At 37.1% G+C, this 104,004-nt stretch overlaps 1 protein-coding gene and 1 long non-coding RNA gene across 8 annotated transcripts; one reads left to right on the top strand and one right to left on the bottom strand.

The window, feature by feature from the left end:
* Nucleotides 1–17,365: 17,365 nt before the first annotated feature.
* LOC137244575 (uncharacterized) lies at nt 17,366–20,592 on the top strand. Its single transcript, XR_010951115.1, has 2 exons — nt 17,366–19,559; nt 19,666–20,592. It is a non-coding gene; the product is annotated as an uncharacterized lncRNA (long non-coding RNA).
* On the bottom strand, nt 19,577–92,289 carry cg (combgap). 7 transcript variants are annotated; one of them, XM_067773754.1, is made up of 12 exons: nt 91,381–92,289; nt 77,529–77,662; nt 77,374–77,456; nt 77,063–77,290; nt 69,609–69,769; nt 69,423–69,525; nt 69,033–69,375; nt 68,784–68,948; nt 68,595–68,718; nt 35,372–35,655; nt 32,333–33,008; nt 19,577–20,725 (listed from the first exon to the last, which is right to left on the bottom strand). In XM_067773754.1, the coding sequence occupies exons 1-12, from the start codon at nt 91,507–91,509 to the stop codon at nt 20,558–20,560; spliced, it is 2,598 nt and encodes an 865-aa protein (XP_067629855.1). In that variant the 5' UTR covers nt 91,510–92,289; the 3' UTR covers nt 19,577–20,557. The 7 variants fall into 7 exon arrangements, 5 of the variants coding, with proteins under 5 accessions (XP_067629855.1, XP_067629856.1, XP_067629859.1 ...); XM_067773755.1 differs by having other exon boundaries at nt 69,033–69,357; nt 91,381–92,288; XR_010951113.1 differs by having other exon boundaries at nt 20,586–20,725; nt 32,109–33,008; nt 91,381–92,288.
* Nucleotides 92,290–104,004: the final 11,715 nt, after the last annotated feature.

The raw sequence follows: 104,004 nt of genomic DNA on the forward strand, positions 1-104,004 counted from the left end.
GTGAATTCGCTTTGCCACCACCTGGTATAAATTCGCCTTGAAATTAATTATTCGATAGGTAATGAAATCGTCCAAAGGACCGTCCTTACTTTATTTCCTTCTTTTAATCAGTCACTATATTTAAGTGGAAGATGTAAAAGAACTATTGAAGCAAAAACAATAATTATGTCAACCTGTTTTTTGAAGAAAACGAAAGTGTCAACGTCTTGTTAGTTTGACTATTGTGGATATTTCATTGCAATGCGAATTCAGTACAGGTGTTGTTATCCCAACAGCTGATTGCTTCTTGTTGATTATTTTCCATACAGCGCCTTGTACTTTAATATGGCAGTTAATCGAAATCAACTAAAATTTTCTTTTGACTTGGCATTCTTCAGCACGGCGAATTGGTTGAATTCGCCTTGTTTCATTGTTTTGCCTGCGCAACGACACGAAAATTTGAATAAAAAATTGTTTGTTGTTATATCGACCTACTGATTTGTAAGATAAATAAGACTTATTTTAAGAAAAATATGCAGTAAACGCTGTCCCCAGGGTTAAGTGGGTTAGCCTGCTTGCGGTATGATAGGGGTGGTTTCTAGGGGTTAGGGCTGTGTGTGACTTGGTACCCGAGGGTTAGATAGTGTAGGGGTGTGGTGAGTAAGCACACTTATGGTGTGAGACAAAATTTTAAGAAAAATAAGACTCAATTCAAGAAAATTAGTAATCGACTATATCATGTCTATGTTATCTCAATCGATTTTCAGGTGTAGGAAAATTTGGAAACATGAAAATTTCAAAATGCGATATCCCAGCGAAAAAAAATGACATTTGAGCAAACTCAACACAATTTGAAAGAAGAAAACTTGTACTTAAAGATACCATCCTTTAATTTTGTGAAATAAAACATCTCCAAGGCTACATAACCTCAAATATGGGCAAAAACGGTGTTTTTTTGAACTTTTAGGTTAGGATATCTCGAAAACCAGAGCTGATAGAGCAATTTTGAGACCAGATTTCGATTCATCGCATCAAAATTCTTCGAAAATATATAAACCGGGTCTGAGATGCCGTCGGCCTGTGTTATTTTATCATTATTCGAACCCGCGATCATACAAATTAGTAGGCCGATATAACAACAAAAATTTGTTAATACATCCCAGAGGACGGGGAAAAAGTGCCAATCTGTGCTATGGCATCATTGCCATGAAACAAGTTCAATTTTTTACATTGTTTCTGCAACAGATATCGCAGCGCTTTGAAAATCAATTGGCAACAAACAGGATAGCAGTAGAAATAATTAAGACAAACAAACAACCGCTGTGATAGCTGAATGGTTGTAGCAATGGCGCCAAAAACGTTGCCGATGAAGGAATTTAGCAGTTCCCGAAATGGATCTATACAACCAGCTTTTCCTCTCTTATATTCTAATTTAAAAAATTGTTCATTTAAGAAAATATTTATGTATATGAAAAACATGTCCTCATAAAGAGACCAAATATGGATTCAATGAAACCAATGGTCTAGGAAACACAAAGATGACTTCAGAAATCGGCTATCACTCATGCATGTAAGCATACTTTGGCGTACGCCATAATGCTGATTATGAAGTGTTTATTTACCTGGAAGGCCATTTGCCGAGCGATAGGAGGTTGACTATGAGCCAACAGGAGAGCAGGGAATGGCGGCCACCGTTTCATTTCCTACGTTCAAGTCCTGGGAAAATCATTTTCATTTAATTTTGTTTTTGTGCAAATTAATCCCTAAATCTATTGAGCATTATAATCAAATAAATAAATACTTGCGCGATTTCATAAAATTAAATTAAAGAAAACTTGAAACAAAAGTTAAATTTTGGAAAACACGAGCTGCTCGACCTTCAATCAAGAAATGCATTTAGAATTATGTGATAGTTCTGTACAACCATAACTTATTACTCTCTATTCAGAAAACTTCAAGAAATTTAAAATTTTTTTCATTCACATCTACAAAGAAAATATTGTAGCGAATTTTGAGGATTGTCGATTATTCTGCACCTTCTGTAATCGTTCTGCAACTCTGGAATGTATTCAACAATTCCTCTTCTGACACCAGTTGTGACGAGTTTAGGAAAATTCCTGATTATTCTGCAGCTTCTGTTATAGTTCGAATCGCTGAGCTGAAGAATCATGATTCAATTACCATAGGTTTCTTCTCTTATAATGACAGAGCTTTGACACTCCCAAATTTAAAAAGCAGGACGGGTTGCTTTAGTATAGTACGGAAAACGGCGAATAGTTCAATCCCCTACTGCGAAAATTGTAGTAGAAAACTACCTTTAGTAATATATTAGTAGTGATACTAATTGTGTAAATGCCAACAGAGTTTATTAACTTTTACTAAATATTTTGAGAAGTGTTAAAAAGTTTTATTGCTTTGATCGTTCTTTCAGAGTTTGTTTAAAGAACGCCGAACTTCAGAATTTTATTCAAAAAAACTTTACCCCAAAAAATTCCCACCTGAGCATAATTTCAATACGTTTTGACAAATGAAATAAGTGAAAGATAGGACTTTCATGAAAAACGTTCCGAGATAAGGCGTTCTTGACCATAATTCTGATATAGGGCGCTTTTGAGACAAATCTTTTTTTAAAAGTATTTTGAGATAAGGCGATTTCGAACCGGGAGCCGACATAGGATACTTCACTTAGCAGTCGCGAAGAACACACAAAAAACAAAAATAAAAAATGGCTCATTGTCCTACCACTTTATATTCCGGCCTTGGCAGAAGAGTTCACTGATGTGCTGTCTTGCTACACAAGATTTATATACCTATTTATTCTGAAACTCCAAAAAGTTATCGAAGTTCGATTTTCTTGTCCAGTTTTTGGCGTTTGGCCAATGGACTACTTCGAAAAGCTTGGGACTCACGGCTTTGCATAATCAGTATCGTTTTGACGTTTCACATTAGTAGTGAGCCCTGGCTTAAAACCACTCTTGCATTCTTTCTGCGAAATTCTTTCCTTTGTTTTAGTGCGTGTAATTGGGTTTGTCAGTGTTTGTCCCGCTGGTACATTCGTTTTGATTTGTGTGTTCCATTCATTCCACCAATCTTTGCTCGGTCTACCGCTTTCGACTTTTGTGGTATTTGTCGAATCTCATTTAGCAGCATACGCTACGGAACCCCTTCTCAAAACTGAACTTAATTGGCATTGTCGTGTTCTTATAGCGCATAATCCTTCTTTGCATGTCGATCTTGATGCTATGGCCAACTAAGAAGTCGACTCCCAATATGACTTCATCAAAGATATCTGGCACAACGAATTTGTGTAGAACCGTGACCTTTCCAATTACGACCTCACCTGTCCCTTCTCCCTGTACTTGATTGTACTCGCCAGAGACCGTACGCAATCTCGATCCGTGTAATGGCTTTACTCTCCTATAGACCAAATCAGATCGGATTACGGAATGAGATTCGCCCGTCTCTACAGTCATCCACATGTCCTTCGACAGTAAGATTGCTCGACCATTCAATTGCAAGAGCCAGCTGTCGCCCTTGCGGCCTCCTCGCTTTGGTTTAACAATTGAGTGGATTGAGTGGTAAGAAACATTAATTCAACAACTTCGGAAATTTGTATTTAAGACTTAAAAGCTTTGGAGATCAAAAAATATGAAAATATATATATGTACCCCATGTCATTTTTGAGAGGAGAGCATTTTACTCCTCTACAAAAATGGTGGTTGCGTCTAATTTTTTATACTCGTACTTGGAGTATTTAAAATTTTTGCTTGCAAAATAAAAAACAAACTTACTTTACAAAGCCGGATTTTAACTGAAATTTGAAATAAATAAATTTTGTCACATGTGCCCCTGCAAAGGACAAAGGTGTCCCTTCGATGTGGTACTTTTGACAAAATGTAGTTTCTGAAATGATCTTAAATTAAAATTTACTGCAACCTCGTATGAAAAAAAATTTCGTACAAGTTTGAAAGCTCGATAATCGCCTATACGATAACAACATTGATTTTATAGATACTTCAATAAGCTTTCAAGAAATATTTTCTCATCAAAAGGTGTCAAAGGTATCACACTTTCCCCTATAAAATGCAACATTTTTTAATATAGTTTATAATAACAGAAAGATGTAGCTAAACGCGATATATGTATGTGCCTGCCGGGTTAGAGCTATTGTGAGTACAGATTAACATAAGATCAACGCTAAATTTGAAATTGCTCCACATGAGCCCCTCCTATTTGGACAAAAAACACCCGAATTTTAATATTGTATTGTCAGAGTAAATAAATTCTACCTTGAAATCATATTTAAAAGTTTATATGACCAACACAAAACTCACTGATATAATTAAGGAACAAACAAGTGACCTCAGCCAATTAAATATTGTTTTTCATACAAACTAGCTTTTGAGAAACGTGTGAGAAGCCCGAACAGCGAGATGGTATCATTAGAGTGACTCTTATATGCATGAACCAATAAACAGATCCCGCATTAAAAAATGAGAGAGCAAAAAAAGCATAGTTACTAGTTACCTGTGAATTAATTTTCTCGGCGTGACGTCACGCTTTTGACAACTTGTTTCATTGCTAACGCAGTGTTCAGACTTTATTCCAATCGGAGTATTTTGCTCCGCTCTTATTTTCCTGCTACATTTTTATGTCAAAGGTTTATGTGGGTCGAGTTGAAAACTAAATAACAGTACTACCTAATATCTTTTGGTTGAAGTTTTCATGGCATTATTATGAAAAGCTGGTTGTTTACAAGTGACGATTGGATGAAATTACTTGAATTCATTGCTCGTGCTTAAGACATATTTGTTCACATTTTACTTACAGTTTTCGTACTTTTTTTGTACGGAATGAGAAAAGAAGAAAATGTAAGCAAAAAATGTGGCCGGACGCGATCTGTAAATCCTGCCAAAATTTACCAATTGGGAGCACCAAGCGGAGTCAAATCTTCCTCCAACTGTCTCCCCAACTCAGTGAACGTCTTCTCTTTCCTCTGCTTACAAACTACTGTTACTTTCTTTCTTGGCCGGAGCGTATTCATCCATCCGCATAACATGACCTAGCTAGCGAAGTTTTCTGTTTTTATTCGCTACACTATCGCCATATCTGCGAAAATCTCATATAGCTCATCCACGCGCTTTTAGGGGGGAGGGAACTCTATTTTGTATTGACTGTAATGAAATATGTAATACTAATCTACATAGTAGTTTCTTATCACAAAACGGATTTTTACTTATTTTTAATTTTTCTTGCTTTTTTACGTTATCACTATATACCTATATTAAAAAAAAAAATTTCCCCCGCCCCTAGAACGTATAAAAGCAAGAAAAATTAAAAATAAGTAAAAATCCGTTTTGTGATAAGAAACTACTATGTAGATTAGTATTACATATTTCATTACAGTCAATACAAAATAGAGTTCCATCCCCCCTAAAAGCGCGTGGATGAGCTATATGAGATTTTCGCAGATATGGCGATAGTGCAGCGAATAAAAACAGAAAACTTCGCTAGCTAGGTCATGCCGCTCATCTTTAATCGTCTTCATCTTCGAAATGGAAGTGTTTTTTACATTTATTTTGGATTAGCTTTACCCGGCGTACGTTGTAACGCCAGAGATCGAATGAATGTTGCGTTATTTTTTCTGTTTTGTTTGTTGATACTTTAGTTTATTGTTCTGTAAATTGAATCGAATTTTGAACGCATATTTGGTGAAATTTTCATTTAAAACATTTTATTATTGTATCAGAGAATTGCAAAGATAAGCAAATTTTTTGGCGTTCCAACTCTAGAGCAAGCAACATATAGCTGGCCATGCAACAGTAAGCGATTGTCCTTGTGCTTTGTTGATTGTAATTGCAAAAGCAAGGGTACAGGAAACTGTAAGAGCTTAAAATTGAATGACAAATCTGTAGGAATCATTGGGATCCATGGTATGAACACATCTTCACCTTTGCATTTACCGCTGATGATTGTTGCCTCGATTACATTCGGCATTAATTTCTTAACGGAAAGTCTGGTTCCATTGCACAATTTTGGTGGGTCTAAATACCAAAGAAACATGATTGGTGAGCGAATTTTCAAATTTTCAATGTTGATATATACGCAGGCATTCCAGGTGGTTCTAAAGAGTTTAGAAATTTAATTGGATAATTCACAATTTGATTTTCATCTGTAACTGTGTCGATCTATATATATTTCGTCGCTTCAACTGCAATTTGTTTTTGAATGCGATCATTGATTTTGTTAACATGATCATTTTTGGGAGCTAAGATTGCTCGTTCGCATAGCCAAAAAGAAAAACTTTAATTTAAAATTCTTAATTCTGAAATATGAAAAACCTTCGTCTTGATCGAAGGAGCCTATAGCCAAAATTTGGTGATGATTGAAGTGTGGGAAATACGTTTCCATAGGGAACACACACACAGAATTAGATTTTTATAGAAGATGTAGATAGACTGAAGCTAAACAATTTTTTAATGGCGGCAGATTACTAAACGTCCAAAAGGAATAACAGCTAAACTCAACAATGCAGTCCAACTTTAGGTGTTAAAATAACCTAAGTTTGTCCGGCAGCCATAGTTCTGTAAAATTCCATTTGAAGGGAAGGTGCCACGCCCCTTTTTTCCTAATTACACATTTTCTTGGTGGTGTTAGGGATTGACCTCATATAACTCCTTACTGAATGTCAATGTTCTGGCATGTATACCTTCAGGGTTATGCAGTACCAAAGATTCCATTTGTATAGGAGGTGGCACGCCCGGTTTTGCTTGGTGCTTCGAATTTCATTGTCAATGTAACAAATGGCAAACAAAAATAAATTAATTTCAACAAAAACACGAAAAATCTAAAATTAAATTTTCGCTGCATTTGCTGCAAAAGTTAATATGGCTTTTTCGAAAATAGGCACATATTTGGTTAGGTGCAACATCTATGTGTGGTTGCGCACGCATCTTGTACGGCTGCTTTCCATTTTACTATTTTTTGTAAAAACAAAATATTTTTTGGGCTGCTGACAGATGTTCGCTTAATGAAGCAAAAGGTCCTGAATGAAAGAAAAACTTAATTATTTAATTAAAAAGAATTGTGATTCGATTAAGTTTCTGTGGGAAAATGGTATAACATAGCTACAAAATATAAGAAGCTTTAATGAATCTGAAAATATATATGTACATGTACCTTAAAATTTTATCAAAATCGACGAACAAAAGAAAGTGTTTAAACTTCAATATCTGAAATTAATTCTGAGTATGGGTCATGGTTTAACTATATGGTTGGAACATCTCTACAGCAACAACATACCTTTGCTCAGATTGTCAAAAACTGCGTGTTGTTGTTCGTGCTGCCAAAGATATGGTGTGATCAGGATTTGACATGCAGTGAAGATCTGGTCGAAAACAGGTTTACCACACTTACGCTCTAAGGCTGCACTGTTTAAGTCTAATCAGTTCGTTGACTTTACGCTTCAATCCTTCGCACAATACGGATAGATAAGATAAAACCTTTAACGCAATACTAAGCAGGCTGATTCCGCAGTAATTAGCACGGTTTGCGGAATCGCCTTTCTTATGGATCGCGCAGAGCGGACTTAAATTAAAATCTGGAGGCGTGCGTTCGTCCGAAAGTATTTTTTATAGGAGTTGGCACTTGGTCTTTACCAGCTTTGCGCCTCCGGCTTGGCTGTGGGTCCGCCGTTGTTATTCTTTAGCCAGGATACTAAATGGCCGTTGCGATATATTTGATGAAACTCTCTGCTTAAGGCGACCGTCTAGGAGGGATAATTTCTGGTTTTATATATAATATAATTACTTAGGAGCAGAAAAAGTAGCTACCTTACCGAAATTTCTTACGCTGTTTCGGACGTAGTTTAAGAGCAACGAGAGCTACTTTAATTTGACGTATGTATCTACTACGGTAGACAGGCTAGGGGCTCTGACTGTGCGGTCGAGTGAAGTCGCCGAGTGCCTGAAATCGCTCGCTTGCTACTTTTCGATAAAGGTGATTTGAGTGCCATTGCTTAGCGACAGTCTTGGAAACTGTAGCGCGGAACTCTTAGTCCGAGCTTGGTACGCGCGAACAGGTTAATTTCAGCAGCGACTTTTAACGCGCCACTTGCCACTTGCAGTCTGCTTCTTGAAAGATGGGCCTCGTGCCAGCGACGCAAGCGGCCGGTTGTGGGTAACAAACCCTCAGCTACATACTTACTTAATTGGCGCTTAACCGTTTAAATGGTTATGGCCGTCCAACAAGGCTTCTTCTCTCTGCCAACTGGCGCCAAAGGGAGTTTAAATCATTTTCCACCTGGTCCTTCCAGCGGAGTGGGGCCGCCCTTTTTCCTCTCATTCTTAGCCAGAGCGCCATCTTTCATTCGCATAACATGACCTAGCCAGTCTAGCCGCTGCGTTTTAATTCGCTGGACTATGTTGAGGTCTGCGTAAAGCTCGTACAGCTCATCATTAAATCTTCTTTGATACTCGCCATCACCAACGCGTAGAGGTCAACAAATCTTTCCAAGAACTTTTCTCTCTAACACTCCCAGAGTCGCTTCATCTGATTTCGTCATGGTCCATGCTTTACTTTTCAATAGTCTACCTAGTCCAAAGTAGCATTTATTGGCTAGAGTGATTCTTGGCTGGATTTCAGAGCTGATGTTGTTGTTAGTGTTAATGCTGGTTTCCAAATAAACGAAGTCTTTTAATATTTCGGTAATTATGGCTGCCAACAGCAGCGTGGTTGCCAAGGCGCATATGTGCTGGCTCTTTGCTCGATGACAGCAAGTACTACTCTAAGTGTTGTATTTAAATAGGTCTCTAAGCTATGTTCAAAGTTTTAAGTCCCTAGCGCAACCAGTTACTTAAAAGTTGCCCGTAAAATTTCCTAATTCGGAGGCTTCGTTCCTTAAATGAACCGACGCTTGCGATCCATATCTGTTTAGACAAGAAGAAAGGACTGAACTTTCTATGCCTTATAGTAGTGCCCTGGTTGACTTTGTCAACAGTTTTCGACAGGTCCAGTGCAATGAGGGCCGTCCTGTGGTGGGGTTAGGTTGGTTTAGTAAGTAATTTATCCGGGTGTGTATAGCGTTTATCGAAGTCGTAGCGCTATGTATTTTGCGGAAGCCATGCTGATGGGCGGCTGCCGTAAAATGAGGAGCAGGACGCATTCCAACGTCGTCGCTACTGGCGAAAAGAGTGACATCGGTCGGTATGACTCACCTCCGTTAGCTGGTTTTCTAGGCTTTAGAAGTGGAATTATCCTTGCCATTTTCCATTGTTCTGGAAAGGCAAAGGACTTCAACGACAAGTTTAAAACGTGTGTCAGGCAGCTTCTTCCCTCAGCACAAGATGTCTTAGCATTGCCATGGCTATACCGTTTAGTCCTATTGACTTGGAATTCCTGGCCTTTATAATCGTTTCTTTAACCTATGTGGGGGTGATGGTAATGGGCGGCAAGTCGTTTTTGTGTTTATGTGCCCTTCTGTTTGCACGACGTCAGCCTTGTCTACTGAAGGATGCATTACATTATTGTGATGGATGTTGTATTTTGTAGGGTTAGACAAGGATTTGACGGTTGACCACAATTTACCGACATCAGCAGAGGTTACGGGTCTGAAGATGCTCTTCGCATTTGACACCTTTGGGTGCATTTACCAGCAACATAACAAGTTGAGATTCCCAAGGTGATGGTTTAATCAATCCCTGCAGAGACAGGATTTTGTGCAAATGAGCATCACTGATTTGCAAACTGGTAAAGTATTGTTACGAATGTTAGCAACACTAAGGGGTACTGCCATCTCTATGTCGATGCTAAGCAGTGACGTGAATGTACATCAATAATTTAATAATTTTGTCTACACCTATATACGTACACGCAGCGCAGAAGAGATGCACAAAGAAATGCAGATATCTTATCTTAGATTGTGGAAGTATCGCTCACACATACAAGCCCATGGGGTATGAGAGAAGCTATACAAATTATACATCTTAGTTGTAGCTGAGAAATTTATAACTAACTAGTAAGTTCTGGAATTAGAAAAGCCTAGAAATATGCAACGAGGAGGTCGGACAGTATAAAAGGGCGACAACAGTGGAGGCGAGAGTTCAGTTTCATTTAAGCTATCAATCAGTTTGATTTAATTAAGCAAGCTATAAGTGTTATTGTGAAGTACCTTAATAAAGGACATTTTTCCATTATTTAATATTGGAGTTATTTATTCAACAGTTTAGTGATTTAGTAGAAGATTGCAAATAAGGGAAATTGCAAGTAAATTCGTTACAATTGGTGTCAGAAGAGGAATTGTTGAATAAATTCCAGAGGACAACAAGGACATGGCAAAGTTCAGTGAATTGAAGATCCAGCAACTGAAGGAGTTGGACAGCCGTGGATTGAATACAACCGGCAATAAACTCGAACTTTAGGCACGACTACGAGAGGCAATGGAATTAGAGGGAATTAACGTGGAAGAGTATGTCTTTCATCTTGATGGCGAGGAGACAACAAAAATTGAAGAGAAAAACGAAACATCGCAGACAGTTACCAGCACAGACTTGAACATGATATTGGCTGCAATATCTGCACAAACATCGACAGTAGCATCCATGTCGTCGCAATTGGCATCCCATCTGGAAGCGCAGGAGGCACGTATAACAGAAATGCCATCACAAATATCCACAAATATGTCATCACAACTGGAAGAGCAGAAGACATATATGGCATCCCAACTGGAAGAGCAAAAGACATATATGACAACTCAGTTGGCTGAGCAGTTGAAAGCACAGGAGGCCCGCATATCCTCGCAGCTGGAGGCACATGAGATAAGGGTAACATCGAAGCTGGAGGCCCAGGATACAAAAATTCTACAGTTTGAGGAAAAAATCGAGGCCGAGGTGGATACTTTAAGAGGACGTATCGAGCAGTTGCAACTAAATCGCCCAGCAGTTTCAACGAGTAATCCAAAAGTAAAAACACCATCCTTTGACGGTTCTGTTCCTTTCCAGGTCTAAAAGCTACAGTTTGAGAAGACCGCAGCAGTGAACAACTGGAATGCGGAAGATAAAGTTGCTGCACTGTTCGTGGCATTGAAGGGGCCAGCAGCCGAAATCCTACAGACGATTCCCGAAGGATAGCGGAACAACTATGAAGCATTGATGGCTGCTGTAGAACGACGTTATGGAAGCGAGCATAGAAAACAGATATTCCAAATTGAGTTGCAAAACCACTACCAAAAAGCAAATGACACATTGCAGGAGTTTGCTTCAGATATTGAAAGATTGGCTCATCTTGCAAATGCGGACCCGCCCGTGGAATACACTGAAAGGGTAAAAATCCAGAGTTTCATAAATGGCATACAAGATGTGGAAACGAAGCGGGCTACATATGCGAATCCAAAACTAACATTTGCTGAAACGGTATCGCATGCACTGACTCAGGAAACAGCCTCACTTTTGAGTAAGTGGAAGTGGAAAGGCCAGACTGGGTAGACGCAATTTTGGAAGCATTGAATGGTACGCAGCAGAAGAATAATGATGCAGTCAAATGCTTTAAGTGTGGAAAGCCAGGGCATATTGCGCGTTATTGCAACACCAACCCTAACAGTTCCAACAATGTGGGTGGTCGTAAACGCAGAGCAGAGGGAGATGAGCAAATCTCCAAGACCACTCAATCGTTAAACTAAATCGAGTCAGCCGCAAGGGGCGACAGCTGGCTCCCGCAATTGAATGCCCCATAATCTCTATCTCGCAGATTGGAAGAAGATCGAGCAATCTTACTGTTGGAGGACATGTGGATGGAAAGGAAGGTTTACTGACTGTAGATACGGGTGCATCTCATTCCATCATTCGAGCGAATTTAGTCAACAAAAAGATAAGACCATTGCTTGGAGCAAGAGAATAGAATGTGAAGTAGCAATTGGGAACGTCACGGTACTACACAATTTTTAGTGGCAAATATTGTTGATGAAATCATAACTGAAGTGGACTTCTTAATCAACCAAGGCATCAAGATCGATATGCAAAGCAAGACGATGCGATATAAGAACATGAATGTGCCACTTAATTTCGGCTACGAGAGAGGCTACAGCAGTAAACGAGTGCTGGTGGAAGAGAGTCAGCAAATACCACCAAAATCCGAAGCAGTCATCTGGGCAAAGGTTGATGGAGATTGTGGTACAAACAAATTGTGGGTTGTCGAAGCAGCAAACAAATCAGCACTGAACATGCTTGTAGGAAAAACCCTGGCTATGACAAAACAAGATGGACGTATTCCGGTAAGAGTACTCAATGAGTTCAAGTCACCATTCAATTTGACCAAAGGAGCTATTTTGGGAAGATGTCAAGAGGCTGAAGTAGTTATTAACTGTGAACAGCTCTAGGAACACGTTTCATCTAGTAATAATGATCTTACAAATGACATCAAGCATGGACGCAGGGGCTAAAGGAAACCTATCAGAGTAAGGCAAAACAACTGCTCTTAAAGTACGCGAACATATTTGACCAGGATGGTTCCAAACCAGGCCGCAACAATGTTGCTAAGCATCAAATTGACACTGGAGAGGCGAGGCCGATACGTCAAGCTCCTCGTAGTGTTCCACTGGCGAAACGGGAAGTTGTGAGTCAAATCGTACAAGAAATGAGCGACAGCGGCGTCATCCAACCATCAGCTAGTCCATGGAGCTCACCGGTAGTACTTGTAAAGAAGAAGGACGGAAAAATGAGGTTTTGCGGGACTACCGGAAGTTGAGTGACGTTACGAAAAAGGATAGCTACCCATTGCCAAGAATTGACGACACTCTGGACTCGCTATCTGATACGAAATGGTTTTCCACACTGGACTTGAAAAGCGGTTACTGGCAAGTTGAGGTGAAGGAGGAAGATAAAGAGAAAACAGCCTGCAGTGTCGGTGATGGCCTTTGGCAATTTACAGTGATGCCTTTTGGACTTTGTAATGCACCAGCTACTTTTGAGACTTATGGACCAGGTTCTGAAAGGTCTACATTGGAAAACATGCTTGGTGTACCTGGACATTATCGTATTGGGCAAGAACTTTGATGAACATCTTAAGAACTTGGAGGAAGTTTTCCAGAGAATAGCTGGCGCTGGTCGCAAGTTAAGTCCCAAAAAGTGTGCGCTGTTTAAAAAGGAAGTAAATTATTTGGGTAACAAGGTAACGACAGAGGGCATCTGCACTGTGAACGAAAAGATAGAGGCTGTAAAGGATTGGCCAAGACCACAGAACCTATATGAATTGAGAAGTTTCCTTGGGCTGTGCACATATTACCGCCGATTTGTACCTAATTTTTCCAGCGTAGCACATAGCCTACATGAGCTTACAAGAAAAAATAAAGCTTTTGAATGGAAGAAAGAGCAAGAAGTGGCTTTCCAAACACTGAAGGAGCGTTTGTGCACTGCCCCAATGTTGGCATATCCGATTCCAGGAGCAACATTTATTCTAGATGCAGATGCGAGTGGATATGCTATAGAAGGCGTTTTATCACAACTGGTCGATGGACAGGAGAAGGTAGTTGTATATTACAGCCGTTCGATTGGAAAATCAGAGAGGAACTACTGCGTTACGCAGAGAGAGCTGTTGGCATTGGTAGAGTGCATTAAACATTTTCACAAATACCTCTACGGCCAGCGATTCCGTGTCAGGGCAGATCACGCAGCGTTAAAATGGCTTCTGCAGTTCCGTAATCCGGAAGGACAATTGGCACGGTGGATCGAGCGACTGCAAAGCTATGACTTTTCCATTGAGCATCGAAAAGGTATTACCCATGGGAATGCCGATGCAATGTCTCGAAGACCACGTAGTTTGGAATGCAAGCACTGTTCAAAGGCCGAGGTTAAAGAAGACATTATAGATATCCGGCTAATGACTATAACGTGTACGGATGAATGGGACAAGGAACAACTAAGAAAGTGTCAGCTAGAAGATACAGATCTGTCACATGTTATGCAAGGGCTCGAACGAAACGAAAGACCAAGCAGAGAGGATATGTCAGCAGAGAGTCCCATTGCGAAGTCATATTGGGCACAGTGTAACAGTTTCGAATTGATATCCGGTTGCTTGCATCGAGTATGGGAGAGTGAGGATGGTCAAAGGAAAAAGAAACTGATAGTTGTTCCCAGAAAGAGGATTCCTGACGTGCTCAGCGAGCTGCATAATGGTCCAAGCGGAGATCATCTTGGAATCACGAAGACGCTCGAGAAGATTAAACAGAGATTCTATTGGTTTGGTTGCCGTCAGTCGGCCACTGAGTGGATTGCGAACTGCGAGGTTTGCAGCAGAACGAAAGGGCCCAAAACCCGAAGTCATGGCCAGATGAAGCAATATAACTCAGGTGCGACATTTGAAAGGATCGCTATGGATGTCGCCGGTCCATTTCCTACTAGATACGGCGGAAACAAATATGTACTGGTAGATATGGATTATTTCAGCAAATGGTCAGAGGTATACCCAATTCCAAATCAAGAAGCGGAAACAGTAGCAGAGGTGGTTATAAACAATTGGGTTGCAAGGTATGGTGTGCCAATGGAGTTACATTCTGACCAAGGCAGGAATTTCGAATCAGTTGTGTTCCAGGAAATGTGTAAATCATTGGGCATTCGAAAAACACGGACAACTGCATTGCATCCTCAGTCCGATGGTATGGTGGTACGATTCAATAGAACATTGGAGGAGCACTTAAGGAAAGTAGTGGACAAGTTCCATAAAGAGTGGGATACCCGCATACCATTATTCTTGATGGCTTACCGATCAGCAGTGCATGAGACAACGGGCCAAACCCCTGCAAAAGTAATTTTTGGCAATGACCTTAGACTGCCAGCTTATTTAAAGTTTGGGATAGATGCCGATGCGGAGAGAAATGTCAAGAAATCCACTGGTGATTTGGAAGAAGAGCTGAGATACACAATCTGATAAGGCAACGAACAAAGATTATGAGTGACAAGATGAAAGCCAGATACGACAAAGCAATTAATTCGGAAGGTTTTCAGGAAGGAGATTTGGTGCTGTTATACAACCCACAACGGAAAAAAGGTTTGTAATTGGGAAGGCCCATACAAAGTCGTAAAACGGATTAACGATGTACTGTAGCGCATACAAACCATCGGTAAACCACGAACCAAAATGAAAGTGGTCCATTTGGAAAGGCTGGTAGCGTTTAGATCGAGAGATTTGTCTGACCGGGACGATCAGACTTAGGTGGAGGGCAGTGTTACGAATGTTAGCAACACTAAGGGGTACTGCCATCTCTATGTCAATGCTAAGCAGTGACGTGAATGCATATCAATAATTTAATCATTTTGTCTACACCTATGTACGTACACGCAGCGGAGAAGAGATGCACAAACACATGCAGATATCTTATCTGATATGCTCCTAAAGGTATGCAATTATGATTGTGGAAGTATCGCTCACACATACAAGCGCATGGGGTATGAGATAAGCTATAAAAATTAAACATCTGTAGTTGTAGCTGAGGAATTTATAACTAACTAGTTATTAGAATTAGAAAAGCCTAGAAATATGCAACGAGGAGGTCGGACAGTATAAAATAGCGACAACAGTGTAGGCGAGAGTTCAGTTTCATTTAAGCTATCCATCAGTTTGATTTAATTAAGCAAGCTATAGGTGTTATTGTGAAGTACCTTAATAAAGGCCATTTTTCCATTATTCAATATTGGAGTTATTTATTCAACAGTTTAGTGTTTCGAACCTTAGTAGAAGATTGCAAATAAGGGGCATTGCAAGTAAATTTGTTACAGTATACATATTTACACAATAAACTAACAAAACATACGGCTATGCATTTGCTTCGTCACAAACTGTAGTAAATTTTTTCAACATATAAGCAAATCAGCAACCATGAAAGCTAAAGTTTGAAAAATCTAAAAATAGAAACGCGTATACACGTCTGGGCTCGAATCGTAACATACGATCACGGATCGGTAACCATACGAAAGAAAATTACGTGATACGTCAGACGTATAAACAAAATGGGATTATAACATACGATATCGAACGGAACGTAATTTATTTTCAATTCACAATAATTTTTACGAGCCACATTAGATTGGATTGTATTTTTAGCTCACAATAGATTTTGAACTGTCAAATTGGTTGCAAAAAATATAAAAAATAATGTAAATAATTACGATGGATCCAATTTTATTATTTTGTTTGAGCTCAAGTGATAGCGAAGGCGATGAAAAAATTGTCCGGAGGCGGCTAAGAGAACGCAGTAACCCGTTGGACTTAGCGTAAGCATATCATTCATGTATTATTTCTTGGTAACAAAAAATTATTTCAGATTCTTGAAGAGATTTCGCTTAACTAAAGAAGCTTTTAGTTACCTTCTGGAGAAATTAAATTTGAAGCAAGCCGATGCCAAAGTGGTTCCTCCAATTTTGCAATTGGCAGTCACGCTTTCACTTCTTGCTAGCGGTGGCTACCAGCGCAATGCCGGTAGTGACTATTTAGTAGGAATGTGCCAGAGCACTGTCTCGAATCGAAGTCGTACGTTCACGTATGTCAAAACCCGAAAATCATGTTTTTACGTGACGAGTTATAGGATCACGGATGTTACAATTCGAGCCCTGGTCTTAATACAAACCCTAAGGCCCGGTTTTTCAGTAGTTGGTTAAGATAAGCTTAAACTAAGTTTATTTAAACTCTAGCCACATTTAAACTCCAGTTAAACTACTGAGCAGTTTTTAGTCTCAGTTTAAGGCCGCCCCTGGGGTATGTATCCTTTTTTGTACTGCAACGTTGGGTTTTTATTATCTAGATAATTTGTAGATACGACAACTGGATTTTGTTACCCAACAAACAAGGAAAAAAATTCTCCAGCGAAATATATATCTAGCTCCCGAAGTGATATCCAAGATCATTATTTTATTATTTTTAAATCAGATAGTTCTCTAGTTGATATCCAACTTCATTCTCCAATCACTATCCAACTATTCAGAAATTTTGTATAATTAAAAGTTTTCGCCTTGTCCCTCCTGATGTCACGTTGTTTAAATGTTTCCCAAATTATTAAATAAATTATAAAATTAAAAATTGCTTGAAATAAATGTTTTCATACATTTAAAGCGATACGGGCAATCCCCGGTTAACAGTTGATATCCTACATTGTATATCGAGTTGAGATGGAGTTGAAAAAAATCTCCAAGGTGGTACCACCAAAACCAACAAACCAACAGCTGTTTATTGTGAGTAATAAACGCGAGGTTGATAGCAGTAATGAAACGTACTTTATCAAAAATAAATTATATAGGCGGCCACCGTGATGTGATGGTAGCATGCTCTGCTTACCACATCGAAGATCCTGGGTTCACGCAGGTTTTTCAATTAGTAGAAAATTAACACGAATAACTGACGTGACTTGCCGTGCAAAGGTCAAAATTTCCATTAAATTATGATGATCGAACGTCATACCTGGAAGTTTTGGGTGTTCGGCAGTCATGGGGTGCCCCGACTTAGTTTTGTCGGAGTCATGTCAATTTTTTTGGCGGAGCACATACATACATACATACATAAATACCAGCAATATTTCTAGGTTTCCGTTAACTTTTTTCCATTGCATTGCAACCAATTCGTTTTTGCACCACTTTTCAACATCCTATCATCCTAGGCCAGCAATAAACTTTAGTTTCAATGACCTCATCTACGTCCTACCCACACCATTTCAGCAGCGATTGCTCTGAGTACTCGAGCTCGTTAATGCACATTGTTTGAATTTTATATAGATATAGAAGACGTAGATAGACTGAAGCTAACCAAATTTTTTAACGCCGGCAGACTACTAAACGTCCAAAAGGAATAACAGCCTCAACTCTGTAGTCAAACTTTAGCTGTTAAAATAACCCATGTTTGTACGGCAGCCATAGTTCTGAAATATCCCATTTGTAGGGAAGGTGCCACGCCCCCTTTTCCCAATTCTATATTTTACTGGAGGTGTTAGGACTCCTACCATTACTACATCCAGATATGCAGTATGATATATTCCATTTGTATGGGAGGTGCCACGCCCCCTTCTCCCTCCACATTTTCTTGGTGGTGTTAGGGATTGACCTCATGTAACTAGTTACTGAATTTCAATGTTTTAGCATGAATACCTTCAGAGTTATGCAGTACCAAAGATTTAATTTGTATGGCAGGTGTTACGCCCCTTTTATATATCGAAATTATTTTTAGCCTATGACCATCCCTGGAAGGTTTCTAGTGGGTTGTGCAAATTTGGTTGTGATCGGTCGATCCGTTTAGGACGCATCCCGATCTATACCTACATACATAATTTGAATTTTATATATCAAAATATAGATATACTTACTCATTTTGGATACAAGATAGGAATAGTAGAATAATCGACAGTTTACCCGAAAGGGAATAAACAAGTCCACACAGAAGTAACACGCCGAATAATTTCTTTGCCAACTAGCTGTTTTTGTTTTGAAATATTAAAAAATAGCAAAATGCCGGAAGTATTTAAATTTACTTCCTAGACACACCATCGATACTACTGTTCCGAAGTTTCAGAATGAATGAGTAAATAAACTCCTTGTATCTTGACTTCCCTGCGTCATATGACGTTTTAACACACAATGGGGTCTTAAGCACATTGCGGCGCTGGCGCATTTTCTTCTCTTGTTCTTCTTCCAGCTATGCTTCGCCCCATCCAATAGGTGCGATCACATACAAATTGTCATCGATATCCTCTAAGAGGAGTCCTAGGAAAGTTGCAGTTTCAATCAGGGTGGACCAGAGAGTCAATGACAATATAATTTGTTGCATTTCTTCACTTGACGCCAACGTTGCAATTTCCGGCTACGGTGGTGACGCAATTGTGCCGTCCCACTCAGTGTTACCAATGCGTAGCTAATAGACGATTGTACAATAAGCTTTTCTTGGCATTTTATAATTAGCAGAGTGCCCTAAACCAGTGGTCACCAGAATTAAAACTGTGGATGTGTTGGTAAGAGTAAAATCATCGTAGTGGTTGTGCTACAGTAGTTGATTAGCGAGCAACGAGGTGCAGCGTATGTACGCACGCTTGTTACCACTGAAAAATAAATTGTAAATACGCTATGAAAATAATATTTTGTTAACACAAAATATAACATTAAACATTCTGGGCATGAGCGATTGTTTGCACATGGCTTTTGAAACGCCCAAATAACCAATAGCCTTTTGCGATGTTACAACTCTGCTACTCTGCAACTACTAAACAGAAGAGAATGATAATATGTGTGAAATGAGCGGGAGTAATTATTTCACCAGCTAATGATCTCTGCCCTAAACTATTTTTCAATTTATGCCACACACCCACACTAATTAATGATGTTTATTTGAAATATGTTATGCGAATGAATGATGATGCTCCGGCCAAGAAAGTGTTTCTATCGGAACCCGTCTATGGAAGCAGAGGTAGAGGGCGGCCCCCACTCCGTTGGAAGGACCAGGTGGAAAACGATTTAAACTCCCTTGGTGTGTCCAATTGGCGCCGGTTGGCGGAGCGAAGGAGCGACTGGCGCGTTGTTGGACGACCATAACCGTTTAGAAGGTTAAGCGCCAATTAAGTAAGTAATTTGAAATATATGTTTTGCTTTAAATGAATTTGTGTTTTTATTGTATTCTTATTTTTTCATTACTTTTTATGCTTATTATATTAAAATATATATTTAGTTATTACTATTCATTCATTTCTTAAGCACGTAAGTCTAATATTATACAACTATGCTTTGTCATGTTAGCACATGATTATGTATGTTTTTGCTTTCTTTGCTACTTTTCTATGTAATCATATATGTATAGTACTCTTACATACAACATACTATGTTTTGCATCTGTATTATACTAAGTATTTATCAGACATTGTAATTTAAAATAAAATGTCGGTATGAAGGTGAAATTCTTCTCTGATTCACGAACTAAGCGCCCTTAACGTTATATATTTAATTTGTTTATGCATGTAATATGTATATGAGAGGGCATCGGTGAGGACTAAAAACAACTCGGAACATAATCAACACGAACTTAAAATCCTTAATTGTGTATGACCTAATGTGTACAACTTAGGACCTATCACGACTTTAGATTCACCATAGCTAATTGCCACGCAATTCAACACAATATACATATTAATGTACATTTGTATGTATGTGCCTTTACAAATTATGTATTTCTCAGCTCAACAATGTTATCTTAATAAAAAAAACTTTGTTGTTAATAATTATGGTCTTGAGGACTTAAAATATTACAATTTATAAATGTGGTTATGCTTTTTAATGAACAAATTATTTACACAAATAGAAACACTTAGCAATTCCTACCAAAATTGTCAAAAAAAAAACAGGTGTACACGTAAAAAAGAAAAACAATAAAACTTACAAACTAAAAAAGAAGAAACAATTGAAAACAGGTATGTACTACACTTGAATAGCGTACAAATGAATCCACTTCCACCCAGCCGACATTCGAATGTACACCCACAAACATTAATACATACGTGTTTACCCTTTTTTACCTTTGTAAATTTAAAATATTACAACGCTTTTATATTATCTCAATTATTAACTCAACCACTTTGATTCTCCTGCGGTATATTTATTTCGTATTTTATTACTTGAGCTGTATTGGTACCTGGCAGGAGCTGCAGATGAACCGCCTGATGACTACCAATCAGCATAGCAGGTTGTGGTTGTTGAAAATTCCGCGAGCGACTGTGCTTTTCTTGTGTTAAATCCTAAATGGAATAAAGAAAAACTGTTTCTACTTTAAATTCAAATTAAAAAATAAATCGATATATTATTGTAATAAATTCCTTATGAATTACGTATGTTACGAATGTGGTATATATACATATTTTTTCTCATTCGTCTGGAAGATTTGGGGCTAAACACAAGCAACACGAGTAACAATAACGGAATAAAACAAACAAACCACACTCCAATAAATAACTCAACAAAGCCTCGGATAAAGACAACCATTTACTGATGACGAACACGGCAAACGTTTGAAGGACAATGATTTGAGGGCATGCACCTGGAACGTTCGCTCCCTGAATGGGATTGGTGCAGATGCCCGGCTACTTGATGTCCTCGTCAAGGCGAAATCTGACATCACCGCCATCCAAGAAATGCGTTGGACGAAGCAAGGAAGAAAGAAGATTAAAAACTGTGCCATTTATTGGAGTCCATACAAATAAGCGCAACTTCGGCGTCGGATTCGTGGTGGGAGAGAGACTCTGTCGCCAAGTATTGGCGTTCACGGCTGTGGATGAACGTCTCGCCGCTATCCGAATAAAACCAAATTTTTTTTAATATATCAATCATCTGCTCGTATGCACCGAGATGAGGTGAAAGACGCTTTTTATGAACAATTGGAACGCACATACGAGCGCTTCCCCCGCCATGATATAAAAGTCGTGCTTGGCGACTTTAACGCCAGGGTGGCCACAGAAGGTGTTTTAAGCCCCACAATCGGAAAGTTCAACCTACACAATGAAACTTGGAATGAGGCTGATTGACTTTGCCGGTGCTCGAAACATGGTCATATCCAGCACGAGGTTCATGCATAAAAAGATACATCAAGCTACATGACTGTCCCCCTTCGAAATACTCGCAATCAGATCGGCCACGTTGTGATAGACGGACGGCATGCCTCCAGGTTTTAGATGTGCGCACGATCCGAGGACCTACCATCGACTCGGACCATCCTCTCGTCGCAGCCAAAATACGCACCCGCCTGTGCGCGGCTAAAACCAAGGAACAAAAAACACAAACCTAGACGTCGAAAGGCTGCAATCGCAACAGATTGCCAATGATTTCGCAACTCGACTCTCACACCTGCTCTCTGAGAGCACAACTCAACCCGGCGGAATGCAGGAGCAGTGGGAGCATATCTCCAAAGCACTTCGTACTGCCGCCGAGGAAAAAATTGGTTAGCGGCGACCAAGGAAAAAGAACTGGTACGATAAAGAATGCCGCGCTGCCTACAGGGCTACGTTAAAAGTGAGCGCAACAAGAGGAGTGTGTGAACGCTAACGCGAGTTGAAAACGTAAGCGAGACGCCTTCTCAGGAAGAAAAAAGCAGAGAGCAAGGCGTGAGTGCGAGGAGCTTGAGCGACGAAAACGGCGACCTTGTAACTGATGTCCAGAGAGTACTTAGATTATGGAGGGAACACATCTCTGCTCTCCTAAATGGAGACAGCGATTTACCGCACAGGGATGACGAACCCGATCCCGCAATCGATGATAATGGAATAAATGTCCCCCACCCGATTATGACGAAGTCTGAATAGCAATAACCAGATTGAAAAACAACAAGGGCGCGGGCGCCGATGGATTGCCTGCGGAGCTATTCAAATACGGCGGCGAAGAGTTGGTAAGTCGCATGCATCAGCTTCTTCGCAAAATATGGTCGGACGAGTGCAAGCCCTCGATTGGAATCTAAGTGTTCTTTGCCCAGTCCACAATAAAGGGGATACTGTAAACTGCGCCAACTATCGCGGATAAAGTCCTATCAAGTGTATTGTGTGAAAGATTGAATCCCACCGTGAATCGGCTGATTGGACCTTATCAGTGCGGCTTCAGTCCTGGCAAATCTCCCATCGACCAGATTTTCACAATGCGCCAAATCTTGGAAAAAAACCGCGAAAAAAAATCGACACATATCACCTCTTCGTCGATTTTAAAGCCGCCCTCGACAGCACGAAAAGGAGCTGCCTATATGCCGCTATGTCTGAATTTGGTTTCCTCGCAAAACTTATGCGGCTGTGCAAAATGACGTTGAGCAACACCACCATCTCAGTCAGAATTGGGAAGGACTTCTCCGAGTCATTCGAAACTAAATGAGGTCTCAGACACGGTTACCCCCTCCCCTATAGTGCGATTTCTTTAATTTGATGCTGGTCAAAATTATACCAGCTGCAGAACTTAACCGCTCTGGAACAATATTCTATAAAAGCGTGCAATTACTGGCATATGCTGATGACATTGATATCATCGGCCTATACACCCGCGCTGTTAGTTCTGCTTATTCCAAACTGGAAAAAGGAGCGGCAAAGATGGGTTTGATGGTGAATGAGGACAAAACGAAGGAACTGCAGTCATCGAGCAAAGAGTCAGTGGATATGCGCCTTGGCAACCACGCTACTGTTGGCAGCCATAATTTCGAAAGACTTCTTTTATTTGGGAACCAGCATCAACACTAACAACAACATCAGCTAGCTCTGAAATCCAGCGAAGAATCACTCTTGCCAATAAATGCTATTTTGGACTAGGTAGGCTATTGAAAAGTAAAGCATGGACCATGACGACATCAGATGAAGCGGCTCTGGGAGTTATCGAGAGAAAAGTTCTTCGAAAGATTTATGAACCTCTACGCTTTGGCGAGTACCGAAGAAGATTTAATGATGAGCTGTACGAGCTTTACGCAGACCGCAACATAGTTCAGCGAATTAAAACGCATCGGCTGCGCTGGCTAGGCCATGTTATACGAATAAAAGATGACGCTCCGACCAAGAAAGTGTTTCTATCGGAACCCGTCTATGGAAGCAGAGGCAGAGGGCGGCCCCACTCCGCTGGAATTACCACGTGGAAAACGATTTAAAATCCCTTGGTGTGACCAATTGGCGCCGTTTGGCAGAGAAAAGAAGCGACTGGCGCGCCTTGTTGGACGGGCATAACCTTTTAAACGGTTAAGCGCTAATTAAGTAATTACTAATTTGCTAATTAAATAACCGCTTTCTTCCGACTATTCGGTAACCATTTCACTTCCAATTTCCCGAACATTTTGAATTGATCTAATTTTTTCCATACATATGTGAACTAAAATCAAATAATTTCTTAGCTGTTACACACTTCAATACCATTTTGAGACGCATAGTTATTGACTGATTTAGATGGATTTTGTAGGTCATTTATTTGGCAATTAATCGAATGTCCTTTTGGCCATTGCGGAACAGGTCACGCTTGCAAGTCTAATAATAGATTGTACCTTCGCGGTTTGACGATGGTGATTTGATTGATACTAGAATTATCTTTTCCAACATCAGGAAATCGCAGGGTAAAGAGTCGACTGGTCTGAAGATCGGAGAACTTAAATTCAGACATAGCAGCATGCACGCAACTCATTTTCAAAGCATTCCTTGGCGTAATTTTTCTCCATGATATGGAGTACAGTGAAGATCTGGTTGATTTTACATTTACCAAGTATGTGAGTGGGGCATCGAATTGGTCCATTAAAACGGAAGATAGATACTTATACAAGATCTGCGGGAAAGCCTTTCTGGCGAAATTGGGCAGAGGGAATTTCAACCTGAAGCCATCCGCTCATTAGATAGTTCAAGCTTCTTACCTGCAGCTATTCGCTTCCCTGTTTAAACAGTTTAAGTGGCACTCTGCGGTTATCCGGAGCCTTATTATACTTTGGCCATTATATTATTATCTTAATTTTATCTAGTAGGGTGGCGGATCGTATATTCCGTCATGTCGTAGGTGTTCGATTTCGTCATACCCTCCCTATTTAGCGGATATTGAAAAGAAAATGATATGTAATACTGTCTAATTTAATTTAAAAAAACTCTTACAACAAAAAAGAATATGGACGAAATATCGGAAATACTTCCTATTTTTGGGGTCAAAGGAAAGTGCACAGCACAAGAGGTTGTAAATTTCCAGTACTTGTTATGCTTTCCTTTGCGGATTGTTAACGACGTGGCATAGAACTAACCAGGTTGCTGTCACCTCCGGTACAATTCTCTGTCATTACACCAATATAGCGGCTTCGACCATATCTAGAGAGTTGAGGTGCATTTACTTCTGAGGGTGATGTAACTGCTTGGGGCGTGATAGAGCATCCGTTCTTTGACAACTTTCGGGATCATGGAACATGTTAAGAAATTCTAATTTATTCATTGAACTTTCCTTGAAACCAAATTTACAACATCGTCTAAGGCCAAACACCCCCTCACCATCACCTAACCGCCCCATACTTCTATGTGGATATTATATTGAGCTTCGACAAGTGTCTTATTTATTATTCTCAATGCTTTTCTTGCTTTTTTCTTCCCTGACACCTCAAATTTGTTTTCTTGGCTAAAAGTACATTCCGAAAGAAGTTGTGTTTGTACTATTTTTTACTTCCTTTATATTAGTTTCGTTTGATGTGTTTCCGCCAACTTCCATACAAAATAATTCCCGAAGAGCTGGAGTCTGGAAACTAAAACACATCGGAATCCGATGACAATGAGGGAGAAAAGTTTTGCTAGATGGTACAGAGAACGTGAAAGTTCTAAAAAAACTTGGAAATTTTGCTTTCGAGTTCTACGGAACTTCCCGATAACCCTAAGAGACCTGCAACTTTAAACAAAGCTTTAGGCTGAATTACGTTGTAATAGTTATTTAGGATAAAAGAGGTTTCTTTATTGGACAGGGATTGAGATATTTAGAAAGTCCATTTATAACATGTCGTATCTTGCGACCGTCATATGAAAACTTCCCGTAGAGCTAGGTTCTTGAAACTCAAAACATACTTCAGAATCACATGACAATGCAACTTAAGGGAAAAGTTTTCGCTAAGTGGACCAGGGATCGTGATATGAAAAATAAATCGTCCGAACTTGAAAATTTTGATTTCAATGGTTAAAGAACTTTCTGATAACCCAAACCGATAACCCAACTTTGAGCTTTGTTATATTGTGTTATTTAGGATAAAAGCGTTTTCTAGATGGCACAGGGATCTTGGACTTCTGGAATCTTGCCATCGATTTTTAAGTAAAGAGCTAAAAACATGAAACCTTACACATAGTTCAGGTCAGGTAAAAATTTTTTAATGCTTCCTTTATAAATTTGTTGGCTGCTTTTAACTTAAGGAAAGTATAAGCGTTTTATTTGGTTGGTTTCCATATAAGGAGTTTTTTCAGTAGAACTTGCGTTTTTTTCCATTGCGAAATATGTTCTGTCAATATAACCAGTGCTGCTCAAAATTTTTTATATGGAAGTGCAAATCACAATACATGTACAAAATTGTATATGCACTCAGTTTTTTTTTTTTTATTTAAAAAAATTTATTTAAAAAATTGTAATTGTTCGAGGTCGAAAAAAGTTGAATATTTGGTTAGAAGTTACAAAATGTTTGCTTAAAATATTACGTAAATAGTTATATCGCCAACATACAAGAGCCAATAAATTTAATTCTGAAAGTAGCAAAAAACTACATTGACCTCAGTTTTTGTAGGAACATATTCTATATACATATATCATCGGAATTTGGTTTTCAATAATCATACTAAAAGTGAATGTAGAGATTTCCGGAATGTTGCATTGGAAATTGAGTTTGAAAACTTTCGAAATGCTTAATTAGAGGGCTCCGCGTGGTTTGTTTTAAATTTGCGTTCAACTTTACATACATATATTAGCAACAGATATTACTGCGGTGCTGAAATACCATTTGAATTTAATAAAATGTTGAACAAGTAAATGATAGGCATGATTGCTTAACGGTTACCCATATTTTCAGTCAAAAAATATCTCATAACCAAGAAAAAAAATATACCGAATTTAAACACAAAATAACAGATGCTACCGGGTAAGGAGAATCTCTAGTTCAAAACAAGTGCATTTCTACTGCATTCTGAACCACTAATAGTTCGCCATCTATCTCTTTGACATGCTTGCAACTGGCGAATTTAACATGGCGATATCCTAGGCGGTGGAAGTTGTCCCCGCTGCATTACATTTTCACTAGTTCCTAACTAAATACAAATTTCTTTATTGGCATTCGAGAGTTACGGACTGGTGGAATAGTGTGAGGAAAAAGGCATACTCATATGTAGTCAGACTTCGTTAAAGCTGGTAGCAGTTTTTTTGTCGGTGACATATTTTCCAAATATATGTTAAATATGAAATATAAAAATCCAAACTGTCGATTTTATAACTGCAAATCTAGCTACTAACGAACTAGTACTTATTTGGCACTCTAGGTCTAGTTCCGAATCACAATTTTGTATCACTAGTTACTGACTTCCCTTAAGGGAAATTAAATAATATCATATGAAATTGCGCCTCTGAAATCTTCTAGGTTCTTTTGTCATATGCCCCATATATTTCAGCTCCTCGGTCAATTGTCTATTTTAATTTTATTTATGAATAAATTTTGATACATATTTTTTTTAAATAGCTCCATACAAGCTACGATTTTGATGTGAGATTGTACGTTGAAATATATCTTCTGGACGATTAAGAAAACAATTATTTGTCTTGAATTTTTAGAATGAAGATTTCGAACAAATTGGGCAGCCTAAATACTTATAAGTATAAAATATATAACTGTCCTTTTTCAATTGGATATTTTCTTTGTATAGAATTTCCGAAATATTTATAAAAAAATATTTGTTTTAATGTTACGTTTTCCCTAGGTTTTCGTAAATATTTTTAAAATGGCATTCCCATCAATATTTTTAAAAGAAAAAAAATGTATAAACCTATTTAATTTTTCATGAATAAACAATTTAAGTCATGAATAAAAAAGACGGTTGTTAAAGAAACTAAGCTTGGTGCTAAAGTGGGTTTTCATGTTGTCTTTTATGCCACTTTTTTTATTAATTTTCAATTCTTCCTCTGTACATTGAATTTTTTTTTTTTTTTGTTTTGAGTATACAATTTAGATACAGTTTTGTAGCCCAATCAATTTTAGTCGTAACAAAGTACAAATTACAAGTCTCTCGCATTGGTTTTTGGCAATTTTTCAGAAGAGTGTTTCAAAATTTTTTCCAAACTTAGAGCGCATAATTTTGATTTTTATATGAAGGAAAATCTGAAACACCCTTCGGAAATATATCAAAAATCAATGCCGATATTGAAAAACTTAAATTAGTGATAAAACATTTGAAAAAATATCGATAAGGGTACTCATTTGAAATACTCGGTCAAAGTATAGATTCCTGTCTCACACTCAGTAAAAGGTATCGAGTTTACTGATCCGAATGTGAGATCTTCGGAACTTTTACTCTCTTTTTAAAACAGAACATTATCAGCCCAATCCTAAACAAAAATTCCGTGCGAGTTTTTTTCCCTTCTCCCATTCCTCGTATTCTAAATAAAAATTCCTTGTGAGTTTTTTCACTTCTCCCCTTCCTCCTATTCTGAACAATGTTCGAAAAAGCGGAAACCGGTTATGGGAGAAAAGTAGGTATTATGAATGTGAGTGAGAGGGAGATTTCTCTGCAATTTCTTAGGAGTTTTTTCACTTGTTAAATTAAAGGGAATGTATCAAAATAGTTAAAGCAAATTGGTTCTTTTAAGAAAAATATTTATTTTGTACAAATTTGTGCTAAAATATGTACATTCTACCACAATATTCTTTATTTTAAGTCGAAAAGTATATCATAAGGAACGAAAGAGCTCTTGGTATATTTGATGCAGCCATGCAGAAATTGCGCAAGGATTTTTTAAGAAGGCTTAAATAGGTTTTGGCATATGACGAAAGACGAATTCAACTCGACTTGGCCGCCAGAAAATTGCTTTGCTGAATGAAGCAGGCAACTCCGGCGGAATTGTATTATCCCGCCGTCTTCTTCTTCTTATGCTCCTCTGTTGCTGTGGCATCAATTCATTACTCACTTCAGTGAATACCATATGAAATGCAATACAGTGCATTGTATATATTTTACTTCTTAATTATCTTCTTAATTTCGAAAATTCGAAATTCCTATTCCCCAATTATTGTTCTCCCTAGGAGAAAAGAATTGGAGGAATTTTTCCGCTGGAATAAAAAAAAATCCGCGAGAACAAAATTCCGAGGGAATATTTATAATTGGGCTGTATATACCCAACTGTGGCTCTCACACACATATTAAGGATATATTTAAAGAGAAACCTCAAGAACTTTAAATGATATGTAAGCTGACATAAACTACTTATAAATATACCAATATCAAGTTCCGTAAGAGGCTATACAACAGTTTCTGTCATAAAAACTATATTCTTACCAAATTTCTTTAAATTTGAAGATTTTTGATATACTTAAGGCATAAAACGTTTTGTGGGGAGATTAACTAAAAAAGGAGCGGACTAGAACAATTTACAAATTTTTTAAACTTTCGCACTTTGGTAGTGTAGTTACGTACCATAAACATGTATCTTGCAAATTTTGTTAAGATTAATTTAAGTGATATCAACAGCATTTGATTTACGACTTGCAAAACTTTTAAATTTTGTTTTTAATATGCGCGGCGCCACGCACATTTCACAAATTTTACTAAATTTCTATTTTACGTCATCGATTTAATCTACTCATCCAATTAATATTAATATTTATTTATCAACATTTCTAATGCATTGGCTCTTTTTAAATTTTTTCGAAATTTTTGATATTGAAAGAGTGGGCGGAGTTATAATCTAACTTCCGTAATTATCAATAACTCAATTCAACAAAATTTCGCAGGAGAACGAAAAAGCTCAATTGAACGAAAGCGTCACTCAACATTCTACATATTCAAATGTATTGAAAATTTATGGAGCTTTTCATAATTTTATTGCAGTTAGCAGGTTTTGGTTATAGAAACGTTCACATGTTGTTATTGTACCAGTGCTTCCAATAGGTGCGACCACTCACTATTTTTTATTGATTTTAGACAGTAAGCACATACTCTTTTAAGCCATCATGTGCAGAATCGTCTCCCGTTGCACCATTATCTAAAATTGTTTTGATTGAAAAGTGGAAATAGCATGTTTTGCCGCATCTTCGATGATATCTTGAGTTCGGGTGGAGAAGGGGGAAAACCTTTAGAAACCCTAGGGCAATAGACTGGTACAAATTTAAGAAATGTGTATCAGGAAAACTGGACAGCTAAAGAGGTTACCACCGTAGAAGAGTAGAACTTATTCTGGTTTAATGGAAAAATTTCTTTAGCGGACACAGAATGCTCCAGCGAAACGAAAGTCCTGTCCAAGGGAGACGCGGTCCAGGGACCGATAAAAGCGGGCGACGGAGAATGGTCAAGTAGTGAAGAGTCCCATGAGGCACTACTTAACACACACTTCCCATCAGGAGATGATGCGGAAAAGTTATGTACCGATGTCTTCACTCCTAATACGGAGCTAGAGGTACCAGTATTAGTGACAAATACTGAAATTGAATGGGCAATAAAAGCTTTTACCAAGTTCTAATCGCCGGGTCCAGATGGGATATTCGCGATCTTGGATAACGACTCGAGTAGTCTTCATACCTAAAGCGGGAAACCCCAGTCATCTGTATCCGAAAGAATACGGGCGTGTAAAAATTTTAAGATCATGTGCAAATCCTACGATATTAGACTCATATCGTTGTTCATATCTCTAAAAAGAAAAGACTTAAGTCTCATGATGGGCATACTAACTAGGTACTGCCTTCTGGCGTCACAAGCTTCTAAGTTAGGCCTCGTCAGTAACAGCAGATGTAGGAAGTGCGGGCAGCAGAAAGAAAATTTTGAGCACGTTCTGTGTTCGTGTCCTGCGTTCGCCAGGTCAAGGCTACAGCAGTTAGGGACGGCAGAGTTGCAAGGTCTCGAGGAATCAATTAAACTAGGCCCTAGAAAACGTCTAATATGTGCCAAGAGGATGCAGTTATTCTATAACATATGTCCTGGCACCTGATTTGGGTTCCTACGTTTGGTCGTCAAACAAATTCTGGTAACACTATTTACACTTTCAGTCTATGAGGTCTTTCAGTTCAACCTAAATTCGCATAGGCGCGTGTACCAGATTTGGTGAAGATATCTCAATTTATGCTCTAGAAAACTTGTTAATGGACCGTACTTTGTTGAACTTAAGCCTTTAGACCATCGGTACGTGGTAAAGTATCAGTATTTGACAAAGAGCATCGACTTCGAAAAACTCGAGTTCTTCTCGGAAAAGTATCGGTAATACTCACTCAGTACTCGTTGCTCGTCCTTCCACCACATCTAACTTGTATTTTGTTGCGACTAAAACCGCATACACAAAAAAAAAAAACATTCAAATAAACGTTTAAAATTTTCATGCAGATTTTTTAACGTTTTTGAAATGGGTTAGCTTACTTTTAGTTACACTATTGATTGATAAAATTGTTTTCGTTGTTGTATAATCTAGAAACCCCATAAAATCTTTAAAGGCTGGAGAAATAGTAATACCAATTTGTTTTGCAGCTTTGACCATGATTTGATCCGAAACCTTTCCTCAAACCTTGATTTGAGAAGTAGTTAAGAAAACATTTTCGATTCCGATCATGTGCAAGATGGGTTTGAGAATAAGAAACTTCTCAGTTTCATTTTATAAATGTGATTTTTAGGCCGAATTGCAGAACGGCAAGTTAAGCTTTTGTCCCAGAGTTAACCTGACATGAGGGGCTAATCTCATATATTTTTGAACATTTTTTTAAATTGAACCTGAGCGTATAGGTTGACAACGTTATCAACGGCTATTTTATATGCATTTCAGATTTGACGTTTGAGACTAGAGAACTAAGTTTTTCTATATTCCTTACTGGATTTGCATCATTTAAAATACTTTCAGGCAGTCAACAGTTTGATACATTGCAGACCTCATTAGTTTTATATATTACGATGTTAATAACTCATACCATCTTACACTCGTATATTTTACCTAAGTACATATGCCTATGAGCGTGTACGTAGACTGTGTTTAAAAAAAAATTTCAACACAATTTTTCCGATAAATTTTGTTGCCAAACCAAGGCGTTTAATATGCACAGAATTCAAGGCAGAAGCGCTCTAAAAAAACGAATCGGCAAAAGATGCCTATTCTTTTTAATCCGATTGGTGCATCATAGAAAGGTTTAGGCAAATTTTTGACGCATTTGCATTTGTTCTGGGCCTGAAAATACGTGGATTTGGCCCAAGCTGAAAAATATTATGCGCTCCTCAATATAGAACCCAAGGAAACAATCATAGGAGAAAATAATGCGAAAGGGAAAAAGGTCGTCAGCAACTTGGTAAGATGAGATAATGCCATTACGGTTAAGTTTTCTAACATAAAAACTTATTTTTTTTTTTCGAAATCGCTTAGTATATCTTTCGAATTTAATAAAGGAATATTTTTTAAAACACAGTCCTTAGTAGACAATACATATATTCATAATTTTCTTACCATTATGTTAGTATATTGCGTTTTCAGCTTTATTTCGTGGTTGTTTGATATGAGGATTCTGGCTTGATGTTAAGCGTTGGTTATTTTTCTGAGCGAAATTTAACTGAGCTCATGTAAAAAATTATAATGGAAGCGTTGCAAAGCCGACTTGCGTATTTTGCATTGTTATGTGCTACAGAGCACTGCGTATGTTATATATTGTTTTAGCTATGCAATCAACGCACCTGTTGTTGTTGTTGTTGTTGCTGTACTTGCTGTACTTGCTGCTGCTGTTGCTGTTGTTGCTGCTGCTGCTGTTGCTGTTGCACTATGCCAACATTGGGTTTTGTATCCAAATGCTGTCGCTGATGTAGCATTAAGTGATTCTTCTGGAAGAATGCCTTGCCACATTCACATACATGTGTACGTACAGTACAACCCCCATTAGGATGTCTACGATTATGTTGCATGAGGCCATGCTTAGCAGCAAAACCTTTGCCGCAACTGGCGCAGAAATGTGATTTTGGTTTGGGGGGTGTTATTTGCTGCTGCTGTACGGGATGATGCTGTTGGGGTAGTGTATTTGTCAACTGTTGTTGGGGCTGTTGATGATGCATAATTCCTGGTAGACTGGTAACCACAGCTTGTGGATGTGTTGCTGCTGCGGCCTGCACTAGTGTTGTTTGGGTCATAACTTGACCCGTAGACGAAATAATTTGCACTGGCACAGCATTCTGGGCCACTATATTGGGATTGGTTGCCACTACAGTTGCTGTACCCGGATTTAATCCAGTATTCAGGAAGTGACCAGGCAATGCTGCAGTCAATGCGCACAAATCAGTCATAAGGCTTTTGTCTCCCGTATGTAGTCGCAAATGAAGCGCTAACGCTTCCCTACTATTAAAGGCACTTCCACACTCGCTGTGAGGAGAAAAAGTATAAATAAATTCGTATTATTAAATGTGTTAATATATTGTGGGGTTAAGATAAAACTCATTCGGTAGTTTTTGAAAAAACATAGTTCTTTGCATAAAATTAATAATTGAACCTCTAGAAAAACAAGGTAATATAGAGGTAAAAATGAAAAGAGGCTTTAATGGAACTGAAAAATATCATTATCTACAAAGTTCATGAAAAACTACAGAAACCTGTTAAAAGTTCGAAATCGCAAATTCGTTCTGAATGTACTTAATGAATTTTAACTATCACAACACGAAATAAAAATTTCAGGGGCGTGTACAAAATTGTTGTTCGGTTTAATGGTGTGAACCTCTTTGCCATAGTTGGGATAAAATTATAAAACCATTTCGGGGTTTTAATTCTTTAATTCTTGGTTAGTATATTTTTTTGGATATTTGTCAGGCAACTTTAATATTATTTATGGACTTTTTTCGGATTCGTTGGGAGCCTTTTCAGAATCTCCGGACCCTCAATTGATCAGTTGTGGGTATTGTAGGAATAACTTGGTACTGCTCTAACATTAGTTTGAGATCTTTTCGAAACGACTCTGCTTCAACTCTGTGACAAATTCGGGATATTATCATAATGATATGGTATTTGCAAGTTCATATCAAGTCCATTGTAGCTAATTTACCACATTTGTGGTAGATCTACTACATCTTTGGCATATTTCCCTTTCCACCTCCCTACGTCCGTTTTTAAAAATCGGCCACAATTTTATTTGCCAACATGTTGATATCAGAAATTTTCACAGAAATATGACTTGGCTGAAATTTCCGGGGTTCCGTGAAAATCAAACGACTTAATTTTCTTCTAAAATGTATCACACTTTTTTTCGAGATCTACCAGTGACAATAATCAGGTCTACTTCAGGGCCTTTTAGGAATTAGTTCGAGACTACTTCGAAAATATGTCGTAATGACTTTGGGCTAATATCGGTAAAATTTTGACTTTCAGAGCATCTTCATTAGCTTGCTATCGGTAACAACCTATATTGACGAACAATAGGTTTGGTGTTGTTGTAGCGATAAGGTTGCTCCCGAAGGCTTTGGGGAGTGCTATCGATGTGATGGTCCTTTGCCGGATACAGATCCGGTACGCTCCGGTAACACAACACCATTAAGTTGCTAGTCCCACCATCTCGGGAACGATTTATATGGCCACATTAAACCTTCAGGACATCCATCCCTCCCCACTCCCAAGTTCCATGAGGAGCTTGGGGTCGCCAGAGCCCCGTCTGTTAGTGAAACAGGATTCGCCGCGGATAGGTGAGGTTGACAATTGGGTTTGGAGAAGCTGTATATTGCGCTGGCAACCTGAAGGGTTGCACTACACAGCCACTTGAATCTGTTATTTTAGTCGCCTCTTACGACAGGCATACCTACCGCGGGTATATTCTGACCCCTAACCCGCTGGGGGACTATAGGTTTGGTAAAAGCTGTTTATATCAGCTTTTTATCGAAGTGTTCTCGATTTCTTATGGAAAACGTTCGTTATGGACAAGTTATCGGCTCGTTATCGATTTCTTATCGACCAGTTGCCAGTGTATTATCGATTCGATATTATCTGTGTTTTTTTCACATCTATATACGTTTACGCTTAAACTTTATATGGACTGCTAATCGACAAACTTCAAATACACCTCTGAAATTGCTACGCATAAAATTAGTACTACTAAATTTCAATACGCATTATACTCAGATGTAACTGAAATATGTGTCTATGTTTCACCTTCTGCACTAATTCTATGTATTCTATGCGCGTCCACTATTTATGCCAACTGATTCAGCTATATGTTATACACAGAAATACAACAGAGGGTTGTGTCTCCGCTTTTCGCTACACCCTGTGCTGTAGCTACTTGTTTAACCACTGCCGCTAGATGGGTCTCCTAAGCATTATCTATCTAAACGAGGATAGGCGTTTTTTTCCACGCGCAAACGAAACGTATACGCGTGTGAAAAAAAAACACGGCTATTAGTGAGTTGTCGGTTTGTTTTCGATGTGTGCGAAATGCTGTTTATATCAGCTTTTTATCGAAGTGTTCTCGATTTCTTATGGAAAACATTCGTTATGGGCAAGTTATCGGCTCGGAAAATGTTTGAGCAAATTAATGAAATTGAAATTTAAAACTGTCAAAAGTGGGATAACTTTCGTTTTACGATTTTCGGCTTACGTTAACTTATTTGGCTCTTAACCCTTGAAACGGACTTAGCACTTTATGGTTCAGTTAAACAATAGAATAAAATGGTTAGTCAGAATTAAACCCGATTCACGTTCCTAATATGATTCATATTGTTCTAAGTTTTCGTAATTTTACATACCGACAGCCGTACTGAGGACGATTGACATCATTGCTTGCCACAGTTATTAATCCAGGATTCGTTGAATTACTGACGACAGTAATCGTTTGTGGATGTGACGCTTGCGCCTGCTGTTGGGGCTGTTGCTGTTGTTGTTGCTGCTGCTGCTGCTGTTGCTGTTGTTGTTGTTGTTGTTGCTGTTGTTGCTGTTGTTGTTGCTGTTGTTGTTGCTGCTGGTGTTGCTGGTGTTGCTGCGGTTGCTGTGTAAGCTGCTGCTGTTGCTGCTGCTCCGTATTATTTTGAATCTGGAAAGTTAACGGAAACTTATATTGTAGAAAATTTGACTGTATTGAGAAAAACTAGAGGCGCGTTCTTATCCGCCAAACGGTTTAATTTTTCCCTGGTAATTTTTTATAATCGTTTCGGGTCAACCTGTGAGTGAACGAAACATTTGTAGAAAACATTCTTGCGTATATATGTAGGTAGTTAAAAAATTAGGAAGCGAGAACTTCACTAATAAATTGTCAAGAAGTTTACTTAACTTACTTCGCTGTCCTGAAAAAAAAATGTTGGTATTCATGGTTCAACTATTTGGTTGGCTCATCTCTACAGCAACAACATACCTTTGTTCAGATTATCAAAATCTGCGTGTTGCTGTTAGGCGAACGGAATGCAGAGAAACATAAAACTTGCAATTCTTGTGTGTGTGGGAAAATAATGCGCTAAATTAGATTCGTTCACTAAAAAAATAACTTAAATTGATGTGAATTTATTTTTTATAAAAAATTGACCACCACGGCAGAAAATAATTGTCAATGTTTTGGTTACATTTTGGGATTGCCATCTCCTTTTGACAATCCCTATACCATAGAAAGGAAAAAAATAAAATCAGCTGATGAGATGAGCCAACCATATAACTGAGCCATGGTTGGTATCTGAATTTTTTTTTTTTTTTCGAAAATTCGTTATTTACAAAGACGTCAGTCAGGATGCATGATGAAATAATAAAGGTGACGTCAACAACGTAACATTCACTTTTTCGGTAGCTCTATTTTCCAGTATTTACTTGTATTACAAAAGAATTAAATTTTGATTGCTTCATTTTTCGTAGAAAATTCCCCAAAAAATTTGTTTTCTGAAAAATCTTTTCTATATTCTTTGGGGGAACACAGTTACGTTAACCTTTACGGCTAAACAATTCTAGTAGCGGCTTATATATTTATAATATTTCTTAACGTATAGTAAAATCTACTCCGATCGTAGTAGAACTCAAAGGCAGCTCTGCGTGATATACAACCCTCTAAAATATGCATGTCGAACTTGTCAGAATAAGGGAAAACGTCAATGATATGAAAACACATGAATATTCATGTCATCATGCTTTGATGTAAACAGTCATAGAAACAATGTTCTTACTCATGATGGAATGATAGAAGGTGACGGATGTGAGCAGTTTTTCGCTCTAACGTCGCCATCTAGAACGCCCTTACAAAACTCCTTTCTATTCAGAGGAATAAATGTATGTAAAACTATACGAATTGTTTTTTTCTGAAAAAATAAACAAGGGCATCACTTTTTTCTGTTATTCCGTTTTGTGTTGACTTCTCTATCATTCAAACGCGTGACAGTTCTTATTTAATAATCATTGTGAATTCATACAAGTGAAAAATCTTTAGGGGGACTCATGTAACCGTATAAATGCCTTATAGTGTGTAAACGTATAAATTTATCTAGTGCGTAAACGAGCTGTCAAATTTTGTATGAAAAATCATTTACACAATTTGTATAAATTTACGCGCACATTTCATTGTGTAAACGCGGTAAACTCAAAGGAATGCAACCTTGCAGACATTACAGCAGGCATTTTCATCAGAAATCTCCAACATCAGCAAGTAAATGCGTTTTAGTTTTGATTTTTCACTTAATCTTGGCATTTTTAAATTTGTATAACAATCAAAAAAATTTAGTTCGGCAATAAAACAATCAAGTTTATCAAGAGTATTACTAGTTGCGTTCATATAACAGCGTGTGTAAATGGATATAATTTTACACCTTATAAGTTTATATGCTTTCATGAGTCCCCCTATTCTATTCCTGCATTCCCATACCTACCTGTCAAATAATAGCTGACAGGGAGAACGGCTGTCGCGAATGGCCAGAGAATGGAAGAAAGGTTTGTTTTTTGCTCCCGATAAATAAATTGAAGTGCCTATTCTTGTTTCAAACCAGCTTTTCTTTTAAATGTAACTACAGAAAATATGAGCAGCCAGTTAAGCAAACATTTTAAAATATGTAAATAATGCAATATACCAGTCTTCGTCTAAAAAAATGGAAAACTTTATTGAGCAAATGATTTAAGTAAACGAACAACGATGCAACAGGTGATCCAGGCTGTTTACTAGGCCGGGTCGATTTGTGGGGAGGCAAAAAAATCGCCCATTGCTCTGTGAAAATCATATTCTAGGGATCAAAATAAGAAACTTTGCCCGAAGGAACCATACCTCTAAAACGAATTCTGATGTCCTCCCTTTGGGTAGTAGGGGCAAATTTTGAAAAATCCCACTTTGAAATGCCTATGTTTTTTCTTTTTGGAGTTTATTTTTCTCTTTAGAAATTTATTTAGTCAGAACATACATATGTAAATGAAAAAATGAATTTAACTTAGTAATAGAAAAGAAATTAAAAAAAATTATTAGAAATTAGCGTTTTTACAACCCCCTTTTAAAACCAAGGCATCACTGTGATGCATTTGCATGTCGTAAACATAGTTGTGTGGGTTTTTTATTCAACCGTTTTAAAAAATGAAGGTATCACTGTGACACAATTGCAGATCGTAAAATTGCTTGTGTTGTTTTTTTTAAGCCACCACAAGACACAGCAGGTAGAATTGAAATTGCCCCTACCCAAAAGTTCGACCCAAAGGGGGTACATCAGAATTCGTTTTAGAGGTATGGTTCCTTCGGCAAAGTTTCTTATTTTGATCCCAAGAATACGATTTTCAAGGAGCAATGAGCTATTTTTAAATCGACCCGCCCTACTGTTTACTATTGTAAAGGTTTTTTTTTTTTCAAACATTCGCCACTTGTATGAATTCACAATGTTAATAATTTTGTTTATTTGAAATAAATTACTCGAGCTTGCACGTTTTCGGAATTAAATGATGGTAAGATGTTTATTAAAATTATAATAAAACCTATAATAATGTATTAAGGTGTTTTTACAGCTTTCATTACAGTTTCGTTCCGATTGGAGGCCGGATACCTTTAACTTTTTACCTTCAAACGTGGCACCGGCAAAGAAACAGCCTTAATACATTACTTGAGGCTTTGTTTTGCATATTATTATTCCCATATCGGATCGTTTATGTCGCCACGAACGTCTAATATAGCAGCATGGGTGAGCTTGTTCGTTCACATCCGATCGTAACGTATCTGACCCGATTTCCTTTGCTCCGTATATCGCATACTCATATTGAATGACGATGCTATCAGCATTTTTTGCTGAAAGCATTAACCAGCCGGGCAGGAAATTCCAGGTCCATGACCTCAAATCGCAGGGGTTAAAAGTTTTGCCATTGTCAGCACGAAAAGTGGCAGTATCCCAGACTTTCCTGGTTGTTTGTTTGGTGGCTATGTGTAAGGTAACCCTACGGTAAGTGTTGCGTGACCATAAGGTCAAGCAATGCGTATGGAACACAACAAGAATTCACAATAGGGGTTGCCTGTCAAAGCAACATTCACAGTGAGGGTTACCTCACATAATGTCAAATTGAATGACGCCAGATTTTTACGCGCATTCAACTCGGGCAGTCATCTAAATCTTTCGCTAAGTAATATCGTGTACGCAAAAATACAAGAAATATAGCGGCTCACCTATAAATTTGTGTGACACAAATAAAACCAACATTATTGTAAAAGTACGAGTGTTTTATTTTAATTGCGGTGATCAAATATTTCAACAGTCGTGAAATACAGTGCGTGCATGCAAACGAGTGCATACCTGCATATCAATCTGCACGATTCTATACTGTCTGAGACACATGGAGACCATTTTGGCCACGCCGGAATCGGTCTCGCCACATGGCGACCGTGACCATGCCTGCAGAAAAATGGTGGCTCCGGGGACCTGGAATAATTCCCTGCAGCACAAAATTAAAAGACATTTACAAATTTGCTAAAAACTGAGTGCGTGGTGGTTGTGATGCGGTGGTGGTTGTAGTAAAAAAAAAAAAGTACATACATACAAAAAAAAAAAAAATTTTACATAAAATGATATAAATTACACAAAGCTGATTGCAACAAATTCAAAAAATTACATGAAGTAATCTATAATTTAAAACTACAAAATCTAACTACAAAAATTACAAAATTTCAAAAAAAACATTAAAAATTTCAAAAAAAAAATTACAAAATTTCAAAAACTACAAAAAAATCTAAAAAATTCAAAAAACTACAAAAAAAAATTTAAAAATTTCAAAAACTACAAAAAAAATTTAAAAATTTCAAAAACTCCAAAAAAAAAATTTAAAAACTTCAAAAATTACAAAAAAAATTTTAAAATATCAAAAACTACAAAAAAATCATAAAATTTCAAATACTACAAAAAAAAAAATTTTTTATAAAATTTCATAAACTACAAGAAAAAGGTACATCCTAAATGGCAAAATATACTTTTTAGAACTTCGTATATACATACATTTAAAAATTAATTTGAACTTGAACCAAAGTTACGTGTGGAATTGTGGTGGTACATACATACATATATGTAAAAAGTTTTTGGAAGCTGCTGTACCATACCATAACGTTGACACATAAGCACAACCACCCGCTACGTTTTAATACGCAGTACCGTTAGTAGCGGTAAAATCATGCTATACATAACAAATTTGGCCAAATATGCTACCCGGCCGGAGAGACTTCGCCCGCCCAATCGCCATTTTGATGCACATTGCATTCCCTTGGAACCAATTACGTACTATACGCTGTGTATGTTTTACTCAAACCATTTGGTTAAAACAAAATGCCCCCATATTTTCCTTCTTTTTTACTCTTTATTCTAAATACCTTTCATAGATGTTAAGTAATAACAATTTTTTCCTCTTGAATCAGTGACTAGCACAATAAAAATAATTTAAATATTTGTCGTGCAAGGATGAAACAAATAAATAAATAACTTGTGTACTTCACTGATTTGTTGTCCTGTATTTCTCACCATATTCAATTTTTTCTAAGGATTAACACTTATCATTACCTATGGGCGGCCACCGTGGTGTGATGGTAGCGTGCTCCGCCTATCACACCGTATGCCCTGGGTTCAACTCCCGGGCAAAGCAACATCAAAATTTTAGAAATAAGGTTTTTCAATTAGAAGACAATTTTTCTAAGCGGGGTCGCCCCTCGGCAGTGACTGGCAAACGCTCCGAGTGTATTTCTGCCATGAAAAGATCTCAGTGAAAACTCATCTGCCTTGCAGATGCCGTTCGGAGTCGGCATAAAACATGTAGGTCCTGTCCGGCCAATTTGTAGGGAAAATCAGGAGGAGCACGACGCAAATTGGAAGAGAAGCTCGGCCTTAGATCTCTTTGGAGGTTATCGCGCCTTACATTGCCTATCATTTGTACCTATGCTAAGCTCTATAAATATATGTATATTGTAATCAAACTGTCTCATTTTACCAATTATCCATTGTTAATTAATTTATTTGATATATTATTAAATTGTTTAGTCTTGCTGTCTTAAGCTGTTCTGACTAGCGCTATAAAATAATGTTGACAAATTGTTGCGCTAGAAAAATTAGATCAACACAAATTTGCCAAGCCCACCTTCCACAATTTCAGCAAGTTTCAATTTTTCGTTACAAAGTCAACCCATATATCCAGTGTCATCAATTTATCGGTCTCTGATAATGAATTATACCCTTTTCCATTTTTTTTTTTTTAAATTCGATAGAGATTTCTTTAAAAGGTGAGCGCGATCGAAAAGCTGATTCTGTTTATTCCAACAAAGAACTCTATAATAGTAAGAATAACCTTCGAGCCAAATTTCTTCGATATCTTCAATGGCTTATGATTTACGGCTTGCAAACTTAACAATTTTCCAAGATTTTACTAAATTTTTATTTTTCTTCATAAAGTCAAGCAATCAAGCTTCGTTACTTTATCGGTCTTTGGTAATAAATTAACGCATTTTTTGAAATTTCGATATCGATTTTTTTAAATGTGCGTGGTCGCCATCCGATTCCATTTCTTTTCAAAATAAATATTTATAATAGTTAGGAAAGCCCACTCGTAAAGTTTTAATATGATATCTTCAACGGCTTTTGACAAAAGGCTTAAAAACTTTAAAATTGTCTTCTTCTAAATGTAAGGAGTGTCTTGCCCATTATCCAAAATTTCATAAAGTCAACCAACATATCAAGTTCAAGCAATATCTTATCATAAAGTCAACCCCTATATCAAGTTTCATCAGATTATCGGTCTTTGGTAATGAGTTATCGCATTTTTTCCATTTTTCGAAATTTTTGATATCGAAAAAGTCGGCGTGCGATTTCACCCATTTTAGTTACAGCTCTGTTCTGCGCCCAGATAACCCAGTATACCAAATATACAGCCCAATTCTAAACGAAAATTCCGTGCGAGTTTTTTCCCTTCTCCCATTCCTCGTATTCTAAATAAAAATTCCTCGTGAGTTTTTTCACTTCTCCCTTTCCTCCTATTCTGAACAATGTTCGAAAAAGCGGAAACCGGTTATGGGAGAAAAGTAGGTATTATGAATGTGAGGGAGAGGGAGATTTCTCTGCCATTTCATAGGAGTTTTTTCACTTGTTAAATTAAAGGGAATGCATCAAAATATTTAAAAGAAATTGGTTCTTTTAAGAAAGAACATTTATTTGTACACATTTATGTTAAAATATGTATTTACATTGTACCACAATATTCTCACTGTTAATACAACAACAACCACAATATTCTTTATTTTAAGTCGAAAAGTATATCATAAGCAACGGAAGAGCTCTTCGTATATTTGATGCAGCCATCCAGAAATATAATAAATAGATTTTGGCATATGAATTTGCTTTGCAGAATGAATGCAGACAACTCCGGCGAATTTGTGTTATTCCGCCGGTCTTCTTCTTATGCTCCTCTGTTGATGTTGCTGTGGCACCAATTCATTACTCATTTCAGTGAATACCACATGAAATGCAATAATGTGCATTGTTTATACCTTATTTCTTAATTTCAAACAAATTCGCAACAATAATTAAACGTTTCAATTTTTTAAACAAAATAAGAAATGCACAACGAAATTTCAATTGACAAAACAGCTGACTTCGAAAAATCGAAATTCCTATCCCCCAATTATTCTTCTCCCTAGGAGAAAAGAATTGGAGGAATTTTTCCGCGGGAATAAAAAAATCCGCGAGAACAAAATTCCGCGAGAATATTTAGAATTTTTCTGATAGTAAAAATATCTAAATTTTCACTCAAGATATTCTGTTATCATATTTTTGTTGACATATGGAAGTCTATATCTATATCGATTTCTTTATGCTGTGAGGTTCCATTTTGGAACCTCTGAAAAAAATGATGTTGTGCGCCATTCCATACCCAACTCCAAACAAATTATTTTCGGTTTAGTTCTTTTCACTTTATTTAAAATAGTTAACTTTCAGTAGTACAATAAATGTTTTAGATTTAATTTAGTTTGTACTTTTTATGTTTTTAAAATTAAAAAGTTTAGTTTTGTTTAGCACACGTTTTTTCTTCCTTGTTCAGATTAACTAATCGTGTCTTTTTTGTCAGCTGCAGCTGCTTTTGACATGCGCGTTGCCAACTGCCCGCGCCTGTCAAATGCAACTAAAGCTCCATGCACATAGCTTATGTTATATAACGGATGTGAGAGTTTACTTTATCCTTACATCATCCTTCCTTTAAAAAGAAGAATTTGGCAATTCGGCCGATCGCAATTGCCACATTCTTCTTTAATACTATATAGTGGTTCGAATGAACGAAAATTAGGGTGTACCTTCCTTTTTGCGATTTGTTCATTCGAAGCAATTTTTCATTTTATATAGTTAGATTAATCCTCTTTTAGATTTTTAACTCACTAACATTACATTAGTATTTACTTATTTACTTATCTTCTTTTTTTTAATACAATTTAATTATGAAATCTTTAGTTTCTTATTTATATATTAGAAAAGTATATCTATATATATATAAGTACTTAGTAGAAAATAGTTTTCCATATAGAATATTGTAGATTTTATTTTTGCCTTATTGGCTGTTTACATGCTAGTTTTTTTTCATCAAATTTACGGTTTATTCGACGTATTAAAGTAATCTTTATTTACTTTGCTTAGGCAATTTTTATGTTCTACTTTTTCTTTGTTTTTAACTTCATCGAAAATAGTTACGTTAGGTTCGTTGATTTTAGTTATAATAATCGGACCTTGATACATATTATCGTGTTTATGATGTGGTTCTTTCTGTAAAAGTACTTTATCTCCGATTTTGACAACGAAAGGTTGTGCCGTTTTATCGTACAGATTTTTACTTTGTAACTTATTTTTATTAATTAGGTTTTTTGCCATTTTGTGTGCTTTCTGCATCCTGAACTTAACTTCTTTGGCATAGTTTTCGACATTATAGATTGGGTAAATTTTTCTTTTGTTAAAAATTCATTAGGCAAAGTTGCCTTTTTCCCAAAGACCAACTCGAAAGGCGAAAATTGATTTTCGAAAACTGTGCTACTCGTAGTATTGTGTAGGAAAGTAAAGTATTTTAAATAAACATCCCAATCAGAAAAAGTATCTTTTAAATATGCACGTAAGTATTCATTAAAAACTCTATGATTACGTTCAATCGTGCCAACAGTTTCGTGATGGTATGCAGTTGAAAAATTATGTTCAATATTTAGAAGTTTAGTTAATTCTTCAAATAATTCATTTTTAAATTCAGTACCTAAATCTGATTTTATGGCATTCATTGTGCCGTATGTTAAAATGAATCCTTCAAAAATTGCTGAAGCGATCGTTTTTGCCGAGTTGTCTGGCACAGCGACTGTTACTAGGTATTTAGTCATGTCGCAAATCATGGTAAGTGCGAACTTGTTACCATATTTGGACTCAGGTAGTGGTCCTATTGTGTCAATTACTAGTATATCAAATGGTTTACAAGGAGTTGGTGTTAACAGAAGTTTTTCTTTTGTTTTAGGTTTAACCTTGTTTAAAAGACAATCTTTAAAATTTTTGATACATTTCGATATATCACGAGTCATATCTTTCCAATAAAATTTTGTTCGTAGTTTTGCGTATAGTCTTTTCATTCCGCAATGTCCACCAGAAATGGGATCATTATGGTAAATTTTCAATAGTTTTAATTTTGTATCTTTATCTGTTACTGTCTCCACTGGATCTGTTAAAATAATTTCTAATGATTTTAAGATCTTATTTCCAATATTTTTGAAATGTGCAATAGTATAATGTTCGAACATAATATCGTTTTTAGGCCATTCAATCTGCTTAATTTTGCGTTTGCCGGCTTCTGATTCAAGCCTCGAAAGTAATTTCTCTAAAGTCATTATTTCGATACCAAGCTCAAAACTAAGTAACTCGAGTTTCTTATGTCTAATATGCGCAAAAATTCTTAAACTTGTTGTTTTATTATTTTTATCGTACGTAATTGCAGATTTAATTCGTGGAATATTTTTTGAAAAATTAAATGAAAATTTGTCGTAGACATGTAAAGTAAGTTGTTTTTCGTCGTTTTTGTCTGTTTTCCTATGTAAATTTTTGTCGTTTGCCTGTTTTGCCATTGCCCTTGTCTGTACTGCCAAAATTTGTTTGTTAGCTCCTTTAATCTCATCCATTGTGATACGCGATAGTGCATCAGCACAAACGTTTGATTTACCCTTTATATAAACTATAGTAAAGTTATATTCAGATAGTTCCAGCCTTATTCTTGAAAGTTTTGAAGATGAGTCTTTCATGTTGAATAAGTATACTAGAGGTCTATGGTCTGATTTTACAATGAAATGGGAACCATACACATATGGTCGAAATTGCTTTATTGCGAAATAAATAGCTAAGAGTTCCAACTCTATAATTGGTTTTTCCTGCTCTGCTTTATTAAATGCTTTAGAAGCGAAACAAATTGGCAAATCACTACCTTGCTGTTCTTGACTTAAAATAGCGCCACATCCAGTTGTGGAAGCATCAACAATAAAATCTGGATATTGAAGTAATTTTTGTGAAAGTAACGCTGCTTTCAAAGATAAAATGCTCTTTCGCACTCAACATCCCATACAAATTCAACTCTTTTCCTGCTTAATCGATTCAGAGGCGCTGCCAGAGACGCAAAATTAGGTATAAACCGTCTGTATAGTTTGCAAACACGACGAATCGTCGTACCGCGTCTTTATCAGTCGGTTTTGTATACTTTTTAATTGCGTTTATTTTACAGTCGTCTGGCAACAAACCTTTGGCTGAACATTTGTGACCTAAAAATGTAACTTCCGGTCGTAAAAAGTTGCATTTATTTGGGTTAAGTTTGAGATTGAAAGACCTACAAGTATCAAAAACTTTTGAAAGATTTTTAATGTGGTGTGCTTCACTACAACCTATGACGATAATATCGTCGACCCCAGCGGGTTAGGGGATCAGAATATACCCGCGGTAGGTATGCCTGTCGTAAGAGGCGACTAAAATACCAGATTCAAGGGGCTGTGTAGCGCAACCTTTCAGGTTGCCAGCGCAATATATAGCTTCTCCAAACCCAATTGTCAACCTCACCTATCCGCGGCGAATCCTGTTTCACTAACAGACGAGGCTCTGGCGACCCCAAGCTCCTCATGGAACTTGGAGGTAGGGAGGGAGGGAATGGCCTGAAGGTTTAATGTGGCCACATAAATCGTTCCCGAGATGGTCGGGCTAGCACCTTAATGGTGCTATGGCACCGGAGCGTACCGGATTTGTATCCGGCAAAGGACCATCACATCGATAACACTCCCCAAAGCCTTCGGGGAGCAACCGTATCGCTTCAACAACAACAACAACATAATATCGTCGACGTACAAAAATGCGACATTGGGTGGTATACCCGAAAAAGTTATGGTCATCATTCGTGAGAATGAATTAGGTGCTATATTTAAACCGAATGGAAGCACTTTCCATCTAAATGCACCTCGGTCAGTGCTGAAAGACGTAATGTCACGTGAGTCAGGATGCAAGGGGATTTGATGAAATCCTGAAAAAAGATCTAATGTGGAAAAATATTTTGCTCTGCCGAGATTATCTAGAATATCGTCAACTCTAGCTAGTGGAAATTTATCAGCAATGAGCTTTTTGTTAACTGCGCGAAAATATACACACATACGATAAGCTTTTCGACCATTAGTATCTTTCTTTGGGACTACAATCAAAGCACTATTGTAATTCGAATAACTGGGTTCAATCAAATCGTTATCTAACAATTTATTTACTTGGCGATTTATTTCTTCGCGTTGAGAGTATGGCAATCGATAGTTTTTAACATTCGTTGTCTGACAATCTTAATTTTTGCTCGTAGAAGTTGTTTAGTCATTTTATCCGTGTCAAGAGCGAAAATGTCGCCATAATCAATGCAAAGGTCAATTAATTTACTATGAGCATGTTGAGGTATTTGATTTTTTAAAATTGAAGTCAGTTTTTTCGTACGTTTATCTTCTGTTTCTGTCTTGTTAATTGTATAAACATTATAATTTGAAAGTTTTTCTGTCCGAATACTGTTTCTTTTCACATGCTTTAATCATCCGTGGTATTTATGACTTTAATTATTGGGTTACTGGAATTAACAATGCACCTAGCTACGAAACGCCTTTTTCAATTTCCTGCGAGTCCACGAAAAGTGGCTCGGGTGAATCTCCTAAATCAAAAAGTCTGAATATTTCACATCTTGGTGGAATGATACAACTGTCGCTTTCTGTTCCGTGTAGAATTTGTATCGCAACTTTTTCATTACCTACCCAAAAGGAAATACTATTTATTTCATAATTAATAATGCATTTGTTAATTTACAGAAAATCTTTACCCAGTATGCCATCGGATGGAATATTAAAGTCTTCATTTACTACATGTAAAGTATGTTTAATAGAAAAGTTTGAAAAATTTAGATTTGCTGTAATTTTTCCTAAAGTAGAAACTGAATTAGAAGTGACGTCGGTAATGTTAATAATGTCGTTTGTATTTAAGGAAATATTACTGTCTAAACGTGATATCTTTATTAAAGAAATGTCTGCTTGAGTGTCTACTAGGAAAGAACAAAATATTTGTGACTCGTTAAGTTGTAATTCTATGAAATCTGAGTAATTTGAATTTAAACAACAGATGGCTATTGGTGAGGGAAGTTCGCTTACTCGCTTAGTTCGTCCTCCCTCAGTGTTCGCTCCCGAGGGGCACTCGCGTTTAAAGCTCGTACGCTTGCATTTCTACCTCTACCGTTGGATGATCTCGAATTGTTCCCTCCATTGTTACTATTGTTTGAATTAGGATTTGTACTTGAACTCGTATTATTATTGTTATTATTCTGGTATCTATTTCCGTTATAATTCCTATATCTTTGATTATTGTTGCCGTTATAGTTACTATTGTATGAAAATGAACTATTATTATTTCTATAACCAGTATAGCCGCGGTTTGGGTAAAACCTCGACAACTACCACGTGAATTTCTGAATGTGTTGTTACCACGTGATCGAAAAGCTAGAACCTGACGTTCAGTTACTTCGTTGTTTTGTTCTACAATTAATTTCGCTACTACGTCTTTCGGATCAGTAAATGCGTTGAGGCTAAAATGGTTTTTACTAAATTTGATTTTGCATTTAAACGACACACGTTAACAGTTTTTTCGACTGCCATTTCATGAGCTTTCGCTTGAGTGATCCCTTCAATAATAAGAGACCGCTCAAGTGAGTCAGCTAAATCTTCAACTTTTTTGGCAAAATCTGTATAATTGTTACCGTTAACGTGCAACGCTGCAATTCTCCCTGCTACAACTTTCGAGTTGTCTGGTTTGATCCTATTACGTAGAGCTACTTTGATTTCATTGACTGAAGTCACTTGTGTTGGTATTGCTTCAGGGGCTTTACCCTCCAGTTTTGATTTTAAGAACGCTATAAAAGTACCAGTTAAATCTGCAGTAGCGAATTGTTCAAGTAATTCAATTTTGTCTATAAAAGAATCAAGTGCTAGAGGATCACCACTGTAGTTTTCTCTAATAGAATTAGCACATGTGAAAATTCTCTTTTCCTCAGGTGTTGCCATGATTTGATCGTTAAGATCTGGAGCTGAATTAGCAGAAGGTGAGGCCACGTTTGTACTTTTTGGATCGTTAAGATCTTGGTTTATGTTAGTAGAAGGATTAACTAAGGTTGTACTATTTGAGTCGTTAAGCTCTGATTTTAAAGTAGAAAAAGTTGAAGTTAATTCTGTGCTATTTGAATCGTTAAGATTTGAAACTAAATTAGAAGTTAAATTTTTACTGGAAGAATCTTCGAAGCCTGGAAAATCTGTTGACAAAGGAAATCTATTTTCCTGGTTTGTGACTTCTTCGGTCGACGATGAAGCTAAACTTTCGTAGATTGAGGCTGAATTATCGGAATCGGATTCTGAATCTGAATTTTTTGCACTTGCTTACCACTTCTAAGGTACATATGTAAATATCAGAATAGCAAAAAATAATTTAGTTCAAACTATGAAATTAATGAAGTACTTATTTGAATGTCTGAATTCTTTGAAGCTGAAATGTTGAGGAAAAAGAAAAATAAATTTTGTATAAGAGAACTGATATGCAGGTGAATAGTCACTAAAGAAGTATTTAACAATTTATTGGAAGAATTAATTAAAACTGCAGTATACTTGTACGAAAAATCTATGGAAAGTAATTGATTTTAAAATGGCTCAAAAGTATGTAAGTATTAATTGGTAAAAATCTCAAAATTGTGGTAAACTTGTTCAAAAACCCATTTATATTCACGCTTTGTTCAAAAAAATCGTATATTTTCACGGACGCGCCGCTTTATAAAAAAAAAAACTCACTTGGCTTTTCACGGGACCACCGTTTATATCAAAAAAAAATTTTAATGGGTTTTTAACGGAACCCCCGCAGATTTTAAAAAATTTTAATTGATTTTTAACGGAACCACCGCATATTCCAAAAAATTGTAATTGGTTTTTAACGGAACCACCGCATATGTCAAAAATCCAAAATTTACACGTTACAAACTGCTTATCAAGTTCAACAGTCTTATATGGTGAAAATTAATATTATGTTGGAAAATGGGCGTATCTATAAAAAAATTTCCTTTTACCTGTAGTAAATAAAAGTCTAGAAAATGGAAAATCCGAAATTTTAAATAGAAAGTTTGTTAAATGAATTGCAAATTTGAAGAATTGAAGCTTGAAAATATGTGAATTTGTAAAATAGATTGTTGAATTTTTAATTTAGAATTTTGAAAACATGAAAAATTTGAAGAAATTGGTGAAAATGTTGGACTTTATGAAAAGCTTCGAAAATTTAAAAATTGTTGGAAACTGAAATAGTTAAATTTAGAACGCACCACTTTATCGTTTTAGTAAAAAAAATCCAAAATGTATATATATTGTAACGCACCGCATAGAAGAAATTTTCTGTTTTCTATACATACATATATCTGTTATAAAAAAAAACCGTAGGCAAAAATTTATTAATACATATACCAAGGCGAATTCATTACAGGTGGTGTTATCCCATCAGCTGATTGCTTCTTCTTGATAATTTTCCATACAACGCCTTGTACTGCAACATGTCAGTTAATCGAAATCAATGAAAATTTTCTTTTGACTTGACATCCTTCTGTACGGCGAATAGGTTGAATTCGCTTTGCCACCACCTAGTATTGATTCGCCTTGTACATATACATATATACTTGTTTCGCTGTTTCAACTGCTGCCTCGCTGCTGGCGTTGCTGCCGCCTATTTCCGCTGTTGTCGCTGCTGCTGGGCTTCGCTGCTGACAGTGCACATTGGTTTAAATCGCAGTTTTTTTGGCATAAAGTCAAAATTTTTGCTACAAATATTTTCAAATTTAATAATGTACCTGTATAGTTAGATGTCCATTTATATTGGAAATGTACACAAAATGTTTCTTTTGTGCGACGTATACATCTGGCAACGCTACAAAATCAGATGTTTTTTAAAAATATAACTTCGGTGGTTTGTATCGAAATAAAGTTCAGTTGTCATTGGAATTTACTTCAAAACGTCAAGTTAAAAATTAAAAGTAAAGTATGGATAATTCAGCAAAAGGTATAAAGATTTTTGTGTTGTGAAGATTTTTACATATTTATTCAACGGTTTACTTAAAATAAGCTTTAAGTCGTGTAGCTTTCTGTGAAAAGTTAAAAGTAGAAGGTTTTTTTATGTGGAGCAAAACTAGGGGGGATACTGCTGGGCACTCAAACTATTGATGCTAAATTATCTGTTGAACTTTCTGTTTTCATGTGGTAATAATATTTCTTGCGCATATTTGCGCAAATTATCAAAAATTTGTTTATTGCAGAGCAAGATCAACTTTTACGTGAACATCTGTTGTCAATTTGGGTGGAAAAGAATAAGAACACCACTGAATTGATTAATTCGGTGTTAGAAAAATTCAATGACTGTATGTTAGCAAAGAGCGATGTATCGGAAGTAACACAAAAAAAAAAATGTTTCGTAAAGTATGTGAAAAAAGGATTTGAAAAATGCGGCAGACATATGGACAGATTCAAAAGCTTACACTCAGATTGGCTTGCAACAAGCATAACTATCACAAAAGATAAACCTAAAATTTCAAAAAAAACAACTCGGACGGCCGTCTCTAACATATGAGGAGGAAGGATCAAGACTGAAACGAAAATTTGCTACGGACTTATCCAGGGAGCACAGTACTTCACTTTTGGTTCATGCTGCTGCAGTCTCAGCAAAAAAGTCAAAGGATAGATATTTAAGTTTAAATCAGACTTTAAATACTTCGGACGCATCAAATATGAAAGATAAGTTGGAGTCAAAAACTGCAATCCCTCTAACAGTGGATGAAGCTTTTGTTTTCATAATTGAAAACTCGTTCACAAAAAAGCAATACAACAGTATTAGAGCTGTAAACTTAGAAGAGCTGAAACATATTCCCAAGTTATAATAGTGTTTTGAAAGCTAAAACAAAGTCTAGACCTAAAGAAATTGTCGTAGCCGAAACTACTGCAGAAGTAACCTTACAAAATTTACTCGACCATACAGCATCAAGGATTTTAACTTTGCAAGAAAGCGTACTACAAAATTTTAGTGAAACAAAAAATCTTACAGTCATTCTCAGCTATGGGTTTGACGGGACGTCGGGACAAAGTCTATATAAACAGCGATTTGGTGAAAAAGAACCTGAAAGTTTTGACCAAACACTATTTGTAAGTACGGTTATTCCGCTCCAATTAAATGATGAATTGGGAAGAGCTTTGTGGAAAAACCAAACTCCACAATCAATCAGGTTTTGTAGACCTTTAAAAATTCAATTTCTTAAGGAAACTAAAGACCTTATTTTAAATGAGAAAAAAGATTTAGATTTTCAAATTCAAAATTTGAGCCCATATGAATGTGAAACCGCCAATAATGTTATAAACGTTTTTTATGATTTGCACTTGACACTTATAGATGGAAAAGTATTAAATATTATTACAGGGACAAATTCTTGCCAATCACGTCCTATATGTGGCGCAAAGCCGAAGCAAATTTTTGTCATTCGTGACATAAAATCAAAAGTTTTTAAACCAAAACCGAGTTCACTCCAGTACGGCGTGAGTCCACTTCATGCGCTGATTCGTTTTTTCGAGTTTGTTTTAAAAATATCGTACAAACTTGAGCTTAAAAAATGGCGAGTAACAGACGAGAAAAGCAAAGCGGCTGTCGTCTCCCGTAAAAAAAATATTCAAGGAAAAATGTGAGCGGAAATGGGATTGCATGTTGACAAGCCCAAGCAAAATGGATTTGGAAATACAAACGACGGCAACACAGCCAGAAGAGCCTTTTCCAACGTCAAACAGTTGGCTTCAATACTAAATTTAGATGCTGAGTTGCTTCATCGTTTTCACATGATTTTAATAGCAATCTCTTGCGAGTTTCAAATAAACTCTGAGAAATTTCGAGCCTACTGTGAAAATACGGCTGATTTGTTTTTCGCAAAGTATAGCTGGCATCCCATGTCACCAACTGTCCATAAGGTGTTGGTACATGGATGGGAAATAATCGACACATCAGTTCTTCCTGTTGGCTCTTTGGGCGAAAGTACGACGGAGGCCAAAAATAAATATTACAAAAGCGATATAAGGGTACATGCTAGACAAAATTCTAGGGTTAACAACCTTACTGACGTCTTTCACAGGGCGTTGGACTCCTCAGATCCGTTAATCTCCAGTATAAGTGCTAATAAAGACAGCCGTTACAAAAAAAAAAAGAAATACCTGAAGAAGTAATATTGATGTTACGGATGCCATCTTTCGTCGAATCAAGCGAGCATAGCCTTCATGAATATTCTGTTGATGTAGATGTTGAAGACGCTAATTACTTTGATATTGAATTAGAGTTAGATGATGATTAGAATAATAACCATTTTTTTAATAAATTTTTTGCATTTTAACTTGCTTAATTTAACTAAATTCTTAACTTATGTAAATATAATTAAACCTAATATAGATATGTATTCACTAAATAAATGTATATATATATATACTATAAGTTTTTGTAAAAAAAACCTGAAATTTGATTTTGAGGTTATATGGCAGCTATGTGAAGAACGCGTCCCATTTAACAAAACTTTTTTCCAAAAATTATCTGTGAGGTTGTTAGCAAATGTACGAAGTTTCAAAGCTCTAGCTACATTTTTCTAGTTTATGCCAAAAAAATCGCGATTCAGACCACTGTGCGGTGATGTTAAATGCTGGTGGTGGTGGTGGACTTTAAATATGGCGATGTTGTACAGTTGGCTAGTGGCGTGGGTTTTAAATTCCGTTAATTAATAGCGTTGTTGTATGAAAATTTTTCCATTTTGGCCTTATATTTATTGTAGTTTTAAGTCGATTTTATTAAGTTAAAGATTTTGTATTACTCTGTACCGTTTATTGTAGTTTTTAATATATTTTGTTATTTAAAGTTTTTTTTTTTTTTGATTATTTCTGTATAATTTAGTTGTAGTTTTTGGACGTTTTTTATTATTTAACGCTTTCTTTACTTTGTTTTATTTAATTATGTATTTTCACTGCCACTACCACTTTCCACATATTTCACAAAAAGTTCCACCACCTACCTCTGTCACGGTCGCCATGTGAGGTTCCATTTTGGAACCTTTGAAAAAAATGATGTTGTGCGCCATTCCATACCCAACTCCAAACAAATTATTTTCGGTTTAGTTATTTTCACTTTATTTAAGATAGTTAACTTTCAGTAGTACAATAAATGTTTTAGATTTAATTTAGTTTGTACTTTTTATGTTTTTAAAATTAAAAAGTTTAGTTTTGTTTAGCACACGTTTTTTCCTCCTTGTCCAGATTAATTAATTGTGTGTCTTTTTTGTGAGTGACGTGGGCTGCAGCTGCATTTGACATGCGCGTTGCCAACTGCCCGCGCCTGTCTAATGCAACTAAAGCTCCACGCACATAGCTTATGTTATATAACGTATGTGAGAGTTTACTTTATCCTTACAATGCCTTTACGTAATAGTGTTACCCAATCGAAGTTATAAAACCCTTGTGTAAAAGCATACTAGACTGGGTTGGTCCCCATAAAAAAAAACAAGTTGCTAATGTCCGCCCCTAAATTTAAAGATTATGTTGAGAGGGTTTCGAACATTTTTTTTTATTTTATTTTTTTTTTTTTTGATCCTTCGAAATACAACTGAAAAGGTTTTTTCGTTGTAACTTGGTTATTTGACGTCCGATTTTTAAAATTGATATGTCATTATTTTGGCCTTGAGAAGCTTCACATTTCCGTTTTATATACTTTTAAGCTATGAAGTCGTTTTCACATGATTGGGTCAGCTAACAAAGTTGTACCCCCCCCCCCCCCCCCCCCCCCTTAAGTATCCTTTTTTTCCTTACCAAATGAAAGTACTTAAAAATTCAAGAAAATGTTGCTTTGAAACCATATTACTAAAATAATAAACAAAGAAGTTATAGCACTTTCAATATTTATTGCAACTGTTATTTTACCTGATTCTTATTATATTGAAAGTCAGGATATTTTTGGAGGAAAAATTATTATTCGGGTTTGCATTCAAAAGTTAATAAAGATATGCCAAATATCATGAATAGGGGAAGTCAAAGTAAATAAGTGAGTCAAACCTGTTGCTTCGTATTTATAATAACACTATGCGACAAAATCAACTTTTTTTTTGGGTATTGGACAAAACCCACTTTTTTGTAGAGACTGAGCTTAAGTAAACAAAGTACTATCTCCGTTTTTTGAAGTTAGACTCCAAAAAATAGATATCGGCTTAGGAAGTTCGAACTGGTACAACTTTGTTAGCTGACCTAATCATGTGAAAACGACTTCATAGCTTAAAAGGACATTAAACGGAAATGTGGAATTTTTCAAGGCCAAAATAATGACATATCGGACGTCAAATAACCAAGTTACAACGAAAAAACCTTTTCGAAAAAACATTTCGAAGGAACAAAAAAAAAATTTTAAAAAATTGTTTCCGAAACCCTCTCAACATAATCTTTAAATTTAAGGGCGGACATTTTAATAATTTGTGGAAGATCTTTGCGATTTTTATATAAGCTAGTAGAATATAAAAAATAAAAAAAACCTACGGAAAAAATCGGAGCGAACATTTAGAATTGAGTTGTAACATGATTAAAAAACAGGAAACCAATATGATGATCCCATATTTGTCATAAAACCAAGAAATATAATAACAATGATAATTTGGCGAGCCTAAGAACTTCTCCTCCAAAATAAAGGTGCGCTACTTTTAATTTTTTCCTACAAATTAATGCGGAAATAACATCAGGTTTAAGAGATGATTTTTCGCCGAGACGCTTTTCAAGACAGAAATATACTCGAAGCGGGTGCCGAACCTGTGCCGAGAGATTATTTTTCTCAAGATGTGATCCCCGAACTATAAGTATGATAAGCAAACACACGGCGTGCACCGCAAGAAATATATCGTCGACGTCGATAAAAAATGTTAACTCCATGTTACAAAATTTTACAACAGAATGCAAAAACGCAATAGAATGAAAGCGTCACTCAACATTCTGGGCCCGTATCTTGTTAATACAATCGCATTTCGAAAACCATTTCCACTCGAATGGTAAATATGAAACTGTTAACTTTTTTCTAAGAATCAAAAAAACACACTTAGGTCCGCTTGCAGAACGGCAAGTTATGTTTTTAACTCAGAGTTAGCTTCAATTGAGGGATTAAACACGTACAATTTCGACAAATTTTAAAACTAACTATGAGCTAAGAAGGCAACTTAACTTTATGCAAGTGAATCTAACTATTGTTGTTGTATTAACACCCCCCAAGGTTTTAGGGAGTGTTATCGATGTGATATCCTTTCCCGGATATAGATCCGGTACGTTCAGGTAACAAGCACAGGCGTACCACCCTCAGAAAACCACCTTAGAGACCAGTTAGGAAAATAATTCTTGCACACGACTTTGCAGTAAATTCGCCGTAGATAAGTGGCATACTTTATTAATTCGAAAAAAAAAAAAATTTAACCCTCTTTATGGTGCACCGCCAACTTCACGTGAAGTTTGGGTGCCACTTTTCGAAAACCACTTTGGAAATCAGTTCGAGAAATAATTTCTGCAGAGAAAATTGCCGTAAATTTGCCGTGAATTATCCGTGAAACAAAAAAAAATTTGCCACGGCCATGTTTTAGAAAATAGCGGATGGCACGCGAACTTCATGTGGAGTTAGCATGCCACTTTTCGAAAACCACTTTAGAGACCAGTTAGGAAAATAATTCTTGCACGTGAATTTGCCGTAAATTTAGCGTAGATATGGCATATTTTATAAATTTGGAAAAAAAAATTCCAATTTTTTTCTGGTGCACCGCCAATTTCATGAGAAGTTAGGACGCCACTTTTCTAAAACCACTTTAGAGACCAGTTTGGAAAATAATTATTGCACGTGAATTTGCCGTAAATTTAGCGTAGATAAGTGGCATATTTAATAAATTCGAAAAAAATGCATACTTTTTTATGGTCCCGCGCCAACTTTATATAAATGTAGTGCTTCACCTCTCAAATAAGTGACTAAGTGGTACATTTCATGATTTTATTTAACTTTTACATAAAATATAAGTTTGGGCTTAATGTTAGTTATTTTCTTCAACCTTTGCTCCTTTTCGAGCAAATCATTATACATCATCCATCGTCCACCCCTTAGGCATATTGCCGTATAATGGCCCATATCATCTTGTACTTGTACTCGAATTGTATTTTCTAATTGAATTATGAGTTCAGGATTGTAATACTTAAAATAATTTTTTATGTAAGTGTAATGCCATGAATATTGTCGCTGCGCTAACAAAATCAGTTATGTTTTCCAGCAATTATATGTACAAAAAAATAATATTAGAAAAGGTATTATTGTTTGAACACCCTACAGCCATCTGGTAGCTTCCTAACCTAGAGATTTAAAAAAATGGCAAACAAGGAAATGTGGGTGGCCTCTACATATAAATTAAACCAGTAAGGACGGTACTGTCTTCGGCTGTGCTAAAGACTTCATACTTTTCATGAATGGAGCTAATCCCATTCGTAATATCCGAATAATCGATTGTTTAAGATATTGTAACGAATTTAGAGAAATTCCGCTTATTTGCACCTTCTGCTTACGTTCGTATCGCTAAACTGTTGAATAAAACACTCCAATATTCTGTATTACAAAAAGGTCTTTATTAGACTACTTTAAGAGTACTACGCAATTAAACTTCACTTCGCAACTGATAGCGTGTTTATATCAAACTGCTTTCGCTGCTTTTATACTCTCTGTTGCCTCGTTCACCCATTTCTCCTAAGTTCTAGTAATTTCGTGAACTTTATGCTTGTTTACCAGCTATACACATGTATATTTGTAGTTTGTATCCATATTACTTACTTACTTACTTAATTGGCGCTTAACCGTCTAAACGGTTATGGCCGTACAACAAGGCGCGCCAGTCGCCCCTTCGCTCCGCCAACCGGCGCCACGCAATGTATCCATATGCGTGTGTATATGTGAGTACTACTTCGGCTGATGATGACTTGCGTTTGTGAGTATCTCTCTGCTACTTTGTATGTATGTGTGTACATGATGATTGATTTGTTTACGTACATACTGCTTAGTATCGAGTTAGTGATGGCAGTATCGCTTAGTGATCATAATATTCGTCACAATATGTATTAGCTGTGTTTTTTTACATCTACACATATACATATAAGCTTAAGCTTTATATGGACTGCTAAGTGTTAAACTTTATCTACACTTCTGAAATTGCTGCGCAGAAAATTAGTACGCAATACGCATTATACTCAGATGCAACTGAAGTATGTGTCTATGTTCACCTCTACACTACCTCTATGTATACCACCTAATGGTGTGTGTTCACTCTTCACCGCAACCGATTCAGCTATAGGTTGTACACTATGGCCAACAGAGGTGTGTGTCTCCGCTTTTCATTAAAATATGTTCTGTTATTTAACCACTGCCGCTAGATGGGTTTCCTAAACATTATCTTAGACCGGGTTTTTCAGTGCGAGTTTTAACTGAAGTTGAAGTTGACTAGAGTTTAACCCTGCCACTTCGGCCGCTTAAGCTGAGATGAGCAGCAAAATTTTATGTTATCGAACAAAGTGGCAAGGTTAAACTCTAGTCAACTTCAACTAGAGTTTAAACTCGCACTGAAAAACCAGGCATTTGTGAGGATAAGCGTTTTTATATATGTATATTGAAGATTGGTGGCCACCGTGGTGTGATGGCAGCGTGCTCCGCCTACCACACCGGATGCCCTGGGTTCAAACCCCGGGCAAAGCAACATCAAAAATTTTAGAAATAAGGTTTTTCAATTAGAAGAAAATTTTTCTGAACTGGGTCGCTCCTCGGCAGTGTTTGGCAAGCGCTCCGGGTGTATTTCTGCCATGAAAAGCTCTCAGTGAAAACTCATCTGCCTTGCAGATGCCGTTCGGAGTCGGCATAAAATCATGTAGGTCCCGTCCGGCCAATTTGTAGGGAAAATCAAGAGGAGCACGACGCAAATTGGAAGAGAAGCTCGGCCTTAGATCTCTTCGGAGGTTATCGCGCCTTACATTTATTTTTATTTTTTATATTGAACGCCCGAGATCGAATGAATGTTGCGTTATTTTTTCTGTTTTGTTTGTTGATAATTTAGTAAATTATTTATTTTTAGTAAGTTATTTGTTCTGTTTTGTTTTTTGATAATTTAGTTTATTGTTCTGTAAATTGAATTGAATTCTGTACGCATATTTGGTGAAATTTTCATTTAAAACATTTTATTATTGTATCTTATTGTAATGCAAGTGGGCACACAATATTTTTGGTTTTTTCGTTCGGTGCAAAGATAAGCAAATTTTTTGGCTTTCTAACTCTATTATCCTTCCATTACGGACTCTCTAAATTTAATCCTGTAACAGTAAGCGATTGTCCTTGTGCTTTGTTGATTGTAATTGCAAAAGCAAGACGTACAGGAAACTGTAAGAGCTTAAAATTGAATGGCAAATCACGATTTGATTTTTATCTGTAACGGTGTCGATCGATTTACATATATTTCGTCATTTCACCAGGAATTTGGTTTTGAACGCGATCATTGATTTTGTTAACATGATCATTTTTGGGAGCTAGGATTGCTCGTTCGCATAGCCAAAAAGAAAAAATTTAATTTAAAATTCTTAATTCAGAAATATGAAATATGAAAAAGCTTCGACCTGATCGAAGGAACCTATAGCCAAAATTTGGTGATGATTGAAGTGTGGGAAATACGTTTCCATAGGGAACACACACACAGAATGTGATTTTTATAGAAGACAAGTAGACCCGTCAGACGTTGTTCTGCCCTAAATTTGCTCTATCTGCATACATTTTAATAAGCTTTTTCCGTCTAACTCTGCCCCCCCCCCCCCTCCCACTTTTCTTTAATCTTTTTATTCACTCCTACCTCCGTCTTTTCGCTTCATCTATCTCTATCTTCGTCTCACTCTATCTCTTTCTCAGTCTCCTTCCCTCTTTTCTCTTCTCTCAAGTTTTTTCCATTCTTCATCCCTTATTGGCCAGGCAAATCGAATAGGACGTATGTAAATATTTATGTGGGTATTATTAATTCGTGTCTTTATTTCCGCTTCGCATGTATATTTATCAGTTTTGCCAGGTTGATGCGACTAAATCGAATATCACAATGAAAATTACTTTAAAGCTCTCAGCAACAGCAATCATTTCATATCCATATTACACACATATTCTAGAGGGATCCGGGTCCAGGTTTTGGCCTATATCTTGAGACACAAATAGGTATGAAAACTACCCTGTACCAAAGCACTAATCAACAGCTTTCATTTGTTATCCATATTCTATAAACACATTCTAGGGGTACGGTACCCGCGTCCACGTTTTCGCCTATATCTCGAGGCCCTAGTCACCCGCGGGTACAAAAAATACCCCGTATCAAAGTACTCATAAACAGCTTCCATTTGATACCCATATTGTACAAACATATCCCATGATTGCCCAGGTCTACGTTTTGATCTCAAGACCCTAGCCAGAACGGGATAAAAATTATCCTATGTATGTCTCCTGTTCATCCGTTCCTTCCTCTATTAAAAAAAAAAGCGCATCAAAATCCGTTGCGCATTTTTAAACATATGCCCGAAGTTAAATAACGCAGCGACGTATGTGTCGCATCATGCCTCACTCAAAAGCAATTAGCGCGAACAGTTGACAGCGAACAACCACACACACGCAATTTTTGGTAAAAATGTTACTTTTGTTTAAACAATTTGGCTGGTATAAGAAAGGAATCAAGTATTTTTTTGATGCAGATCGAAGGTAAATATTTCAACGTTTTACTGAAAGGTAGAATTTTTAAAACCATCCATCCGTTTATGAGTTATAGCTGTTTAATCAAAAATTTTATGATTTTTTACTACATTTTGGCAATTTGCCACGCCCTTATAATATATACCTTCAAATTATATTAACTGTACCATCTCACGTAGCTAAGCTTTCAAATGCAAAAAACCGTTTTAAAATCGGAGCATTCTGTGTGAAGTTATGTGCGTACATGGCATTTAGAGACTTTATTTTATAAGATTTATTGATAGATATAGATAGATGTAGATAAGACTAAAGCTAACAAATTTTTTTAACGGCGGCAGATTACTAAGCGTCCAAAAGGAGTAACAGCCAAACTCAACAATGCAGTCAAACTTTAGGTGTTAAAATAACCTAAGTTTGTAGGGCAGCCATAGTTCTGAAAAATCCCATTTGTAGGGAAGGTGCCACGTCCCAATTCCACATTTAACTGGAGGTGTTAGGACTTAACGTCATATAGCTCTTTACCATTATCCTTCCATTACTACATCCAGAGATATGCAGTATGATATATTCCATTTGTACGGGAGTTGCCATGCCCCCTTTTTCCTAATTGCACATTTTCTTGGTGGTGTTAGAAATTGACTTCATATAACTCCTTACTGAATTTCAATGTTCTGGCATGTATACCTTCAGAGTTATGCAGTACCAAAGATTCCATTTGTAAGGGAGGTGCAACGCCCCTTTCCCCAGCCAGCATTTTTTGAAAATTTTGATCAAAAAATATTTAAATATCATACCCCAATATGATTAAAAACGTTCAAATTTAAAAGCATTTTCTGTTCGAAAATAACTGTATCGTCGGGAGAAAAATGTACCTTAAATGTGATTATTCTTGAATAATCATTTATGACGCCTATTTCGAAACGCTTTATTTCATATTTGATATCATTGTAAAATTGAGCTTTAATAGTTTTAGAGTAATATTTAACTGCTTTTCACAGTCGCTTTCTGATCATGTTCGTGAACATATTTCAATCGTTTTGGTTGAGATTTTTGAATCATTTTTGAAAGCGATTATGATGCATTTATTCTTTATATCTCATTCAAAATAAGATAATACATAATAATCTTATTTCATCAGGGAAGTAAGGCATGCGGAAGTGAGCTATTTAAACCACAGGTAACTTGCAAACTAACTTGACTGATATACACCTGCGACTACAACATCCAACATCAGCTATGATCGTCAATATCTTAAAATACGATACGGTACGGGATGTTGAAGCCATATCCAGGCATGTCAAGATAGCTTCACTTACCTGGGGTTCAAATAGCTCACAACCTTTGTATTGTCCAACTATTATGTATTTTCGGGGAAGCCGAAGGTGGAGAAATGGTTGGGGAAATCTTCGGTCACGAGCAGCATTTACATTATTTCTTGTCTTGAATAATATGTATAATTGTATAAATAATAAAGATTTTATATATTTTTTCTGAGCTTCATGATTGAAAAAATATGTGTATGTGAAAAAAAATAAGATTTTCATTGAAAAGTAAAATTTTATGAAGTATAAAATTCATTATTCAGTCAATAAAAAAAGATTCAGGAAGCTGAATTAAAAATGATTTATAAATTTTTGATCACCTAAAGTAAATACATTTGATTCAAATATAATTCCAAAATATGATTGAAAAACCATATTCAGTTTTTGATCATCAAAGGTAAACATATTTTATTATTCCTTTTATTGTTTTTTAAGAAATATAAAATTTTAATCATCAAAGGACTTCAAAAATGATTACAAAAAGTGATCGAAAAATGATTTACAGTTTTTGATCATCAAAAGTATTCATATTTGATTATTTCTTTTGTACAATTGTATGACAACTCATTATTTAGTCAGAAAGAGTAATCAAATTGTATTGATATGCAGGTAAATTCAAAATTTAATCATCTAAATGCTGAGTGGGTCATATATCGAAATTATTTTTAGCCTAAAGCCTTCGTCTTGATCGAAGGAACCTATAGCCAAAATTTGGTGATGATTAAAGTGTGGGAAATACGTTTCCATAGCGAACACACGCACACAGAATTTGATTTTTATATATATAGACGTCACTTATCTACGGAAAATTTACGGCAAATTCACGTGCAAGAATTATTTTTCTAACTGCCCACTCAGCATTTAGATTATTAAATTTTGAATTTACCTGCATATCAATACAATTTGATTACTCTTTCTGACTAAATAATGAGTTGTCATACAATTGTACAAAAGAAATAATCAAATATGAATACTTTTGATGATCAAAAACTGTAAATCATTTTTCGATCACTTTTTGGAATCATTTTTGAAGTCCTTTGATGATTAAAATTTTATATTTCTTAAAAAACAATAAAAGGAATAATAAAATATGTTTACCTTTGATGATCAAAAACTGAATATGGGTTTTCAATCACATTTTGGAATTATATTTGAATCAAATGTATTTACTTTAGGTGATCAAAAATTTATAAATCATTTTTAATTCAGCTTCCTGAATCTTTTTTTATTGACTGAATAATGAATTTTATACTTGATAAAATTTTACTTTTCAATGAAAATCTTATTTTTTTTCACATACACATATTTTTTCAATCATGAAGCTCAGAAAAAATATATAAAATCTTTATTATTTATACAATTATACATATTATTCAAGACAAGAAATAATGTAAATGCTGCTCGTGACCGAAGATTTCCTCAACCATTTCTCCACCTTCGGCTTCCCCGAAAATACATAATAGTTGGACAATACAAAGGTTGTGAGCTATTTGAACCCCAGGTAAGTGAAGCTATCTTGACATGCCTGGATATGGCTTCAACATCCCGTACCGTATCGTATTTTAAGATATTGACGATCATAGCTGATGTTGGATGTTGTAGTCGCAGGTGTATATCAGTCAAGTTTGTTTGCAAGTTACCTGTGGTTTAAATAGCTCACTTCCGCATGCCTTACTTCCCTGATGAAATAAGATTATTATGTATTATCTTATTTTGAATGAGATATGAAGAATAAATGCATCATAATCGCATTCAAAAATGATTCAAAAATCTCAAACAAAACGATTGAAATATGTTCACGAACATGATCAGAAAGCGGCTGTGAAAAGCAGTTAAATATTACTCTAAAACTATTAAAGCTCAATTTTACAATGATATCAAATATGAAATAAAGCGTTTCGAAATAGGAGTCATAAATGATTATTCAAGAATAATCACATTTAAGGTAAATTTTTCTCCCGACGATACAGTTATTTTCGAACAGAAAATGCTTTTAAATTTGAAGGTTTTTAATCATATTGGGGTATGATATTTAAATATTTTTTGATCAAAATTTTCAAAAAATGCTGGCTGGGTGGTCTCTAAGATGGTTTTCGAAAAGTGGCACGCTAACTTCACATGAAGTTGGCGGTGCACCATAAAAAAAATTTGAAATTTCTTGTTTCGAATTTATAAAATAGGCTACTTATCTACGGAAAATTTACGCCAAATTCACGTGCAAGAATTATTTTCCTATCTGGTATCTAAGGTAGTTTTCGAAAAGTGGGACGCTAACTTCACTTTCGAGAAAAAAATTTGATTTTTTTTTTTTCAAATTTAAAAAATATGCCACTTATCTATGCTAAATTTACGGCAAATTCACGTGCAAGAATTATTTTTCTAACTGGTCTCTAAGATGGTTTTCGAAAAGTGGCACGCTAACTTCACATGAAGTTGGCGTGCCACTCGATATTGTCTAAAATATAGGCGGGCAAATTTTTTTTTCACGGATAAATTAAAGGCAATTTTCCCAATAAGTAATTTTTCCACGTAAAAATTTTCTTGCTGTTGTTGTTGTTGTTGTAGCAATACTTCGCCCCACCTAACAGCAGCGACCGATCACAAATGGCATCAATATCCTCTAACGGGAGTCCAATGAAACTTGCCGTTTCAACAGGGGTGGACCATAAGGAAAGGGGTGTTAGAGGCGTTGGTTCCACATTACAATTAAAGAGATGGTTGGTGTCATGTGGGGACACATTGCAAGCGGGGCATACATTTTGTATGTCGGGGTTGATTCTGGATAGGTAAGAGTTTAACCTGTTACAGTATCCAGAACGAAGTTGAACAAGAGTGACACGCGTTTCCCTGGGGAGTATGCGTTCCTCTTCCGCGAGTTTTGGATAATTTTCTTTAAGTACTGGATTAACCGGGCAATTCCCGGCATAAAGGTCCGACCCCTGTTCATGGAGTTCACCAAGGACCTGCTTGTGTTTTTTCGCTTCATACGGCTGGGTTCTCAGGTGCCGTATTTCCTCAAAATGCTTACGGAGATGACTCCTTAAGGCCCTATGCGGTGCTGGTTCATCAATCAGATGTCTGTTGGTATGCTCAGGTTTCTGGGTATTCAACAGGAACTGTTTGGTCAGCATCTAATTTCTCTCCCTGATGGGAAGTATTCTCGCCTCATTATGCAGATGATGTTTTGGGGACATAAGAAGACAGCCCGTGGCGATTCTGATGCAGTATTTTGGCAGGCCTGCAGTTTCTTCCAGTGGGTAATTTTTAGGCTTGGCGACCATATGGGTGACGCGTAGCACGTAATCGGCTGGCTAATTGCTTTGTATGCAGTCATGAGCGTTTCTTTATCTTTTCCCCAGGTAGTGCCAGCGAGGCATTTGAGGATTTTGTTACGGCTCTGAATTCTCGGAACAATCGCGGCTGCGTGCTCACCAAAATGTAGATCCTGATCAAACGTGACACCCAAAATTTTGGGGTGTAGGACAGTCGGTAGCGCAGTGCCATTGACGTGGATGTTCAAAATGGTAGACATTTGGGACGTCCATGTTGTAAATAAGGTCGCGGAAGATTTAGTCGGTGATAATGCCAGGTTTCGCGAGGCAAAAAAACTGGAGAGATCAGGGAGGTAGCCGTTTATTTTATTGCATAGCGCATCGATATTTGGGCCTGGGCCTGTGGCCATTATTGTGCAGTCATCGGCGTAGGAAACGATTGTGACTCCTTCCGGTGGTGAAGGTAGCTTAGATATGTAGAAATTAAACAAAAGTGGGGATATGACACCACCCTGTTGCACCCCTTGTTTAATTCTCCTTGGTTTTGATGTTTCGTTTCTAAATTGCACCGATGCCTGCCGACCACCCAGATAATTTGCGGTCCACCTTTTAAGACATGGGGGAAGGGTGGACCCTTCCAGGTCTTGCAGTAACGAGCCATGGTTGACCGTATCAAAAGCTTTTGATAGGTCTAGCGCTACGAGTACTGTTCTATGGTGGGGGTATTGATTTAAACCATAATTTATCTGGGTGTTAATGGCATTTAGCGCGGTGGTAGTGCTATGGAGTTTTCTGAAGTCATGCTGATGAGAGGCTAACTGCAAATTTGCTTGCAAATAAGGGAGCAAAATGGCTTCAAGCGTCTTTGCTACTGGCGATAGGAGAGATATCGGACGATACGACTCACCTATGTTAGCTGGTTTCCCAGGCTTTAGTAGCGGGACCACCTTGGCCATTTTTCATTTCTCGGGTATGACAAAGGTGGAAAGAGACAGGTTGCAGACATGCGCTAAATATTTGAAACCCTCTTTCCCTAGGCTTTTAAGCATCGGCATGGCTATGCCGTCTGGGCCCACTGCTTTGGATGGTTTAGCGCGACCAATGGCGTCCTCAACCTCTTTAGCGGTGATGGTGATTGGTGACGCGCTGAATTTGTTTATGTGCGTGTCTATTGGCTCTCCGTCTATCTTTGTCGACCGTAGGATGCATTATATATTGCCGGCAGAAAGCGCTCGCGCATTTTTTCGCATCCGACAGCACTTTGTCGCCAAAGGCGATGGAAACTTTGTCTTTGTGCTTATTCGGATTCGATAGGGACTTTACGGTGGACCAAAGTTTACCCACACCGGTAGAGAGGTTAAAAACTCTTAGGTGCTCCTCCCATTTCGCCCGCTTGTGTTCGTCCACAAGCAATCTGATGCGTTGGTTTATATCCCTTATTTGGGGGTCGCCTGGATCAAGCTGTCTTATAAGGTCACGTCCTCTCGCTAAGTTTGCGGCCTCCGCCGGGAAGTGGGCCGGATTTCAGGAATTCTCCCTGCGGGAATGAAACGTGCCGAGGCGGATTCAATGACCTTACGGAAGGCACGCTCCCCTTGGCGGGAATCAGTCGGGATAGGGAGGGCAGCAAAGCGGTTGTCTGTAAAAGATTTATATTCTTCCCACTTTCCTTTTTTTAAGTTTATGAAAGTGCGTTTTTCGGTAACGATGAAGTCGGCGGTACGCTCGAGCGAAATAAGTATGGGCAGGTGGTCGGATGCCAATGTTACCATCGGCTGCCAGTTCACGCGGTTTACGAGTTCTGCGCTCACTATTGAGATATCACCCCTACTGTCCGCCCGCAAGTTTGAATGCCATAGATCGTGATGGGCATTGAAATCGCCTAAGATAATGCGATTGTTGCCAGTGAGTAAGGCTCTGATATTAGGGCGGTATCCACTGGGGCAACAGGTGGCAGGAGGGATGTAGATGTTGATGATTTCTAGGTTTAAATCGCCTGACCGGACAGATAGGCCTTGACGTTCTAAGACATTGTCCCTGCGGTCGATTCCAGGATCAAATATATAATATTGCACAGAGTGGTGTATGATAAACGCGAGGCCGCCTCCATTTCCGCTCTCGCGGTCTTTCCTGTGGACATTATACCCAGAGCAGGTCTGCAATGCAATGTTGTGCGCTTCATGAAATCGACTATCTCCGTAATCTTCCCAGTTAGTCCATTACAGTTTAACTGCAGAATTCTGAAGTGTATAAGGGGAGACGCCGCCACTCTGGGGATAAGTGACGGGTGACTACGCCTGGGTTGTGGAAAGTCAGGACGCAATTGCTGTTGTGGCCCTGGGACTGGGCGTCCTTGGGCAAGCATTGGGGTACCCGGAACCCGAAGGGTTAGGGGGTCAGAATATTCCCGCGGTAGGTATGCCTGTCGTAAGAGGCGACTAAAATACCAGATTCAAGGGGCTGAGTCGCGCAACGCTTCAGGTTTCCAGCGCAATATATAGCTTCTCCAAACCCAATTGTCAACCTCACCTATCCGCGGCGAATCCTGTTTAGCCGAGGCTCTGGCGACCCCAAGCTCCTCATGGAACCTGGGGGTGGGGGAGGAGGGGATGGCCTGAAGGTTTAATGTGGCCACATAAATCGTTCCCGAGATGGTCGGGCTATAGCACCTTAATGGTGCTGTGGTACCGGAGCGTACCGGATCTGTATCCGGCAAAGGACCATTACATCGATAACACTCCCCAAAGCCTTCGGGGAGCAACCTTATCGCTACAACAACAACAACAACAACAACAACAACAACAACAACAACAACAACAACAACAGGGGGAGAAGACGGCGGCAGGGGGGGGGGGGGGGATTCAAGGGGTTGTGTAGCGCAATATATAGCTTCTCCAACCCAATTGTCAACCTCACCTTCGAGCGGCGAATCCCGTTTCACTAACAGACGAGGCTCTGGCGACCCCAAGCTCCTCATGGAACTTGGGGGAGGGATGGAGGGATGGCCTGAAGGTTTAATGTGGCCATATAAATCGTTCCCGAGATGGTCGGGCCAGCACCTTAATGGTGCTGTGTTACCGGAGCGTATCGGATCTGTATCCGACAAAGGACCATCACATCGATCACTCCCCAAAGCCTTCGGGGAGTAACTAATCGCTACAACAACAACAACAACAACGGGGGCAGGGGTGATGCTCAGCATTGCTACCGACTCTACTACGAAGGTAGTAGTTACGAGTGGTAGCAGCTGTTTGAGTTGTTGGCGCCGTGGGGTGCGAGCAGCAGCGGGTACTTGTTGTGGCTTGCTGAGCAGCGGGGCTGCTGGGAGGTAGTGGGGGCGCTTAGGCGTAGACTACGGGACGCCCTTGGGCGTGAACAGCAAGGAGCCACAAAAGATTTATAAAAGTTACGTGGACGTCGGGTTTTGGGATCAAGCCGAGAACAACCTATCCCTTGCACGAGACACACTGAACAGAATATGACCGTCCTAAAAAGATTATTTTCCCCCGCAATCTAATGAATATACTTGAACTTTTAAAAATACAATAATATTGCTAAGCTTACCGGAGTATTCGAGTTTGGATTTACACCTCCGTGTGTGTTACGGACATGCTGGTTTAACTCTGCTTTCGACATAAATCCTTCACCACAACTAATGCATGGATATGGCTGGTCCCCAGTGTGAATTCTTTAATGGTAATGAAAGTATTCTATTATTTTGTTTTCATTACAGCTTTTCCTATTCGGAATTACCTCATGTGCGATACTAATGTACGTTTTTGTAAAAACTCTTTACCACACAAGGTGCACGAGTGTGGCACTTTGCCGTGTATACGGCCGTGATTCACCAATTGGAATTTTCGTGGGAACGTAACGCCGCAATCTGGGCAGACAAAAGGATTCAACGATCCATGAAAACTGAGAAACAAATATTAATATATGTATGCAGAAATAAATTAAAATATATGTAGATATATTGAAATCATATTCATAGATATTTACCGTGAATGCATTATCAAATGATTTTCCTGAGCAAAACTTTCACCACATTCTTCACAAACGTATGGTCGTTCACCAGCATGAAATTTACTGTGTGTTACTAAATGTCGCTTCAGTGGGAATGTACGCCCACATTCGGGGCATACAAATGGCCGATCACGACTATGGACACGTGAATGTGTTAACAGGTGGTGTTTTAAAGTAAAACTTTTCTTGCATTCCGTACATTGAAAAGGTCGTTCAGTTGAATGCAAAAGTAGATGAGTGTTGAGACAGTGCTTATGAGCAAAACTCTTGCTGCAATGTACACATACATGCGGCCGCTCTCCTGCAACAGGATTTTCATCTGAATAAAATTGAGCAAATATTTCAGTTTTTTTAGATTTAACATACCAGTATGTACTCGCGCATGCGTCGTTAAGTGATGTTTAAGAAGAAATGATTTGCCACATTCACCGCAACTATAAGGGCGTTCTTTTTTAACTGTTGCATCATTCTAATCGACGGAATAAAGTAAAACAGAAAAGTTAGTATCGTTAATTAGCTTAAGTATAATGATCTGCACATATTACTATTCACCTCACTATAGCTCAAATTATCTTGCAACTCTGTTTTGGGAGATAGCTCTAATGTGCCAGGCTCTAATTTTAAATTTGGTGTATCTCCTTGAGAGTCCTCTGTTTCTTCTAAACCTTGTATAACTTTTTGAACCTGCACTGATATTCCCGGCAAAATGTCACCTAAGGGAGTGCATTCAATTCGGGAAAAAGATCAGAGAAAATAAATGTTGACAGAAATTAATATATAAAACATATTGGTTAGTAATCCAAACATAAAATATAGTGTCATAATTGTATTTGTGTTAGCCTTAGTAGTATCGTGTTTGATGGCTCAGTAGTAACCCAATCACAAAAACCGATCCGAACGTCCGCATTTAAATGCGGTGTTAGAAGTCCATCATTAAACTAATCGAATACATTATTAGTGCATCGCTCAAATATTTGAGCAACGCAAATATACATTTTCTTTTTAATGAAATTAATAATTGAATTTCATAATGTAATTAAAAATTCAAATCAAATTAACTAAAGCCTATAAAAAATCTTTATATAAAGTTAAAAGAATTTTTAGCCAATAGACATTTTTTGGCCAAAATCGACTCATGTAAAAGCAGCATAACGGTTGCAGTGGGTGGAAGTACTTTGGTTGCGTTAGACGTAATAAATTACTAAGTATAAGATTTCTTTAAGGTTGGCGGGGGTCCTTGACATACATAAGCCAAGCAGCACTTTAGAAAATTACAAACATGTTTTATTGCAGCACTGAACAGAACACGGCCAGTTTGCTGACGTGGAGAGTAAACTTTCTAAGCTTATTGAGGATAATATAACTTCGATCGCTGCTACGGTTTCTGACTCGTCTGTCCGGATCGCTGTATTGGAAGCTAATGCGCCTTTATAAAAGATCATTTGGAGGATGTAATAGAGCGGTAAAATTCCAGTAACCGCTGCAGTCGGGTTTTAGATCTAAGCACAGCTCTACTGTAGTTATGAAGATTCTAGATGACATACGTATTTAATTTGACAGAAATCGGTTAACATTGTTATGTATGCTAGACCTTTCAAAGTCATTTGAATCAGTTAAGCATAGTTTGCTATGTATGAAGCTGAAAACTTACTTCGGATTTAGTGACTGAATTTAATGATGAGCTACTTGGGTGGTACAGCACAGCGTGTTAAAGTAGGATTTGATATTACGCCATAATACGCTGGTTTTATTTTGGGACTACTATTATTTAGTCTATTTATAAATGACATCTTCAACACCTGCGCAAATACGTGACAACGCATCATCTGCGATCTATATGTCAGCGATGCTGAGGCAAGCTTCTGAACTTTGTGCCCAGTATAACAGCGACCTGTCGTCCTTATCCCATTGGGCATCTACGAATTTTCTTGCCCTTAACAGTGCTAAGTATGTACTTCCCATTTAAAAAAAGACACGTAAACGTTTTACCAAAACTGCGTTCTTCAACCTAAGTCTGATATAGATAGATAAAACAAATCCTGAGATGGGACATTTTTGAAAAATATTTTGAGATAGGGCGTTATTGAGATACTCCATTCAGCAGTCGACATAACCTCATAAAAAAATTGCTGATTTTCTAGGAACTTTTAATTCAGGGTTTAACTTTCACAGAATAGTCCATCATAAGGGCACTCTTGCAACACGGAAAGCTCTTTTCCGTTTAATCATTCATGGAATCATTCCCAATAAACCGTTAATTTGGAATATTCGTAACACATTCAGTTGATACTACCTCAGGCCATCCGAATATTCCAAAATATAAATACATATCCAAGTTTCCATAAATTCTAATAATAAATATAAATATAGCTGAATGTTCCGAACAAGTCGAATGAATAAGTTAACACGCTCAATAAGTACATTTCGTTATGGTATCTCCATTATTTACTAATGGCATTTTTAAATGAATCGATTTGCTAGTCGAGTTTTTGTCTTGAACCAAGAATTTTATATTCTTTAGGTTTCGTATGCTAATAAGATTACGAAAGCGCACGATTCCTTGGTGTCCGTACTTTTCATAAAATTAGTTAATTAAATCATGACATAGTTAATAACATGACATAGATAATAAATTTACAACAGGCATGACGTAGCTGAATGCGTTTATAACCATTTCAACTATCGTAGGAGTGCGAGTTCGACTCCCACTCCCGGGAGAAAAGGCTTTGAAGAGATTTACAAGGTATAATCGAAACAGCTGTCGCCTTGTCCGTCCTGATGTCACGTTGTTTAAATTTTTCCCAAATTATTAAATAAATTATAAAAATTAAAAAATTGCTTCAAATAAATGTTTTCATACATTTAAAAAAGCAATATGGGCAATCCCCGATTATTAAAATCATACAAACAGACAAAATTGGTTAATTCGTTGTAGTTCTATAAATAGAACGAAAACAGCGACAAAACCAAAGTTTCTTTGAAAACCGCCGTACCAAGCATAGCTTTAACACATAATTGCATACGAAGTATGCAATGTGTAAAAGATTAAAATATGCAAAAAGAAGGCAATTGGGAAAAACTTTACAACAGGCATGACGTAGCTGAATGCGTTTATAACCATTTCAACTATCGTAGGAGTGCGAGTTCGACTCCCACTCCCGGGAGAAAAGGCTTTGAAGAGATTTACAAGGTATAATCGAAACAGCTGTCGCCTTGTCCGTCCTGATGTCACGTTGTTTAAATTTTTCCCAAATTATTAAATAAATTAATAAATTCAACCTAAAACTAAAAGAATTGTACTAAAGATTTCTGCAGGTCAGTGCTTATTGGGCATTTGTAAATTAATTGCTTCCTATTTCTACTAATATTCTTCGAAAAATTGCAAAGAAATACCTCAGTTAACGGATGTCAATTCGATTTGGAAAAAAATGTATGTACAACTGCGGGCAAAATAATAGCAGTATGAAGTATAGTATTACAAGCCAACCTAATAAAAACGCACGGCAGTTTTCTGTCGAAAATGTCTCACATACACATACAACTTGTATGAGAGCAATCGAAATTGAATTTACTACGTAAAAAGCTAACTCGATTTCCAATTTTTGCGTGACATTTCGGTTTTAAGTTGGTACACATGTTTCACATTGCCGCAACGCATGCTTAATTCGGTTAGGGCAAAAAAAAAGTCGTTTATATGCGTGCGTTAAAGAACCGCAGTGCGTTTTTATTAAGTTGGTCTAGCTTTAAGAGCAATCGGTCAAAATAAAACGGTTCATCTTACCTAATACAAATTTATTTTATAATCTGTTAAAAAAAACTTAAAACTGTCGACGGAGTAGACGCGTTGTTATCACATAAAGATAGAAAGCTATGAATATTATTTCTTATGCAAAATTGTAAGTTTTCCAGAGTGTCAAGAACGTTTCAAGCTTGTAAAATATATGAAAGCAAATATTGCTTCTCGGCTAGCATAGCTTATAGCCAGCACTCTGCCGTCAACCTTAAAGCTCAACACACTAACATTCGCAGAACTGCTATTATTTTGACAAATTGCTATTACAGCTAAACTAAGAAAAGGCTGTTTAACAACTATAAAGAACCCCATTGATAAAATTAATTCAGTGTTAACACCAGTAAAGTAAAAGTATTTTATAAATATGAGAAAAAAATTTGGTTTGTTTTTTTTACATATTTACACATGTCTGATATTATTTTAACCTGCTACTATTTTGACCCTTGTATGCCTTGTATGCAGTGTTTCAACATGACACAAACCATCTTTGCATTCATTCTAAGAATCATTATCTATTATAGGCAGCTCACTGCGGTCTATCTCTGCCGAAAGCTGCTAGTTTCCTACGATCTACATTAGGGGATTTTGATTATTCGAGTGGTCGTGCACATTAGGCAAGGCGAAGTAATTCTTCATCAACAACAAGACAGTCATCGAGCTTTAAGGGACAAACTGGAAAATGTTGCCAACGAAAATGCTCTTCGAAATGCATATTTATCGTGTTTTGCATTTTGTACAATCTTCAGAAAAATCATATATATTATTTCTAATTGCTGTTTTTATGTACGGGTCCCTTTTTCGCTCTTATTTGGAATCCAAATCTATAAATAAAGTTTTGGTTATAAAGATCAAGTTTCGGTCTATTAGCGAGCTTTGGGAAACTTTGGTCGTAGTGCTTTTGTTTAGCTATATTTTAAAAAAATAATTTATTAAAAATAAACGAGTGTGAGCACACAAAGAAATCTATTTGCACTATGGCACTATTGTGTATATTTGCACTGCATTTCTGTCAGTTGCTGCCATACGCTAGATGGCAGCGCAAGGTGTAAGTTTTAATTGATTGATAGAACATTTGATTTCTTTTGATATTTGATAAGAGACTTTTATATTGGTTGCGCAAGATGCGCACGGGTCCGGCTCAATTAAATTTTGGGTAATCTTTTGTGCCTAACTGAACTATAAAACTCTCCTAACAAACCTCGATTTCCACAACCATCGAGATATACATATATGTATATGTAGTTCTGAAATTGTAACCCAACATCGTTATCTCTTTATATTCAATATTATAAAACCTTTGAGAAATCTTTTGAAATTTATAGTTCCTGACAACATTTCCAATTACATTTCAACCTTTGATAAATATAGAGGCCATAATAATTAGCGAAATGATATCCAACATCAATATTCAACCTTAGATAAATTTTAAGTTCTAAAATCTATATCCAACATATTTCTCAAGTTGTTATCTTACATTGGATACCGAGTTGAGGTAAAATTGAAAATAAAAATGTTCTCCAAGATGGCACTACCAAACCCAACACCGGTTTATCGTGGAGAAAAAACCATGTGGTTTGTAGTATTGATAAATCGTTATAAATTAAAAATCATGTATACCTTTGACCCCCTTATTCATAACAATATAAAAACGATTTATAAATATTTTTAAAACGACATTTCCATACGAATTTCGAATTATAGAAGCTTTTTTTTTTTTTGTTTTTAATGAGGGGGATATTTGTCTGACCGTTTATGAAATTTATATATTATATATGGCAGTCTAATGCTTTAAGTGCAAGAAAGGAATGTTCATTAATCTGGAATCTTCACTTTCTGTTTTTTAGTTAAGATGATTATTCTCAAGCTCAGCAACTGTTAAGAAATAATGATTGGAGAAGTGTGCTAGTTCTAAAATTGGGCTCTAATGTGACTGTTTATTGGGATGGAACAGATGTGAGTTAAGAATTCCTGAACGGTTGCACACTGATTTACCTTATCCCACGCGTGCATTTAAGTCAAGTGCGTATTATCTTTAGAACGACAAATACCAAATATACACGGTATAAAATGTTATATTGTCGAAACTTCGTTTTTAAAGACGGGTTCATTGCATGGTTCCAGAGTTTGTGAAAGGTAAAGCGAAGCAAAAAGTTGAGATATTTTTTACATATGATTCACTTATCTGTCAAATTCGACGAGTCGAAGAACTAATTATAAATTTACCACTTTACCGTTTCGCCACCAACACTTCAAAAGCTGCTTTTACCAAACTTTTAACTTTACCCAAGATGGCTGTTCAACAGCAGGAATTAGCAAAACTTTTAACAGATATAATTTATATATAAACAAGTTCACAAGTACATTGCAAGTTCTGATTTTTTAAATGGAATATTTTTTTAACTTAAAACTTATTGAAAGTTGTTATTTTCTGTTCTGCAAAAAAAAAAAAATACTGTGTCGAAAGGTAAGAAAATGTCTGAAATATCTTTTCTAATTTAATATGAAAATGGGCTTTCTTTTGGTTTTCGGTAAGTGCCAAAAATGCAATACAGTTAAAATTTTTACTAAAATCGCGTTATATTTACTCAAAAATAAAACTTTCCCGTTCGACACAGTTCCCAAAAATCAGTAATTGCTAGTTTTTTCTATTGGCGGAATAATTTTTTCGGTCTGGTATGATTTGTAAAAAAAAAAATATCGAAATAAGAGGGCAAATTCCAGGACTCTAGAATGCGCGGAGTATACTTATTCCACTTTTTCCAGACCAAGTTCAAAACACCCAGAGAACGCATCTCTGATAATTTCCCCGAGTGTACCCCTCAAAAATTTTTATATCTGCGGTTTCGATGAAAATTTAGAAATTTTGTTCTATTGGCTTCGCCAAAAAAGCAAGACTTGAAAACAATGGATTGAGTTTAAAAATTTAGTATTTCTGCCATATGTACATGATCGAGTTTTGTACTTATTCCACTTTTTCTAGACCAAATGAGACGGATGCATGGTAAACTTGGGGAAATAACTTCATTTCGATACTTTGCTATATTTTGTCGACTTTCTTTATTCCGTAAAAAGTATTTTCGAAATTTATGGTTTCGGTAAGTTATGATTTCGATATTATTAGTTGCGAATTATCATACGGATACTTAAATTTATATTTAAAAAAAATTTATAACAATTTTATTAGTTTAACTTAAGTTTCGAAAGGAATAGAATTCAATCACGCGTATTCGAAGGAGTGTGTCGCAAATAGTTAAATAATTACTACGTAAAGAGGTTGCCAGTATTATCACCAATAGACATTAATGCTTATGAAAGCTACATATTATTATATTACTTTAATTCACAATTGCACTAACCAACACTTTTTTCGAAACAATGTTTTTCACTGATTTGGATATAATATATATCACCTTAACTAATCTAAAAACGTAAGTAGCAGGAGCAACGGAGTTATGTTACTTTCATCTGCGTGCATGCAGATAATTTTAAAAGAAATGTTTTTGCTTCTCCTGTAAAATTTTTAGTATGTTTATTAGGTTTGAATTAAATCAACGGTATGTAATATAGTAATATGCATAATATTTTTTTCGTAAGCACACAAAAACCTTATGCACCAACACCAAGCCACATTAACACCAACATATGTATAATTTAATTTTCCTATTTAAATAAATGTTTATATTTAAAGTAATGTACTAAAATCTATTTGAAATAATCGGAATATATCATCTAACTTTTTGACAATTATGTAACCACATAGTTTAGACGCAAATCAAAACTCAATTTCATTAAAAAAAAACGTGACTATTAATGCTGCTGGAAAGTTAAACTCTAAAATACAATTATTTTCAATCTATCACTTTAAACAAAATTTTGAAAATTGTGCGTATTGTAACGATAGAAAGTACATTAACATCTACAATTTGAGACAATGAATGCCAAAATGTCACTATCATACAAAATTATTAAAAAAAAAAATTATAAATAAATAATGTTAAACCTAGTTATTACACGATTGCTAGCTAACAACTTAGATGTGATTTTAAATGCAGATTCTTGCTATCTTTACATATGTTAGCATTTCTAATGTTTACCCCTTGAATGTATCTTTAAATAATGTCTTTAAATTAGTAGATAGTACTAGATCGTCACACGATGTTTAGGGGTACGAACGCGGGAGCTTAGAATTTCTTTGAAATTTTTGCAGTCTTACTTGTCGTCCCATGTCCGTCTGCAGTAGTGATCGTGTGAGTCTGTTGAGATGCGGCAAGCGCTCGTTTCATTAATATCTCGTTGCATTCCTCTGCAGTGAGATGAATCGGCCCGATGGGACTGAAATGTGTTTTAGCGCCAGCTGTTGTAGTTAGAATGGTTTGTGACTTCGTGTCGACGATACCATTTGTCAGGGAGTGTGACTGATCTGATTGATCTACAAGTAGGTCTAAATCAAAAGCAAATATTTTTGTTTTGTTTTGAAACACTATTAAATATACTCGATTGGTGTGCATGGACTTGGATGCTTACAATTTTTGTCGCAGTTAATACTGAGCACTTGTTGTTCTTGTTTCTTCACCACCGTAGGTGTAGTAGTACCTGCAGTTATGACTCTGCAATAAAAAAGAAAGGAAAAATAACCGTATCAGTAAAGGAAGAATAGAAAGCGAATCTTAATGAATTACCGTTGCGCCCCTGGTGTAAATGGTTCGTTCACCACAAACATACGACGAACAACACCTCCTTTTTGTGCAGTCAATCCTCCCTTAACATCCTTCTGTACAGTTAAAGATCCATCTGTCGACAATAAATATGGCATCTGCAAGACATTTTTTTGTTAAAACTAAGTTTATAACTTACGACCTATTAATACGATGCCCAGCGATGAAAAAATAATAGAGAAAGTCGTCAAAGACCAGCTTATCGAGTATTTAAACAAATATGAAATTATCATAAGTGAATAATCAGGTTTCAGATCCAAACACTCCTGTGAAGGCGCTCTAAACCTGGTTGTAGCAGAATGGAAGGAAGGAATGTCAAACAGGTTAGTGACAGTCGCAGTGTTCCTAGACCTAAAAAGGGCATTTGAGACTATTGACAGGGTAATACTGCTGAGGAAGTTTCATAACATAGGAGTACGTAATAAAACCCTGGAGTGGTTTAAAAGCTACCTTACTGGAAGGAAGCAGAAAACCATAATTATAAATCAAATTTCCCCTGGAATTGATACTGAGGCCTACCACAAGGATCTGTACCCGCAGCAATACTATTTATTTATTTATTTACAGTCTTGTAGACCTAAATTAGGTACATGTATGTATGAGATCATTATCTAAATGGTAGTGCTTTGCAATAGTTATATAATAATTTCTTAAATTTATTGATATTTGGACATTGTTTTATTTCAAATGGTAGATCATTGTACTCTCTCAATCCCTCGTAGTATATATTGTTCTTGTCGAATTCTGATCGAACAGCTGGCAGACGGAAGTTATTCCTGTTTCTTGTGTGGTAGTCATGAACCTCGTTGTTGTATGTTACTCGGTCATTTACATATTTCGGCAGGTTGCCTAGTTTCATGTTGTGTATGAATTTTAGAGTGTAGTATACAATGAGTTGCTTTACACTCAGCCAATTTAAACTTTCTAACATTTCATGTATTGGGGTATCATATCGTTTTCTAAGAATAAACCGCATTGCTTTATTTTGTTTCACCTGTAGTTTTGCGATGTTCGAGTCGGCTAACATGAATAATATCGAAGGGCAGTATATGAAATGAGGTTCTATAATGGACCTATAAACCATAATTTTATAATATTTGCTGACGTGCTTGCATGTCCGGAACATAAATCCATTTTTTTTTTATATCTTTGCCTCTGTATACTTAAGATGCTCATTGAACTTAAGTTTCTCATCAATTATAATTCCTAGGTATTTAATTTCTTTAACTTTTTGTATGGTACTATTTGCTATTTTCAAGGCTAAATTATTTTCTTCTGCATTCTTTCTTCTCATGGTCATCCATTTCGTTTTTTCAATATTTATTTTAAGCTTATTTTGACACAACCAGTTATAAACAGCATTCAAGTCCGCTTGCATTTTAGTTATAGCTTCAATCTCCGACGAACAACTTATTGTCAATAATGCATCATCTGCGAAGAGTCGTATCTTGCAGTGGCTAAGACAGCTCTTTATATCGTTTATATATACAATGAATAATATTGCAGCAAGAATAGATCCTTGTGGAAGACCTATGTCAACATCAACTTCCGGCGACGATGTGCTTCTAATTATGGTTTTCTGTTTTCTGCCAGTAAGGTAGCTTTTAAACCACCGCAGTGCTGTATTACGTACCCCAATATTATGCAGTTTCCTTAGTAGGATGACCCTGTCGATGGTTTCAAATGCCCTTTTTAGGTCCAGAAAGATCGACACTGTTACTAACTTGTTTGATAGGCTTTGTTTCCATTCCGCTATAACCAGGTTTAGAGCGCTTTCACAAGAGTGTTTAGTTCTGAACCCTGATTGTTCACATATAATAATTTGATTTTTATTCAGGTAATCGAGAAGCTGGTCTTTTACGATTTTCTCTAAAATCTTTTCATCACTAGGCAACGTATTAATAGGCCGTATTTCCTCTGGTTTTTCAGTCCCTTTAACTTTTTCAACTGGTATCACTGTCGATGTTTTCCAGCATGCTGGGACTACACCTTCTCTAAAGCTCTTATTAACAATACATGTATAAGCGTATCCCAAATATTCCATACTGTCTTTATATACACCTTCTGTTACCAGTTTTTTTCCTCTATACTTATTTTTTAAATTAGTTGCTGTTCTCAACAGCTGTTCCACATTTATTTGCTTCAGTTCAAAAACACTCCCCCTAATATCCTCTGTGGCCTCATCTGATGTAGCTGGTTCAATGGTATTACATATTGTTGTGATGCTCTCGACAAAGAACTGATTCAAATGGGTCGCGATATCGGGGTCTCCTTCAATAACTGTACTATTTATTACTATACGTTTTACTTGGGCTGTGTCATGACTCATGTTTATGGCATCTTTAAGACATTTCTATTCATCATATACATAAATGATATTAAAAACTGTCTGAGCCATTGCAAGATTACGGTGTTTGCAGATGATGCACTATTGACTGTTAGCTTTGCATCGCAGAGAGAAGCTACGTCCAAGATGCAAGAGGACTTAGACGCAGTTGTTTCAAACAGGCTTAAAATAAATACAGGCTTAAAATAAATATTGACAAAACAAAATTTATGATATTAAAGAGGAAATCTTCCGTAGAAGAAAATACGTCGCTGAAAATAGCAAATTGTACGATTCATAAAGTAAATGAAATGAAATACCTTGGAATAATAATTGATGAGAAACTAAAGTTTAATGAGCACCTCAAATATACAGAAGCTAAAATATCAAAAAAAAAAATCGGATTCATGTTTCGAACCTGTAAACATGTGAGCTATTTGTATATATGTAATGGTATATAGATCCATTATAGAACCTCACTTCATATATTGCCCTACAATTTTATTCACATTAGCGGATTCGAATATCTCAAAACTTCAGGTGAAGCAAAATAAAGCAATGCGGTATATATACTACGAAGGACTGAGAGAATACAACGATCTTCCAGTTGAAATAAAACAATGCCAAAACATCAATGAATTTAAGAAATTATTGTATAATTATTGCAAAGAACTACCTTTTAGATAATGATCTCATAGAGATACAAATAAGTTAGGTCTACAAGACTGTATAAAATTAAATAAATAAAAAAATAAATAAATAAAAAAAAAATAAATAAATAAATATAAACATCTGATACAAAAAACGATTCTTGACATCAAGTTCCTCTAAATTTATCTCATTTGCAATAACCTAAAAGGAAATGTTTTTGGTTTAAAACATGAGATTTTTTTGATAGGATTCCACGAGGCCTAAAAATGACCGTCCAATAAAACGCCAAATATAAAAACGTCATTATGATTGGTCAACTGATTTAAAGATAAAGAAAAGTATGAAAATGGCAGATGTACCTTTCCGAAAGTTCAGAGTAATATATTTTTGTAGTTTTACCTATATAAGAATAAGTAAGAGACCTTTGTGCAAGGGCGAACGCTAATGTACCACTAGAGACGCGGCATGTTCGACAATATTCCAAGTTTACAGAAAGCCGTTGAGTCTGCTGACATGTGAATGCCTTCATTATCTGCAGGTTCTTTTGGCGAAGCTTGGAATAATTTAACAGCGTATTATTAAGTATTGGTTCAATATTCCAGCTTTTTAAAACTAACTTACATATGTATATTTATAGTAATGGTAATACTACTGTCCGAATTCCTTTCCCCTGCGGGCTAGGGGTTAAAATATGCCCGCGGTAGGTATACCAGAGAGTAAAAGGCAATAATAATACCATAGCTTATTTAATCCATGAGCGGTGTATTACTCGAAAGGGGAAATGTGGAAGCGGTTTATCACTTGTGCGACCCTATCATGGTCGTTAAAAACTGTGCCCGTGGGGAACAAGAAAAGCCAGATGTGACCTGTACATAATGTATCGCGTGATGCTTGTGTACAGGTCTGTTGTTGTAGCGATAAGGACACTCCCCGAGGGCCTTGGGAGTGTTATAGAGTTGATGGTCCTTTGCCGGATGCAGATCCGGTACGTTCCGGTACCAAGCCCGACCATCTCGAGAACGACAACGTAGGGTCCTAACCACTAGACGATCACGGCCAAACAAGAAACAAATTACATCGAAATTTCAACAATGTTATATTGGAAACATAGAAATATATTATATAGCATTAAAATTTAATAGTAAGAATAAGAGCAATAATAAGATCTTACACTGGGGAATACATCACATTCCCCTCAGCATGATTTCGGAATGCACTGGATTCCAATCGACTTGCTGTTGGAATGCAACAAGATTCCAATCAGCATGTCGTGGGAATTCGTCGGATTACTGACGTAATGTGTAATGTGGTATGTCATCACAATGCATAAAAAGTAACATGACTAGCGTTGTTGGAATGAACCGTATTCCAATCAACTCGACGCCTGACCCATAAAAATAATTTAATTTAATTTAATTTATTTATTATTACGGCTGTTTAGGCCTAAAACTTAAACTACTAAGTACAATTCATTATTATATCACTTATTTCTATTGAATATGCTGTTGGAATGCCATGTGATTCCGATCAGCATATTTACTGGCGTGACAAACGGACGAGTCTGGGAGCCAGTCATTTAAAGAAGATTGGAAGGGAAGCGTTTCCAACCCTCCAGTGCTCCCAGCTTAAGGCAACGAAATTTGGAACTTATATTTTTCAATTATATTTGTATTTTAAGCTGTCGGAATGTATACGATTCCAGTCAGTATCTCGTGAGAAAGCATCTTTTTAACGTTGCTGGAATGCACCAGATTCCAATTAACACTGTACTGTTGTTGTTGTTGTAGCAATGCTCGCCCCACCTAATAGCCGCGACCGATCACAAATTGTCATCAATATCCTCTAACGGGAGTCCAAGGAAACTTTCCGTTTCAACAGGGGTGGACCATAAGGAAAGGGGTGTTAGAGGCGTTGGTTCCACATTACAATTAAAGAGATGGTTGGTGTCATGTGGGAACACATTGCAAGCGGGGCATACATTTTGTATGTCGGGGTTGATTCTGGATAGGTAAGAGTTTAACCTGTTTCAGTATCCAGAACGAAGTTGAGCAAGAGTGACACGCGTTTCCCTGGGGAGTATGCGTTCTTCTTCTGCGAGTTCTGGATATTTTTCTTGAAGTACTGGATTCACCGGGCAATTCCCGACATAAAGGTCCGACGCCTGTCTATGGAGTTCACCAAGGACCTGCTTGTGTTTTTTCGCTTCATACGGCTGGGTAATCAGGTGCCGTATTTCCTCAAAATGCTTTCGGAGATTACTCCTTAGGCCCCTAGGCGGTGCTGGTTCGTCAATCAGATGTCTGTTGGGATGCCCAGGTTTCTGGGTATTCAACAGAAACTGTTTGGTCAGCATCTCATTTCTCTCCCTGATGGGGAGTATTCTCGCCTCATTATGCAGATGGTGTTCTGGGGACATAAGAAGACAGCCCGTGGCGATTCTGAGAGCAGTATTTTGGCAGGCCTGTAGTTTCTTCCAGTGGGTGGTTTTGAAGTTTCGTTTCTGAATTGCACCGATGCCTGCCGACCACCCAGATAATTTGCGGTCCACCTTTTAAGACATGGGGGAAGGGTAGACCCTTCCAGGTCTTGCAGTATCGAGCCATGGTTGACCGTATCAAAAGCTTTTGATAGGTCTAACGCTACGAGTACTGTTCTATGGTGGGGATATTGATTCAAACCGCAATTTATCTGGGTGCTAATGACATTTAGCGCGGAGGTAGTGCTATGGAGTTTTCTGAAGCCATGCTGATGAGGGGCTAGCTGCAAATGTGCTTGGAAATAAGGGAGCAAAATGGCTTCAAGCGTCTTTGCCACTGGCGATAGGAGAGATATCGGACGATATGACTCACCTACGTTAGCTGGTTTCCCAGGCTTTAGTAGCGGGAACACCTTGGCCATTTTCCATTCCTCGGGTATGACAAAGGTGGAAAGAGACAGGTTGAAGACATGCGCTAAATATTTGAAACCCTCTTTCCCTAGGTTTTTAAGCATCGGCATGGCTATGCCGTCTGGGCCCACTGCTTTGGATGGTTTAGCGCGACCAATGGCGTCCGCAACCTCTCTAGCGGTGATGGTAATTGGTGACGCGCTGAGTTTGTGTTTATGTGCGTGTCTATTGGCTCTCCGTCTATCTTTGTCGACCGTAGGATGCATTATATATTGTCGGCAGAAAGCGCTCGCGCATTTTTTCGCATCCGACAGCACCTTATCGCCAAAGGCGATGGAAACTTTGTCTTTGTGCTTAGTCGGATTCGATAGGGACTTTACGGTGGACCAAAGTTTACCTACACCGGTAGAGGTTACAACCTCTTAGGTGCTCTTCCCATTTCGCCCGCTTGTGTTCGTCCACAAGCAATCTGATGCGTTGGTTTATATCCCTTATTTGGGGGTCGCCTGGATCAAGCTGTCTTATAAGGTCGCGTTCCCTCGCTAAGCTCGCGGCCTCCGCCGGGAAGTGGGGCCGGATTTCGGGAATTCTCCCGGCGGGAATGAAATGTGCCGAGGCGGATTCAATGACCTTACGGAAGGCACGCTCCCCTTGGCGGGCATCAGTCGGGATAGGGAGGGCAGCAAAGCTGCTGTCTGTTGCAGATTTATATTCTTCCCACTTTCCTTTTTTGAAGTTTATGAAAGTGCGTTTTTCGGTGAGGATGAAGTCGGCGGTACGCTCGAACGAAATAAGTATGGGCAGGTGGTCGGATGCCAATGTTACCATCGGCTGCCAGTTGACGCAGTTTACGAGTTCTGCGCTCACGATTGAGATATCTGGTGAGCTATGACAGCTTCTTACCATACGTGTGGGGGCGTCTCCGTTTATTGTGCAGAACGTCGTTTCGTCTATTTGATCCGCCAACATCTCACCCCTACTGTCCGCCCGCAAGTTTGAATGCCATAGGTCGTGATGGGCATTGAAATCGCCTAAGATAATGCGATTGTTGCCAGTGAGTAAGGCCTCGATATTAGGGCGGTATCCACTGGGGCAACAGGTGACAGGAGGGATGTAGATGTTGATGATTTCTAGATTTGCATCGCCTGACCGGACAGATAGGCCTTGACGTTCTAAGACATTGTCCCTGCGGTCGATGCCAGGATCAAATATATAATATTGCACAGAGTGGTGTATAATAAACGCGAGGCCGCCTCCATTTCCGCTCTCGCGGTCTTTCCTGTGGACATTATAACCAGAGCAGGTCTGCAATGCAGATCTTGCTGTGAGTTTAGTCTCTTGAATCGCAGCAATGCGGATGTTGTGCCGCTTCATGAAATCGACTATCTCCGTAATCTTCCCAGTTAGTACATTACAGTTGAACTGCAGAATTCTGAAGTGCATGAGGGGTGACGCCGCCACTCTAGGGGTAAGTGACGGGTGACTACGCCTAGGTTGTGGAAGGCCAGGACGCAATTGCTGTTGTGGCCTTGGGACTGGGCGCCCTTGGGCAAGCATTGGGGTACCCGGATGATTTGGGTTTGCGACCTGGCAACATGGCGCGATGAAACCCGTCGAGGGTTTGTCGTCGCGGAGACCAGAACATCTAGGAAAGTGGCACCACCCAAGGCAGGAGCTGCATTGAGCGGATGTGGCAAACCAATATATTCTGTGCTGGCAGACGGTGCAAACGGAGGCAGGGACTAAGAGTCTGTTTCCCTGACCTGCACGATTGCTGCCAGAAAAGAGGGGGGAAGAAGACGGGGGCAGGGGCTGATGCTCAGCATTGCTACCAGCTCTACTACGAAGGTAGTAGTTATGAGTGGTATCAGCTGTTTGAGTTGTTGGCGCCGTGGGGCGCGAGCAGCAGCGGGTACTTGTTGTGGCTTGATGAGCAGCGAAGCTCCTGGAAGGTAGTGGGGATACGCTTAGGCGTAGACTACGGGACGCCCTTGGGCGTGAGCAGCAAGGAGCCACAAAAGATTTATAAAAGTTACGTGGACGTCGGGTTTTGGGATCAAGCCCAGAACAATCTGTCCGATGCAACCATCCCTTGCACGAGAGACACTGAACAGAGTATGACCGTCCTAAAAAGATTCTTTTCTGGCAAATGCAACAAAACCATTTCTCAGGACCGGGATCAGGAGACGGACCCGGATTGGGTTCGATAATTTCCCGGAGTAAGAGAATATGTAGCAGTCCTGCTGCAAGGAGCTGCTGGGAGGATGACAATTTGTGGGAGGGACGAAACAAATTAAATGGGGTCACACTGAAATGACAGTCCTTGGTCGGGAAAAAACCCGAGTCGCTCCGGTACATAGAACCGACTGCCTTGGGAAGCGCCAAGTACTGTCTTCTTTCTTTTTAATGATTCAGGTTGAAAAACTTATATATCCAATCCATCCTTATACGATATCGGGCATGTTTTTTTACGGAAGAAATAATGCCGGCATACGGGCCCATATGGGATATTCCCTGCTATGCTGCAGATGGCCGAGGCAACGATTATAGAATGGCTAAGAATAATGTTTGAGGGTTACATAAAACTGAACCACGTCCCGCAATCTTGGAGCACGGGTCGAGTAGTCTACAGGCCTATTAGTTTGAAATCTTTTCTAGTCAAAACCCCAGAGAGATTAATAGACTTGTATATAAAATCAAAATGAACGAGGAATTATTCTCTTCAGCACAACATGCTTGCATATGGTGGTTATGAATGCCCTAGGAGTTTTTCTGGACATTGCCGGAGCTTTCAACAATGTCTCGAAAAGAGCAATCATGGACAGTCTCAACTCGATTAATTTCATCTAGCTTTAGCAAATTGGATCTGCTCCATGTTAAGCTGCAGAATAATCACATCGCAATGGGGTCTGTGCGAGGCAACGAAATCTGTAAATAGAGGAATGCCACTGGGTGGGGTTTTATCACCAATGCTACGGACACTGGTTATAAACCAATTGCTTAGGCGGTTCGACGGAGGAACAGTCAAACTTACGGCATATGCAGATGACGTTTCTGTCATCATAAGCGGCAGGTGCCTAACAACACTAAGCCATCTGATGGATCACGCACTTCGGGATGTACATGTCTGGGCATCTCGAGTCGGGTTAACCGCTAGGAAACCCCCAATATAGTATTATTTATTAGGAAATATGATGTTCCTAATTGGACTAAGCCTTGGCTTGGAGGGGTTACCCTGCAAGAAAAATATAGCACAAAGTATCTAGGAGTTATACTAGAGAGTAAGATGTCGTGGAAACTCCATGTGGAACAGAGAGCGAAGAAAGCCTCGCAGCACTCTGTGCATGCAAGAGGATGCTAGGATGCACGTGGGGCCTATCACCCAAACTCTCTCATTGTATATTTACGGCAATTGTCAAAATCATACTTCACTATCGGTTTCTTGTTTGGTTGGCAGCGACACAAAAAAGTACGTATACCAAAACCTTGTGAGGGTATGCAGAGTATGCTTGCCATAACCATATCATAGCAAACCAATTAGTTTTTGGTTTTTAGCCATATCCGTAACCTAAAAATATTTGAGTTGGAAAATTTATTAACTTTTTTGTAGATTTTATTTATTGTTTTTTATACGTTTTGACCATGATGGAATAATGGTTTTGACTAAGAGACTTATTTTAGGTAACATATGTTTGTAATTTTTTGCGTTTTCTTCATTTTTATGAAATTTTTACGATTTTTAGGTTAAGGCACCAATAACTGATGCCAATTTGATATGGATAAGTAAAAATATGGTTATGACTATGTCAACTTTAACTCGGGCTTTAAGGGCTCGGTGTAGCTTGAGTACAGGCCTCATTGGCACAGCAGTATAGCGCCATCTAATATCGGGCAAACGGAACATATGGTCGCGTGCCAGAGCTTCGAAAGAGATATCGGGGCCACAATGGAGCCGGAGCGTTGGTGCAGGAGTGCAAAAATTAAAGATATGCTATACACGTGTACATAGATGGTTCCAAATTAAAGGAAGGGGTTGGGTCTGCTGTTTACTGTGTCGAGCCAGAAATAAGTAGATCCTCTGAGCAGAAATTCTGGAGAAAACGTGTTTAAGTTGCAGTCGAGCCAATTTATATATTGATAGTCAGGCCGAGATTTAGGCAATAATTTCACGCAGTACTTCATCAAGAAGTGTTCCGGAATGCAAAGAAGCATTGGAAAAACTTCGCTCAGGCTTGACCACACATATTTACTGGGTTCCTGGTAAAGGAGGGTGCATCACTCGGAGATAACATATAATTTGCCGCTCGATCGTCAATCAAGCGATCGTTCCTTGTGACAGTCACAAGGTCTTTGACGTGACTTTAGTGAATCATTTTGTTCTACGCATCCCGGTAAGTTCACATAATTTAAAAGAAACGAACTGAAGAAGTCCGCAAGCCTGTCAAAACCTTTTGACATTCGAAAATAAATTAGCGTTGGGTAATAGTCTAGTTGAGGGGTCGACTGCTAATACGCTACCAAAAATATCGAGAGAGGTGTCAAAAGACGCGTATTAATCTCGAGAACAATAATCCGATGGCGGAAAAGAAAAATTTTTCATTTTCATTTTCATTTCATTTCATTTATTTATTACGGCAAAAAAGCCTAATTCATAAATTAAATTATATTACAATTTACTATCTTATTGCTAAGGTTTTACAATATTCATAAAGTTTTGCTTTAAAAGCCCCGATTTCATTACAACTTTTTATATCTATAGGCAGTTCATTGAAACTTTTTAGACCTTTATAAAAAATATTTTGCTGATCTATTTCAGTTCTGAATAAAGGCAGTTTGAAATTGTGTTTATTCCTTGTATTAATGTTATGTGTTTGCTTAACTAATACTACGTTTTTACTTAGATATTCAGGTACATTTTCACTTTTAATATTAAATATCTCTGTCCGAAGATATTTGCAGTTGAAGTTGGCGATTTCTATGTGGTTGTTGTGTGTACCCCCAAAAAAAATTGTGCAACACCGTGGCGGTAGCCACGGTTATACCCCACACCCGGACTTGGCATGGCGTAGCCCAGGGTTATTTTTTATAAGGGCGGCCAAAGGCCGCCAACGCAGAAATGTGTTCTGCCCGAAAATACTATGGATCCGACCCCCGGTTTCGGAGGTACCCGCGGGTCTTTTTTCGGTTTTTCGTTAATCAGCCCAATTCTAAACGAAAATTCCGTGCGAGTTTTTTCCCTTCTCCCATTCCTCGTATTCTAAATAAAAATTCCTTGTGAGTTTTTTCACTTCTCCCTTTCCTACTATTCTGAACAATGTTCGAAAAAGCGGAAACCGGGTATGGGAGAAAAGTAGGTATTATGAATGTGAGGGAGAGGGAGATTTCTCTACCATTTCATAGGAGTTTTTTCACTAGTTAAATTAAAGGGAATGCATCAAAATAGTTAAAGGATATTGGTTCTTTTAAGAAAGAACACTTATTTGTACAAACTTGTGCTAAATTATGTATTTACATTATACCCCAATATTCTCACTGTTAATACAACAAAAACAACAACAACAACAACAACAACAACAACAACAACCACAATATTTATTTTAAGTCGAAAAGTATATCATAAGCAACGGTAGAGCTCTTGGTATACATATTTGATGCAGCCATCCAGAAATTGTGCAAGGATTTTTAATAAGGCTTAAATAGCTTTTGGCATATGAAGAAGTAGGAATTCAACTCAACTTGGCCGCCAGAAAATTGCTTTGCTGAACGAAAGCCGGCAACTCCGGCAGATTTGTGTTATGCGGCCGTCTTCTTCTTATGTTCCGCTGCTGATGTTGCTGTGGCACCAATTCATTATTAATTTCAGTGAATACCACATGAAATGCAATTAATACTGCGCATTGTTTATATTTTATTTCTTAATTTCCAACAAATTTGCAACAATAATTAAACTTTTTAATCTTTTAAACAAAATAAGAAATGTGCAACGAAATTTCAATTGACAAAACAGCTGACTTCGAAAATTCGAAATTCCTGTTCCCCAATTATTGTTCTCCCTAGGAGAACAGAATTCAAGGAATTTTTCCGCGGGAATAAAAAAATCCGCGAGAACAAATTTCCGCGAGAATATTTAGAATTGGTCTGAATATCTTTTGAACGCGTTAAAATTTTTATTTTCCGCCTTCGGATTATTAATACTGATGTCAGGACGCGTTGTTTGACACCTCTCTCGATATTTTTGATAGCGTATTAGCAGTCGACCCCTCAACTAGACTATTACGGGATTTAAGGGGTTGTGTAGCGCAATATATAGCTTCTCCAACCCAATTGTCAACCTCACCTTCGAGCGGTGAATCCCGTTTCACTAACAGACGAGGCTCTGGCGACCCCAAGCTCCTCATGGAACTTGGGGGTGGGGAGGGAGGGATGGCCTGAAGGTTCAATGTGGCCATATAAATCGTTCCCGAGATGGTCGGGCCAGCACCTTAATGGTGCTGTGTTACCGGAGCGTATCGGATCTGTATCCGGCAAAGGACCATCACATCGATAACACTCCCCAAAGCCTTCGGGGAGTAACCTAATCGCTACAACAACAACAACACCAACAACAACAACAACAGACTATTACCTAGCGTTGAAATGCTGTTTAAAACCGGGCATCCTAGGCAAGCCGTTGGTTTTATTATTATATCCGCAAGCACTACGAATAGATTCGTATAAGATTTCCGATGGGTTCGAAATATTTGAACAAAAAAGTATAGTGCAACATACTTAGATGCGTTTTGTTAGAACCATCCTTTATAGACAGAGCAATTCAATTTCAAACTTCACAGGCTAAGGTGTTGCGCACCCGACTCCCTCCTTTTTTTTCAAAGGCCATCAGTTTACAAATGAAGCATGTCCAATCAGACTACTTACAACGGGAAAATGTAAACAAACAAATACAAATCTCCTTTTACACACACATCGCAAACAGAGAGCGCGCATCTTGCCACAATTGAACTTTTACCAGTATATTTTTGCGCCAAAAAATCGACAATACAAAATATACAACACATCCATCCATGCATTTCTTTGTGTGAATTCAGCAAAGCCAAAATGCGGTGCGTGTGTGTGTAATTGCCTCTGATATTGTGTACAGTGTTGCATTTACACAAATTCTTCAAACAGAGGCAAAAAAAAATCTGATTGAATCCACTTACCAAACGAAATTCCCATCCATTCAATGGGTTGAAAACGTTCCATGCTCACGAATTTTTGTGGCATGAACTGACGATAGTGCTGATTGCTTCCCGAACACTTTTCGCAATTTGTAGCGAAGTTTTGACGAAAAAATGCAACCTTGCGCGTGGCTTTAAGTGCCTCGCCATGTCCGCCACAATTTGCCCAAAACGAAGCGAATTTAAGTAGTCGCCATTTTAAAATTAATCTTCTATTCAAATATACATATATATATGTATGAAGAAATATGTATATGGCTATGATTTTCAATATTTTCGTTTTAAATTCTAATCTCAAGTCATTATCAAAACGAAAAATATGTGAATACAAAACAAATGCCAATGCCCACTTATGCATGTGACAAAGCGTTAATACAATGGTGTCGTTACATAAAACCTCGTATACGTATAGTCACATACAATCATCCGCACTTATGTTCAGACACTGTGTACACATGCATATAAAATCTATATACGTGCATATATATAGCGTATGTACGTATATGCACTTCCATTAAAAAGTACACGCACTACGTGTACGAGTATGCATGAAAAGCACAAATCAGTAGGGGGAGTGGAAGGTGTCCGTGTACACAGAGACCAAGTGAGATAGTAGGTTTCTAAAACATTACATTAGTATTGGCACAGGAAAAAACGCTTTTAAATGTTATCTAGAGTTGGAACAGATATCAACAAATTAAAACAAAAATAATAGTCAGGTTTATTATCACTTACAGATTCGCTGCTGACTGTATAATTTATATTTGCCGGAATTTCCAAGACAGACTCCGTACGAGTATTGTCTGCGAAGCCCCAAGTATAGCCGCCGAAGCTCTGTTGTGGGTTACTATGTGCTGCACACATTTTGGCGATGATTGTAATTAGCTTTGCCCGCCTTTTTCACTTTATCATACGAATTTTAAGTTACTCTGTGTTGCTTAGATGATTTTCTTTATTTTTAATAAGCACACAATATATTATTTATCTGTATGTTCCCACGCTGGCAATAAAAAGTGATGTATGCTGCGACCCAACTCGGACTGTACCACTTTGCCACTTGTCAAATACTGTCAACAAGGAATGGAACTTTCAGCGTTCACCAATATGTTGGCTGATTTCTCGATAGATAAGCGTTGAACGCATTAACATAACTTGAAAAATTTATCAAAGGAAAATTAGCTCGCGTTTCCAGCTACATGCGCCATTTTTACACGAATTATCATTATCAATTAGAGAAAATTCAAAGGCACGTTCGCTTACGGTAATTTTATGATTTTATTGCACTATTTAAATTTAATATTAGTTTATACACAATTTTTAGATTTTTAACTCCATTATTACCGCGTAAAAGTTGCTAAACATACACTGAAATTCCACCAAAAATCACTGACGCCATTTTGAAATAGCTTTCTGGAATCAGCTTAGACTCGTTTTTCGCATTAACTCGTGGAGACGAATGTACATTCAGCACGCCCGCGATCTATTCAGCAGCTAACAACTATTTTGTACATAAATCTTGTGGTGACACTATTTTTGTTGCATTAAGTTTTTGGTAAATTATTTTGTTCTTAACCATTAAACACAATATTCTGAGAAAAATGGCCAGCACAGGATTCGTAGAAAAAATGTCACACGAAAAGAATACTTGGTATGATTTTCACGGATAGGTGGCGAAGCATCGAACATTCAGCAGCGTACAGAGTTGCATGTGAAGCTCTAAATACTTTTTAAAAATAAGACCTCAGACCATTGTACATCTTACCAAGTAGCGCAACTAACAGCTGATCGGTGAAAATTCGCACATTCAGTTCCAAAAAAAACTATAGATTATTTAACTCAAATTTTAAAGTGAGGTAATCCTTACGAATTTATGTATATATAGAATATATAAAGCGTTTTTGTTGTTATTAAAACAATATTTTTATTTATATTAAAGCTTTTAACTAATTTTTTTAACTTTGGAAAAACTCCGAACACCATTGCTTCATTATATGTCATTCGACTGCCAATTTCTCTGCCTTCCAATCTATTCGCAACATAGCCTCAATTTAAGCTGCCAAACTATATAGTTCGCAGTCTGCTGTTCTTCCCCTCAACAGTTCTCGGTCTGGGTCGGTGGTACAGACAGCTAATAACACATCGTCTTTAACAACAACAACAACAGCTCCCGCTGCACCTATCCCTCCATTTGCGTCTGTCGCTTCGTCACCGTCCGCTACCACCAGTGAGCGTGCTCGTGATAAATCTGCTACTGCTAATACCAATACCAATGCTTTTGAAAATAATTCTGCTGCCGCTAACACCAATAATGCACGTAAAGTTGTTGTTGGTACTAGAACAAGTTGTGAGCTTGATGTCGCTGCTCGTCTGGAATGGTTTCATGTAGGATCGTTCAAACCGTCCGTAGAAACTACTGACATCGCTACGTATATAGCAAAACATACTTGCATCAAAGAAAACTATATCATGCTATAAATTAATAAAAAAAGATGTAGCGGTAGAGACAGTAAGTAAAGTAAACTTCAAAATTGGAGTTCCGTCCTCAGATAGAGCAAAAATTATGGACTCGGGGCTGTGGCCGTCAAATGTCAAAATCCGGCCGTTTGAGTTTTTTCAAAAGTTTGTCTCGACAGAGGGAGGACAGTGAGTGATGCGCCTATCACAAATCCAAAGCTCCTAATATATTATCACAATGCCCGTGGTCTGCGTACAAAAACAAATGAGCTTTTTCAATCGGCAGCAACCCACGACTTTGATGTCATCATACTCGTGGAAACTTGGCTGACTGCAGATTTTTTATCATCAGAGCTTTTTGATCGTTTTTATAATGTCTATCGAAGGGACAGAGTACTGAAACCGGGGGTAACAAGAGGGGGCGGTATTTTGGTGGCTGTAGCATCTTCTCTGGCAAGTCGTGAAGTGCAACTACACGTTAATGATGCCAACATTGAGCAAATTTGTATTTCTGTAAATATAGGAGAAACGTTCCTTGATAGTATAAATGAAATTTTCTTTATTGCTAGTTACATCCCACCAAATAACAATTATGGAATGTACAAGTCACATATTGATAATATCAGCTTTATTATTGATTCTCTATTACCTCACCAAACGCCCTGTATTTTGGGTGACTTTAATCTGGGTTCTATTCAATGGGTGAGAGATCCTGATGACGGCTTTTTAACCCCCTTTACATCTAAAAAGGATGTCGAGGACTTACTTTGTGATACATTGTACTCCTTTAACCTATCTCAAATTAACGACATTGGAAATGATTTAAACAGAGTGTTAGATCTAATTTTTATAAACAATGATATATCCTGTGATATTTATAAGTGTGATATGCCACTCACCTGTGAATCGGTTCATCACAAAGCAATCTCTATCCAGTTCTCTTTCTATAAATACGATAATAACTCCATTGAACCCGAGTACTATTTCAATTTTTATAAGGCGAATTTTACGGCTCTGAATGCGTTTTTCGACTCCATTGATTGGAATTTAATCTTTGAGCAATTAGACTTATCAAATATGTATATAAAGTTCAAGAGCGTAGTAGAAGAAAGCCTTAACTTATACGTCCCAGCCCACAGAAAAAAGAGATCTTTCAATCTCCCATGGTACACAAAAGAACTTTTGAGGTTAAAAAACCAACGAAACAAAGCGCATAAAAAATTTAAGAAAACTGGCTCTGCTGATGACGAAGCAAAATTTGCTGAGTGCAGGAAGAAATTTGAATGCCTATCCAAGTTCCTTCATGATAAATATATTAATTCGCTTGAGACTAACATAAAAGCCAACCCGAAGTCTTTTTGGGTTTTTATTAACTCAAAACGAAAATATAACGGTATGCCGAAATCAATGGAGTTTGGAGGCAAAGTTGCTTCCTCAACTCAGGAAGCATGTGAGCTCTTTGCCGACTTCTTCGGGTCGGTATTTAACAGGTTCCGGACAGTTAGTACGTCATGTGATACAACTGCCATAGCGGAGTCTGTAAATATTGGTCAGTTCACGGTTACAGAGGAAGAAGTCCTGGAGTCCCTTATGAACCTTGATGTATCTAAGGGGGCTGGATACGATCTTCTGCCACCCTTTTTCTTAAAGAATTGTGCGGTTTCACTCTATCCGCCTCTTACTAAAATCTTTAACAAGTCCCTTGAATGTGGTAATTTCCTTGACGAATGGAAAGTGGCATTCTTATCGCCAATTTATAAGTCTGGCCCTCGAAACAAGGTAGACAACTATCGACCCATTGCCAAGCTATCCATCATCCCAAAGCTGCTGGACAAAATTGTAAATGACCAGCTATTTGCAGTTATTAAAAACTATATTGTTCCTCAACAGCATGGTTTTTATCCAGGGAGATCCATCAGCACAAATCTCACAATATTTGTTAATTTTGTGGTTAATGCGATTGAGGACGGCGAACAAGTGGACACTCTGTACACTGATTTCGTAAAAGCTTTCGATAGTCTCAATCATAATCTTTTACTTAATAAACTCGAGAAACTCGGAATCCACTCCAACGCCCTAAGTTGGCTTGAGTCGTATCTCCAAAACAGGAAATTAATAGTAAAGATCGGCAGCAATCTCTCCAAGCCTATAATCGTTACATCAGGAGTACCACAAGGTAGTCATCTGGGCCCTTTACTTTTTTCTTTATCTATAAATGATATCTGCCAATGTTTTAAATTTTGTAGTTGCCTGATGTACGCTGATGACCTAAAACTTTATTACAGAGTTAAACACATTAGCGACTGCATAGAGCTACAGCAAGACATCTTGGAATTGATAAAATGGTGTAATAGTAACGGTCTTTTCTTGAACTTCTCCAAGTGTAACATTATCACATTCACTCGGAGAAACGCATGCATAATGAACAGCTATTACTTTAACGATAGCGACTCATTCAATCGTACAACTACTGTTAAGGATTTAGGAGTATACTTAGACTCGAAGCTTAGATTCGACTTTCATAGGGAGTACATAATCAGTGCTGCCAATTCAAAACTCGGCTTTCTCAAACGTAATTCCAAAGACTTTTTTGATCCGCTAACGCTGAAAAGTCTTTACATTAGCCTTGTAAGATCCACTTTGGAATATGCCTGCATCATTTGGGACTCAGACTTTGTAACACATTCCAGCCGGTTAGAAAGAGTTCAAAGGAGATTCACTAAATTCGCGCTTCGACGAATGTTCACTTTTGAATCGATGCCATCTTATGCACTAAGATGTAGAATTTTAAATATTCAGTGCCTTAATACTCGAAGGAAAATTTGTGGTATTTTCTTTATCAAAGACATTTACGACAACAAAATCGATTCTCCGGAACTACTTTTTCTTCTCCCCTTCTATGCACCTGAAAGGTGTCTAAGGGACAAATACATTTTCTACGTCCAAACGCGTAGAACGAATTTTGGAAATAATGAACCTATTCACAGAATGATCTCCTTATGTAACTCTGTTTGCAATCATGCCGATTTTAGCTCATGTAAAGAACATTTTAAAGCTGATGTTATTGATTACTTTCTTTTCAATTAATATGTTTCAGTATTCGTATTACTATATAAATGTTTTTACATGTAGTTTTATTTAAGCCGTAGCGAATTTTTTACAAAAAATTTTTGTTATAATGTCGTTGTATTTATAAATTATTACCATATATTTTTCTATCTCGATAATTTTTGTTTAAGTTGTTACATATCTGTGAGGACTATGTCCGGTAGATAATAATAATAATAATAATAATAATAATAATAATAATAATAATAATAAACAATGCCTCAGACCAATGTGAATTTCTACATGTGGAGAATCTTTGAGCCCAATCCAAGGCGAATCTATACTAGGTGGTGGCAAAGCGAATTCAACCAATTCAAGAATGTCAAGTCAAAATAAAATGTTCATTGATTTCGATTAACTGCCATGTTGTAGTACAAGGCGCTGTATGGAAAATTGACAAGAAGAAGCAATCAGCTGATGATAACACCACCTGTAATGAATTCGCCTTGGCCCAATCAAAGAGGAGAGATATTTATAGAATTTTTCCGCGGGAATAAAATAATCCACAAAAACAAAATACCGAGGGAATATTTAGAATTGGGCTGTTTATATTCCTCCGTTGCCATACCTAGCTGACAGCGCGATTGGCCGGAGAATAGAAAAGTAAGGTTTGTTTTTGCACGCGGATGTGTTTCAAACTACCTTTGTTTTAAATGTGTCCTTAGAAAATCAGACTTAATAACATATTCATTTAAAAAATCGAATTACAAAAAATATGAACAGCCAGCTAACACCTATATGATACTACTTTATTTTCTCTGTATTTTGCTCTTATATTAAAATGCCGATAAAGTTTCGCAAGTTTTTCTAGCTTGGAATCCAGGACAAAATAAATTAATGTCATATAGATTTTATACCTATGGCTGCGTTGTTTTTTTAATGTTAGTAGTAGAAATAGAACGAAACTAAACGTACTAACATAAGAAACCAAAATCGAAATTTTATATCATGGTTGAACATCAAAAACTGGACTAGAAATTTAAAAAAAAACAACACTAGAAATGCCATAATGAAATACATATTTTACTCTTACTTATTCATTCCGCATGTTCGGTACATTCGTCTCTATTTAAGTTTTTATATTTGGAATATTATTTATATTCTTATTTGGAACACTCGGACCTCGTGAAGTAGTATCAAAGGAACGTGTTCTGATTATTCCAAATTAACGGATTATCCGGAACTATTACATGGGTACTTAAACGGAAAAGAGCTTTTAGAAGTTTCAAAATAAATAAGGTAATAATTCGTGTGGTACATTTAGAACATAAATAACAATAAATTATTACCATATATTTTTCTATCTCGATAATTTTTGTTTAAGTTGTTACATATCTGTGAGGACTATGTCCGGTAGATAATAATAATAATAATAATAATAAACAATGCCTCAGACCAATGTGAATTTCTACATGTGGGGAATCTTTGAGCCCAATCCAAGGCGAATCTATACTAGGTGGTGGCAAAGCGAATTTAACCAATTCAAGAATGTCAAGTCAAAATAAAATGTTCATTGATTTCGATTAACTGCCATGTTGTAGTACAAGGCGCTGTATGGAAAATTAACAAGAAGAAGCAATCAGCTGATGATAACACCACCTGTAATGAATTCGCCTTGGCCCAATCAAAGAGGAGAGATATTTATAGAATTTTTCCGCGGGAATAAAATAATCCACAAAAACAAAATACCGAGGGAATATTTAGAATTGGGCTGTTTATATTCCTCCGTTGCCATACCTAGCTGACAGCGCGATTGGCCGGAGAATAGAAAAGTAAGGTTTGTTTTTGCACGCGGATGTGTTTCAAACTACCTTTGTTTTAAATGTGTCCTTAGAAAATCAGACTTAATAACATATTCATTTAAAAAATCGAATAACAAAAAATATGAACAGCCAGCTAACACCTATATGATACTACTTTATTTTCTCTGTATTTTGCTCTTATATTAAAATGCCGATAAAGTTTCGCAAGTTTTTCTAGCTTGGAATCCAGGACAAAATAAATTAATGTCATATAGATTTTATACCTATGGCTGCGTTGTTTTTTTAATGTTAGTAGTAGAAATAGAACGAAACTAAACGTACTAACATAAGAAACCGAAATCGAAATTTTATATCATGGTTGAACATCAAAAACTGGACTAGAAATTTAAAAAAAAACAACACTAGAAATGCCATAACGAAATACATATTTTACTCTTACTTATTCATTCCGCATGTTCGGTACATTCGTCTCTATTTAAGTTTTTATATTTGGAATATTATTTATATTCTTATTTGGAACACTCGGACCTCGTGAAGTAGTATCAAAGGAACGTGTTCTGATTATTCCAAATTAACGGATTATCCGGAACTATTACATGGGTACTTAAACGGAAAAGAGCTTTTAGAAGTTTCAAAATAAATAAGGTAATAATTCGTGTGGTACATTTAGAACATTTCTTTGAATAAAGTAAAAAAAAAATTATATACAAATCCCTGAATTATTATTTTGATTTAATTTTGGCCTTGTGGATCAGTTAGTAAAACCTTCCTTATTTCCTAGTCGTAACTTAGAATCAAACTCATTTAGATACCAATCATCCGTTCAGCTGTTAAGTAAGTGGACTTCAAATGGTTGTAATTGAAATAAAAAAATTTGACAGCAGAGATATGAACTAAATTTAGATCAGTTTCTTTTGAAAATTGGTTAAATGGAAACTATACTATAGAATACACATGCATCAATATTCTGGTTTACTAATTTATGTCTTTGCAAATTGTGAACAGGAAATTAAGCTAAGTTCGAAGCTTTGTTGACAAAAAAAAAATAATTTTTCAGTTACGACCTCCTTAATCGGTGTCCTGAGATACGACTTTATTAACGACTTTGTTCAGATACGGCTTTATTAACTACTACCCTCCTATTAGGATAGGTCGATAAGTATACCATCAAGTAATCGTGAAAGGCATATTTGCATATAAAAGCAACAGCGAATACTGCATTTTAGCAAATTCACCACAGGCAGTACATGCCTTAACATCAAAAGTTACCAACACCACGCCACGGAAATTTTGCCTTGAATCCCACTCGCATTTTAGGCAGCGGCACAATGAAATTTTTCATTCAGTAACACCAAAGAGGATAAGAATAAATATTAAATCAAGAACTTTCTAAAATAACTTGGCCTCAACATAATGCGGACGTGCATCAGAACGTTTTTTATTGTAATATTATCGTTTATAACTTGTTTGAAAAGTATGTATTTGTTCCTATGATGAACCAATGCTAGCCTGGATCATTAAAGAATTAAAATTTTTGAATAGTCACGTCACTTCAAATTATATAAGAAGACTAGCTCATTATTTAAAATCGCTTCTTTACTTTGCAATCCAATTCTAACATTAAATAAAAAAGTATTAAATTAAGTACTACTTTAAAAATCGGGCCCTGTTTTATGCCCCATTATCTTGTACTCCCAAAATACAACCTGGAGCTAAGGGCGTTCGATATGACAGCTGTCAAATCTTCTTCCACCTTCTATCATTACATTATGGACTAGCGTACATTCCGTTACGTTCATTATGCTATTTTACGTCATAAGTATTTTGAACTTATAAAAAGTGCTATAAAGCTTACGTCTGTAAAATTGAGAAGAAAATTATTATCAACCCGCTGTTTTTTTATGGTTTCGTAAATTCTAAACGTGGGGTAAAGGTTTTTCCTTCCGCAATGAAGTTTAATGGTAACAGCGACAATCAAGGGATTTGCGAATTTCTTCGCTCAATTCTCCAAATCTAATTATTCCGGCAAGATTGCTTTGCCACCTGGGAAATATTCTTATGCGCTGCATTCAAGTAATTCCACCCCTGCTCCACACTTACTACCTGAAGATGTTTTTTTGTACCTAAAGACCCTGAAATAATATTTTACATACGGCCCTGATTTAATTCCCACATGCTTTCTTAAAAAATGTCCAGAAATCATCTACAAACTTACTGATCTGTTTAACCTTTCTTTGAAGTATGGAATTTTCCCGACGGCGTGGAATGAATCCTTTATCATCCCTCTCCATAAAAGTGACATTAAGTCGTCCATTGAAAACTATCGTGGTATAGCTAGACTGTCCGCTATTCCAAAGTTGTTCGAAGCAATCGTTACAAATCACCTAACATTTTCCATTTTAACATTAACTGCAAGTTCTCAGCATGGGTTTTGTAGGGGCAAATCAACCATAACTAATTTACTTGAGTTCACAACTCACATTTCGAACGAGTTCAGAGAAAATCTTCACACCGACGTTATATACACCCATTTTAGTAAAGCCTTCGATAAAGTATGCTACTCTTTACTTGTATATAAACTCGACATGCTTGGGTTTCAACCTAGTCCCACTCGTTGGATTTCCTTCTATCTCTGTGGCAGAACAAAAAGAGTAATCTTTAAAAATATTTTTTTCGAGCATCATTAGTGTCACATCGGGTGTTCTTCAGGGCAGCCTTCTTGGCCATATTCTGTTTTTACTATTTGTAAATGATAGCTCTGCAACTATAAAATATTCTAAAATCTTGATTTATGCTGATTATGTAAAACTTTTTAAGACTTAAGCGTCGATTGAAGAACGTTCTTTACTTCAGACTGATTTAAATTGCTTAGCAGCTTGGTGCAATGTGAACCATTGCCGCTTAATCTTCAAAAATGTAAATGTATGTGTTTTTCGCGTAGAAGTTTACAACCAGTTTCTTACACAATTAACAACCAAAACCTTGAAAGTGTTAATGTTTTTTTAGACTTGGGAGTAACAATGATCTGCAAACTTAGCTTCAACACTCATATAAGTGCCACTGTCAATAGAGCTAAAGGTGTCTTAGCATTTGTGAAAAGGTGGTCAAAAGAGTTTAGCGACCCGTACGTTACGAAAACCCTCTTCACAACATTGGTTAGACCGATATTAGAGTATGGCTCAACAGTCTGGAATCGGCGTTTTCAAGTCCATACAGACAGGTTCGAATCAATACGAAAACAGTTTTTACTATTTGCCTTAAGGAATTTTTAATGGGACTCTTTATTTAATCTTCCACCTTACAGTAATCCATTAAAAGTTATCAAACTTCCAATACTTGCTACTCGTAGGGAAATGCTTGGCGTAATATTTATGACAAAACTACTGAATGGAACGATTTCAAGCCCATGTCTTCTGAACAAAGTGAACTTTAGTGTTCCCTGTCGCACTACGAGACACTATAATCCTCTTCTTTAAAACAATGTAGAACAAAGTTCGAACTCAACGAACCTTTCCGGTGTTTGTGCCAAGATTATAACTCTTAGTAAAACACATTTGATATGTCGGACTCTCTTAGGCCGGGTTTTTCAGTGCGATTTTAAACTCCAGTAAAAGTTGACTTGAGTTTAACCCTGCCACTTCGGCCGCTTAAGCTGAGATGAGCAGCAACATTTTATGTTATCGAACAAAGTGGCAAGGTACTCTAGTCAACTTTAACTAGAGTTTAATCTCGTACCGAAAAACCAGGCATGGGAGCGCTCCGGGCCATTTTTCTGTTTTTTGGAAATATCTTTCGACAGAAATAAAATTTTTGGTAATTCCTTACTTTAGCTCAACAAAAAACCGAAAAATAGCCCTGAAACCGGAGGTGGGACCCAGTGGCGTAGCGAGGTTTTCTTGCGCCCGGTGCAAAATATTTTTCTGTTCAATCGAAATCTGTATTATAAAATTCACCCAAGTTCTTACATATTCTTTCTAACTCGTTATCATCCTTTTTTTAACAAATTCCAACGTCTAAGCGAAATCCAAATATAAAATTAAGGTCATTTAGTTGTTTTTGTTTTTGAGTCATTTAGTTGTGTAAATCTTGTACGTATTTATTATTGGAGACGATAGAGAACACTTTTCATAAGGTGAGAAATTTCACATTCTGCGAAAAGACCAACATCTCTAGCCGATTCTGCGGGCATTTTGCGGCGCCTTCTTATACGTTTTACTATATCAATATCCCATTTTCCACAAAGAGACTTCGCTTTTTCTATTGCTTCTTCACAGAGAGTGTCTAGAATTTCGGATAGTTCAGTCGCTAATGATTTAAGATCATGATATGCTTCTCTAAAAATCATCCCCGGACCTTGTAATCTCAGCTGCACACGATCAATCCTACTTAAGATTCCATACCAGAAATGTACTAATGTTATGAAACTAACATTTAGTATATTTTGCAACAGAGCTTTAGCGACGCTTCTGGTGTCCCTTGTGGTGTTAGAGTCCTCTGCTAATTGTTCTACTACATTCTCTAATCCATCAACGATAACGCTAGCCGCTTGTATTCTGGCGCTCCATCGTGTTTCAGATTAACGTTTGACAGTTTTTGTTAAAGCATTTTTTAATAATTCCCATCGTAATGTTGAACGTGAAAAAAAGATATATGCTTTCAATTATTCCACAATATATCGCAAGTGTTCCGGATATGTGCATGCATATTTAGTATAGAAAATTTTTTCCAGAAATCAGTTATAATAAAAATACAATTTATCCAGGAATTTCTGCTTTTCGGACCATTTGGCGCCCCACTCACTACGCCACTGTGGGATCCATAGTATTTTTGCGCAGAACACCTTTCTGCTTTTCAATTTTCTTTGCAAATATCTCTGGAAAGAAATAAAATTTTCTATTTCCGCTTCTGGTCCAGGGTGTAACGTACACCTAGTGTGAATCCGCCCCTTTGCGAAATGAAGGTGGATTGCCCCCAGCTAGCTCAGTGTGAGGAGTCGGGGCCCTTAACCCTTGTCCACCTTGATGCGGCGCGTATGTTACAATCATCTCCTCTTCCTGTAGAGATGCACACACCTCGCAGGAAGCCCACCCAACCTTGGACCGGTCGATTATTTCGGCTATCAGCAGGTCCCCTTTATCTCTCCTCCGTCTGACTCCTCTTACCTACCCTGTCGTCATCCCCTCCCCCCCCCCCCCCCCCCCCTAACCGATCAAATTAGCACACCATATTAAAAAAATTTTTCTTTCAATATAACATTTTAATAAAAAAAAACTTACTATCTATAGAGATAAAATTTAGTCAAATGCTTCATAAACTTCCGGCTTTGAATTTTACAAAATTTTCCTAAAGAGCAAGGGTATGCAGCCGGGATAACCATAAATATGCTCGTAACAAAAATTTTCTAGAGCACATACGCAAAATACTACATACAAAATCATCAAAATTATGTATAGGTTTAGGTGTATATTTCCAGGCGGTAAAGTAAAATTATCTCAGATAGGTACCAAAAAATGTAAATCATACAAAAAAAGGACATGTGTCTTAAAGATAAAAAAAAGCTGTCATTTCTTTTTTCTTTTTCGAACTTAATAGAAATACATTTATAAGACAAAGATTTAAATCAAATCGTATCACACCTTAAAAAAAATGTCTGCATGCAACTACATAACATAATGTTAAAAAATGTATAAAAAAACCAATTTATGGAAAATTAAATAAAATGTCGGGCTGCAAAGCGAAAGAAACGTTATAAAGTAAATTTTTGTTCGTGAGTTTTTGGACTCTGGACGAAAATTACAGGATATGATAATTTTCACAAAAAACCCAATTATACAAACATATGAATTCGATACATATTTATATACAGAAATATTTTTTTTTATAAATCAAAAATGTATGCATCAATATATTAAATAAATTTTATACTTCTTCTAATAGGCCCAGTCGCCAAAAGTAAACCAAACGACTCCACACTCAACTGGAGTAACAATTTTCAGCTACCCATAGCACCCTAATGCCTACCTAAAAGAGCTCT

The sequence above is a fragment of the Eurosta solidaginis genome, chromosome 3, assembly GCF_040869045.1.
Source record: "Eurosta solidaginis isolate ZX-2024a chromosome 3, ASM4086904v1, whole genome shotgun sequence".
Lineage (NCBI taxonomy): Eukaryota > Metazoa > Arthropoda > Insecta > Diptera > Tephritidae > Eurosta > Eurosta solidaginis.

Excerpts from the sequence above, each read along its gene's own strand:
- cg (XM_067773754.1), bottom strand. The coding sequence starts at position 91,509 with ATGTGTGCAGCACATAGTAACCCACAACAGAGCTTCGGCGGCTATACT. Across the intron at positions 77,457-77,528 it reads TTTACACCAGGGGCGCAACG|AGTCATAACTGCAGGTACTA; the intron begins GTAATTCATTAA and ends TTTTTATTGCAG. Across the intron at positions 68,719-68,783 it reads ACATTAGTATCGCACATGAG|AATTCACACTGGGGACCAGC; the intron begins GTAATTCCGAAT and ends TTACCATTAAAG.